Source organism: Chiloscyllium punctatum, chromosome 49, assembly GCF_047496795.1.
Source record: "Chiloscyllium punctatum isolate Juve2018m chromosome 49, sChiPun1.3, whole genome shotgun sequence".
Taxonomy (NCBI): domain Eukaryota; kingdom Metazoa; phylum Chordata; class Chondrichthyes; order Orectolobiformes; family Hemiscylliidae; genus Chiloscyllium; species Chiloscyllium punctatum.
In genome coordinates, this window is record NC_092787.1 from 61,903,051 (window position 1) to 62,039,458 (window position 136,408).

Genomic DNA, 136,408 nt, shown 5'->3' on the forward strand with positions numbered 1-136,408 from the left:
AAACGGTCAGTCAGGTTTTAGGAATCTGTATAAGAATACAACAAGGGACATTTGTGGAAAAAGAACCAGAAATAGATTAGATTACTTACAGTGTGAAAACAGGCCCTTCAGCCCAACAAGTCCACACCAACCCGCCGAAGCACAACCCACCCAGACTCATTCCCCTTCACCTAACACGATGGGCAATTTAGCATGGCCAATTCACCTAACCTGCACATTTTTGGATTATGGGAAGAAACTGAAGCAAACTCACGCAGACACAGGGAGAATGTGCAAACTCCAGACAGAGAATCGCCTGAGGTGGGAATTAAACCCAGGTCTCTAGCATTGTGAGGCAGCAGTGCTAACCACTGTGCCACTGAGCCACCCACTAATAACAAGCTGAATTTTACTGGCAGGAGTGGACGGGGAGGGGGCTTGGTAAACTGGTACGGTACTGCTCCCTGATGCTCAGCAATTTTACAAGCTGCAGGTCCTGCAACAGGTCTAACAGATCAGTGACCAACAGGAGATGAGGCTTTTAATTAACCAGGGTTCTGAAATGTTGTGAGTTTTAATGACTTTGCGAAGGGTGCTAAAGTTTCACATAAGTTCAATTTTCAAAGCAGATGGGATTAATGCCACAGTTCACTGGTGGAAGCAAGTGGCAGGCATGATTTGCAGCTTTCTGTTGACACAGATAGCTGTGTGAAGAAAGTGAGGACTGTAGATGCTGGAGATCAGAGTCAAAAAGTAAGGCGCTGCAAAAGAACAGTGGGTCAGGCAGCATCTGAGGAGCAGGAGAGTCGATGTTTTGGGCATAAGCCCTTCATTAGGAATGCTGATGTGTCAAATCACTGTCTGTGAAATACAATATGGCCAGGCTATCACATTAGGTCAGACTGTACTGAATGAGCCTGAGTGTTGAAAGTAGAAAAGTGCTATTCAGAACCACAGCAGCCGCTAAAGGCAGGATAGGCCTCTTTCGAAGCTTAACACAGTGGAGGCTTCACCTGGCGATGAGGATCTTTATTTTAAAGCTAGACTCCTCCAGATAGGAGCAGACAGACATAGAGACAGTGATGCACCTACCTACAACATCAACAGGTCAAGAAGGCAGCTCACCACCATCTTCACAAGGTACATAGGGATGGGTAATAAATGCTGACCCAGCCAGCAATGCCCAACTCCCATTAATGAGGTTTAAAAGCCATTGCAGAAGATTGTTAGATTTTGAACTCAAGTTACATCAAGTGTAGACTGGGTTTCCACAGTCTTCAACATGGGGTTAAAAAAGGACAATGTGCTCAGTACCGAGTGCAGTCTCCCAACTGGTCAGTCCCCAAGCTAACACAAGTGAATAAGAATCGTTTCTGTAAATGTGCTCAATTACAGCCAATTTTCAAATAAACACTAGCGTAAATGTCTTAAATATTCTTATATATTTAAAATGTTTAACTTACTAGTAAATTATTGAGTTTATGGGACAAGGATTGTGGGTAATCCAAGATGGAGGACGGGAAAAATTTCTGTCTGTAAGAGCTGCTCCTTTTTTTGAGGTATTTTAGGTGTTGGAGATGATTTCCTCTAATTCCAGGAGCAGCAATTACTGTTTTACATGCTGTTGCATTATCTTGGAACTTTGGAAAAAAAAAGTCAAAACAACAGCAGTTTAAAAGGGAGAAGGACAGACAAAGGAAGCACATGGTGAGAACAGTGCAGGAGAGAGAGAGAGAAAACAAACGAACCTATCTACCTACCTACCTACCTGCACAGTTACCGTTTTTGCTGTTTGAATTCGTGTATCGCTGGACGTCAGAGTGCATCTGGGAATATTAACAAACAGTGAAATTCACAACTAATCTTGGAGGAACTATTGGGCGAAGTTCACAGCACAGAATCAGATAAGTTAATTGTTGTTTTAAGTCTGTCCAATAGAAAGGCTGCAGTAGTGAGTAGAGTGGATTCTTTCTTGATTATATATTTTTGGAGATAAGTCTCTTGATTAAACTTAAAATATAAGCCATAGTTATTAATTTAACCTTGGGCAGTGTTTGTAGAGGAGTAAGGCAGTATTATTTTCTGGGTCTGTAGATTGTGAAGGAGCAAAAATGGCCTTTGCAATGAAATGTACTTCTTGTCAGATGTGGGAGTTTAAAGAGAGTTTAAGGGTTACTGCGGATTATATCTGCCATAAATGCTGTTGGATGCAATTCTTATCAGATCGAGTGGATCGGTTAGAGAGACAAATAGAAGCGATGAGGAATTTGCAACAGCTACAGTATGTGATGGATGGCAGTTATAGAAAGGGGGGAAAGTCTCAGATACAGTCACATAGATGGGTTAACTCCAGGAAGGGTAAGAGAGGTTGGCAGCTAGAGCAGGAGTCTTTTGTGGATATACCCATTTCAAACAGGTATGCTGTTTTGGAAAATGTAGGGTGTGATGGATTCTCAGGGGAACATAGCACAAACAGCCAAGTTTCTGGTATTGAGACTGGCTCTAATGCAACGAGGGGTACATCAGCTTCCAAGAGATCAATTGTGTTAGGGAATTCTGTAGTCCGAGGTACAGACAGAAAAAGCAGAATGGTGTGTTGTTTCCCTGGTGCCAGGATCAAGATGTCTCTGAGAGGGTGCAGAATGTTCTCACGGGGGAGAGGGGCCAGGAGGAGGTCATTGTCCACATTGGAACCAACGACATTGGAAGGGAAAAGGTTGAGACTCTGAAGGGATATTACAGAGAGTTAGGTAGAAATTTTAAAAGGAGGTCCTCAACGGTAGTAATATCTGGATTACTCCCAGTGCTACGAGCTAGTGAGGGCAGGAATAGGAGGATAGGGCAGATGAATGCATGGCTGAGGAGCTGGTGTATGGGAGAAGGATTCACATTTTTGGATCATTGGAATCTCTTTTGGGGTAGAAGTGACCTGCACAAGAAGGACGGATTGCACCTAAATTGGAAGGGGACTAATATACTGGCAGGGAAATTTGCTGGAACTGCTCATGAGGATTTAAACTAGTAAGGGGGGGGGGGTTGGGACCCAGGGTGATAGTGAGGAAAGAGATCAATCTGAGACGGGTACAGCTGAGAACAGAAGTGAGTCAAACAGTCAAGGTAGGACTAATAAATTAAACTGCATTTACTTCAATGCAAGGGGCCTAACAGGGAAGGCAGATGAACTCAGGGCATGGTTAGGAACATGGGACTGGGATATCATAGCAATTACGGAAACATGGCTCAGGAATGGGCAGGACTGGCAGATGAATGTTCCAGGATACAAATGCTACAGGAAGGATAGAAAGGGAGGCAAAGAGAGGAGGGGGAGTGGCATTTTTGATAAGAGATAGCATTACAGCTGTGCTGAGGGAGGATATTCCTGGAAATACATCCAGGGAAGTTATTTGGGTGGAACTGAGAAATAAGAAAGGGATGATCACCTTATTGGGATTGTATTATAGACCCCCCCAATAGTCAGAGGGAAATTGAGAAACAAACTTGTAAGGAGATCTCAGCTATCTGTAAGAATAATAGGGTAGTTATAGTAGGGAATTTTAACTTTCCAAACATCAACTGGGACTGCCACAGTATTAAAGGTTTAGACGGAGAGGAAATTGTTAAGTGTGTACAAGACAATTTTCTGATTCAGTATGTGGATGTACCTACTAGAGAAGGTGCAAAACTTGACCTACTCTTGGGAAATAAGGCAGGGCAGGTGACTGAGGTATCAGTGGGGGAGCACTTTGGGGTCAGTGACCATAATTCTACTCGTTTTAAAATAGTGATGGAAAAGGATAGACCAGATCTAAAAGTTGAAGTTCTAAATTGGACAAAGGCCAATTTTGACGGTATTAGGCAAGAATTTTTGAAAACTGATTGGAGGCAGATGTTCGCAGGTAAAGGGACAGCTGGAAAATGGGAAGCCTTCAGAAATGAGATAACAAGAGTCCAGAGAAAGTATATTCCTGTCAGGGTGAAAGGAAAGGCAGGTAGGTATAGGGAATGCTGGATGACTAAAGAAATTGAGGGTTTGGTTAAGAAAAAGAAGGAAGCATATGTCAGGTATAGACAGGATAGATTGAGTGAATCCTTAGAAGAGTATAAAGAAAGTAGGAGTATACTTAAGAGGGAAATCAGGAGGGCAAAACGGGGACATGAGATAGCTTTGGCAAATAGAATTAAGGAGAATCCAAAAAGGGTTTTACAAATATATTAAGGACAAAAGGGTAACTAGGGAGAGAATAGGGCCCCTCAAAGATCAGCAAGGCGGCCTTTGTGTGGAGCCACAGAAAATGGGGGAGATACTAAATGAGTATTTTGCATCAGTATTTACTGTGGAAAAGGATATGGAAGATATAAACTGTAGGGAAATAGATGGTGACATCTTGCAAAATGTCCAGGTTACAGAGGAGGAAGTGCTGGGTGTCTTGAAACGGGTAAAGGTGGATTATTCCACTGGACCTGATCAGGTGTACCCGAGAACTCTGTGGGAAGCTAGAGAAGTGATTGCTGGGTCTCTTGCTGAGATATTTGCATCATCGATAGTCACAGGTGAGGTGCCGGAAGACTGGAAGGTTGGCAAACATGGTGCCACTGTTTAAGAAAGGTGGTAAGGACAAGCTAGGGAACTATAGACCAGTGAGCCTGACCTCGGTGGTGGGCAAGTTGTTGGAGGGAAACCTGAGGGACAGGATGTTCATGTATTTGGAAAGGCAAAGACTGATTCAGGACAGTCAACATGGCTTTGTGTGTGGGAAATCATGTCTCACAAACTTGATTGAGTTTTTTGATGAAGTAACAAAGAAGGTTGATAAGGGCAGAGCGGTTAATGTGATCTATATGGACTTCAGTAAGGCGTTCGACAAGGTTCCCATGGGAGACTGATTAGCAAGGTTAGATCTCATGGAATACAGTGAAAACTAGCCATTTGGATATACAGCTGGCTCAAAGGTAGAATACAGAGGGAGGTGGTAGAGGGTTGTTTTTCAGACTGGAGGCCTGTGACCAGTGGAGTGCCACAAGGATCAGTGCTGGGTCCTCTACTTTTTGTCATTTACATAAATGATTTGGATGCGAGCATAAGAGGTACAGTTAGTAAGTTTGCAAATGACATCAAAATTGGAGGTGTAATGGACAGCGAAGAGGGTTACCTCTGATTACAACAGGATCTTGACCAGATGGGCCAATGGGCTGAGAAGTGGCAGATGGAGTTTAATTCAGATAAATGCGAGGTGCTGCATTTTGGGAAAGCAAATCTTAGCAGGACTTATACACTTAATGGTAAGGTCCTAGGGTGTATTGCTGAACAAAGAGACCTTGGAGTGCAGGTTCATAGCTCCTTGAAAGTGGAGTCGCAGGTAGATAGGATAGTGAAAAAGGCGTTTGGGCATGCTTTCCTTTATTGGTCAGAGTATTGAGTACAGGAGTTGGGAGGTCATGTTGCGGCTGTACAGGACATTGGTTAGGCCGCTGTTGGAATATTGTGTGCAATTCTGGTCTCCTTCCTATCGGAAAGATGTTGTGAAACTTGAAAGGGTTCAGAAACAATTTACAAGGATGTTGCCAGGGTTGGAGGATCTGAGCTATAGGGAGAGGCTGAACAGGCTGGGGCTGTATTCCCTGGAGCGTTGGAGGCTGAGGGGTGACTTAATAGAAGTTTATAAAATTATGAGGGGCATGGATATGGTAACATAGGATAAATAGGCAAAGTCTTTTCCCTGGGGTCAGGGAGTCCAGAACTAGAGGTCATAGGTTTAGGGTGAGAGGAGAAAGATATAAAAGAGACCTAAGGGGCAACTTTTTCACGTAGAGAGTGGTACGTGTATGGAATGAGCTGCCAGAGGAAGTGGTGGAGGCTGGTACAATTGCAACATTTAAGAAGCATTTGGATAGGTATATGAATAGGAAGGGTTTGGAGGGATATGGGCTGGGTGCTGGCAGGTGGGACTAGATTGGGTTGGGATATCTGGTCGGCATGGACAGGTTGGAACGAAGGGTCTGTTTCCATGCTGTACATCTCTATGACTCTATACCAACAAAACTAATAAGTGGCTCAATGTAGTTTTTTTTTCTAAGCAAAAACAGAAGTTGCTTTAAAAGCTCAATAGGTCTAGCAGCATCTGTGAAGAGAAATCAAAGTTAATGTTTCAGTTCCGATGATCCTTCCTCAGAAATCACCAATCTTTAACTCTGATTTTGGGCGGCACGGTGGCACAGTGGTGCACTGCTGCCTCACAGCGCCAGAGACCTGGGTTCAATTCCCGCCTCAGGCGACTGACTGTGTGGAGTTTGCACATTCTTCCCGTGTCTGTGTGGGTTTCCTCCGGGTGCTCCGGTTTCCTCCCACAGTCCAAAAATGTGCAGGTCAGGTGAATTGGCCATCCTAAATTGTCCATAGTGTAGGTAAGGGGTAGACGTAGGGGTATGGGTGGGTTGCGCTTCGGCGGGGCAGTGTGGACTTGTTGTGCTGAAGGGCCTGTTTCCACACTGTAAGTAATCTAATCTAATCTAAAATTCTGCCAGATCTGCTGAGCTTTTCCAGCAACTTCCGCTTTTGTTTCTGACTTTCAGCATCCGCAGTTCTTTCGATTTTTATTTAGTTTTTTTTAAACATTATTTTCCATGATGTAAAATCAACTCACTTTGCTGGTTCAGAAAATCTTCTTTACGATTCCTTTCTTTTTGTGATTTGGAAATGCCAGTGTTGGACTGGGGTGCACAAAGTTAAAAATCACACAACAACAGGTTATAGTCCAACAGGTTTAATTGGAAGCACTAGCTTTCGGAGCGACGCTCCTTCAACCAGCTGATGAAGGAGCAGCGCTCCGAAAGCTAACGCTTCCAATTAATCCTGTTGGACTGTAACCTGGTGTTGTGTGATTTTTATCTTTTTGTGAAAATCCCATTTCCAGCTCAATTAACCAACAGCATTAAATGTCTTCTCTTAAATACATCAATTGATATATTTTAACACAAAGAAAAAAGAGAAACATTTATGTTCCTTTATAATCCCAATTGCATGGGTTCATTTTTTGTGTTAGCGATTTTAAAATTATTTCAAGGGCAGAAATTTGCACTGTTATCTCTCCAGAAAAGCACCATAATTTCAGATCCAATCGTATCTAGTTTCCCAAAGTTTTTCAATTTTCTTTTGCATCACATATTGAGCATCAGTCTGAGAAGTGGGCATCATTGTGAGGCTAAGTGTATAAAATTTCTCTCTGTCCAAGTTTCACTTAAAAGGATGCACTTTCACTCCTTCATTCCTCGGCGTATTTCATGATATTAAAAGTTTTGTCAAGGATAGGATAGTTCAGCTGAGCTGTTTTAAAATACGTGATGCTGTGAGTTTTGTTGTCATTTCTTGCAGCCTTTTTCTGAGAATTTCATGAGGTAACAAGAATACTATAGATAACATGAACATGGTATTGTGCAAATGATGTATCTAAATGCGCACTTCCGCTTTACAGTGCTAAGTACAGTAAATTGACAATACCAAATTATTTAGAAATGTTGATTAATTTAAAAAGCCAAGACTTCATAGAATCCCTACAGTGCAGAAAACCTTTCACCACATCGAGTCTGCACTGATCCTCCAAAGAGCATCCTAAACAACCCCAATCCCTACATTTCCCTTGGCTAATCCATTTAACCTGCACACCTCTGGACACTACAGGGCAATTTAGAATGGCCAATCCACCCAACCTGCACATCTTTGAACTGTGAGTGCCCAGCCATGGAGAGGACATGCAAACTCCATAGAGACAGTCACCCAAGTGTGGATTTGAACCCAGGTCTACTGGCGCTGTGTGGCAGCAGTGCTAATCACCATGTCACCCATCCAGAACGAATGACTCCATTACATTCTGCATGATTCGGCATTTCAAAGCCTTGAAGCTGTCACAGATCAGAAAATTTTCAATCCATAATGCTTTTGATCTTGAAATGCAGAATTTATTGTATGGAGCTATTTTTCACTCAGCGTCACCAACAATTTGTTTGTGAGGGTTGCCCAGCATTTTTGTTGCGTGAAATCTTACAGAGGTCTGTCCAATGTGGGCTATACAAAGTATTGTGTTTAGGTAAAACAAACAAGGACAGGACTAATAAAGTTAATGGTAGGGCCCTGGATAGTGATGTTGAACAAAGACACCTAAGGGATCAGGTACATAGATCCTTGAAAATTGAGTCATAGGCGGACAGATGGTTAAGAAGGCATTTAGCGTGCTTGCCTTCATTGGTCAGACCGTTGATTATAGGAGTAGGGATGTCATGTTGAGGTTGTACAGGAAGTTGTACATTGAGGCCACTTTTGGAGTACTGTGTACAGTTCTGGTTGACCTACCAGGATGTTGCTGGGACTGGAGGTTTGAGGTATAAGAGAGGCTGGATATGCTGAGATTTCTTTTTCACTGGACTGTAGGAAGTTGAGGGGTGACCTCTTAGAAGTTTATAAAATCATATGGCGTAGAAATTTGGAGAATAGCAAAAGTCTTTTCCCTAGGATGTGGGAGTTCAAAACTAGAAAGCATATTTTTAAGTTGAGAGGAGAAACATTTAAAACATTTAAACATTTGAGGGGCAGTGTTTTCCCACAGAGGGTGGTGTGTATATGGATTGAAATGCCAAAGGAAGTGGTAGATGCAAGTACAGTTACAGCACTGGGATAGGTACATGAATAGGGGAGGTTTAGATGGAAATGGGCCAAATACAGGCAGGTGGAACTAGTTTAGTTTGGGAAACTTGGTTGGCACGGACAATTTGGACTGAAGGGTCTGTTTCTGTACTGTATGAATCTATGACTCATTGCCTCTTCTGATGACATTTCTCTCCACACATGAAGTTTCCCTGAAACTCTTCAGCTTTCCTGTGTGTATATAGGATCTTGCTTTCAATTCCACCTTCAGTCTTTTTTTTGGTCTTAAAAAAACACTTTTTATTTGAAAGTTAACAATGTCCATGGTACAATGAGGTTCTGCCCCATTGTCGTGACAACATATTTGGGAAATTTATCTAAAACAGCTTTTATTTAACAAACAATAAATTTTTAAAAAATGTTTACAATTCCATAAAAGATTGTAAAACAATTATGTGATAAGATTACACGTTTTATGTTGTTCAAAGAGTAAACAAACTAAAAACATTACTAATTAAACATTATTGTCTTGGACTGCATATTCTTCAAAGTACTGAACAGAAATTTTAGCACATTCTAATAAACCCACTGTCAGGAATACACTGCACATTCCTTTAATTGGACATTCAGTTCTCCCAGAATAAATCCAAAATGTTTCTTAGCCATGAAGAATTTACTTCAGATCTTTTCCTTTCTCAGTCTGGAAACTTCTAATTTTATAACTGTCTTTCACTATGTGAATTTCCCTGGAGACCTCTCCCTTGGACTGAAAGCTAGACAAATTTTCCAGTTCTAATGATAGGTCATTGGTTTGAGATTTTAGCTCTGTTTGTCTGCACAGAAGTTGCCTGGTCCATTGAGGATTTCAGGCAATTTTTGACATTATTTCAGTTTTCCAACATCCACAGTATTTTGTATTCATGATGTATTTTTTTTATCTTGTTCTAATATAAATCCTCCTGCCTTCTATATAATTGTTCAGAGCAGTCAAGAGGGAACTGCAAACAGTCACTGTTTACTGGTGGAGACCACTGTTTTTGAAGGTTAATTAATGACATGATGTGACTGATACCTGGGGAAATTGAGTGTTTGTGCATCTTTCCTGGAAATTTTAACACACTGATCGCGGGCAATGGGAATTGACAATTTAGCCAAGCTTTATCAATCTGGCAAGAATGCATCCATCTACCCTCCTCTCTTAGGAGACTAATGTATTCATTGTTATCAGTTTTCAGTTTACCATTTTAAATTGTTTTCTTTAAAATTTCTTAAGCCAATCTGAAGCTGAACTCCAGGAGATGACGTTTAATGTGCAATAGATGGTAAGCATGGTGGCTCAGTAGTTAGCACAGCACCAGGGACCTGGGTTTGATTCCAACCTCAGGTAACTGCCTGTGTAGAGTTTGCACATTCTCCCTGCGTCTGCATGGGTTTCTTCTGGGTGCTCCAGTTTTCTGCCACAGTCCAAATTTGAGCAAGTTAGGTGGATTGATGTAGTGGTAGGTTTAAAGAAATGGTGTCTTCAAAGGGTTAATTGTTAACAGTTAATTGGACATAACAATAGCAATTAAAATAAAGTGGAAAAGTGCCAGAACTGAAAATGTGTTGCTGGAAAAGCACAACAGGTCAGGCAGCATCCAAGGAACAGAAGAATCAACGTTTCGGGCATCAGCAATGCAAAAACAAGAGCTTATGCACGAAATGTCAACTCGTCCGCTCCTTAGATGCTGCCTAACCTGCTGTGCTTTTCCAGCACCTTTTCAACTCTGACTCTCCAGCATCTACTGTCCTCACTTTCTGCAATGCAAAAACAGCCCATTTTGACATGAAAAGTAATCATGTACGAACTTATCAGTGGGAACTGCCTTGAACAGATGTTACACAGGGTCACCTCGATATGCTGGTTCAGCACAACAGGATTCCGGGAAAGTACTGAAATTATACAGAATGGTGATACAGCATGTAATCTTATATTCAGAGTAGTATTAATATTATTAATGACTTGGAAGAGGGAGTCGAAGGGTGGGTCAGTAAATTTGCAGATGATACAAAGATAGGTGGAGTTGTGGACAGTGAGGAGGGCTGTTGTCGGCTGCAGAAGGACTTAGATATGATGCAGAGCTGGGCTGAGGAGTGGCAGATGGAGTTCAACCCTGCCAAGTGTGAGGTTGTCCATTTTGGAAGAACAAATAAGAATGCGAAGTACAGGGTTAATGGTAGGGTTCTTGGTCAGGTGGAGGAACAGAGGGATCTTGGGGTCTATGTACATAGATCTTTGAAGGTTGCCACTCAGGTGGATAGAGTTTGTAAGAAGGCCTATGGAGTATTATCGTTCATTAGCAGAGGGATTGAATTCAAGAGTCGTGAAGTGATGTTGCAGCTGTACAGGACTTTGGTTAGGCCACATTTGGAGTACTGTGTGCAGTTCTGGTCACCTCACTTTAGGAAAGATGTGGAAGCTTTGGAGAGGGTGCAGAGAAGATTTACCAGGATGTTGCCTGGAATGGAGAGTAGGTCGTACGAGGATAGGTTGAGAGTTCTCGGCCTTTTCTCGTTGGAACGGCGAAGGATGAGGGGTGACTTGATAGAGGTTTATAAGATGATCAGAGGAATAGATAGAGTAGACAGTCAGAAACTTTTTCCCCGGGTACAACAGAGTGTTACAAGGGGACATAAATTTAAGGTGAAGGGTGGAAGGTATAGGGGAGATGTCAGGGGTGGGTTCTTTACCCAGAGAGTGGTGGGGGCATGGAATGCGCTGCCCGTGGGAGTGGTAGAGTCAGAATCATTGGCGACCTTTAAGCGGCATTTGGATAGGTACATGGATGGGTGCTTAATCTAGGATAGAAGTTCGGCACAACATCGTGGGCCGAAGGGCCTGTTCTGTGCTGTATTGTTCTATGTTCTATGTTCTATGTTCTAATATCAAGAACTTTGCCCTATTCAGGGGACTTCACGTGGACAGGGATTGCAAATAGTGCCAGGAACCCCAGGTTCTCTAGACCAGCCAATGTAAAGCGGGGTCCCCAATGGGCAGGAGGCACTTTTTTAACATGTCCAAAATAGTTTCATCACTCATTAGTTTGCTTGTGTTTCTAATATATCTAAAGTAGATTACTGCTTAATGTATATTTATGCTTATATATACATATTTACTGCTGAATGTACAGAAATATATTTATCTCAATATATTATTTTACGAGTTAATATATTCAGCACCAATTAATATATATATTACCAGCAAAAAAGTTGTTAATCAGTATCACTTAACTGGTAGGGTATTTTGTTGCACCCAACTGAACTCACTATTGCACTATAGCAACTGGCCATGCTAAATTGTCCTGTAGTGTCCAAAGATGTGGAGGCTAGGTGGGTAATGGTAAATGTGGGGTTATGGGGATAAAGGTAGGGTCTGGCTGGGATGTTGTTCAGAGGGTCAGTGCAGATTCGATAGGCCAAATAGCCTCTTTAGGAAATATAGGGATTCAATGATTCTAACAGACAATTCCAGGTACAGATAGTGAAATATTTATTACAGAACTGCAAGGAAATCTGACTATATCTCTGGAAAAGTCATGGTGTTTAAATTCATTGCTTTGTGTTCAGACACATACACTTACAAATGCCCTAAAGTTGAATTTGAACTTGACTTTCAGAGACCTGTTCCTGTGGGTGGATTGGTGATAATACTGAAAGCATCATGCCCAACTCAAAGAGTTCACAAACAACACTACCCACGAATGATATTTAATGAACGACTGATATTAGGTACAAACATAGAGAATGCTGGAGAAACTCAGCAGGCCTGGCAGCATGTTGTGAGAGAGAAACAGAGTTTACGTTTTGAGTGGGAAATTACTCTTCTTCTGCCGTTCTCAAAATTCTGAAGAACAGTCATACCAAACTCGAAATGTTAACTCTGTTTTTCTCCAGCATCCTCTGTGCGTGTTTCAGATTTCCAGCCTCCGCTGTGTTTTGCTTTTAACTGATAAGTGTTGCACAAAAACAAAACTACTTGCGTGCTTTGTACTTGCAGCATATCACACAATAATAGTCACTTCCAGACTTAGATCAGAAAAGTTTTCAATTATCTTTCTCTGTTCATTGTTTGGAGATTAATTTTGAGATTTGTAGGGAGCTATTTTGGTGTAAGAGTGAAAACAGGTGGTAAATGGGTGATGCATAAATAAAACTAATCTGTTTGAAAGGCTGGATTTAGCATGCAGTTTTACACCTAATTGCTGATGAACATAATTTGCTAAAAGTACTGTAACAGAAACCTGAGGGTGCTTATGCTGAAGTGGTAGTGTTTTACCTCTGAGCCAGGAGGGCCAGGTTCAAGTTCCACCCACTCCAGAGCCACATCTGAGCAGGCTTATGAGAAAAATGTCGAAAAGGGAAACCTGTAGGTTTAGTACATGTGCTAACAGCATTGTGGATATACTCACACCACAGGGACTACAGCAGTTCAAGAAAGCTGCTCATCACCATATTTTCAAGGGCAGCTAAGGGGAGATGCTAGTGTTGTACTAATGACACTGAACTCGCAACCCAGAGGCCTAGCCTAAGGCTCTGGGAACTTGTGTTCAAATTTCAGCAGGGCAGCTGGTGGAATTTAAATTTAATGATTTAATCTGGATTTTAAGACTAGTCTGTGTAATTTTGTCCCCATCAACTAACATTAAATGTTGCAAGAAAAACCCATCTCATTGATTAATGTCCTTTGGGGAAAGAACCTGCCATCCTTCCCCAGTATGGTCTCTATGTGACTCCAGACCCACAGCAATGCAGTTGACTTTGGAACCATCAGCATACCATTTCGTTCAAGGGCACTTAGGGACAGGCAAATAATGCTGGAGTTCACAGCAATATACACATCCCAAGAACAAATCTTTTAAAAGTGCTGATTAGGAGCAATTTTCTTGGTAATGAATAAGTCACTCTGTCTGCCCTCATGTCCTGTTCTCACTTCTTCTCCAGTCTGAGGGAGACTCCAAGTAGGATATTCATGGATTAAACATTCCACTTCTCCTGGTGACTCCCGTAAAGTAGAGCAGCACATTTTTCACTAATATATATAGTGTTAGTGAATTTTTGATAAAGCATCCCAAAAAGCTGTCTCGGATGTTTCAAATGTTTAAACTCCCAGAAGCAGGTAAATGGGAAATGATGATAAACCTTTAAGAATTGTTCACAATCCTCAAAAAAGAATACCCTTTTCCTGTTCAACTGGTTGCTATTAGGAATATGCATGAAGCCAAATACTCATCTCAAAATGCTGTGTGGCCTCTGTTCCTGACAAGACCTCCCCACATTTAACAAGGTGCCAAACAAGAATGGTGAACACAAGTGAAACAAACATTGCCGATCAACACCCAACTGCTTTTCAGAGGTAGGGACACAACCCCTGCACCACAAGAGGGACTTGACTCAGTCTTTTTTTTAAACCTATTTTTCTGACTAACCTGGTCAGAGATTTATTACACACCTCTGGTGCAGATGGAACTTGAGCCCAGGTCTCCCCATGCAGGGGTAGGGTCACTACCACTATGCCACAAGAGGGTCCCAGTCAATTCTTTTGTTTTACTTAACCTATTTTTCTAATCAACCTGTTCAGAGATGGTATTGTACACCTCAACTTAGGTCTTTTTTTTCCCTCAAATTGCCATGGTGTTTTTTGTAAGAAAGAAAAACGTAGACACTGTTGCAAATAGACTTTATACTTTTTTTCTCTCCACTGAAAAAACACCCATGTGGCCAATTGAATATTTACAAGCAAAGCCTGTTAAGGGCATTGCTAACAATCAACACCCACCTTGACTACTGATACTAATGAGGCTCATTAGTGTCCCTCAACATCGCTACAGCATGGCTTTCCAGGTCAAATATTCTTAATTGCAGATCAGTTAAAAGCTATTGCCATCAGTAATTAACTTAATGAAGTACCCAATGCAATCACAGATCGCTTTAAGAATGTGCTGAAAATTAAGCAAACATTGGTCCAAAATAAGATGTCCTCCAAAAATCTGTGATCAACTATAGCAATGTTGAATTTGTGGTTTTGACTGTGGAAGAAAAGTTTGAAATACTTATGAAGTCCAGACCCTGTCAAGCCAGAAAAAAGTGATCAATGTGTTGGGGATGCAATCAGATCTAGCTAAATTTGAAAAATAACAGATCTAATTTTGGAACAGCAAAAGATTTACATAATTTTGGGCTATGTATTTCAATCCATTGGTGGCTTGAGGTGAGAGTATATTACTTGCCATTAATCCTCCTTTTTAGATATTTTCTAATCATTCTGTTCAGAGATATTATTACACCTCTCTAGAGCAGGTGGATTATTAAACCCAGTCCTTCTGGTCCTGGGGGTAGGAATACTTTGCTAATACTAAAGCTCTGTCTAATTATCAGGGTAGAGGATAGACAGTAAATCTAAACAAAATGGGGTGCTTTTCTGACATACATGAGGTAATTGAGTGCATGAAAGCAATAGGCACAAGCTACATTGACTAGTTAGGAATAATTACTTATGATTATTAGGAAATAATCAGAATCCCATCAGGATCTTGTGCAAGAATGCCTGATTCTCTGCATAAAGACTGGATAAAATCATCTGATTTGATGGTGCTTCAGTAACTTAAATATTAACATTTTTAAAACCTTATGCCTGGATAACAATTTGCAGGCAAACCAGCATCTCAATCCATGCTCACCAAACCCTGCATTCTTGAATTGCTGCAGACCTTCAGATGAAGGTACACCTGAAGTGCTGTTGGGTAAGGAGCTCCAGGATTTTGACTGAGTGACAGTGAAGGAACAGTGATAGAGCTCCAAGTCAAGAATGTGTGTGTTGCTTGGAGGAAAATTTGGCATTCACGATGTCCCCATGCATTTCCTGCCCTTGCGATTCTAGGTGAGCCTTGTCCAACAATGTGACCTGCCGAGGGGTCTTGTGTTTCCCACAAGGTCATTCGTCAAAATGTGTAACTGGAAGAATGTATAATGGTGCTGCTCCTCCAATCAGCCAGCCATCTCCCATAGCTGTCATTAGGCTCAAAAATAAGTAAATGTAGGAGAAAAACCCTGTTGTTCGCTGTTCCTCCAAATGATGACACATCAGTGGTTTCACAGCCTTGGGCCTGGAGCTGTGGTGATGCATCTACAGAGTAGGGACTGGAAAGCCTGCAGAAGTCAGTTGTTTGGGGAGGAGGGTAAAGAGAAGCAAAGGGCTGTCGAGAAGGGTTGGGAATGAGAATCGAATGGGCCATTGTGATAGCTGGGGAGGGTGGGGGCGAGGTCAGGATCAGAGGGAGGGGTAGGCCAAGTTTCAGGGTGAATGACTCAGACTAAGCCAGATGGCATAACTGCATTTGCCCACTTCCACCTCCTCACCCTTGTCACAAAACCTTTTCACAAAAAAGACTTGGAGGGGAATCCACTTTTGGCTCACACCTACAGCTGATTTCTGCTGAGCTCAGCTCACAGCCTACACCACCAAAGGCAAAGAAAGGTTAATGTTAATTAAGTTCAACTCCTCATCTCAACCCTGGTCCCCACCCTTTTCAACCAATGTCTCTCTGTCTCCCGATCTCCTTCTTAACCAAAAAGGCACAAAGAAAGTTATTAGTTAGCTCTGCTGCTTGGTATGTTTTAATGGTTAATTTCATTAACTACTTATTTAAATAATAACATTGATGTCATAGCATTCAAGGCTATGGGCTTAGTGCAGGTATGGGTAATGGTTTAATATTTGGCAGGACAGAATCGATGACCTGAAGGCCCTCTTCTGTATGGTATAAAAGGAGAACAAAAACTTAAATATTATGAATGTATTGCTTTGAAATTGTTCCTCTTTTTAAAATTTATATTTCCTATTGTGGATATCTTTCTGAACTTTGCACAATGGTCCCTTTGTCAGTTTTTCATAGCCCATCAGTTTTAGACTTTGACTGCCATGCAGACTGTTGTTTGGAGTAAGCCTCTTGATTAGTAAGTAATATTTGGAATTTAAGTAATGAAGTAAGGTTTATTAATTTATTTATTTTTTAATCCAGCAATCACTAGTTTTTTGAGGTGATATGCTTCTTCATGTGAGATGTGGGAAATTGGGGACAGTTTGTACATACCTGACAACTACATCTGCAAGAAGTATGTCCACCAACAGTTCCTGCCAGACCTCATGGATGGCTGGAGCAGCAGTTGGACCTACATAGGAGCATCCAGTTAGTGCAAAGTATCATTTCAGGGTCACGGCTATACCCAAGATTGATGCAGATAAATGGGTGACTGCCTGGAGTCAATGCAGAGACTACTGCAGCTATCCCACTTTCAAACAAGTTACCATTTTGGATTCTGTTGGGGTGGCGGTGTCAATGGTCAATCAGCCAAAATGGTGGCCACACAGCTGGCTCTGTTGGACAGCAGGGAGGGTCAAAGAGCAGATGAACGGTGGTAGTTGGCAACTCTATAGTCATGGCTCAGAAAAGCATTTCTGTTCCTGCAAGTAAGACTTCAGGATGGTATAGGTAGTAGTTGCTTCCCTGATGCCAGGGTCAAATATGTATTATGCACTTTGGTAGGGGGAATGGAGGCATAGACTATTTTGTATATAGGAAAAGTTTTAAAAATCTGAAGCACAAAGAGACTTGTGAGTCCTAATTCAGGATTTTTTTAAGGTTAACACATAGGTTCAGTTGGCAGTTAGGTAGGCAAATGTAATGTTAACATTCATTTCAAGAGAGCTAGAATACAAGAACAGAGAATTACTGCTGAAGCTGTATAAAGCTCTGGTCAGTTTTGGCCCTCTATCTAAGGAAAGATGCCCTGTCCTTGGAGGGAGTCCAGAGGAGATTTACAAGCAAGATCCCAGGGATGACGAGCATATCAAAAGTGGTTGATAGGGCTGTACTGGATCGAGTTTAGAAGGATGAGAGGGAATGTGATTGAATGTACAGAATACTAAGAGATCTGGGTAGAGTGGACATGGAGAAGACAGTAGGAGAGATCAGGATCCAAGGGTACAGACACCAAGTGAAGGATCAAATCTTTAGACCTTAGATGGGGAGGAATTTCTTCAGTCAGAGGGCGGTGAATCAGTGGATCTCATTGCTGCAGAAGGCTGTGGAGGCCAAGTCCTTGAGTGTATTTAAGACAGAGATAATTAAGTTCTTGATTGGGGAGGGGATTAAGGGTTATGGGGAGAAGGCAGGAGAATGGGGTTGAGAAAAATATCAGCTATGTGTGTGAGGCAGAGCAGGCCTGATGGACTAAATGGCCTCAATCTGCTCCTATACCTTATGGTCTCAGAGTAGGCGTAGGACATTCTGATAGGGGAGAGTGAACAACTCTCTGAACACAGAGAGTGTTTTAGAACTAACGACAGAGCCATGAAAGGTGATGAGGTCCGACACAAGGAATTTAGGGAGTTAGGCAGAAAGTTATAATGTAAGATCTCAAGGATTGTAATCTCGGGAGAACTCCCCATGCCACTGAGGCCAAAAATAGGAAGATAGTCCAGTTGAAAAATGGTGGCTAAAAAAGCTGCTATATGAGGGAGGGATTCAAATATCTGGATCATTGGGATCTTTTCCAGGGTAGATGGGACCTGTACAAAAGGATGGCACAGTGGCTAAGTGGTTAACACAGCACCAGGGACCCAGGTTTGATTCCAGCCTTCGGCAACAGTCTGTGTGGGGTTTGTGCATTCTCCCCGTGTCAGTTTAGGTTTCCTCCCACAGTCCAAAGTTGTTCAGGTTAGGTGAATTGGCTGTGCTAAAATTGCCCATAGTGTTCAGGGAGGTGTAGGTTAGATGCATTAGTCAGGGATAAATATAGGATAATAGGGTCTGGGTGGGTTACTCTTCGGAAGGTTGATGTTGACTTGTTGGGCCGAAGGGCCTGTTTCCATCTTGTAGGGATTCTATGAAAAAGCATGGGTTGTACCTAAACTGGAAGGACATTAATATCCTCGAGGGGATGTTTGCTAGTTCCACTCAGAAGGATTTAAACTACTATGACAGTGGAGGGCAGGAAGTGGAGCAGCATGTGAGGAGAAGGTAGAGGTTAATAAGATGAACAAATAGAGCTTGTTCAATGCACAAGGCAGGACAATAAAAAGTGTGTTGAGTAAGCCAGGAGGGAGAAATAATAAAAAGATGCTGAAGGACAAGATAAAGCCAAAATTTGACTTCTTTATCTAAATGCACGGAGTGTAAAGAGCAAATTAAATGAGCTTCAGGCACAGATTCAAATTGGAAACTGTGATAGAATAGCTGTGATGGAGACATGGCTACAGATAGTCAGAACTGGGAACTAAACATACCAGATTATAAGATTTATAGGAGTGATAGAGAAAATGGCAGAGGGGTGGAGTAGCATTATTGATTGGAAACAGAATCACTTCTCGCTTGTAAGGGAAGGTGTAATGAGGGGAAAGCACCCAGTAGAGACCTTATGGGTGAAACTGAGGAAACGTAACTGAGGAAAACCACAACATTATCTCACATAGACGACCAGGAAGCAGCTCAGAAGTGCTAGACTGAAATTAGGCAAATATATAGCAAAGAAAGAGTAATATGAATGACAGATTGGGAAGGACAGACAAGCACCTGTTAGAAATGTATCTGTGATGATTTCCTATGACCACATGTCTTGGACACAATGAGGGGACAAATAAAATTGAGTCTCATAATGAGTAATGAGCCTGATTTAATTAGTGACCTAGCTGCTCATGAGCATTTGTCAAATAGTGATCATAACATAATTGAGTTTCATGTCATGTTTGGAAGAGATAAGCAAATATCGGATATTAGAATTTCGGACTTAATTAAGGCAAATTTTAGTCGGGTGAGGCAGGGACTGATCAGAGTTAACAGGGAAGCTCTGCTGATAGGTAAATCAGAGTCAAGAAGTGTGCCACTGGGAAAGCACAGCTGGTCAGGCAGCATCCGAGGAGCAGGAGAGTCGATGTTTCGGGCATAAGCTCTTCATCAGCTTATGTTCAAAACATTGACACTCCTGTTCCTGCAGGGCTATGGGGATAATGTAAATGGGTCAGTCTGGATGGGATGCTCTTCAGAGCGTCAGAATAATTTGATGGGCAGAATGGCCTGCTTTCACACTGTACAGATTCTATTATTCTATGAGCTGAGGGCAAATTGCTGACATGGATAGGAAATTAGTTGATTGGCAGGAAACAGAGAGTTGGAAAAATGGATGAGTACTCAAATTGGCAGGACGTGACCAGTGGTATCTCCCAGGGATCTGTGTGGAGTCCTCAAATATTCACAACACTCATTAACAACTTGAATAGTGGCAAAAAAAGACAAATGTCCAAATTTGCTGATGGCACAAAATTGGGCAGTAATGTAGAAAACAGCATAAAATTACAACAGGATATTGATACATTAGCATATGGGCAAAGCTGTGGTAGATGGATTCTAATATAATCAAACATGGGGTTATCTATTTCAGACCAAGAAAGGGCAGATTAGTGTAATTTTAATTTTAAGACACCCTGAACAAAGTGGCTGCCCAACGAGATTTGGTGGTTCAGGTGCTTAACTCTAAATGTCACAAACAGATGCAGAAAATAGTCATAAAGGCTAATGGAATGCTGACCCTCATATCTTAAAGGGCTGGAGTATAATGATGCAGTAATAGAAAATCCTAGTTAAACCGTAAATCTACTGTAAGCAGATCCTTAGGAAGGATGTTTCGGCCCTAGAGAGATTTCATAGCAGGTTTACATAGATAGTAGCTGGATTTTGTAGATTCTTGAACTAGGGAGCATAATCTACGAATTAGGGCTCGACTATTCAGGAGAGATGTCAGAAAACACTTCCACACACAAAGAATAGCGAAGGTTTGGAACTCTCTTCCTCAAGTGACGATTGATGCTAATTCAATTTTTAAATTTAAATCTGAGATAGACAAATTTATATTAAGCAAGAGTATCAAGGGATATGGTTCCAGGACACGCAAATGGAGTTAGTCCACAGATCAGCCATGATCTTATTGAATGGAAGAGCAGACTTAAGGGGCTGAATGGCCTACTTCAATTCTGATGATTTGAGAGAAGAATTGAAATGTGGCAAGCCTGTCCTAGGGTGGGACAAATTATTGGTTTGAAAGATGCTGTCAAAAATTGCTGCAGTCCATCTGTTTATGGTACACACTGGTGCCACTATGCATCAGTGATGGAGGGAAGGGTTAGAGTCATAGAGTCATAGAGATGAACAGCATTGAAACAGACCCTTTGGTCCAACCCGTCCATGCTGACCAGATATCCCAACCCAATCTAGTTCCACCTGCCAGCAGCCGGACCATATCCCTCCAAACCCTTCCTATTCATATACCCATCCAAATGCCTCTTAAATGTTGCAATTGTACCAGCCTCCACCACTTCCTCTGGCAGCTCATTCCATACAAGTACCACCCTCTGCGTGAAAACGTTGCCCCTTAGGTCTCTTTTATATCTTTCTCCTCTCTGGACTCCCTGACCCCAGGGAAAATACTTTGCCTATTTATCCTATCCATGCCCCTCATAATTTTGTAAACCTCTATAAGGTCACCCCTCAGCCTCCAACGCTCCAGGGAAAACAGCCCCAGTCTGTTCAGCCTCTCCCTATAGCTCAAATCCTCCAACCCTGGCAACATCCTTGTAAATCTTTTCTGAATCCTTTCAAGTTTCACAACATCTTTCCGATAGGAAGGAGACCAGAATTGCACACAATATTCCAACAGTGTCCTGTTGGAACCAACCAATGTCCTGTACAGCTGCAACATGACTTCCCAACTCCTGTATCAATACTCTGACCAATAAAGGAAAGCATACCAAACTCCTCCTTCACTATTCTATCTACCTGCAATTCCACTTTCAAGGAGCACTCCAAGGTCTCTTTGTTCAGCAACACTCCCTAGGACCTTACCATTAAGTATATAGGTCCTGCTAAGATTTGCTTTCCCAAAATGCAGCACCTTGCATTTATCTGAATTAAACTCCATCTGCCACTTCTCAATCCATTGGCCCATCCGGTCAAGATCCCGTTGTAATCGGAGGTAACCTTCTTCGCTGTCCACTACACCTCCAATTTTGATGTCATCTGCAAACTTACTAACTGTACCTCTTATGCTCACATCCAAATCATTTATGTAAATGACAAAAAGTAGTGGACCCACCACCGACCCTTGTGGCACTCCACTGGTCACAGGCCTTTGAGCCAGTTCTGTATCTAAATGGCTAGTTTTCCCTGAATTCCATGAGATCTAACCTTGCTAATTAGCCTCCCATGGGGAACCTTTGCAAACACTTTGCTAAAGTCCATATAGATCACATCCACTGCTCTGCACTCATCAATCCTCTTTGTTACTTCTTCAAAAAACTCAAACAAGTTTGTCAGACATGATTTCCCATGCATAAAGCCATGTTGACTACCCCAATCAGTCCTTCCCTTTTCAAATACATGCACATCCTGTCCCTCAGGATTCTCTCCAACAACTTGCCTGCCACCGACGTCCGGCTCACTGGTCTATAGTTCCCTGGCTTGTCCTTACCACCTTTCTTAAACAGTGGCACCACGTTAGCCAACCTCCAGTCTTCTGGCACCTCACCTGTGACTATCGATGATACAAATATCTCAGCAAGAGGCCCAGCAATCACTTCTCTAGCTTCCCACAGAGTTCTTGGGTACACCTGATCAGGTCCTGGGGATTTATCCACCTTTACCCGTTTCAAGATATCCAGCTGTTCCTCCTCTGTAAAATGGACATTGTGCAAGATGTCACCATCTATTTGCCTCCAGTCTATTTCTTCCATGTGCTTTTCCACAGTAAATACTGACGCAAAATACTCATTTAGTATCTTCCCCATTTTCTGCGGCTCCATACAGGCAGACCTGAAACAAAAACAGAAATTGCTGTAGAAACACAGCAGGTCTGGCAGCATCACTGCATCTGTTCTGATGAAGAGTCATTGGACTCGAAACATTAATTCTGCTTTCCTCCCACAGACACTGCCAGACCTGATGAGTTTCACCAGTAATTTCTGATTTTGTTTTGGTACAACTCCTTTATTGGGCTACAAACCAACTTCGGCATGCAGCAATGATACACTCCTAAAGGAGGTCACCTTGCTTCAATGTCATAATAAAGCGAATGGCTGCAATACAATGTTGAACCTGTTTTAGCAAGTAATTAGTGGTCATAATGGACCTTTTGGTCACTCATGAAATTAAAGTAAAACAGATTTGAATGTGAACTTTCACTCACACACACAAATTTTAAATATTCCATCTTGAAACTGAGATCTGAAACTGGCTCGAAGGTAGAAGAAAGAGGTTGGTGGTGGAGGGTTGCTTTTCAGACTGGTGGTCTGCGACCGGTGGTGTGCCACGAGGATTGGTGCTGAGTCCACTGCTTTTTGTCATTTATATAAATAATTTGGATGTGAATATAGGAGGTATAGTTAGTCAGTTTGCAGATGACATTAAAATTACAGGTGTAGTGGACAGCGAAGAAGGTTACCTCAGAGTACTACAGTGTCTTGATCAATGGGCTGAGGAATGGCAGAAGGAGTTTAATTTAGATAAATGTGATGATTTCATTTTGGGCAAGCAAATCTTAGCAGGACTTATGCACTGAATGGTGAGGTCTTAGAGAGTGTTGCTGAACAAAGAGACCTTGGAGTACAGGTTCATAATTCCTTGAAAGTGGAGTCGCAGGTAGATAGGAAAGTGAAGAAGGCATTTGGTATGCTTTCCATCATTAGTCAGAGCATTGAGTATAGGAGTTGGGAGGTCAGGTTGTGGCTGTACAGACATTGGTTAGGCCACTTTTGGAATACCGTATGCCATTATAGAGTCATAGAGATGTCCAGCATGGAAACAGACCCTCAGGATTTTAAGAAACTTAAAAGGGTTCAGAAAAGATTTACAAGGATGTTGCAAGGGTTGCGGGGGGGGGGGTGTGGTGAGCTATTGGGGGAGGCTGAATAGGCAGGGGCTCTTTTCCCTGGAACATCAGAGGCTGAGGGTTGACCTCATAAAGATTGACAAAAACACGAGGGGGATGATTAGGGTAAACAGACAAGGTCTTTTCCCTGGGATGCGGATGTCCAGAACTAGAAGGCATAAATTTAAGGTGAGAGGGGAAAGTTTAAGGTGAGAGGGGAAGGTGGGTAAGCTGCTTTGTCCTGGCTGGTATCTAGTTTCTTGAGTGTTTTGGAGCTGCACCCATCAAGGCAAGTGAAGTGTATTCTATCAGACTCTGGACTTGTGCCTTGTAGATGGTGAACAAGTAATGGGGAGGTGAACAAGCTCGAAGATGATTCAATCATCACAGAATTCCTAGCATCTGATCTGCTCTTGAAGTCCCAATCCAGATTAGTACTTGGTCAATGATGCCGCCACCACCCCCCATCGCCCACCCCCAATCAACCACCCCATCTCCCTCTTGCCCCCACCTCAGGATGGTTCTAGGACTAGGCCATTCAGGAATGCATAGGAATTAGTCAAATCTAGAGGTAACAAAATCATGAATCAGGATTTGGCAGACGATGAGATTGAATAAGTAAGAGTCAGGTGATAGCTGTGGAAATAATGAAGAGTGATGGCACAAGGTGAGGTCAGAAATTCACTTTGAAGTCACATTTGAAACTAACAGTCTATGTTTATCTTGGTCAGTTATCGGTGAGAGGGATGAAATCAGTGAATGGGGAATTAACCTGGCACCAGGACTGGAAATAATGACTTCTGTCTTTGCATTATTATTGGAGGATATTATTCGTGACACATTCGTTGACCTCCTAGAGTGAACTGCAACTCTTAGCATTAATAATAGAGATCCTGTCTCCCTGAGCGAATAACATTCTCGAAGAGCAGACTACGTTAGTGGGTGATGGCAGTCCAGTTAATGCTGTAGTATTTTGTTTCCAGACAGCCTTCAATAAAGGGCTGCAAGGAAGATTATTTAGATAAGAATTCATTGTGTGGTGTCAATAGTGAAAGGTTATGTTCAATATTAGATTGTGGGAAGGAGATGGCAGTGACAATGAAATTATTTACAAATTTGGGTGCAAAGGAGGTAGAAAGGCAAATCCAATAGTAATGTTCACCTCAACGTAGTTATGTTTAGAAAATGGGTTAATGAGAGGGAGAAAGGTCTCAATATGGATAAATGCAGTGTGATGCTTGCTAATTCTAAGCATGTGTTTAGTATGTAAGAATAATAGGTGAAAGACGTAGGGTTCACAGAAGATGTTCCATTGAAGATCGACAAGCACTGTGAGCTAGAAAGGTAGGTTCAGTTATTATGGCAGTGAAATTTAAAACAAAGAACTCTGGTTGAGATATTAACTCAAATTGATTTACTCACAAGAATTAAAATTGGATGCACTATGTTTAGGTTACACCAAACCGTGCTACAACTGCACATAGAATATTGCAGTCTGAATTCCATAAATGACAGTTCCCTGAAGGGTGCCCAATCTGATACCAAATCTTAGGGATCTTCAACTTCAGAATGGGAGATGGATTTGAGAAACTAGATGTTCTTCATAAAAGAACATGGAGTGGAGGAAGTGAGATTTCAAAAGGAAAAATACATTGCACTAATTAGACAGTAGAAAGTTAGAAGGTGGTTAAGACTGGAGAATGGTAGGATGTGAACACAATGAACCTTTGTAACTACAGAATTAAAGTTAGATGCTCAATCAGCAAAGCACTGAATCTCAATTTGTTTTTCCATTGCTTCTCTCATGAGGTTGTGAGACTAGAGAACATGGTTGAAGAGCCTGTATGGTCTGGGAGATGATGGGTTGGACTAGAGAACATGTCACACAGAGTTGCATTGTGTCTCGATTGGGCAGGCTGGTTGGACCAGATGATGTTTACCCATCCTCCTTGGCCATGTGCTTGTATGTGATTAGGCAGGTCCCAACCTGGCCTTGTTCATGGAGATCTGAAGATAAGTGTTTTATAACCATAGAGATGTTTATTCCATGTGGACAATGAGGTGAGCGCAACCGATTTTACCAAGGGTCAAATTCCATTTTTAACAAGTTGTATTCAGAGATTTTAACTAATACTTTGAATATTGAATTCCATGACTGAAAATATCAGAAATCAGTAATCTTGTTGTCTAAGTTTCCAAATTAGTTAGATTTTCAACAACACAATTCTAATTCTTCTGCATTTGCAATGGAAGTCTGATTTTTATTTTAGCCTCCACAATTATCTTTCGGCAGAAATAGAAACAATGCGTTAATGAAGAAATTGTCAGTGACCAACTTAAAATAACTCCTCAACTTGAGATCTGTGGTGTGTATTTGCAATATTAATCCATTCTGTCATTTCTTTGTTTTTTCTGGATTCTTATGGAATTGCATATGAAAGGAATCATTTACTTGTGGAGCTTATCCAGAAGATACACACAGTCCAGAGCACTCCCATAATTGACCAACCTTTCATTCCCAAATACAATAAATGCCCACTGGTACTGGTGGTACTGCATTGCCCAGAGAACAAGAATTCTTGTTACTGTAAATTTTCTCAGTGACTTGTAAGCTCTCCTTTATGTGAATCTTGCCTTAAAAGGTGAAAGAGTAAGTGAAGTGTCACGAGCCATATGATTTCACTTATAAACTTAAATCAGTTTATTAAAAGAAAGTCAGCACTAGCAGGAAGTCAATGCAGCAGATTTTGCTTGATTAAACAATTAAATTACATATCTTAAGCTACAATGGTAATTAATAATGCCACAGTTTATTATTTTATGGAATCATAAAATCCCTACAGTGTGGAAACCGGCCATTAGGCCCAACAAGTCCACACCGACTCTCCGAGCAGTAACCCACTCACACCCATCCCCTTACCCTACAATTTTACATTTACCCCCGACTAATGCACCTAATCTACACATCCCTGAATACTACGGGCAATTTAGCATGGCCAATTCACCTAACCTGCACAACTTTGGATTGTGGGAGGAAACCAGAGCACCCGGAGGAAACCCACACAGACACGGGGAGAATATGGAAGCTCCACACAGACAGTTGCCCGAGGCAGGAATCAAACTCGGGTCCCTGGCGCTGTGAGGCAGCAGTGCTAACCACTGAGCCAATGTGCCACCCTAAAGAGCAGAGGATGATCTGCAAAATAATTTCAGCATGAAATTCTGTGGAGGCATAGAATCCCTACAGTGTGGGAGCAGGCTATTTGGCTAGCTGGGTCCATACCAATTTTCTGAAGAGCATCCCACCCAGACCCATCCCCTTTTCCCTGTAATCCTGCATTTCCTGTGGCTAATCCACCTGACTTGCACACCTTTGGACTGTGGCAGGAAATCAGAGCCCCCAGAGGAACTGCACGCAGACACAAGGAGAATGTGCAAACTCCGCATAGACAGTTACCCAGGGCTGGAATCGAATTACCTAGGACTTCCTGGTGTTGTGAGGCAATACGTGCCATGTCGTTCCTATGTTTTCACCTGTGGGTTTCACAGATGTTGATAGCTAAACACTGTAGCTGATTAGAGTGACAAATATATCAATTTCCCAAGTGTCAAAGCCCTCTAATGTTGCTGGAACTTGTGGATAACATGGTGCTGGCCTCTTCCTACGTGAATAGGAAGGGTTTAAAGGGATATGGGCCAAATGCTGGCAAATGGGACAAGAATAGTTTAGGAAATCTGGTCGGCAAGGACGAGTTGGACCGAAGGGTCTGTTTCCGTGCTCTACATCTCTATGACTCGAGTAGAGCAGCGGCCAGAGATATATCCTACAAAGCAGCTCAGGATGCATCTGCTGCACTGAAGATCCAAGTCACTGACACGGACCATCCAGTGGAGGGGTTGCCACGCTGTCGCCACAGTATATTTTAAAATATTTACAAGTTTTTACAGAATGCCTGCACTTTGACTTGTCTTTGTAGACCCTCCCTCTTACAGTGACTATGTCCAGGTCTCCTGCTGGGTCTCAGTACCTTGGCTGTTTCCATAAGGCCCAAATTTAAGGGCCTCAATTCTTTGATAGTGCTCCCAAGGCCAACCTGATAATGAGCCACGACTTTGAAAATCTCCTCCAGAGTCCCACTATAGCCATAACCATGTTCCTGCTCTGGAATTTAGGCTGGCGTTGGGATTGGCAACTGGAAATGATATTTTAACCAGCTTTCCAGATCAATAATCTTTCATTGGAGCTGCAAGCAAATTGAGTCTTCATGAAGGGCCACTGATCTGAAACATTCACCTTGTTTTTCTCTCGGCAGATGCTACCAGACTTTGTTAAATATTTCCAACACTTCCTGTTTTCATTTCATAATTCCAACATCTGTAGAATTTTGCTTTTGCATTAGTGCATGTTTGAAAGACTGGGTTTTCTGATCCAACTTTGGCCCTAATTACTGATTACCATCACTGGAGTACTCAAGCAGAAATCTGTAGATTCGATATTTGAGTGCTGGTGAAAACCAATTTCTGTGGAGTGGTAGATGTGGATTTTGCACATCCAGTTCCACAGAGGGTGTGAACATGCTCTGGCTGTAACAGGTTTCAGGCCTGGCTCAGGGACTGAGGGAAAGCGTGTACAGTACAGGGTCACAAACACTGCACTGCAGACCCTGCTGGAGGAGCACCAGAAGAAGACAGATATCATGTAGATAAGAGGCAGAAAAATCACAGCTTTGACGTCCCATCACTCCCTCCTGCCATAGCTGGTGCTGTTCTCCCAATCCTCATGCAAGTCATAGGGGACCCCTGGGAAGATAACCTGGAATCTCTGAGAAAGTGGAGTAGCACGACACTTTATCAGGTGAAACAGAAATCGCTGGGAAAATCTAGCAGGTCTGGCAGAGTCCGTGTAGAGAAAACATTTCAAGTCCAGAGACCCTCCTTCATTCTTCAGCAGTTAACTCTGCTTTCTCTCCATAGACACTGCCAGACCTGCTGGGTTATTTCAGCAGTTTCTGTTTTAGTTTCTGATTTCCAGCATCCCCAGCTCTTTGATTTCTTTTACCTTTATTAGGTGAAACTCTTTGAGAATGTCACAATAAATGCCAATAGAATGGCTCTTGTGAGGTTTTGGAGGGACTCTTTTGTGGATGATTACAGTCAAGAAGGTTACTTCAGAGTTAAACAGGATCTTGATCAGATGGGCTAATGAAATGTCAGGTGCTGCATTTGGAAAAGCAAATCAGCGCAGGACTTAGACACTTAGTGGTAAGGTCCTAGGGAGTGTTGCTGAACAAAGAGACCTTGGAGTGCAGGTTCATATTCCTTGAAAGTAGAATCGCAGGTAGAGAGGATAATGAAAAAGGCGTTTGTTATGCTTTCTTTTATTGGTCAGATTATTGAGTACAGGAGTTGGGAGGTCATGTTGTGGCTGTACAGGCCACTGTTAGAATATTGCATGCAATTCTGGTCTCCTCCTATCAGAAGGATGCTATGAAACTTGAAAGGGTTCAGAAAAGATTTACAAGGATGTTGCCAGGATTGGAGGATTTGAGTTATAGGGAGAGGCTGAACAGGCTCGGGTTGTTTTCCCTGGAGCATCGAAGTTGAGGGGTGACTTAATAGAAGTTTATAAAATTATGAGGGGCATGGATATGGTAACAGACAAAGTCTTTTCCCTGAGGTGGTGGAATCAAGAATAGAGAGCATGGATTTAGGGTGAGAGCAGAAAGATATAAAAGCGATCTAAATGGGCAACTTTTTCACATAAAGGGTGGTGCATGTATGGAAGTGCCAGAGGAAGTGGTGGAGGCTGGTACAATTACAGCATTTAAATGGCATTTGGATGGGTATATGAATAGGAAGGGTTTGGAGAGGTATGGGCCAAATGCTGGCAAATGAGTCTAGATTAGTTGAGAATATCTGGTCAGCATGGATGAGTTGGATCGAAGGGTCTGTTTCCATGCTGTACATCTCTATGATTCTGACAGGTTGGTGAAAACTGGTGAAAGGAAACTAATGTTTCATCTTAATCGCCTGAATATTTCTGTTGGAATAACAAATTAATTGGTGATGTTTTTAATCTTGAGCCATTTGTTTCTTGGTGAGTTTTTTTAATGCTCCAAGCTACTCAGTTTACCCCTGATCTGGGGGTTTAATTTTGCATTGACTTTGGAGGGACTCTTGGGTTTTTTTTGTGGAAGAGTCCACTTACTGCAAAGTCTTTGTTCATATTCTAACCACCAGCTAATTGTTTATCGGGGAGGCAGTTCCTTTTTTGTGTCATCGTATAGCTGCCTTACTTGTTTGTTCACGATTTTTGCCTCAGTACAAGTTCTTCATCTGAATGACGACACGGTGATAGTGATGTGCCAATAGTCAGATCATGCTGAAAACAGTTGGTGCTTTCCAACGACTCTTTACTACTTTAAAAAAATAGTAAATTCATAAGCACATTTCTGGAAACACCAGTGAGCCTCGCTGTCAAACTACTGAAGGCTTTGGTTTGTTTCTGTGGGCCTGTGATTCCAAAGATGATATCACATGTCAGATGACTTTCTCTTTGATCGGTTTTCCACGAAGGATTTTGACAGTAGGAAGTACAGAATAGGATTCAGGCAGCTGCTCAATGAAACAAGCCATAGTGTTATCAGTTTCACATGATGCGTCCCCAGGAGGTGCTCGCAGCTGCTGTTCTTCAATCTCTGCAGCCCAGTGACAATCTGATAAACGTGATAAGGCAAATGGCAGACAATGAATCCAGTCATTGCAGCGATGATGATCATCTGTGCTCGCACATGGATCACTCGATTGTGTTGACTTATGCTTTTTCTCCTCACCATGCACAGATGCAGTGCTATTGATGCATAAGAAAATGCAAACATGGCTAAAATAATCAAAAAAATTACAGCGACTGCAACAAACGCATTGGCAGATACTCTTTTGCCATATTGCAACTGGATGTTATAACACACAGAATCCTGATCATTGGTAAAGTCCAATTCCTTGATGAAATAGTTTATATTCAGTGAAAGAATGGGGATTGTTGCCAATATCCAGGTGATGGTGCAGGCATTCCGTGCAAAATTTGTATCATAGAACTTATTCAGCTGCATGTTGTTGGGCTTTACAATCATGGCATACCGGCTGATGCTGATAAATGCAAGGAAAATTGTGCTGCAGCTCACAGTATAGTAGAAACTGAAGTTAATGATAATCATTACAATGGTGCACGTAGGTGAATTCTCCTTCCAGGTGTCTCCCATAAAAAGCAATGTGGCTCTGAAGGGAAGTGTGACGCAACTAATCAGATCAGCCATGGCAAGGTTCATCAAGTAAATGAGGATGCCGTGTTTCCTGTTGTGTTGCAAAAGCATCCATAAGGCAATGAAGTTGGCAGGCAGCCCAACACAAATAATGACTGAGTACAAGATTGGAAGAGTCACCTTTTCCAACCGGTTGGCTGTAAGGATGCAGTCGGAAGTGTTGTTTGTTATATTCATGATCATGAGGGTGTTGGTTTCCATTGTCATTCAGCTGGAAGAAAATGAATAGCGTTATCCATCTGAGTATGTGATATTTCAAGCATTTTCTTTTCACTGCTATATTTACAGAGGAACCTTGATTATCTGAACGACATGGCAGGGGATTATTTCATTTGGATAACTGAATGCCGGATAACACAATTTAGCCAAGCATCGGGACCTTGCAATCTTGTTTGGATAATCTGAAATTCGGATAATCGAATGCTGGATAATCGAGGTTCCTCTGTATAATGTATGGTTATAGTCTAACAGGTTTAATTGAAATCATTGGTTTTTGGAGCATATCCCCTTTGTCAGGTGAAAGGGTTAAACTCCGAAAGCCTGTGATTTTAAATAAACCGGTTGCAGTATAACCTAGTGTGGTGTGACTTCTGACGAGGAATTTGCAAGACCATGAAGCATGAAGAATTGAGCAGAGGATCTACTTTTATGTCGATCATTGCTCTGTCCATCTCAAAATGTAATTCATTTTAAGTACAGAAGTGAACACTACTATAAAAGGAGATTGGCTAAACCATCCTTTGGATGATTTGTATAAGATACAATCAGGTGGAATTTACAAAGTGAAAATGCTGTAGCATTGAAAAACCACCTGCTGTTAAATCTGATAAAATCTATTGTTTCTTTTTCATGAAAAATCAGAGCATGGTCATTCAGGACTTACTAACTAAATTACATTCTCTGAAATTTTATGTTTCAAAATTCCACATCCCACAATTTTCCTTACAAATTGTTTGTTACAGAAAATCATGGACATTCTCCCATTTTGCATTAAATGGTTTGCTTTTGAACCTCATCCAATTGGTGATAGAAATGACATGGGTGTGAAATAAATAATATTTTAGTTTGTTTTAGGCCCTGGCTATCACCAAGCAAGACACAAATTACATAGATTAAATCAATGAAAGGTTGCCATGTCTGATAAAAAATATGATGAAACAGTGACACAAATCCTGCATAAAACCACCTTTGACACAACTTGCTTTCCTCATTCTGGATGTAGTCACTGATTTGCAGATTGAGGGAAAAGAGCAAGTGTGAAACAAATCATTGATCAGGAAGCTAGGCAAGTCATGCCACCATCTTTACAAGGATAGGAAAAGTTGTAAGGAGCTCAGTCTTATCAGGTGCTGTATAAGGTAATGGTTCTGAAAGGGTTAATGCTTCAATCTGACGGTGTCAGACAGTCTTGGATTGACAAATCAACTGATCAGTTCTGGATCTGGAGGGGCATATCTGTCATTTGTGTCCCCGATTGTCTGAGAAACTATATCTAACCTGCTAATGTTACCTAACTGTTTTCCTGTAATAAAATGCATCTTGTTAAGACAAGAGCTTCTTGTGAAGAGTCACTGGGTCCCACTGTAAATCAAATAGGCTCCGAGAGTCAACCTGGGAAAGAGGAGTGGTGGCTGTATTCTATTAACAAATACGCCGGGCATGTCACTGAAGGAAAGCACAAGATCACGATCTTTCGTCATTGTCTCAGGCTTAATGTGATATAACAAGAGTATATTATGTTGCAACAGTCTTGCTGTCATGTCTCTGGGTGGATTTTTTTTCAAAGCAGTCTAAGTGTTGAAATTTTTGCTGGCCAGAAAAAGCTAGCTGGACATGGGCCAGAGGAACCAGGTGCTTGCTGGTAACTTTAGTGTGGTGCAAGAATAATTTCTGATCTTCAAGACACATAAAGTACCTTGAGGTGCAGTGTTTCAATGAAAAGGAGTCTGGAGTCACAGTCCTCATAAGATCCTTCAAGCTTGCTACATCCACCAAGAGGTATTGTAATTCTGTTATTCAGTCGAGTCAGTTGCCACTTGCTGGCTGTCAGCCAGCAATCAGTTCTATCCAGTATGACAGGAAGATCAACATCACTGCTGGCAAGCAAGAGTATGGAGAAATACTTGATTTCTGCCCTCAGATGATATTGCATCAAGCTGGAAGACTCAAACACATGTGATTTTAAAGATTTAATTGATAAAGTGGAAATGTTCTGAATATTCAACTGCCCAGTTGCCATATTATAAAATAAAAGGATATTGAAACATTAAGGAAGGTTGTAAAATGATTTGCAAGGATTATACCAGAAATAAAGAATTATGAGATTAAACCCAATAAGAATAGATGATTGGAAAGGTATCTCTTAACAAATTACAGATCTTTTAAAATTATGAGTTTTGACAGAGTAAACTCAAAGGGAGTGCAGAGAAGATATGAAAACTAGGGACCACTTATATGAGAGCGTAACCAAATTAAATAGTAAAACTTCATTATGGAAAAACATGCTATTCTGATAGAGTTAGCTGAGGAAGAATGGGAGGATCAAAGCCAGCTGACTTGCTAAGCCAAATGGGCTGTTTCTGTGCTGTACTTCATGTGACACTTTGCGACTTAGTCTAATCTCCCATATGGCACTGATCATACAGTATCAAATGGCTTCCTTAACTTCTGTACAGGTGGGTGAGTTTTGAATAAGTGAAAATCTTGCCTAAAGTTTGTGCTGAAGTGTGATGTGTTATTTTAAGTGTTGCATTTGAAGTATGATTGAAAGTAAGTGTGATGTTGACAGAACGTTAATGCTATATCCAAGACTCTTAATAGATTCCAGTTGGAGCTTGCCCATATTTGGCAAGAAAGTTAATGGCTTGACAATGGAGTATTTACTTTTTTGAAAGCATTGGAAAATTAATTTTGCTCCTGAAAAAGCTAAGTACACATTCCAGCAACTGTTAATGATATAAAGAGAGCTAGGCCATGTTGTGATTTGTCTTTTAACTATCAAGTTTAATATTTTACCACCTAATGAGGAACATGTCAATAAAGACAGAAAATTTTAATATTGCTGAAAAAAGGGACATGATGTTCAAGCTTTTCACTTACTCACTGGGACAAACACAAAAATGCCAAAATTCAATCACACTCTACATTAAAGGAGAAAATGGTTTTAATTGGTTAAGCAAGGCAATTCTGATTAGTCAAGGTGTTGTCATAGAGAAAGCGAAAGGGAACTATGAGCACATAAAGTTCCTAAATAGTTTTTAAAGTGTGCAAAGCTGGGATATCCTTTTTCGCAGGACATGTGTCCCTGTGTAAAAATATAAGTTATGTCAAGCAAGTGTAAATGAGCCATATTATAAGCTCCATTGGTTACCACAAATTATAGTGGAGCTATTGACACACCCAGGATTATTTATGAAGTGCTGTCTAATTCTGGAATTACATGTAATTTTGTTGAGGGCTGATTGAGTACGGTCTGCACTCTGTCTATAATGGTGTTTGGTTCAATCCATCAATGATTGGACTATGATCTACAAACCTGACATTGTATCAATGCTGAAGTTCATACCTGATGTTGCTTAAGTCTCTGATGGGCAGAATGTCATTTTGAACAGGTGGCAATATCCTATTAGCAGAAGATACCACTTGCTTCGCTACTTCATAGTGGCAGTATGCAATAGTTTTCTTAACCTGTTTTCTTTGTCTTTTACATGATAATTTGAGGTAAATCAGGTCCCAAAGTAACAGCCTTTGATATGTTGATAAGTTAGTGCGATAAACAATGATCTGATCATAATAGCCACAGAATCATAGTATCTGCATCCAGCTTGCAATATTAACAAGTATCTAGAGCCATACTTGCAAGATTGCTGGTTAGGCCAATCTTATAATGCATAGAGCTACGCAGATCTTAACACATATACTGACTGCTGAAGATAGGCTTGTGGTAGATAAAGATGGAGGAGCCATTTGGATATTTGTGAACTACTATGTCAAGGAGAGAGTGTACTAAATTGTTCGATCTCAAAAATGAATTTGAACACAGAGTTTATTAAAATGTGTAAGGAAATAATTACTTCTGGCGGGAGTTCAAAGATCAGAAATAGGAGATTGGAGATCATTCCATCAAAATATGAGTTTCTTGTGGACACCGATGAAAATATTAGCAAGCACCAGATACAGAGGAGATCTGATGGCTGCACCATCTATTGTGATACAGGGTATTATTAAAACAGAAATTGATGGCATGAGTTGTTAAGTTCATAACTTAAATTAGTACAGAATCAGAAAATGAAACCGTGATGATATTGCTGGGATATTGAGTTGTGGCACAAATTTCTATGGCTTCCTTCAATGGCATATTCATAATACAGCTCACAATGCCAAGCATTGCTATCCATATGTTGGTCATGTATAAATCTCTCCATGGTGAATGTATTAATTCCTGAGTAACAAGGGATCCACCCTTTTGGTTGGGTGCAACAAGGTTAATTTTAAAATGAATATCTTCTCTTATGGTTCCCTTTCTCACAGATCCAAATAAACTTGTTTTAATAGGAGACAATTTAATCAGGCTTTCTTGAGTTAACAAAGAGTGAGCTTATCCATTACTAAAGGCAAGAAAAGTTAGTAGCATCACAAACATACAAACAGATTGGAAATATGGCGATTCCAAAAAGATAAAAGTTTTTTAAAATGCGAAGAGATGTGCAGATCAGTCTCTGAATTGTTTGCAAAGTATTAATAGTTGAATATTTTGGCTGTTATGGTGGAGATTACCAGCAGGATTGATGTTAGTAATCGAACAATCAGTTTCCCAATCCTTAGTTTTGCAGATTAGCTGCAATTCTGCAGTTCTATTATGGTTTGACCATTATTGAATTTCGAGTGAGGGAGAGTCCTTTTGTTGTGGCAGTGAGCAAGATGACCTCAAACAAACAGAGTGAGAGATATTTATCTACCTGCAATACAGGGGTAATTATGGGATAGTGCTTCAACTGTGTCACAGGCTGTTACATAGAAAAGTGTTCAGTTCCACTAACACACTCCAGTAAAGTTTAAACTGACTTTTTAACTGCTGCCCTTATCGAGTAATTTTTCCTTTGAAGACAATATGTCTCTGTTGTTTGGGACATAATTTTTAGAGGTTGTGGCTATCCCTCGAGGTTGAGGATTATGATTTTTGTTCCTTTGATCTATTTATGGGCTCTCAAGTGGCTTATGAGTCCAAACTTGGCTTTGAAAGTTCTTCCGCATTCACAACATACACTTCCACCTGACAGATTAGGCTTTGCTTGTTGCTGCCTCATTTTCCATTTCCTTCTCTTTTCTTCTAATTCTGCACTCCTTCAATGCACTGGGGTAGTTTGCTGTTAAGCACACCATGTCATGAGCCATTCATTATGTGTGTCATCACAAGAGATCCCAGTCTAGTCTGTTTTGACTCCCCACGTTCCCAATGTGAAGGGCTGCTGTTTGAAGTTCCCTTCATATCCATAGGTAGGTCCCTCTCTCCATCCAGCCACTTTGGCCAAATCAACCCTCTTTTAAAAGACATATTTTCGATTTCAGTTTTACTAATTAAGAATGTCCACCATACTGTAGGGCTTTTACAATTTAAGAATGTCCACAATACTGTCGGGTTTTGACATGTCATCATGACACTTACAACACCACTTGGAATTAAAGTTGCATTTGAAAATCAGACAAGTCATGAGGTATTTCACAATATGTATGCACTAGACCTACTGGATGTGCTTTCAAAGACTCAGCATTTTTCTAGAACATTGACTGGTGGCTGTAGACTCAAGAATAACTGAGTTTAAATCAGTAAATATGTCTTCCCGTTGGATGTGTTATGTAGGACGACCAAAGTTGGAGTGTTACTCTGGGAGTAAACTCCTTGCTATTGAAGAATACACGATTGAACAAACTCATTACATGTTTTGTGTCTTTTTTTCTTCGTATTTTCTATTTTTGTTTTAATCTTTCACTTTTTTCCACCCAGAAGTGTTATCACATACAACTGAGTGACTTTGTGGTGGTTTTAATCAAACTGTCAAAACATTTCAGTTGTTTACAATATGGGGATGCTTCATGCAGGCTTTGATTCAATGTAGGTAAAAACAATGACTGCAGATGCTGAAAATCAAATACTGGATTAGTGGTGCTGGAAGAGCACAGCAGTTCAGGCAGCATCCAGCGAGCAGCGAAATCAACGTTTCGGGCAAAAGCCCTTCATGAAGGGCTTTTGCCCGAAACGTTGATTTCGCTGCTCACTGGATGCTGCCTGAACTGCTGTGCTCTTCCAGCACCACTAATCCAGTATTTGATTCAATGTAGTTATCTAATGAAGCAGAGTAGCAGCACAAACAGGTCAACTTAAAAAGCTAAAGATATTGTTTATCCCAGACCAAGTGACATGTAGGGCACAATGTAGACTAGTTTGTGGGCGGCACGGTGGCATAGTGGGCAGCATTGTGGCACAGTTGTTAGCACTGCTGCCTCACAGCGCCAGAGACCGGGTTCAATTCCCGCCTCAGGCAACTGTGTGGAGTTTGCACATTCTCCCCGTGTCTGTGTGGGTTTCCTCCAGGTGCTCCGGTTTCCTCCCACAGTCCAAAAATGTGCAGGTTATGTGAATTGACTATGCTAAATTGCCCATAGTGTTAGGTGCAGGGTAAATGTAGGGGAATGGGTGTGGGTGGGTGCGCTTCGGCGGGTCGGTGTGGACTTGTTGGGCCAAAGGGCCTGTTTCCACGCTGTAAGTAATCTAATCTAATCTAATCTAATCTTATCTTTCAACTATCACACAGTTTCATCATTGCTCTGTTCTGGGACTATATCTCACCTCAGTACAATCAACCTGCTTGGAAATAAACTTTTAATATGCTATCTTGATTACTTGTAATCAACCAGACAGCACTTGCAAGATCCAGAATAAAATTCTTTTTAACCTGTGTGATTTTGGAGTTTGGCAGCACTTGCTGAACAGTCCTGAGCTACGTTATCTACCAACTTAAGATGACTAGATGAGCTTCTGATGTGACTGTTCTATGATTTCTAGAAGACACATACAGTCACACATTTACAAAATACCAGGAATATGCTTAAGCCTTGAAAGTTTTTGAAATCGCCAGGAACTTGGGGAACTTATAGTTCCATGTTGCTTTTTCCATGACAATACCTTGGCTAACCAGAGTTGACTTGCCAACAAATGAGTGCGCTTTTCCCCCATTGTATACGTCGTTGTGAGTAATGAAATTTTGCATTCTTGTATTTGTCTGGCTGAGTCCATGACAAAAAGCTTGGTAAACAGGTCACTTTCTTCAGCGATATTCGAGAGAGAAATCATTAGAAATATAGAGCCTGTTAATTAGGATAGAATCATGGAATGGTTACAGTATCGAATGAGATCATTAAGACTGTGGAACACATGCTGGTTCTCTATAAGATTGATGTAGCTAGTTCACTGCCACATCCTTTCACCATTGCTTGGCAAATGTTTTTCTTTCAGGTACAATTCCCTTTCAAATGCCATCAGCACCCAATAGCTCTGGAATGCACCAGCTGCTGGATGGTGTAGGAATGTTTGAATATATATGTATATTTTGTGCAATAGTTTTGTTTAAAACATTAACCTGTTTTTCTATCACTGATTCTAAAAGAGCTGTTCTTACAATCCTTCTGTACCGAATGATTCAGATGTTTGAGTTCATTAAGGCAACAAAAATATTCAGTCTGATTAATATTTTCACGAACACTGTGGTTTGCAATGGAAACATTTATAAACACAATAGAATTTCCCTCACCATCCACTTGTCTGGTTTGCATTTCCCACTGCAGTTTTAATAGCTGTGCAATATTCTCGAATAAAAGTTCTAAACACAGATTTAAAGGCAAGCAATTTGCATTCTTACTCTGAATTCCTAGTGAAGAACTTTGATTTACTGATATGTGCAATGCTGCACAGTTTTAAATGCTGAAAACAATTCAATGAGCCTGGAGAATATTCCAGTGTCTAGACGCAGGTCATTTTTTTGTTAAAATTACCAAATATTGGATGTTTCAATGCTGAATTTCAACACAATTTCTGTTTTTACAAAGAGGAACAAACATATTATGCCAAACTGATAGGATTTCAACGTCAATCGCAGAGTACTGTAAACAGGAAACCATTTCTGAGAACCACAATGAATAATCTTGAGCAGAACCTTGGTTATGGTTTTCAAGACAATTTTCTGCAATACTGCTAAACGTATATGTTTTGGAAATGAAGCCATGCAAATATGTAAAAGGACTTCAAACAAAGTTTGACTTATCATTGTAAAATAACACAAGTGCAAGGCCTAGCATGGCAGTCTTGTATGATGAAGGGCTTTTGCCCCGAAATGTCGATTTCGAAGCTACTTGGATGCTGCCTGAACTGCTGTGCTCTTCCAGCACCGTTAATCCAGAGTCTTGTATGATTGCCTTGACTATTTTGATTTTTTTCAGAAACTGGATTTTACTGAGGAGCTACTTGTGATCATTGAGGCTATTAGTTGGAAGACTTTCTAATGCTCTTCTTTTTAGGCAGGATTGAAGATGGTTTTCTTCCACTTCAGTGTGATGGGTTCTGAGATAACTGATAAGTGCAATCTGCAGTCTGTAGATATTTGGGCCATGTGGATATCTGATTTATTTAGGGGTTAGCGTGTTCTCCCCAACACCTCAGCATTGCCTCTACAAAGTCTTGATGGGTTCAGTGCCTTCCTGGGTGAACCTTGTCTATTTTGATTAGCGACAAACCATGAATTGTCATGAGTTGGCAGGGATGTTTGAGAACAACCCCAAGTACTTCTACTGTCCACCTAGAAGCCTCCTATTTTGACTGCATTCCTAGTAAAATGGTTTCTTAGGAGTCTGATTTTGGATATACAAATAGATATGCAAGCAATATATACAAATCAAAGATTTGGATAGTGAAGAATTTGTAAAATGTGTTCAAGAAAATTTTCTTTATCAATACATAAATGTTTCTACTAGAGAAGGAGCAAACCTTGAACTTCTCCTGGGTAAAAAAGACAGGGAAATTGGCTGACAGAATCATTTCTAACAACTTATCCACCTCCAATGTCAGACTCACAAGTCTATAGTCCTCAGGCTTCTCCTGAGAAGGTAACACTTTGGGTCTAGTGAGCATATTTTTATTTATTTTAAAATAATTATGGAAAAAGTTAAGACTTCCATAAAAATATTAAAGTCTTCAATTGGAGGAGGGCAAATTTTAATGGTATGAGACAAGAATTTTCAAAAATTGAGTGAAATAGGCTATTCGCAGGTAAAGGGACATCAGATAGGTGAGAGGCTTTTAAAAGTGTGGTAAAGAGAGTTCATTATGTTCCTGTCAGAGTGAAAGGTTAGGCTGATCGGATGAGAGAAGATATTGAGGTTCTAGTTAAGGATAAAAAAGAATCATAGACAATTAGGCTCAAATGAATCTCTTGAACATTATAAAGAGTGTAGGGGTAGGTCAGGAAGGCAAAGGGATGAAATAGCCTTGGCAAATAAGGTTAAGGATAACCTAAAGAATATCTAAAGAGACAGTAGAGCATCATAAAGATCAAAGATCATATCTTTGCGTTGAACCTCAAGAGATGGAAAACATACTAAATGAATGTTTTGCATCAGTTTTTATTGTGGAGAATGAAATGGAGGCTTGAGAACTTGGGGAAAAAATATTGATGTTTTGAAAACTGTTCACTTTACAGAAGAGTAAGTGCAGGAGATCTTTGAAAGTATAGAAGTGGATAAATCTCTCGGACCTGATCTAGCATATCCTAGGACTTTGGAGGAAGTTAGGGAAGGAATTGCAGGGCCCCTTGCAGCAACGTTGGTATCATCTATAACCACGAATGAGGTGCAGGATGACTGGAAAGTGGCTAATGTTGTGTCTTTATTTAAGAAAGGATGGAAGGAGAAGCCTGAGAACTATAGACTTGAGAGTCTGACATTGGAATTGGGTAAATTGTTGGAAATGATTCTGAAAGATAGGATTTATATGCATTTGGAGAGGCAAGGAATGATTAGGAATAGTCACCATGATTTTGTGTAAGGGAAATAGTTGATTGAGTTTTTTGAAGTAACCAAGAAGATTGTTGAGGCCCAGATTTGGAAGATATTATTTACTTAGACTTGGACATGGTAGACTAATTATTAAAGTTAGGTCACATTGGGATTCCGGGTGAGGTTGCCAATTGGATACAAAATTGGCTTTATGGTAGGAGACAGACAGTGGTGGTGGAGGATTATTTTTCAGGCTGGGAGGCATGTGACTAGGGGTGTTCTACAGAGATCGGTGCTGGGCCTACTTTTATTTGTCATTTATATAAATGATTTAGATGAAAATACAGGAGCCATGGTTAGTAAGTTCATGGAGGACACCAAAATTGGTAGTCCAGGTGGGCAGTGAAAAATGCTATTTAAAATGACAAAGATCTTAATCAATTAGGCCAGTTGGCTGAAGAGTGGCAGACGGAGTTTACTTTGGATAAATGTGAGGTATTGCATTTTGGTAAAACAAACAAGGGCAGGACATATACAAACAAAAGTAGAGCCCAGGGTGGTGTTGAAGAACAGAGAAACCTATGGGTTCAGATACTTAGTTCTTTTAAATTGATGTCACAGGTTGACAAGGTCAATAAGAAGGTGTTTAGTACGCTTGTCTTCATTGCTGAGATTTTTGAATATTGGAGTTGGACATTATGTTGAGGCTGTATAGAATGTTGGTGGGGCCTCTTCTGAAGTATTGTGTGAAGTTCTGGTTGCCCAGTTACAGGAAGAATGTTATTAAGCTGGAGAGGGCTCAGAAGAGATTTGTGAGGATGTTACCAGGAACGAAGGGTTTGAGTTATGGGAAAAAGCTGGGACTTTTTGCACTTGAGTTTAGAAGGTTGAGGGGTGACCTTATAGAGGTTTATAAAATCATGAGCAGCATGGATAAGGTGAATGGCAGGTGTCTTTTCCCTCGTGTGAGGAATTTCAAGACTAAGAGGCATATTTATAAAGTGAGAAGAGAAAGATTTTTAAAAAGACAGGTGGAGTAATTTGTTTTCACAGAGAGTGGTTCATGTGTGAAATGAACTTCCAGAGGAAGTGGTGGATGTGGGTATAGTTATAACATTTAAAAGACATTTGAATAAGTACATTGCCCTTGGAGGGAAGTGGACCAAGCACAGCAGCTGGGACTAGTTTAGTTTGGGATTATGGTTAATGTGGACTGGTTGGACCAAAAGGTCTGTTTCCATGCTGTATGCCTCTATGATTCAGTGATTCAATCTCCAGTTCTGTGAATCTTATATAGTATTACAGACTGGCAGTAACTCCCTCAGCCTAAATCTTGCGCTTACACATGGAATTGAGCTCCTTCACTTTGGTCCTGACAAATAACCTCAACTCCCACCTTGTGAATGATAGTATTTTCATTCTTCCACAGCACTCATCATGTGACTGAATGAGGTGACCAATTTAGCGCAGTCATCTTCATGCACAGTAAGCTGGGATGCTTCAAGTTACTTTAAAGATCTGGCGAGGCTGGAAAACCTCCATCCCAACTATTCAAGGTGATCCTAGATGTGAAAGTATAGTTCCAACCCTGTGCCCTTTTCAGAAATCCATAATATGTAATTGACCTCTGATAAATTCTGTTCAGAAGAAAATTATAGCAAAAACACTGATTTTTAAAAAAATATCCTTGTTTTTCACATTGCTGCTCCTTTAAATCCAAGGTTTACGTTTGATCTTCCCAGGTATTTCAAAGATTCAAAGGAAAAGATGTGCCATCAGCTGTATGAAATTCATCTTTTAGTTCCTGTTGCTCAGCCTTTTGGGTGGTCATTGAGTCAATCAATAATAATTTATCCCTATTTTCATAAGTCAGACTACTAAAAAGGTATCTGTCGAAGAGTGTGGTGCTCTCCAGTGGGACCCGAAGAATGACCCAAGCTTGTCAATGAGGTATAAAGGAGGACAGAACAGGGACAGAGAGCTGGGTAATAGATTCCTTCATGGCACAATTACAGGGGAAGAAGTGGAGTTCTTAGACCCAGGCCAGGAAAAGATGAAGGTGAAGTCTCACTTAGCTGAAGGGTCCCACTGGAGTATATTAGAATCTGAATATCTAGCTGATGAAGTTGTATTCCAGGAAAAGTGGAACAGGATCGGGGAAAAGGTCAAAGGAACATATCCCATGTGGTATATATCACTGGCGGAGGCCACCAGTGAGTCAAACAGAGGGCTCAAGCTTGCAGTTCTTCGGCAAAGTGCAAGTTGCTTTGAGTTTGTTGACTGCATTGATTTTTACCATGAGGCTGAATAGGTTTCCTCACCCTGTCTTCCCAAGCTCACTGCATTAACTGGTATTTCAGCCCTAACAGCAACGATCTTGTCCAATTTGCACTCCTGGGGCAACTCGCCCCTCGCTGGATTTCCCGGAATTGACTTACCTTTTTGGTGCCGGACATGGCAGTACAAGGCAGGGATGCTGGGAACAGCAGGTCAGCTCAGAGTGAGTGAGTTCTATGAGAAAAAAGTGAAGTGCCCAGAGATGCAGCCTGGTGTAGTCCCTGAGCGGGGTGTGTATCCCTGAGTGCACAGTATCCTTACTGCAGCATTACAATGATGGACCAAGGCACAACACTGAAGCACAGAAACCTCCTGTAAATGGATGTTCACAGAGAGTGGCACAAGGCAGATACCAATGTCTGTGGATATGGGGTGTGTGTATGTGTGTGACTGATGCCCATAGAGCTGAACCAAAATATTGGTGCCCTGTGTCCAACATAGAGGTTGTTTGGTGCAAGAGGTGAGTTGAATCCATCAAAACCCTCACTGGTTGATATATTGGGTTTTCCTGACAGCTCAAGTGCATGGTGAGTCTGGTATGATCACAAGCCCAGGTGAGTAGTGCTGTTAACAATACATTTAATAAGCAACAGTGACTATCCTCAGAACTCACTGCTGCCTGAGAAGATTCTTGCCACGTTGCTTGCAAATAGTGAGTGGGATGCAGTGAAATGAGAACAATATTGAGATGAAGCTCCCTGACATCTTGTTCAAATCTACCACAATTGAACCTGGTAAGATTTCACCCAGAGTTACCCACTGGGAGATCAAAGGAACAAAGCCAAGTTTCAAACTTCGATAAAAACCAAAAGAACTGCCGTTGGCTGTGAATCAGAAACACAAACAGAAGTTGCGGGAAGAGCTTAGTAGGTCTGGCATCTCCTCCCCCACTCACCTATTGTACTTTCTCCTATGCTTACACCTATGCTACTTTCTCCCCATCCCCACCCTTCTCTCACTTATAAAAAATATCTACAAGCCTGACCACCCTGGCCGGCCCATTGTCTCAGCATGCTCCTGCCCCACTGAACTCATTTCTACCTACTGTCCTATCCCCCCTAGTCCAGGAACTCCCCACATACGCTCGAGACATCACCCATGCCCTCCGCCTCCTCCAAGACTTCCGTTTCCCCGGTCCCCAACGCCTCATCTTCACCATGGATATCCAATCCCTTTACACCACCATCTGCCATGACCAGGGCCTCAAAGCCCTCCATTTCTTCCTCTCCCGACGTCCTCAACAGTACCCTTCCACTGACACCAGCACCACTCCACACCTCTTCCCCTGCTACATTGATGACTGCATTGGCGCCACCTCATGCTCCCACGAGGAGGTTGAGCAATTCATCAACTTCACCAACACATTCCACCCTGACCTTAAATTTACCTGGACCATCTCTGACACCTCCCTCCCCTTCCTGGACCTATCCATCTCCATTAATGATGACCGACTTGACACCAACATTTATTACAAACCCACCAACTCTCACAGCTACCTGGATTACACCTTTTCCCACCCTACCTCCTGCAAAAATGCCATCCTGTATTCCCAATTCCTCCGCCTCGGCCGTATCTGCTCCCAGGAGGACCAGTTCCACCACATAACACACCAGATGGTCTCCTTCTTTAGAGACCGCAATTTCCCTTCCCACGTGGTTAAAGATGCCCTCCAATGCATCTCGTCCACATCCCGCACCTCCATCCTCAGAACCCACCCCTCCAACCGTAACAAGGACAGAACGCCCCTGGTGCTCACCTTCCACCCTACCAACCTTCGCATAAACCAAATCATCCGCCGACATTTCTGCCGCCTCCAAACGGACCCCACCACCAGGGAAATATTTCCCTCCCCACCCCTTTCCGCCTTCTACAAAGACTGTTCCCTCCGTGACTACCTGGTTAGGTCCACGCCCCCAATCCACCCTCCCATCCTAGTACCTTCCCCTGCCACCACAAGAATTGCAAAATCTGCACCCACACCTCCTCCCTCACCTCCATCCAAGGCCCTAAAGGAGCCTTCCACATCCATCAAAGTTTTACCTGCACATCCACCAATATCATTTATTGTATCCGTTGCTCCTGATGCGATCTCCTCTACATTGGGGAGACTGGGCGCCTCCTAGCAGAGCGCTTTAGGGAACATCTCTGGGACACCCGCATCAATCAACCACACCGCCCCGTGGTCCAACATTTTAACTCCCCCTCCCACTCTGCCGAGGACATGGAGGTCCTGGGCCTCCTTCACCGCCGCTTCCTCACCACCAGACGCCTGGAGGAAGAACGCCTCATCTTCCGCCTCGGAACACTTCAACCCCACGGCATCAATGTGGACTTCAACAGTTTCCTCATTTCCCCTTCCCCCACTTCACCCCAGTTCCAAACTTCCAGCTCAGCACTGTCCGCATGACTTGTCCTACCTGCCTATCTTCTTTTCCACCTATCCACTGCACTCTCCCCGCCCTGACCTATCACCTTCATCCCCTCCCCCACTCACCTATTGTACTCTACGCTACTTTCTCCCCGCCACCACCCTCCTCTCACTTATCTCTCCACCCTTCTGGTTGTCTGCCTGTATTCCTGATGAAGGGTTTTTGCCCGAAACGTCAATTTTACTGCTCCTCGGATGCTGCCTGAACTGCTGTGCTTTTCCAGCACCATTCTAATCTAGGTCTGGCAGCATCAGTTAATGTTTCGGGTCCCCAGTTCTGAGGAAGGGTCACTGGACCTGAAACGTTAACTCTGATTTCTCTCCACAGATGCTGCCAGACCTGCTGAGCTTTTCCAACAACTTCTGTTTTTGTTTGAGTTTCAAACCTTAACCAGTTCAGACTGGTTGATCTAAGGTTGAATGAGACTGAGGTGCAGGATTCAAATCCAGGAACGCTATGGGAAACAAATCTCTGACCCTCAGAAATCAAGGGCTGGATTTTCTAAGGATTGGTTCCGTCCCTTCTCTTTTAAGGAAAGACGGAGCTCTGCATTTCTGACAGAAGATTGGGATAAGGGCTCCTTCAGAGCCACACTTTCATCTTAACAGTTCTTTAATAGCCCAGAACTGTCAGGGCTGGAGGGGGCCTAACCCTCTTTTCTCAGCAATCAGCTGCCGTCTTCTAAAATGTGAAAGTCCTGAGTCACAGACAGCAACTTCAACAACTCCTGACAAATGGTAAATATATAAGGTGTGAGCGTAGGGCATCGGTGGGTAGGAAGGTAGTGTGCCAAGTAGGTAGGGTGAGTATGGTGTTAGGTAAGGTGAGTGCCAGCCAAGTATTTGTTCTGGGGAAGTAGGGGGCCGGGTATGTAGGGCGCAAGATGAAGAAATGTGGCAGGTCAGGTCAGTGCCAGCTAAGCAGGGTGTCAGGCTGCCAGGAAGGTAGGGGTGTCAGCTGATAGGGTTCCAGGTAAACAGGGTGTCAGCTGGGTAGATTTCCAGCTAGGTCGGGATTCAGGTACCATGGGATAGGATGCTAGGAGGGTAGTGTGCCAGTGTGCAAAGTGATGCTGTATTTAGGAAGGTCAATGTGGGTGGGAGAATTCAAGTCCGATGGGGATAAGGGAGGGTGAGTACTGAGTGGGCAAGGGTGTTAGTGTCTGGTGGCTGTAGGAGGTGGGGGGGCATTTGCACATCAGATCTGGAGTGAGGGCACGGGTAGAGGAAGGACAGGTGGTCTAGAGCAGTGAAGTGGGGACAACAGAATGGGGGTAACAGTTCCAAACCAGGCGAGGGGAAAGCGGGAGCAGTTCCTGAGGAGGTGGTGGGGGGAGATGGTGAGCAGAAAGGGAGAACAGATCCTTAGGGGGTGAGCAGAAAGGGGGAGCAGTTCCCGAGGGGGTGATGTGAGCAGAAAGAGAGAACAGATCCTGAGGGGGTGGGGGGGGTGGGGTGAGCAGAAAGGGGGAGCAGTTCTCGGGGGTGAGGGCGGTGTGAGCAGAAAGGAGGAGCTGTTCCTGAGGGGGTGTGGCGGGGGGAGGTGAGAAAAAAAGGGGAGCATTTCCTGAGGGGGTTGGGGAGGCTGGTATGAACAGAAAGGGGGAGCAGTTCCTGAGGGGATGGGTAGAAAGGGGGAGCAGTTCCTGAGGGGGTGGGGGATGAACAGAAAGGGGCAGCAGTTCCTGAGGGGGTTGGGGAGGATTATGTGAGCAGAAAGGGGGGCAGTTCCTGAGGGGATGGGTAGAAAGGGGGAGCAGTTCCTGAGGGGGTGGGGGATGAACAGAAAGGGGGGCAGTTCCTGAGGGGGTTGGGGGTGGAGGCACAAGCAGAAAGCGAGGGGTGTAAGCAGAAAGGGGGAGCAGTTCCTGAGGGGGTGGGGCGTGGAGGTGGTGCAGAAAGGGGGAGCAATTCCAGAGCTTCTGCTGGGAAATCAGCTCCTGGGACATAAAGGAGGAAGTCTGTCCAGCGTGGGGGAAGGAGTTATTTGCAAAGAGATCTTGACATTGGTTCCATCACCTTCACTAGTATTACATTTTAATTGAAGTGTTAAAGCTGTGTGTTCACAGGAAATCAAACATTTGTTGTGGCGAACTAATGGGGTTTAGAGAGGAGAGCTGATGAACATTTCGCAGCTAATCGTGACAACCACAATAAAACAAGATTCTGCAGTCTTCCTGGATTCTATTTCCAATATGTTTTACCTCCAACATATCCTCTTTGGCTCCAGTGATGGTGTTCATTCTCATAATACTGAATAGATGCTCTTGCTCCTCGCTCATCCATGCTCAGCAAACTTTCTCATCATCATTTTGAGCACATGATTAAAATAAGAGGAATTTTATGGAGAAAGAAATGCAACTGAAGAGGAAGATGGCACTGGGCAGGGCGATTCTCGGCACACGGACACACAAAATGGCCGCTGAGCCATCAGTTGGCCAACTTGACAAATAAGATGGCCGCCGGATCACAATATGGAGAGAAACAGCAGAGCAGATACAGCCCTGCCTGGGGCCACCAGAATGCCAGTATAATGCACTCACAACCCAGTTGATTAGTTTAAGGCAGGTGGGGGAGAGAATACACATGAGTAGCGAGTGTCTGGGTCCAGCCAACACCTCTTATAGAAATGCTAACAGCTTGATACAGACTCAATACGAAATGCTAATAGCCAGGCTGCAGTAACTGTCCTTCTCAGGAAGAGCAATTAGCGCCCATTACTACAGCAATGGATTTCCATGCAGACATTGAAACTGACCATGTCTACACTGAAACTGACAATAACCACGTGGAAACGAACAAAGACTGTGCTGGAACTGACAAAGACTGTATCGAAACTATCAACGATTCTGCAATCATTGCCAGAAACAAACCATGTTACAAAGACAATAATCTCATCACTGATCTATTGTATCACAAGAGGTTTCTTGACATATGCTTCGGGTCGAGAGAAGACTCGCAGCTGACCACTGTGCTGTCGGTGTCTTTCTCTCCCCGGAGCTCCGGGATTTCCTTGTGCAATAAACTCTGTCATTGAACCCCGATTCTGACTCCGAGGCTGGTGACTTTCCCACAACAATTGGCGTTGAGAGCAGGGATCTTATTACTGGTGTTCTGGTCAAAGGCCATGATTGGGGGCCGGAGTAAGAACCAATTTGTCCCTGCGAAAGTGAAGAGTCAGACCAGGCAAAGACACAGTTTAAATGATATACTGATTGTAATTCTGGATTAGTGGTGCTGGAAGAGCACAGCAGTTCAGGCAGCATCCAAGTAGCTTCGAAATCGACGTGAAGGGCTTTTGTTCGAAACGTCGATTTCGAAGCTACTTGGATGCTGCCTGAACTGCTGTGCTCTTCCAGCACCACTAATCCAGAATCTGGTTTCCAGCATCTGCAGTCATTGTTTTTACCTTACTGATTGTAATGTCTGATTTGCTACAGTACTGAGTTAAATTTTTTTAAGTGCATGTCTGTGGAGAATAAGTGTTTAACTGTATTAACTGTTGTAAGAACTTGCTGCTTGTGCTGAAACAGCCAGAGGACAGGGTCGTGCCTGTCTCAAAAGCCCTGCCCTAAACCAGTTGTTAAGAGGGATAGCCTCCCCATGCGAAGGTTGGGATTTAAAGTGGGAATTGAGGCGCCAAGGGCACGAGGAGCTGTGAAGGACAAGTGGCAAAGTCAGGTAACATTGGACTCTGTCGGGGCGAATAACGCAGAGTCCAGTTAGAGTTTCAGTTAAAAGTTGGGTGCTGTTTGTATTTGTAATTTCCAATGTGGTAAGGAAGCGGAGCTGATCACTCTGACCAAGAGCCAAACCTCAGTGGAGCGCACATTACCAAGCGGGGAGGGGAGCATGGTCACTGTGAGTAACCGTGATACCCTGTCAGTCCATAGTAGAACAACAGAGTTTGAATCATGGCAGTGGCTGAGAAGGTATAGAGTCCCATCGGTAGAGAGCACACTGGGCTAGAGGTAGGTTTCTGATCCTATCAGGAGGCGTTGGGTCAATAGAGGTAGCCAGGAGGGTAAACTGTTCCACCAGTAGAGAGCACACCCTATTAAACCAGCATTCCCAGCCACATGGTAGGTACTGACCAGTGGTGGTGGCCGGGAGGGTAGAGAGGTCCCACCGGTAGAGAGCACACCTTGTTAGAAGTCTGCTATGGCCATACAGACAGTGCTGGGACAGTATTATTGGCCAGGGGGTAGAGAAGTCCCCACTGGATTAGGAACACTTTACTGTTGGTAGTATCTGGGGATACACAATCTGCTAAATGGCAGATCAAAGTTCTGAGGGGGATATTGCAGATTGCCTTATTGAGAAGTACAGGCAGAGAGACAAGGGCTGACAGAGCAAATGAAGAAGAGTGGTTGGGACCCATCCCAGACATTAGCACAACAGAGAGTGTGAATACATAAGCAGAAACGGAATAAAACTAAAAAGATAAGGGTAATGTTAGAAAGGACCAGGAGCAAGTTAGAGAACTGGAGGGCAGAATAAAAATTTAGAATTCACCTTAGAAAAAATGCAAGAGGAGAGTGAAATTGACTGTCTCCCTCCTCCAAAACTGCCCAGCAGGAGCCAACTGCTCTCTATGTTGGACAAACCATGCAGGAGTATAACTTAGCGCCCGTTACCAGAGGAGGCACGGAGTTGCAACCTAAAGTGAATTATAAACCCTTCACCCAGGGGAGGGGCAGCAGACTATGGCCCTCCCTGGGCAAATTACAGCCCCGGAACGCAAACACCAGGTTCTGGCAAGAGCTGGATAGTGTATGGGTAGGGCACCAACAACACCTAAGGGACATACACCAGCTGGTCCGGGCAGCTTGCCCAGTGGACAAGTGGAGGCAGGTAACTGGTGGACCCAATGCCACAGCAGCCCGAGACTTTAGGGGAGGATGGTGGATATGTGCCGTTTCTCTCACAGCAGAGATAGATGCCCAGCAGGCCCCCTTCATCAACTTTAAAGAGGAAATCCAGAGGGTGATAGGAAATGCTCCCACGAGCTGGAGCAGGATCATGAACACTAAGCAACTTAAAGGGGAAGGAGCCTCTGAATATGGAGAATGATTATTTAGGATCTATCAAGAATGCTCAGGGCAAGCAAACCCAGATTGGGGGGACCGGGCATTCATCCAAGCTTTTCAAGATGGGCTCCCTAGCGCCCACCAAGCCATCTTGAAAATGGGAGGAATAATGTCCCAGGATTATGATGACCTAGTCGAGTGAGATAGTGGGGTGCAGGATGCAGAAGCTCCCGCAGTAAAGGCAAGACCTGACAAAGCAGCCGACTGGAATGGAGGCGAGATTAGGATAAAACCATCCTGCCACAACTGTGGCTGACAAGGACACTTTGCTGGAGAGTGTAGGCTCCTTCAAGCAGGGAATGGACATGGGAACAATGTAAGATACTGCAGCCACTGCAAAAGAACAGGACACACAGAAGCAGTGTCCTGGGAAAAGCATGGGGCACCCCTAAACACCACTCAGAACACCACGGAACCACAGGAGCCCCGAGGTCAGCAGAGCTGACAACCATCAGCCGCCATTCGTGAGGGTAAAGGAGAGGGGAGAATTTACGTACCCGCTGTGATAGGAGGGAGGAAATGTGAGATGCTAGCGAACACAGGAGCCGCTGTATCCATCGCAAACCTACCCTGGCCCCACACAAACAAAATGATTCACTTAACTGGGGGAGGAGGGGATAAAACACCAGCTTACCGAAGGAAAACTATCCTTGTAGAAATAAATAACATATATATCCCCATGAGATTCTATGTATGCCAAAATAATGAGGGCACCATAACAGGCAGCGATCTCATGAAAGAATATAATGTTCTAATCAATTGTGCAAAAGGGAAATTGATTTGGCCCAGACAGGACGGTCGGAAGACTGAGATTAGGAAATTTGCAAATCACCTTGAAACTATTAAAGTGGCTACCGTCACCAGTAGGGACTGGAACCTCGGAAAGTGGGGGGGGATTTGGAGCCATTAGAACCTCCATCCCCGGAGCCTGGGCAGAAACAAAGTTAAATACAGATCCAGTTAACATAGACCCAATAAGGATTCCCAGACCAGAGCATAAGCCCCACCGGCAATACCCAATAAAACCCGAAGCAGAACAAGCAGTTGTGGAGATAGTGCAAGGACTAGTGAAGCAGGGAATCTTGAAAGAAACCACAAGTACACATAATTCCCCAATGTGGCCAGTAATAAAACCTGATGGCTCACCATTGATTATACAGGACTAAATAAGGTCACCCCCAAATTGCACCCCATTGTAGCAGACCCCTCTACCATTTTAAACGGCTTGGCTCCCGAGCACAAGATGTTTACTGTTTTAGACATAGCTTCTGGTCTATTCCATTACACCCTGGGTCCCAGAACAAATTCGCTTTACAGTAAGGGGCAGACAGTTATGGGCGGGACGGTGGCACAGTGGTTAGCACTGCTGCCTCGCAGCGCCGGAGACCCGGGTTCAATTCCCGCCTCAGGCGACTGACTGTGTGGAGTTTACACGTTCTCCCCGTGTCTGCGTGGGTTTCCTCCGGGTGCTCCGGTTTCCTCCCACACTCCAAAGATGTGCAGGTCAGGTGAATTGGCCATGCTAAATTGTCCGTAGTGTTAGGTAAGGGGTAGATGTAGATGTAGGGGTATGGGTGGGTTACGCTTCGGCGGGGCGGTGTGGACTTGTTGGGCCGAAGGGCCTGTTTCCACACTGTAAGTAATCTAATCTAATCTAATCTAATCTAGTACACGTGGACTCGCTTGCCATAAAGAGAGTAGAGACACCAGAGAGTAGCACTGCCCTCCAATATGTAGATGATATCGTAATTGCCTCAGAGTCTAGGTCAGGACACCAGGAAGCTTTAGGGCTAGTATTGCAGGAATTGGCAACTGCAGGGTTAAAGGTCAGCCCCACAAAGGAACAGATTGGAAAACACAAGTCTTATACCTGGGACACCTTATATCCCAGGGACTCAAAGAAATGCCCAATGACCGTAAGAAGGTAATCCAACAGATGCCATGACCTGCCACCGTCAGGGGAGTCAGAAAGGTCATGGGGTTATTCAACTACAGTCAGAGCTTTATACCCGAATTCGCAAAATTGGCTGAACCGATCCAGAGAATAATTAAAGGAGGCAAGCTCGCCTTGGAAGCTGTAACCTGGGGGCCAGAACAGGAGGAGACATACAGTCAGCTTAAAACTCGACTCATATCGGCCCCCCCCCCGCCTAGGGCTGCCAGAACCCAGCAAAGAGTTTCACATCCACTGTAATAATGAGGGAGGACTTTACTCTGCAGTGGTCACCCAGGACCACGGTGGCAGGGGAAGGCCCATAGGGTACTACTCAACTACAGAAGGGCCAGTGGTCACTGAGTTGCCCAGGGGCATAACAACTTTAGCCTGTGCTGCTTGGGTTGTTCGGGTTAGTGAGCCCAATGTCATCCTCCACACTAAACACACCCTAGTAGAAATGCCAGACACAGGGAAACTGAGGGCTGTTTCCAATATGAGAAGGGCAAAGTTGGAGGTAGTTCTTTTACCCCCAAGTCAATCTGTGGTAATAGTCAGGGAAAAGGGAGAAAACCCAGCTGAGGGAATTCTAGACACAGGAGAACCGCACAGCTGTGGGGATGAGGATAGGGGGCGAGTAAAAGATACCCCCCTAGACACAGCCGAGGAGACCCTGTTCATGGACTGGTCATGAAAATATGTAGCAGGGTCACCCTGAACAGGATTGGCTGTGGTAAATGATAAGTTAGAAACAGTTATGTCCGGAGGATTGATGGAAGTCAGTCAGCACAGGTAGCAGAACTGGTAGCACTCACCAAAGCACTGGAACTAGCAAAAGGAAAAACCATGAATATGCCTTCAGTGTAGTCCATGACTACATGGTGGTATGGGGTAAGAATTCAGGCACTATTGCATGCCAGTGAACAGCCAAAAGAGGCTGCAGTAATAAAAATAACGGCCCATCAAAAAGAACCAGCGAAAGAGAGCCCAACTTTGCTAGAATTCAAAGGAAACCAAGTAGCAGACTGAGCAGCTCAGAAAGCCCTAGAACAAGAAGCCATTAACAAGACTGTAATAGCCACTACTGAATTAACGAAAGACACTATCCAAATTCAGCACCTACAGGAGGACACCCTGCAGGAAGAGAAAGAACAATGGAAACTGCAGGGGGGCATTCAAGAGGGAGGCGAGCAGACAAGATGGTAGCATCAGCATGTATACAGAACACATTGCTGAACTACACGATGGGCTCTCCCACACAGCTAGTGAGGCATGATCGCAAGCCTATGGAGGGAGTGGTGGTGGAAGGGAATGAGAAGAGACGTGGCCAAGTACTGCCACAGATGCATGGTTTGTGCACAATGTAACCCATAAAAATTAGGATGGGACACCAGCCCAAACCTAGGGAACCCTGGGAACACCTTCAGGTGGATTTTACAGGGCCACCACCACCGTCCCATGGGAAAATGTACTGCCTGGTTATCATAGACTGATTCACCCGGTGGGTAGAAGCATTCCCAACCAAAAGCTGCACTGCAACCACTGTGGCCAGAATATTAGCAGAGGAGGTAATCCCGAGGTGGGGGCTCTCCAGATCAACTCCGACCAAGGGACACATTTTACAGGAAAATTATTGCTTGGCATTAGACAAAAATTCCACATCCCCTATCATCCCCAGCGCTCAGGGATGGTAGAGAGAATGAATAGAACGCTGAAAAATGCTTTACCTAAGGTTATGCAGGCCTCAGGCAGATCATGGGCTAAAGTGCTGTCAGCCATACTAATGAGATTAAGAGCCACCACAAATCAGTAAACTTGGCTAACACCATATGAATTAATGATCAGGCAAGCAATGCAATTGCCAGAGACAATAATCACAGGTGGTATCGATGTGGGTCCACTAAAAGACAAAATTCAGTAATATGTCATTGTGCCCAATTGACAGGGATGTGGAAATCTGTAATTGACAAACAGGACAAAAAGGACAATCTTCCCTGAGGCCCCCGCAGCAGGAAGCCGCGTCCTGGTGCCGAACACTGCCCGATAAACTAGGCTTTGTCTGAAATGAAATGGGCCATACGATGTGATAATAAGCAGGGACAACTGTGTCTGCCTGGACTTTAAAGGAAAAGGCACATGGAAGCACTGGACCCAACTAAAACCATTTAGACTCCTGTGACCAAACTAATGTCATTGACCAGTCCCTAGGTGCAGGCAGCAAAGGCGGACAAGGCAGTCATCCAGGAGAGAGTACCGAAAACACAACAGAACAAGGCACGACTGCACCTCCTAATGGGAACAAAGACTTTAACTGTTAACTATTTTAACTGCAGCATGTATATACCTATCTGTATTTCATTGTATTTAAGTGTCACAGCTGCTGGGAACATGCCAGGTTTTGAGAATAACCTCTTCTATGAAACCCACCGAAGCTTGCATGGAAACTGAACTCTCTGCTACCCACTATTTGTGGCTACTCCAGTGTGGACCCCTCATGACGTATATACAGTGGACACCTCGGGAGCACTGTGGAAAGGGCAGATAGGGAAATACAAGCAGGGACTCCAGGATAAGTGTGTGCAGCTGGACAGGACTACTGGCCCATGGGGCCAAGTCCCCCTGCCTAGGGAGGGGAAGACCCATTTAAAACCCTGTAATTACTCACTCTGTTTCACAGGGCAGCGATGGAGATGTGTTTATGCCCTGGTTCCCAAAAACGGCTCATGCGTCTAGACTCAGTGCACTTATCAGCACTGTACAGTCACCAGGGGACAGTTCACCTGCACCTGCAGCGAGCAGGCATGCTTGAATGTGACTGCAGGCAGGCAGTCCATATGTGGTCAGTGCAATGGCACCCATGTCAGCTCTGCCACGTGGACATACCCGTTCAATACTTACCAGCAGGGGTTCAGGGACGACATGAAACTTGAATTATGGGATGAGACTATATCCAGTGAACAGATATGCCTGTAATATTCACATTTTGATACGAAAATATGGAAAAAGCACGTTTAAACTTTTGGGCCATAACATTCCCTGTACTGTTTAGAAATGGAGGTAAAACTGGACCAAAATAATAGTTTGCTGTACCACGTTACAGAATTAATGGCAACCAGTTACATAGCAGATAAAATTATGTTAATTCAAAATGTCATTGCAGGGAACAATTCAACAGAATCTTGCATTTGAGTTTTTGTAGAAGTCATGATTTGAACATTTAACACTTTTGATCAATTAATATTAACTAGAAAATTGACTGTCTCTGTTGGAGCGTAAAACAGGTCAGGTTCTAGGATAAGATTAATTTGGCATAATTATCACCTGCTCCTTACAATTTGAATGGGTTAATTTGCATAGTCCAATGTTGAAAATTTTAGAATGCTTTTATAACAGAGGCCAGTATTTAGTTGTGATTATCAAGGAAATCTTCATAATCTAACCTGAAATCTGACAGGGTGAGAGGTTATTTTCAGTCACAGAAACACATGTTTAATTAAGCATATGAAACTTCAATTAGAAACATCCACTGGTAGTACCAGCTCTTTCCAAGGAACAATCAACAGAATTACACTTTCCACTACACTGTTTGTCAGATTTTAGTCATGGTCCAATGCAAATGATTTCAGTTACAGGGTTGAATATCACAGGTTTCTGAGAGTCATGGGCAATGGTGAGACTCGTGGCAGAATCAGGTGATAAGTACAGCAAGGTCTATCTTGATATGAGATTATCTGGCTCCACATTTTCTGCTTTTCACAAATGGTATAGCAAGATTCTTTCGGCAGCAGTGAGATACAGACAGAGAGAGATTTATGTTTGTTCAATGCCTCATTAATGCTACAACTCACTTCTCTAATACTCAGAGTCCTAGCTTACCAAATTTACCAAGGCAGCGAGACATTGGGTAAACGTGACCAAGGGCAGGATGAGACCCTGGTATGTTCAGCTCGCTGTTTGCTCCAAACAATCTCCAAGTTGGAAACTGAGTCCAAACATCACAGGGTACACTCCATGGGTGCTGGGTACATAAACATATACTCTACGTGCATGGTATTCAACATATGTTAGCCTCTTAGCATGGCATATCTCCAATCCACTTACTGGGTGCATCTGGACCTCAATGCAGCACCAGCCATTCTCATTGTAATGTTGCAATAAGGGGATTGTAAGCTCAGGGACACACACCTAGCTCATGGACTGGATCAGGCTCCACCTCTAGGCTGTTTGCTCACTGTCATAGTCATTCAATCCGAGCCTCCCTGGATGCTCACAGCATCCTGCTTTGCCCTGCCATGTCTTTTTGCACTTTACCTCCTCAGCCAGAGATTTTAGGCTCAGATTACTACTGTCTTGCCAATCTGTTCAGAGAAAACCCAAAGCCAACACGTTTGTCACAGTTGTCAGCAGGCCTCAGTCAAGTCAAGAGAGACAGCTGAGGATCCCCAAAGCCAACACGTTTGTCACAGTTGTCAGCAGGCCTCAGTCAAGTCAAGAGAGACAGCTGAGGATCCCCAAAGCCAACATGTTTGTCACAGTTGTCAGCAGGCCTCAGTCAAGTCAAGAGAGACAGCTGAGGATCCCAGCACATCTTCTAATGCTAGGCCAGGTCCTGCTCAGGGTTGTCAGAGTCTGGATCTACTCATTAAGGGTGAGAAGCAGAATGATGGGCAGCACAGCACTGTTCAAGACTCTCTCTGTCCCACTGTTTTCCTCATAAATGGAGAGAGGTGGGTACTAAGGATGTTAGAAGTGGGGACTACTATTACTATTGCTATTACTCTCGGTGCAGGTGAGGAGGTGATCTGAGCAAGTGAGTAGAGGGCGTATAAGGTCAATGATGTCGGGAGTTGGGGTGGGTGAGATCAAGTGTGGAACACGTTGCAGGCAGTAGTGAGAGACGTAGAGATGAGCCTTATTGGGAGGTGGGTGTAGTAGCAGAAGTAGAGTGAGGGTGAGGTATCGGAGAGAAAATGGCAACGTTGACGCTGGTGGAGTGAAGAAGGTCGCTCACCAACAGCTTTGGACATTGCTCCAGACAGCTGAGACTGTTTGAACCCAGGTACTGTCTGGTGTTGTGGCCTCTCCTGGGGAAAGAGAAAGTCTTGCCTATACAACACACCATACAGCAGTACATCCTAGAGCCTGCTCACAAAGTGGGGCAGCAATTTATCCTGTCTGCCATGTCGGGGTAAATTTCAGAAACAGCCCAAGGCAGTTTCAAACCGACAATGATTACCCAGAAGCACAAGCAGATTTTAAAGATAGCGCACATAGAAACATTTCTGATGAATCCTGAGATGTCTGTTGAGTGGCGAGTTGTTTTGGGAAAAGTACATGGTAAGGTGGGGCAGAAATCTGACATGAGAGATGCCATTGGGGCCTGGAATGTAACTAATGTGGGGAATTTGGTAAGACATGGCAAGCGAAACCATTAGGCCTTGTGGTGACCAATTCTTCAAAAATATTGGCACAACTCAGACTTTGCTAAAATTGGCAGAAGATTCAGCCCAACGTGTAAACATTAATTATAACATTCGATTGAAACTAGGTACTCAGCAAGGTAAGGAATACCCATGAAGTGGCATCCTTCTTCAAGTTTTAGTATTGTATATCAGTATCAAACACTCCAAGATCAATGATAGCCTGAAGTGGATGCTCCGTGGATCTTGAGCAGAAGGCCATGACAATTTCGATATTTGGAAATGGGATCACAGTATGAAAAGGTTTGAGAGCCACTGCACTAGACCCATTGCGTTCAAGCTCTGTGCAAGAAGCCTTTACATTGCATGGATAACTCATTGGGTAATTAATGGGATTTTTAATCCAAGGATCATTTGTTCTTGAGTACCATATTTGGTAAATCAATTTTCTTAAACAGTTTATTTAAATAGTCTTTTTAATTGCACGGTTGGAGAGGAACCTTTCTGCTTATACAGATTTACACCAATTCTTAAGGCAGTCAACGCTATGGACATGACCTTCACGACTTGGAATTTTGTAATGATATCCACACCAACTATACTGGCTGTCTGCCTGGACAGTCAAGGTAAATCTGTACAGCAGCCAACCAATGCTAATGCAAAGGTATTTCTCCCCTGAAATGTTCACCATTTTTCTTATCTACTCATAACATTGCTTTTCGTAGCTCAAAAAATCCTCATTTTGTTTTTTATTAATCAAGAATATCTTCTTGGGTGGCACAGTGGCACAGTGGTTAGCACTGCTGCTTCACAGCACCAGAGACCCGGGTTCAATTCCTGCCACAGACAACTGTCTGTGTGGAGTTTGCACATTCTCCCTGTGTCTGCATGGGTTTCCTCCGGGTGCTCCGGTTTCCTCCCACAGACCAAAGATGTACAGGTTAGGTGAATTGGCCATGCTAAATTGCCCATAGTGTTAGGTGTAGGGGAATGGGTCTGGGTGAATTGCTCTTCCGAGGGTCGGTGTGGACTTGTTGGGCCGAAGGGCCTGTTTCCACACTGTAAGTAACCTAATCTTGGCCTGTGGTAGAGCCTAAAGGCACAAACTCAATGTCGTTTAATGCCTACTCAGTTGATTGAGCCATGGGTCTATCCTGCTGAGCCTTGGATGTCAGTGTTTTATCTGAGGAAGAGGAAGTGGTAAATGCATATGTCAGATATCAGCATCAGAAGGACATAGCATGATGGGGACTTTTCTTTGTTATTTTCCATTCTCCTAAAAGTTCTAGCACTGGCTTTGTGGTCATGTAGACACACTGGTACTGTCTAATTCTAACAATCCAATTGTGGCCAATATTGAGATCTACTCTCTCAGCAATGTTTCATAGTTGTACATCTATGTAGTTTTGTAGAATGCCTTTACCGACCTGACAATCCCTCTTTGAACACAATGGCTTGCAATTCACAATTGCACTTTTGCATGATCCTGCTCCAAGCTACCTTCACCCTCACTCTTTCAACATATACATTATCATTCTGGAGTACAGGTAAGGTAGATGCAATTGGTATGCAGTTACTACAGTATTATTGTTTTCAGCTGAAACACAGAATCTACCCAGTCACTCGTAAACAGAAAAAGCTTCATCTGCAAAAAAATCTATAATTTGTCCCATCATAGCATTTTGAACAATCCTAAGAAACAATTGAGTAAAAACTGTTAGAAATTCAAGAAAAATGTTCTGTCGATAAAGCTGATTGTGTCACAAATTGTACGTAAGACTGTGGCTATTTAGAGAAATGTCTTCTCCCCAGGGTTTCCATTTAAGTTCCTTTGTGCATCTTTACATTTAAATCTACTTGTAAACAACAATCTGCCAGACAGTTTAATTCTTCTGCTTGTTTTTAATGATGATTTTACTTTAAAAAAACTATTTCCTATGTTTAAAAGTGATCTCCAAGTCAAGTTTGATTAATTCAGCTAAAGAAAAGTGGGTCTGTGACAATAAAGGTATTTTTGATTACTGTGCCATCCACCAGTAGCCTAAGTTTAAATGATCAAAAAATAACTTTCAAATAATACATGCAGTTTTCTAATTGTATTGGGATAGTGTAATCAGTATTTTTGTAAATGTTGACAAAATAGTTTACAAAAGCTTTCAAAGAATCAGAGTAATTACTTAAAATGCTACTGCTCCCTGTCATGTGTAGATGGGACCAATGATGTAACTGGCTTCAGGAACAAACACAGAGAATGATCTGCCAGTCTGGCAGCAACTGAGGAGAGAGAAACTAAGTTAATGTCTCGACTCTAGTTTGACTTTCAGGTTTTAGGAAGCCTCTGCACATGTGTTGCTGATGCCATCAAGTTTCCTTGCGAGTACTATCAACGTCAACATGAGCACAGACGGTCATACTGTTATTTCATGTCAATCAGAAGCAAACCCCTGTTCTACCTCAGCTGCTTCCTCTTGTGTTCCTCCCCTGCTCCTTGCACCAATTCAGGGCAGGCAGCAGTGCTGAACCCACACCTCCCTTTTCCCTTTAGTTTGGACTTAGACTCTTAGCCTCTCATTTTACATTGTTTAGAGTCTTTTGGTAATCAACAAGGCCCATACACGGCACAATATTTTACTAATTATTTTTTCCAGCAATTTTTCCCATAAGTTTTAATAGTCGTTTGATGTAACTATTGAACTCCTCCTACATTTAAAAGATTCAAACCTTAACTTATCAAGTCCTTGCTCCTCAAAGTCATATGATCTTTCTTTTGTAGTTTTTTTCTCTGAGTTTCCTCATGCTGAGGCAATGGGAACACAATCTGATGAAGCTCCGATGGTTCATTTCCTTGTTACAATCTGTAGTTTGCAGAATTATAATGTAACTTCCATCTAGTAAAGTCTTATTTTCAAAAAAAAACTTAAATTAGTAATTAAGCAGTTATTAGATCATTGAAGCACAAAATATGCTTTACAGCTGTACTTAATAATCCCAGTCTAAATTGCTGATGTTAAGTTGTTCAAATTTAAAATCAATATCTTTTGAAGAATTTTAGTACATGGAGTCAGAGTCATGCAAAACAGAAACACAACTTGTCCAAGCCCAAAATAAACTAGATCAATTTGCATGTGTTTGGCCCATATCAATCTAAACTGTTCCTATTCATGAACTTATTCAAATGTATTTTAAATGTTGTAACTGGACCTGCAACCACCACTTCCTCTAGCAGTTCATTCCAATTTCTATGTAAAAACATTTTGTCCTCACCTTAAAAATATGCCCCTAGACTTGAACTCCCCCCCACCCTAGGGAAAAGACCCCTACTATTTATGCCCATCTTGATTTTATAAATCTCTATAAGGACATCCCTCAGCCTCTTATGCTCCAGTGAAACAGTCCCAGCCAACTTTTCTAAATTAAAGCACCCATTACTGGAAACATCCCAGCAAATCTCTTCTAAGCCCTCTCCAGTTTAATAACATCCTTCCTGTAACCGGGCAACTAGAACTGTACACAATACTTCAGAAGATGCCCCACCAACATCCTGGACAATTTTTAGATTACTTACAGATTAGATTACTTACAGTGTGGAAACAGGCCCTTCGGCCCAACAAGTCCACACCGCCCCGCCGAAGCGTAACCCACCCACACCCCTACATCTACATTTACCCCTTACCTAACACTATGGGCAATTTAGCATGGCCAATTCACCTGGCCTGCACATCTTTGGAGTGTGGGAGAAAACCGGAGCACCCGGAGGAAACCCACGCAGACACGGGGAGAACGTGCAAACTCCACACAGTCAGTCGCCTGAGGCGGGAATTGAACCCGGGTCTCAGGCGCTGTGAGGCAGCAGTGCTAACCACTATGCCACAATCTTGATATAATGTCCAACTCCGATACTCAAAGGTCTGAGCAATGAAGGAAAGTATGCTAAACACCTTCTTAACCATCCTGTGTACCTGTGACACAAATTTAAAAGAACTATGTTCCTGAATCGGTAGGTCTCTCTGTTTTACAACACTATCCTGGGCTCTATCATTAATTGCGTAAACCTTGTCCTTATTTGTTTTACCAAAGTACAATACCTTGCATTTATCCAAATTAAACTCCATCTGCCACTCCTCAGCCCATTCACACAAATGATCAAGATCCCTTTGTAATCTTAGATGGTGATAAATCCTGTTGTGAAATACATTCATTCTTACTTTGGGTATTTTCTGGCCAAAAGCACATTTTATTGATCGTGAGTGTTCCAGCACCATTTAGGTTGTCCAAATTTCAATATTTTTCACATAATGAGAGACTATAAATTTCCTGAAATTGGATTGTTGAACTTTGCAAAGTGGTCAAATTTGCAAAGCAGATAGTAGTCTGCCATAGCTACCCGTGGTTCTGCGGTTCATACATTCTCATACAGGAAACACATTTACAGTGTAGCTTGAATGAAAGAACACAAGTTAATAAGATATAAATTGACTCTAGAATTTTCTTAACATGTTAAACTGAGTTATGAATTCATCCATTTATACTGTTCCCTTTATCATGTTGTGGGGAAAACACCAGTCTTGGAGTCAGAATCGGGGTTCAATAACAGAATTTATTGCACAAGGAAATACCGGAGCTTCAGAGAGAGAAAGACACCGACAGTGGTCAGCTGCGAGTCTTCTCTCGACCCGGAGCACATGTCAAGAAACCTTTATACCTCTTGTGATACGTCAGTGATGAGATTATTGTCTTTGTAACATGGTTTGTTTATAGCAATCATTGCAGAATCATTGATAGTTTTGATACAATCTTTGTCAGTTGCAGAGTTGAAAAACGTGGTGCTGGAAAAACACAGCAGACCAGGCAGCATCCGAGGAGCAGGAGAATCGACGTTTCGGGCATAAGCCCTTCTTCAGTTTGTAGTTATTGTCAGTTTCAGGGTAGATATTGTCAGTTTCAACGTCTGTTTGGAAATCTATTGCTGTGGTAATGTAGTAATTGCTCTTCTTGAGAAGGACGATTGCTGCAGCCCTGGCTATTAGCATACTGAGTCTGTATCAAGCTGTTAGCATTTCTATAAGAGGTGTTGGCTGGACCCAGAACACTTCGATGGGCAGTGTTCGTTACTCGTGTATTCTCTCCCACACTGGGTTGTGAGTGCATTGTGCTGGCATTCTGGTGGCCCCAGGCGGTGTCTGTATCTGCTGTGCTGTTTCTCTCCATATTGTGATCTCAGTGGCCATCTTGTGTGTCTGTGTGCTGAGTGTCACCCTGCCCCATTCCATCTCCCTCTTTGCTCACCCCTTTGTGGTCAAGGAGACAACTTCGGAGATCTCCGACAGACCACCCAATTTAAATGTAGAGGTAGGTCTTCTCCAGGCGCTCCCCCTCCCGAGGGGTATCATGGAGTGCCAATTTTATTGGGGGTTCTTCTGCGGTGACACTCACTACTGTTACAGTTCTTGTTAATAGCGCCATACAGCAGAGCTTTAAACACCCAAGCCCCACACAGAATACCAGCATGAGTGCAATGAGGAAAACTATCCCATGTGCCAAATATGGGTTCCACAGGATTTACCTAGCAAACAATTTAGCCAGCTGTTTATAATTGTGGCTCCCTGTCAAAAACTATCTAGTTGGTCTCAGATATTCTTGATGGCTTTTGTAATCTTATGAGGCATCAATAACATGGGTAATACACTTGTCACCAATAATTGTACAAACTCCCCCCTTGCTGTGCTAACTGACAATCCACCATGTTACATGTCTGCTGTGTGTAGAGTCTGAGTTCAGCTAGCTCCGTGTTAACTGCTTTCAGAGCTTTCGAGGTACTGTTGCCTAGGATAGTCAGGCCACATACAAGATAATTTCAGTGATAACCCCAAAGTGGTGGGGGCCTGCCAGTCAGCACAGACCTTCTGATAGCTGGAGCGGGTCACTATCCTTCTCCAAATATGAGCCCCGCTGGGGCATGATTCAGTAAGGGGTGCAATTGTCCCTACTGTGAATAGGTTTGAGAGGTCTCTACCGTGTAAGTCCCCTTAAATAGGAAAATAAATCCTATCGTCACTTGGTAACAGACACTGTCCTGTCCTTCTGTTTGGTACCTTTGACAACTCCAGTCATAACACAGTATTTTGAAGATTGTTGGAAATTCAGCAATTTTGTTGCTGTTACTTTTATACCACTTTGCAAACATTTGTTTCTGCCTTCCACTGCAGCTTGAGTACGCTATTAAATGGAGTCAGTTCATGTCTGTGGTGTTGCTTATCTACATAAAATCAAAGTGGTAATGAGTAATGTCTGTCTTAGGAGACAGACGAGGCCACAAAATCAGAGAAAAAAATCTAAACGTCCCTGCATCAGCAACACTGTATCTTATCAATAGATACAAAAGAAAGCATTTTTGATGGTGATTTGATTAATGAACGTTTGAGGTGTGAAAAGGAAATTGGGGGATTTGAACTTTTCACACTTTTGTTACAAATGTAGATTTGAGACCAGGCAAACTCCGTGCTGAAGCTCACTCACAATGCTAATTCAAACTCTCTCTCACTCTTTCAAGTAAGACCAAAATGTCATAAGAAATAAGATGAGACATTTCGGCTCTTGACGCTGCTCTGCCTTAAATAAAATATAGTTGAGCTAACTGTGGCCTTAATTTCACTTTCCTTCCACACTCTATAACTCTTGACACCTTACTGATTGAAAATTTGGATGTATTCAATGATGAGGCATTCATAGCTCCTCAGGGAAGACAATTGCAAAACTTAACAACATTCAGACAGTAAAATTCCTCCTCATTTATATCTTAAGTGGAAGACCCATATTTTTAACCTGCATCCCCTAATTTTAGATTCCCACAAAATGAAAGATAACATTCACTCTGTCAAATCCCATCTGTTTCAGTAAAATCACCTGTCATTCTTCTAAACACTGATGAGTATCGTCCTTACCTGCTCAACCTTTCCTCACAAGACAAAGGATCAGTTGGGAGCATCTCTTCAAATTGCTTCCAATGTAGTTATGGCCCTGCTTATATAAGGAGACCAACATTCACACCATGCTTAAGGTGCAGTCTCAAGGTGCTGTACAGCTGCAGCAGGTCTTCTTTTATACCCCATTACTCATGCAATCACTGCCAACATTCCCTTACCTTCCTAATTACTTGCTGTACCTCCATACTAACCTTTTGTGGTTCATGTAGCAGACGTCTAGATCTCTGTGTACACTGTATTCAGAATTCTCTCTCTATTTAGACATTATTCTGTTTGATAATCTGCCAGCCAAAGTGGACAATGTCACATTTTCTTACTTCACCTATCTTCCAATTTTTTTGTCCACCCACTTAATTTATCCATATCACTTTGCCAACCTGTGTGTTCTTGCAAATTGCCACCCAAACTAATTTTGAGTCATTCCCCCAGTATATTTAGCAAGCATACACTTAGCCCCTTCATATAAGCCGATTCCTCTGGGACTCTTTTCATTACAGTTTGCTTACCCGAGAAAGAAACATTTGTCCCTATTCACTACTTCCTGGTAGTTAACCAATCTTCTATTCATTCGAATATGTTACCCAAAACTCCATGAAGTCTCATCTTGTGCTCAATGTTTTGTGTAGTATCTTATCAAATACTTTTTAGAAATCCAAATGCTACCACATCTACTATTTCCCCATTATCCATTGTGGTTGGTGCACTCTCAAAAAGAAATTCTAATAAGTTAGTTAAAAACATTTTGCATTCACAAGAAAAAATACCTGCTCACTGATACTCAGATTGGATTCTGCTGGTGTCTCTCAGCTCCCAACACCAGCACATCCTATGTTTAAAAAGAGCTAAATTCCAGAGGGAGGTGAGAGTGACTGTCCTTGACATCAGGGCAGCATTTGACCAAATGGTATTTAAGGAGCCCTGAAAAATATCTGAAATTCATGGGAATCGTGTGAGAAACTCCCTAGTGTTTGGAGTCATCCCTAGCAAAAGATAGTTGGTTGTAACTGTTGAAGGTCAACCATTTAAGTCCTGGGCTATCACTGCTGGTTAGCTCCAGTCCCAACCATTTTCAGCTATTTCATCAAGAATTGTGAGGTCATGATTAAGAATCTTCATTGTGCATCATCAATATTCGGCACCATTCATGATTCCTCAGATACTGAAGCAATCTGTGTGTAAATACAGCAAGACCTGAACAGTATTTAGATCTTAGCCTGGCATTAATAAGGACATCAATCAATTTAGCAAGTCAAGTGAAGCATATCAATTCCATCAATATGTCCTTCAACATGAGATTCCTTCTGAGATGTGGTGCAAGATCACCACTTCAGTTGCCCAAGGACAATTCTGGTGACTGGCCATTCCACCAATTTTCCTTCAGTGAGACCAGAATACTACTACAGCGTAAAACATTATTGACACATAGACCACATATTTAGCATCTAGATTAGAGTGGTGCTGGAAAAGCACAGCAGGTCAGGCAGTATCCAAGGAACAGGAAAATCGACGCTTTGGGCAAAAGCCCTTCATCATTCCTGATGAAGGGCTTTTGCCCGAAATGTCGATTTTCCTGCTCCTCGGATGCTGCCTGGCCTGCTGTGCTTTTCCAGCACCACTCTAATCGAGACTCTGATCTCCAACATCTGCAGTCCTCACTTTTGCCACATATTCAGCATGTTCACTGTATCTCAACAAATTATGTTCCACAATGCTGTAGAGTAATCTAGTACACCTTTCTCCACACTTGCATAAGAAACCGAGTGGTTAATATTTTATCTCCTCACTTCACTACCCTCAGTTGGACCATCTCACAGAATGCACTATTTGTAACATGAAATCTGTGACTGTGAAGCAACTTGCCAAGATTCTCTGCATCTCAGCGCTACTAAACAAGGTAATGGTTTACCTCCACTGACACCTCTTATGCTTCGGAGACACATTCTCACCATCCAATCATATGTGCATGATGTATTATTTAAAAGAAGGGAGGAAATGGTGCAGGACCATGACCAACGAACAAGCAGACAGTCACACTAACTTGAAACAAGATAGATCATGAGAGTTTGTGATTTTCAAATGAACACCTGAGTTCATACAAAGATACTATATCATTATGTCTGGACTTATGACATTAGAATAACCAATAGTCATGTATTGCAAAGGAACAGATGACACATCTAAACTGTATATCATCAGCCAAACTGGAAGATGATTCAGCTACTGAAGTTATTGGGCCAGACAACAACCATATATTTCAATGACTCATGCGTATTTAGCTGTATGACAAACAGAATACTGCAGACAGAAGCTACATCCCAAACTCAAAGTAACCATATAAGAACTAGATCTGGTCATGTCAAAATTCACCAAGGTGTTAGCTGAATATATGGAGTCAGTGTACCATGTACATCCTTGTACATATTCTTGAGAAAAGGTTCCATTCCTCAAAATGAAAAGAGGAATAATGCATTATGCCACCGATTCCAGACTAGACGAGCCTGTGTTCTTACATAACATTACAATATGTGATAGTCAGGTATGAAGATACCCAACTCATCTTTAGACAGTCCTCTGTGTAATTAAGTCAGTGTAGTAAGTCAGTTAGATGTGTGTATTGCACAGTAACATCAGTAAGCACAGAATTTAGGTTGTGTGTATAAGTCTGTGATCACCCACCCTTTTCAAAGCACTAAGATACAGAACATGAAGTCCTGGGTATTGCTCAGCCTTTAATTTAATTAATTTAACCATTATGTTTTCTGTAATTATGGTGACAGTTTTGAGTTCCTCCCTTCCTCTTCCCTCTTGATTCTCAACAGATTTTGGGATGCTTCTTGTGTCTTCTACAGTGAAGAATGATGCCAAATATCAATTCGAGGTTTCCACCATTTCCTTGCTTCCAATCATTAGCTCCCAGTTTCACCCGATGAGGTTCCAACATTCTCCTAGCTACTCTTTTCTTTTGATACGCTTAAACAAATGATACCCTTTTATTTCTACCTAGCTTTCTTTCATTCTCTAATTTCTCCTTTCATTTCTTCAGTATTCATTTTCTAGTTTCTAAAATTTGACTAATCTTCTCACTGACATCTAATCTTCAAAGTATTGGATGCAATTACTTTTGATTTAATACTATCCTTAGTCAGCCACAGATAGGGAAACTTTCTTATAGAGTATTTCTTTCTGAATGAAATATATCCTTGTTGAAAATTATGAGATACCTCCGTAAATGTCTGTTGCTGCTTCCTTTCTGTCCAAGTTTTAAGTTATTTTCGAGTCCACTTTGGCTGACTCTGTTTCTTGTCTAATTGTAATATCAGTAATAAGCTAATGAGGTGATTAACAACTCTCACGTCAATAAACTGCAGCTTGTACCAAATAAATACATCACAAATCATGAGGAGTGGTAATTACAGTTTGCGGGTGACTTGGCAAAGCCTGGACCTTCCACTAGGAGGCAATTTATTTCAGTACAATCATTTGAAATTAATAAAACCATTTTGAAAGATTGACTCATTTTAAGTGCAAATTACACGCAGTGCAATTGCTGTGAGCTTTTGCACCAGTTTAAACAACACCACATTAGAAGACAACTCACTCCACAAAAAGGGCTACATTCCCAGATCAAATTAACCACTTTGGGGAGAAATCAGTTAACATTTCATGTCCAGTGACTTTTCCTCAGAACCGTTCTGAGGAAGAGTCACTGGAACTGAAATGTTAACTCTGATTTCTCTCCACAGATGGTGCCAGACCTGCTCAACTTTTCCAGCTATTTCTGTTTTTGTTTTTCAATTCCAGCATTCGCAGTTACTAGTATTCAAAGTAACCACGATTGTGTGGTTCTGCTAATTTTACTGTGAAAGGAGATCTAAAAGTTAAACTTTTTTGAGCTCAAGGTGAATTACGGGTGTGCTTTAAAAGCTTTTTAATTTACTCAGAAACTGATACTGAACACAAATGTATTTAGTATATGTTTCCATGCAAATCTTAAAAGCATTTTTCAATTATTTAAAATTGAGTTATGCATAGGTGATTAGCTGACACACTAATTAAAAATGTTTACTTTGTAATAAATTCATTTTTGACTAGTAATAAGCTGCACCAGTTTATTAATGTTTAAATAAACCAAGGAATATTTGAATGCATTTTTAAATTACAGTTTAAAATACTGCTGATTATGCTGGCTCATGGAAGATATTTGGCAATGTACAAATAAATTTGAGTGGATGCCTGAACAAAAGGAAGCACTTTAAACTAATGCAATTTTGAGTGTCAATTTACACCCAGATACCTGATTGCACTCAACCTGGAATCTCTTGGCCAAGATGTTGATTAAGGATCCTGAAGGAACTCAGTATGAAGTAACGGAGTGGTTACTTCAACCCCATTCTCCCACTTTCTCCCCATAACCCTTGATCCCCTTGATACTCAAGAATCTATCTATCTCAGTCTTAAATATACTCAATGATCTGGCCTCCACAGCATTCTGTGGCAATTAATTCCATAGATTCACTACTCTCTTACTGAAGACGTTTCTCCTTATCTCTGTTCTAAGAGATCTTCTCTTTACTCTCAGGCTATGCCCTCAGGTCTTAGTCTCCCCTACCAATAGAAACACCTTCTCAACACCTACTCTGTCCAGGCCATTCAGTATTCTGTATGTTTCAATAAGGTCCCCCCTCATCCTTCTAAACTCCATCAAGTATAGACCCAGAATTCTCAAATGTTCCTCATATGTTAAGCTTTTCATTCCTGGGACCATTGTCATGAACCTCCTCTGAACATGCTCCAGGGCTAGTACATTCTTCCTGAGATATGGGGCCCAAAACTGTACACAATATTCCAAATCTGGTCTGACCAGAGCATTGTAGAGCCTCAGAAGTACATCCTTGCATTTATATTCAAGTCTTCTCAAAATAAATGCCATCATTGCATTTGCCTTCCTAACTACTGATTCAGCCTGCAAGTTTACCTAGAAAGAATCCTGGATTAGAACTCCCAAGTCTATTTGCACTTCAGACTTCTGAACTTTCTCTCCATTTAGACAATAATCCATACCTCTGCTCTTCCTACCAAGGTGCATGACCTCACTCTATCTGCCACTTCTTTGCCCCTCTCCTAACCTGTCCAAATCCTTCTGCAGCCTCCCCAACTCCTCAATGTTATCTGTCCCTCCACCTAGCTTTGTATCGTCTGCAAAGTTAGCCAGAATCTGTATCAGTTTCAGTATATTAAAGAACAATTTCAAATATTTTGACATTTTAAAAATATGTAAGTTGAGGAAAGGGTACATGAATTATTCAGGTCATCTAATTTAGGAACATCCCTTGATGCTAATACAATAATAAAATAAAAGCAAGTGGACCTATGGACATACAATGTCTGGTCCATTCAATTAACTTCCATTACAAGTAAGATATCTCTTCTTCTCCAAAGCCACTGACAACTTTATGAGATTTTTGTCCTTTTAACATGACCTATATTAGACAATAGACAATAGATGCAGGAGTAGGCCATTCAGCCCTTCGAGCCTGCACCACCATTCAATATGATCATGGCTGATCATTCCCAATCAGTATCCTGTTCCAGCCTTATCTCCATAACCTTGACTCCACTATCTTTAAGAGCTCTATCCAATTCTTTCTTAAAAGAATCCAGAGACTGGGCCTCCACTGCCCTCTGGGGCAGAGCATTCCACACAGCCACCACTCTCTGGGTGAAGTAGTTTCTCCTCATCTCTGTCCTAAATGGTCTACCCTGTATTTTTAAGTTGTGTCCTCTGGTTCGGCACTCCCCCATCAGCGGAAATATGTTCCCTCCTGCCAGAGTGTCCAATCCTTTCATAATCCTATACGTTTCAATCAGATCCCCTCTCAGTCTTCTAAACTCAAGGGTATACAAGCCCAGTCGCTTCAGTCTTTCCGTGTAAGGCAATCCTGCCATTCCAGGAATTGACCTCGTGAACCTACGCTGCACTCCCTCAATAGCCAGAATGTCTTTCCTCAAATTTGGAGACCAGAACTGCACACAGTACTCCAGGTGTGGTCTCACCAGGGCCCTGTACAGCTACAGAAGCACCTCTTTGCTTCTATACTCAATTCCTCTTGTTATGAAGGCCAGCATGCTATTAGCCTTCTTCACGACCTGCTGTACCTGCATGCTTGCCTTCATTGACTGGTGGACAAGAACACCCAGATCTCTCTGAACAGCCCCTTTACCTAATTTGATACCATTGAGGTAGTAATCTGCCTTCCTGTTCTTGCCACCAAAGTGGATAACCAGACATTTATCCACATTAAACTGCAACTGCATCTGCATATTACATAGAGAATTCTACAACGCCGAGTTGTTAATTAGAATATCATTGAATGACACAGCACTTTTAATATTCAACTAATTCATAGACCTAAATAGCAAGGACATGATGTGGTGGGGGAAACATGTCAGCAACTGAGTATCTTGTCAAAAATATGGTGATCTATGGTAGCAATGTCTGATGTTTGAGAATACTTTAGTATTTACATATAGAAAGACCTCTTTCTTACTAAACTATATTTTTCATATTAGTGCCCAAAGATGGAATTTAAAAAGGGGGAAATGAGCCATTAAAACTGAACATTTGAGGAAGAACATTAGCTGGGGTATTTTTCTTCAGCATGTGCTCACGTTCATGCCCGTGCTCCTTCACCTTCCCTAGTGGTAGATCCCTTTTCTTTGTTATTTGAACTGACATTGTAACATCCCGTGCAAAGAACACATTATGATTAAATACAAATATCAACCAGAGGAGGTCTTCCTCCCCATCTGTGTAGAATTTGTTCTCAAACCCACAAGTTTTTAAACCGACAAGGTTTTACTTCAGATTTCCTGTCTTTCCCGTAACGGTCGATTCAGTGAGACCACCATCAAGTCCAGAGTGAGGTGAAAAAAAACAAATGAAGTTTTTGGGGACTTTTCTTCATTAGCATTTGCTTTCAGTAGAATATTTCCGGACACAAACGAACAGAAATTCTCCACGTGGGCAAATACATTGAAACACATTGATTTCCTTTTGAAAGTAAATATTGCAATGTCTATAAAAGTTTCATTGTTGTTACCCTATAACTTCTATTTACATTCTGAAAATTGAACTGTTCAAAAATGTTTTCAAAAACATATAGCTGTTTGGATATGAGCTTGAAGGTAAGAAAAGATATTGTACTCACCACCCTATGTAATTTCTGACACAAAAATATTCAGAAGTTCGGTAAATACTGATCAACCTTCTATATTAAAGTTTCAGAGATCTAAGATTGTCTTCCAATGGTTTGCATGGCTGAACATGAAGAAACCTCAGATGCTTACATTCAGATAAATAACTAATCAAATGGGGAAGCCAGGCTCACTTTGAGGTGGGTAAGTTGTGCAACAGGTTTCAGTAAATCAAATGTGAAACAGGCAGAGTGTGCCAGTGACAATGAAGCAATGCTAACACAGAAAGCCCACTTCTTGCATAAAAGTAGATTTTACCACAAGTTACAATCCAAAACAAAATCTTCATTCCTACAAACACACGTAATGTGCCTAGCTTTCTTGTTGTAAAAAGCGTTTAAATAAGACTTTAATACTCAAAATAGAAGTTAAAAAAACCTATCGTTTTACATTTATTGATCTCAAAGTTTGAACACAACTTCAAAATTATTAGGCAGGGAATGTATTTTTAAGAAATGAAGAATATTTCACTCACCGTGCTCTGTACTGTATTCAGAAGTCCAAAAAGAATACATCACCTAACTCATGCTGCTACAGCGCAAGTTCTGAAATCCCCAATAAGTATTTTTCTTTGCTACTAGCTTTCAACAGCTTCCTGTTGCAGCAGCTTCTCCAATGTATGAAATGACCCTTTCCCCTTGCTGTTTTTACCAAGATTTGTACTGCACACTTCCATGCTGTTAATTCTAAGGACTCTCACTTCCCCACCCCCCCAAAAAAATTGGCTTAGAACATAGAACATAGAACATAGAAGAATACAGCGCAGTACAGGGCCTTCGGCCCTCGATGTTGCGCCAATCAAAGCCCACCTAACCTACAATAACCCACTATCCTCCATATACCTATCCAATGCCCGCTTAAATACCCATAAAGAGGGAGAGTCCACTACTGCTACTGGCAGGGCATTCCATGAACTTACGACTCGCTGAGTGAAGAACCTACCCCTAACATCAGTCCTATATCTACCCCCCCTTAATTTAAAGCTATGCCCCCTTGTAATCACTGACTCCATACGTGGAAAAAGGTTCTCACTGTCAACCCTATCTAACCCCCTAATCATCTTGTACACCTCTATCAAATCACCCCTAAACCTTCTTTTCTCCAATGAAAACAACCCCAAGTGCCTCAGCCTTTCCTCATAGGATCTTCCTACCATACCAGGCAACATCCTGGTAAACTTCCTCTGCACCCGTTCCAGTGCCTCCACATCCTTCCTATAGTATGGCGACCAAAACTGCACACAATATTCCAGATGCGGCTGCACCAGAGTCTTATACAACTGCAGCATGACCTCAGGACTCCGGAACTCAATTCCTCTACCAATAAAAGCCAGTACGCCATATGCCTTCTTCACCGCACTATTTACCTGGGTGGCAACTTTCAGAGATCTGTGTACATGGACACCAAGATCCCTCTGCTCTTCCACACTACCAAGTAGTCTACCATTAGCCCAGTAATCCATCTTTTTATTACTCTTACCAAAGTGAATCACCTCACACTTAGCTACATTGAACTCCATTTGCCACCTTTCTGCCCAGCTCTGCAGCTTCTCTATATCCCGCTGTAACCTGCCATATCCTTCCTCACTGTCTACAACTCCTCCGACTTTCGTATCATCCGCAAACTTGCTCACCCAACCTTCTAACCCTTCCTCCAGGTCATTTATAAAAATGACAAACAGCAATGGTCCCAAAACAGATCTTTGCGGAACACCGCTAGTGACGGCACTCCAAGATGAACCTTTGCCATCAACTACTACCCTCTGTCTTCTTCCAGCCAGCCAATTCCTAATCCAAACCTCCAACTCACCCTCAATGCCATATCTCTGTATTTTCTGCAGTAGCCTACCATGGGGGACCTTATCAAACGCCTTACTAAAATCCATATATACCACATCTACCGCTTTCCCCTCATCTACCTCCTTAGTCACCTTCTCAAAGAATTCAATAAGGTTTGTGAGGCACAACCTGCCCTTCACAAAACCATGCTGACTATCCTTGATCACATCATTCTTATCCAGATGTGCATAAATCCTATCTCTTACAAAGCTTGTGGTGCTTCAGGTGATGATGGTATCAGCATTGGACACTGAACATTTTCTCGTACTGTTGCAAAGATATTTGCAAGATATTCACTTGTGGGTGAAATTTAATATTGACCAGATGAAGGTCGAAGATAGTATCTCATCATGAGATGTGAAATTTGTAAGATATTTCATTACATGCTTCTGTGTCACATGGAAATCCAGGGCACCTCATGTTTCAGATGCGATGTATATCGAGATACTTGAAATTGAGCTTGTTGTTCCTTACCTTGAGGAGAGCTGGAGTCACAGCAAAGCATAAGGGAGAACTTAAGAGAGAATGAGTTCCAGGAGTTGATCATACCATAGCTATTTATAGTTTCTGTGTGTCCAATGGACAGTGTCAGAGTGCTCTCAGAGTATGGCATTGCCCAAAGCTTACTACCATTAAAGGTGATGCAATCATGGGGAATGCAATCTTCCACCCATTCATGATACTCTGGAACAAATAATTGCACAGAGGGAACAGCCTAGTATAGAATTTGCATAGTTAAGTGGCTTCAATAGGCAGGGATATGGACGTGCATTTCTGCAATTACCAATGCAAGTCCTGCAAGGTGTATTGTCTTCCTAGTGCTACCATATATATTCTTTGAAATGGAAATCATGTTTAACTGATCTATTGGAGTTCTTTGAAGAAGTAAAATGTGTTGTAGATAAAGGGGAACTGGTGGATCTACAGCACATAGATTTCCAAGAGACATTTAATAAGTTTCTGCAATGAAAGTTACTGCGGAAATAGCAGTTTGAGGTACTGTGGGGGTACCATCTTGGCATAGATAGAAGATTAGCTGGCTGACAGGAAATAGAGGATAGGAATAAATAGGTCATAATCTGATTAGCAAGATAAAATAATAAGTGTACCAAGGGACCAGTACTTGGGCCTGAACATTTTCACATTTGTGTAAATGACTTTGATGATGGGATGGAACATAAGATTACTATGTTTGCCAATGATACAAAGATGGGCAGGAATATAAGTTGTGAAGACGATATAAGAAGGCTACAAAAGGACAGAGTAAGTGAATGGCCGAAGATATGCCGAAAGGAGCATAATGTGGGAAATGTGAAATTGTCCATTTTGGCAGAAAGAATAAAAAAGAAATATGTTATCAAATTGGTGAGAAAGATCAGCAATTTAAAATGAAGAGGGAGTAGGGTATCCTCATGAATGAATCACAGAACGTTAGTATGCCAGTGCAGCAAGTAATTAGAAAACTACTAGGATGACATCGTTTATTGAAAGGGAATTCGGATGCCAAGTAAGAAATTATGCCTCAGCTACAGGGGGTTGGTGAGATCCATCTGAGATCCTGTGCATAATACCAGTCTCTTTACTTACGGAAAACTGGAAATGTTTTGGAAGCACTTCACAGAAGGCTTACTAGATTGATCCCTGGGCAAGTTTTCTTATGAGTAAAGAATTGCAGAGTATACTTATGTTCACTGCATTTTAGAAACGTAGGAGGTGACTTGCTTGAAATGATAAGATTCTGAGGAACCTCGATAATGTGTGGGGTAGGGTGCTTCCTCTTGTGGGATTACCTGCCCCAGGATAAAGTGACTCTTGTGATATAATATTCATTTCTAGGGTCCTTAAATGGTCTGCTATAATGAATCATGAGACTGAGTCTCAGTTACATTGAAGAAAGAAAGGTCGTCTATCTAAGAATGAATAATGAGCCCCTAGCTGAGGTTCCAGAAATTCACTAAGCTGTTGAAACAACTGAGTTCAAGGAAAAATATTGCTTGATTAATATCTGTGTCCCTGACCTCTTATGTTAACTACACAATGTTTATTTAAACAACTTTAAGATTTCAATTATGTTTAGTTTCTGATATTTATACTTTAATGGTCTGAATTACATGTTTCTATGTCACATGGGAGATCCAGGGCACCTCGTGTTTCAGATGCAACGTGTATCGAGACACTTGAAATTGAACTTGTTGTTTCTTACCTTGAGAAGAGTTGGGGTCACAGCAAAACATAAGGGAGAATTTATGTGAGAACGAGTCCAGCAGCTGATCATACCATAGCATTTATAGTAACTATGTATCCAAAGGGCAGTGTCAGAGTACTCTCAGAGTATGGCATTGCCCAAAACTGACTACCAGTACTTGATTGACACTTTTATTAGTTTGGAGTAAAGTAAGTTTTACTTTAATAAAGTGAAAAATAATGAAGAAACAGGTATTTCTAAAAATGCTTTCTTCAAATATCTTATTGTCACTATAGGGTTCATGACTTCACTACAATGTATAGCAGATTACCATAAATTGTCACCGAGGTATGGAGGACCATGAGGATGGATAGAGTGTACAGCTTGGCATGGGGGACATGAAAGGGTATGGCATGGTGGAAGCCTGGCAGGGGGGGGGGGGGGGGGGTCATGAGGAAGACCTTTGACCTTACATTTGAAAACATTCCATCACACAGACTATAGTTCCCACAACATTTCTAAGATGATGTGAAATACAAGACATTTAAAAGCTGACCCATCTCCATAATTATCGCAGAGGACTGGGATGTCATGGAGCCACCCAGGTGGGGAGTGCAGAGAGCAGGATCACCATTTAAAAAACTGACACCCTTAAAAGGCCATCCTGGAAACTGAAAACCCTGGAAAGACAGTTGGGAATCTTAAGATTGGGACCGGTCCATCATTTTTAAAGTGCTCCTAAGTTGCCTTAAGTTAATGGGCTGAATCTCATGTCTTTTTTTGGCTAAGTCTAAGTTGCATCGAGTTGCTTTGTTTTCTTTCCTCATCTTAACAAGCCACTCATCATACTTAACACCTGTGGTGACTCTTACATTCCATTTCTGTCCCATTCTAAAAAACACCAATCCTGGGACGATTCCCCAGTCATGGATATCTGCCAAAACACCAGCAGCGTAGCCCTAGTACCATCTTTAAAAGCTGGTTGGGAACCTGTCCAAGCTGTATCATTCTGTAGCTGCCCTGTACGGTGCTAGAGTCTTGTCCCGGATAAGACAGTAAGGGGGCTACTGGGGGGTGCCCCACTCTACAGGCAGGGTGCAAGAGGTCCTGTTAGATGGGTAGTGCTAATACGGAACGTCCTCTTCCCCCTGGCCCAGCAGCGGTCTGAGGTTGCCACTCAGGTTAGAGCAGTCTCAGCCAACTCTAGGAATGCCCAGCAATGCTGAAGAAGGTCAGTGACCTTCAGCACTCCATTGCCATATGTGCTATTAACTTCACTCCGATACCTCATACTCATTCTACCTCTGCTACAGCACCCATCTCCCACTGAGGCTCTTGTTCTCTAATACCTGCAACATCTTCCCCACTGACTACCACTCATTCCATCTAGCCCTGCATGCCCTCTGCACTATCTACCCACTGCTTGAGACACTGCCTCACTTACACCAACAGAAATTGCTACCTTACCCAATCCAGCTCCTGAAGTACCTGCCTGTTTCTTGTTCCAGTAGAAAAACAGTCGACAGGCAGCAGAAAGAGTCAAACAGTTGAGGGCTGACAGTCATTCGGCTTTTTGCTCTTTATAAGAAGAGCATCCTGACCTTGTACCGCCCTGATCAGACCCAGCACTGGTATTGGAGGCTGCCCTTGGCTTAATGTGCTGGGAACCCGTACGTGAAGGCTATCCCTCTTGAGTGGGGCCAGCTAACAAGCTTCCTGGCTTTCTATCTATGCCAAACAGCATGATGATATAGCAGTAATATGAGCCTGCTATCTCTGGTAAAAACACAAGGCAATGCAAGGCAAGGAGACAAAGAGCAGCCTGGTCAGCTCAGAGAGAGCGAGTGCTACAGCAGTAAGTGAAAAGCCCACAGGTACAACCTGGTCCAGTTAATGAACGGGGTTTGTGTCCCTGAGCTCATATTGTCTTCGATGTGGCAGTTGCTGGTACAGACTGAGGTACATTGAAGTACAGGGGCATCATCGAGTCAAATAGCACTGAAACAGACCCTTCGGTTCAACTCGTCCATGCCAACCATAATCCCAAACTGAACTAGTCCCACCTGCTTGCAGTTGGTCCATACCCCTTTAAAACTTTTCTTAATCATGTAATTATCTATATGTCTTTTAAACATTGTAACTGTACCCACATCCACCACTTCCTCGGAAGTTCATTCCGTATATACACCACCCTCTATGTGAAACAGTTGCCCCTCAGGTCCCTTGTAAACCTTTCTCCTCTCACATTAAAAATATCCCCCCTGGTTTTGAACTTGTCCAGCCAAGGGAAAAGACCTTTGATATTTATATCATCTACGCCTCTCATGATTTTATAAACTGCAACAAGGTCATCCCTCAACCTCCAGCACTCCAGTGAAAAAGAGTTCCAGCCTATTCAGCCTCTCCTTCTAACTCAAACCCTCCAGCTCCAGCAACATTACGGCAAACCTTTTCTGAACCTCTCCAATTTAATAATATCCTTCCTATAACAGGGCAACCAGAACTGTACACAGTACTCTTTTACAACCTCAACGTACCATCCCAATTCCTCTTCTCAATGGTCTGAGCAATGAAGGCAAGCACGCTAAACACCTTCTTAACCACCCTGCCTACCTGTGATGCAACTTTCAAAGAACATGTACCTGAATCTCAGTTTCTCTGTTTTACAACACTATCCAAAGCTTTTAATTGCATCAGTCCTGCCCTTCCTGATGAGGGGCTTATGCCTGAAACATCGATTCTTCTGCTCCTCAGATGCTGGCTGACCTGCTGTGCTATTCCAGCGCCACACTTTCGACTCTGATCTCCATTATCTGCAGCCCTCACTTTCTCCTTGTTTGTTTTACAAAAATGCATTACCTCACATTTATCCAAATTAAACTCCATTTGCCACTCCTTATCCCATTGAATCAATTGATCAAGGTCCCTTTGTAATCTTGGAAAATTTTCTTCACTGGTGACGGTACCACCAATTTTGGTATCATCCACAAAACCTGTTCACCAAGCTTGCTAAATTCTCATCCAAGTCATTTACATAAATGACAAACAAAAGTGTACCCAGCACTGATCCCTGTGGAGCACCGCTGGTCACAGCCTTTAGTCTAAAAAACAACCAGGAGAAAGTGAAGACTGCAGATGCTGGAGATCAGAGCTGAAAAATGTGTTGCTGGAAAAGCGCAGCAGGTCAGGCAGCATCCAAGAAGCAGGAGAATCGACATTTTGGGCATAAGGCCTTCTTCAGGAATGAGAAAGGTGTGCCAAACAGGCTAAGATAAAAGGTAGGTAGGAGGGACTTGGGGGAGGGGCGTTGGGAATGCGATAGGTGGAAGGAGGTTAAGGTGAGGGTGATAGGCCGCAGAGGGGGTGGGGGCGGAGAGGTCGGGAAGAAGATTGCAGGTCAAGAAGGCGGTGCTGAATCTGAGGGTTGGGACTGAGATAAGGCGGGGGGAGGGGAAATGAGGAAGCTGGAGAAATCTGCATCATCCGTTGTGGTTGGAGGGTTCCTAGGTAGAAGATGAGGTGCTCCTCCTCCAGGCGTCATGTTGCCATGGTCTGGCGATGGAGGAGGCCAAGGACCTGCCTGTCCTTGGCAGAGTGGGAGGGGGAGTTAAAGTGTTTGGCCACGGGGCGGTTGGGTTGGTTGGTGCGGGTGTCCCAGAGGTGTTCTCTGAAACTTTCCACAAGTAGGCGGCATGTCTCCCCAATGTAGAGGAGGCAACATCGGGTGCAGCGGATACAGTAAATGATGTGTGTGGAGGTGCAGGTGAATTTGTAACAGATATGGAAGGATCCCTTGGGGCCTTGGAGGGAAGTGAGGGGGGAGATGCGGGCGCAAGTTTTGCATTTCTTGCAGTTGTTGGGGAAGGTGCCGGGAGTGGAGGCTGGGTTGGTGGGGGGTGTGGACCTGACGAGGGAGTCGCGGAGGGAGTGGTCTTTCTGGAACGCTGATAGGGGAGGGGAGGGAAATATATCCCTGGTGGTGGGGTCTGTTTGGAGGTGGCGGAACAGTCCATCTTCCATAGCTACACTGGCACCACTCCCCACCTTTTCCTCCGCTACATCGATGACTGTATTGGCGCTACCTCGTGCTCCCACGAGGAGGTTGAACAGTTCATCCACTTTACTAACACCTTCCACCCTGACCTCAAATTTTCCTGGACCATCTCAGACTCCTCCCTCCCCTTCCTAGACCTCTCCATTACTATCTCGGGCGACCGACTCAACACTGACATTTACTATAAACCGACCGACTCCCACAGCTACCTAGATTACACCTCCTCCCACCCTGCCCCCTGTAAAAACACCATCCCATATTCCCAATTCCTTCGCCTCTGCCGCATCTGCTCCCAGGAGGACCAATTCCAATACCGAACAACCCAGATGGCCTCCTTTTTCAAAGACCGTAATTTCCCCTCAGACGTGGCTGACGATGCTCTCCACCACATCTCCTCCACTTCCCGCTCCTCTGCCCTTGAACCCCGCCCCTCCAATCACCACCATGACAGAACCCCACTGGTCCTCACCTACCACCCCACCAACCTCCAGATACATCGTATCATCCTTCGTAATTTCCGCCACCGCCAAACAGACCCCTCTCCTATCAATGTTCCAGAAAGACCACTCCTTCCGCGACTCCCTCGTCAGGTCCACACCCCCCACCAACCCAACCTCCACTCCCGGCACCTTCCCGGCGAGAAATGCAAAACTTGCGCCCACACCTTGGCCTCCTCCATCGCCAGACCATGGCAACACGACGCCTGGAGGAAGTGTGCCCCATCTTCCGCCTAGGAACCCTCCAACCACAAGGGATGAATGCAGATTTCTCCAGCTTCCTCATTCCCCCCCCCCCCCCCCACCTTATCTCAGTCCCAATCCTTGGACTCAGCACCGCCTTCTTGACCTGCAATCTTCTTCCCGACCTCTCCGCCCCACCCTCTCTCTGGCCTATCACCCTCACCTTTACCTCCTTCCACCTATCGCATTCCCAACGCCCCTCCCCCAAGTCCCTCCTCCCTACCTTTTATCTTAGCCTGTTTGGCACACATTCCTCATTCTGAAGAAGGGCTTATGCCCAAAATGTCGATTCTCCTGCTCCTTGGATGTTGTCTGACCTGCTGCGCTTTTCCAACAACACGTTTTTCAGCTCTGAAAAATAACTCTCCACCATCACCCTCTCTCACCTACCATCAAGATAATTTGGCATCCTATAAGTGTATTAACAATGTGCATGCACTTTCATAAAGTCTCTCTCATGGCAAATACTGCCAGCCTTGGTTGTGGTGGACATATGGCCCATGCCCATGGAGTATGCCTTGAGACATCGGTGCCTTGCGTCTAACATGGAGGTCATTGAGAACAAGCAGTGAGCTGAATCTGCCAGGTGGTCTCTCTGGTTTCCTTGTCAGGTTTTCATGACTCTCATGTGCTTGGTGAATTTGGTCACATGGGGCACTACATATTAATGAGGTGAGTGATGTCATTCGCAAGGCATTTTAACTTGTATTATCCTCGTCAGATGGCACCTCGTCGCTGTCCAATGAGAATCTCACCATGTGAAAAGCTTAAAAGATGGAACAGGATGATCTCAATGTCAAGACTGGTCTCACTGCACATATTGCTCAATTCTGCCACACATCTCACCATAACCCGTATTGCATAGACCTCTGTAAGATTTTGCCCAACAAAAATGCAGGATAACCCTCACAAACAAATTGTTGGTGATGCTGAGTTAAGAACAGTCCCACACAATAATTCTGCATTCCAAAATTAAAAGCATTGTGGGCTGAAAACTTTCAGTTGGGCAGCATGGTGGTTAGCACCACTGCCACAGCACCAGGAACCCGGGTTCAATTACATATTCGGGTGACTGTTTGTGTGGAGTTTGCATTGTCCCCGTGTCTGCGTGGGTTTTCTCCAGGTGCTCTGGTTCCTTCCCACAATCCAAAGTTGTGCAGGTTAGGTGAATTGGCCATGGGAAATACCAGGAAAGGGAGCTGGGTAGGATGCTTTTCGGAGGATCAGTGCAGACTTGATGCGGTGAATGGCTTCTTTCCGCACTGTAGGGATTCTAAGGAGTCTTGGCTTTTTAAATTAATCAACATTTCTAAAGCATTCAGTATTGCCAAATTACTGTACTTGGCACTTTAAAGGGGAACTGTGCATTTACATACATCATTCACACAATATCGTGTTCCTGTTCTCCACAGCATTCTAGTTATCTGGTGCAATTCTCAGAGAAAGACTGTAAGAAATGAAACCTAAACATATTTAAAACAGCTCAGCTGAAATATCCTATATTTGACAAAACGCTTAGCATCGTAAATTACATGTGGGGATGAAGGAGTGAAACAGTGTCCCTTTAAGTGAAACTTCAAAAGAAAGAAATTTTATGCAGTTAGCCTCACACTGATGCACACAGCTCACACTGATACTCAGTAAGTGATGCAAAAAAAAATGAAGGAGAGTGGGGCACGATTGGGAAAGTAAGCACAAATTGCACCTGAATTTTTTTTTTTGGATAGGTTACGGTGTAAATTTCTGCTCTTCAAATAATTTTAAAAATGGCTGAGACAAAAAAATGAAGCAGTGCAAACAGCATTACAATGTAACATAATTATTTACATTTTTCTTTGCGTTAAAATATATCAATTGAAGTATTTAAGAGAAGACATTTGGTGTTGTTAGCTAATTGAGCTGGAAATGAAATGCGTACAAAAAGATAAGAACAGTAAAGATTTTCTGAACCATCAGCTAAGTAGGTCAATTTTGCATCATGGAAAATAACTTTTTAAAAAAACTTACATTGAACCACTCACTAGTTTTGTTGGTAAAAACTCAGTAATTTACAAGTAAGTTAAACATTTTAAATATATAAGAATATTTAAGATGTGTATGCTAGTGTTGATTTGGAAATTGGCCTTAATTCAGCACATTTACAGAAACGATTCTTATTCATTGTGTTAGCTTGGAGACTGACCAGTTGGGAGAATGCACTCGGTACTGAGCACATTGTTTTTAAACCTCATTAATGGGAGTTGGGCATTGCTGGCTGGGTCAGCATTTATTACCCATCCCTATGTACCTTGTGAAGATGGTGGTGAGCTGCCTTCTTGACCTGTTGATGTTGTAGGTAGGTGCATCACTGTCTCTATGTCTGTCTGCTCCTATCTGGAGGAGTCTAGCTTTAAAACAAAGATCCTCATCGCCAGGTGAAGCCTCCACTGTGTTAAGCTTCAAAAGAGGCCTATCCTGCCTTTAGCGGCTGCTGTGGTTCTGAGTAGCACTTTTCTACTTTCAACACTCAGGCTCATCCAGTACAGTCTGACCTAATGTGATAGCCTGGCCATATTGTATTTCACACACAGTGATTTGACACATCAGCATTCCTGATGAAGGGCTTATGCCCAAAACATCGACTCTCCTGCTCCTCAGATGCTGCCTGACCCACTGTTCTTTTGCAGCGCCTCACTTTTTGACTCTGATCTCCAGCATCTACAGTCCTCACTTTCTTCACACAGCTATCTGTGTCAACAGAAAGCTGCAAATCATGCCTGCCACTTGCTTCCACCAGTGAACTGTGGCATTAATCCCATCTGCTTTGAAAATAAAGGTTACTGAACTTATGTAAAACTTTTTGCACCCTTCGCAAAGTCATTAAAACGTACAACATTTCAGAACCCTGGTTAATTAAAAGCCTCATCTCCTGTTGGTCACTGATCTGTTAGACCTGTTGCAGGAGCTGCAGCTTGAAAAATTGATGAGCATCAGGGAGCAGTACCGTACCAGTTTACCAAGCCCCCTCCCCGTCCACTCCTGCCAGTAAAATTCAGCTCATTATTTTTGGTTCTTTTTCCACAAGTGTCCCTTGTTGTATTCTTATACAGATTCCTAAAACCTGACTGACCGTTTCAGTTACTGACCTGATCCCTCTGCTGATGGTCACTTCTGGATTTTTGAAAGTGATGATCATCCAGTAGAAATTAAATCATGGAAAACATCAGCTCTCGGGCTTCAGAGATGTCACATGTGTTAGTTGTCATCATTGTTATCACACTTTGAATAGAGAAAGGAAAGACAAGTCATTCTAGTAAATGACTCATTTCCAATGCTGTGAGAATTAGCTTTCAGACGACGCATTATTATTTCAAACTGTGATCTGTATTACTGCTGTATGTAAGCCAAAGGCATATTTTCTTTGTTATCTATACCAGTTGTTTATGTCAAAATGTTATCTATTATCTGCATCAGTCAGGCACAATGTTTAGCCTCAGATGAGTCCGTCGGTCTCTGAAACGTACATGCTCAATCATTCCCTCGCGTGCTCTTCTAATGTCCTTAACCCCAGGAACATCACCCCCACTCACTCCACTTCACTCCTTCAAGTCTAACAGACAAAGATCTGAATATAAGCTTCTGCACTAGTTTCATTGTCTATCTCCAGAGCTGACTGAACCACATTGTATAGAACTGTGCTTCTACTTAAACCCATTGCTCCAAGATTATCATGGAGAATAAAGCTAACTCTTGGCTTTTATTCTCCACAATCAACACTTCATTTGATTCTTTCTTTTCTGCTCTTTCCAACATCCTACACTAAATTCAAGAGCGATCGTTCAGCTTCTTGTGCTGCTTCTCACCAAACCACTGACCACCCAAACTTCACTTCCCAGCACCATAAGACCATAAGATAAAGGGATAGAATGAGGCCATTTGGCCCAACCAGTCTGCTCTGCCATTTGATCATGGCTGATCCACATCTCAACCCCATTCTCCTGCCTTCTCCCTGTAACCTTTAATCCCTTTACTGATCAAGAACCTATCTCTGTCTTAAATACTCTCAATGAGTCAACCTCCCCAGCTTTCTGAGACAATGAGTTACACAGATTAACCACCCTCTCCCTAAAGAAGTTCCTCCTCATCTCAGTTCTAAAGGGTCATCTCTTCACTCTGAGGCTGTGCCCTCAGGTCCTAGCTTCACCTACGAGTTATGGAAATATCTTCTTCACGTCCACTCTATCCAGATGTCTAAGTATTCTGTTAGTTTCAAATAGATCTCCCCTCATTCTTCTCAACTCCATCAATTCCAGACAACAACAGTACAGTCCTCAATCTTATATGAGCAGCCTTATAGGACCAGCCCTTTATCTCCTGGATTATTCCTTTCGTCCTCCTCTGGATACCCTCCAAGGCCAATACATCTTCCTTAGAAACAGGGCTAAAATTGCTCATAATACTCCAAATGCGGTCTGACCAGAGCCATAAACAGCTTCAGCAGTATATTTCTGCCCTTGTATTCTAGACCTTTCAAAACTAATGCTAATGAACTGGAGTTGTCAATGTTTCTCCGACCTGAGATCCTGTCTCCTTCCTTTCAAAACCACCATTATCATTCTCCTCAAAAAGTCAACCCGACTGTTGAATTATTTGTCATTGTTAACTACTGCTCCATTTCCCACCAACCCACTTTCACAGCCCATGTCTTTAAAAGTGTTGTTAGCACCCAAACCCCGTCTTTCCTGCAACAGCGTTATTTCATCAGGGGCTACCACAGCCCTGAAACAGCCAACAAATAACAACAACTTTTCTGTCTTCACCTCTTCACTTGTCAGTGAAGATTGGGGACAATATTTCATCCTCACTAACACTCAACACTGGAGCCCCCGAGGGGTGCGTACTCAGCCCCCTACTGCACTCATTGTATACCCATGACTGTGTCGCCAAATACCAGACTAATGCCATTTACAAGTTCACTGACGACACCACCATTGTCATTCGAATCTCAGATGGCGACGAGACAAACTACAGATGGGAGGTGGAAGACCTGGAAAAATGGTGAACTGAGAACAGCCTAGCTCTCAAAGCCAGCAAAACCAAAGAAATCATTATTGACTTTCGGCTGGATGTTACTCATGCCCCCCTACACATTAACAGCACAGAGGTGGAATGAGTAGAGTGTGGCAGTGACCATTCAGAACAAGCTTTCTTTGTTCTTCATGTGGATGCACTGGTTACAAAGGCCCCACAACGTCTCCTCTTCCTCAGGTAGCTGAGGAAATTTGGCATGACAGCGAATACCCTTGACAACTTTTTATAGGTGCACCATCGAGAGCATTCTGTCTGGATGTATCAGTACCTGCTATGACAACTGTACCATTCAAGATCGGAGACGGTTACAGAGAGTGGTGAACTTGACCCAGACAGTCACAAAGGCCAACCCCCCCATCTATAGAATCCATCTACCAACCCCACTGTCAAGGAAAGACCGCTAGCATTCTTAAAGATCCATCCCACCCTGGCAATGTTTTTCTATAACCTCTACCATCGGGGAGAAGGTACAGAAGCCTGAACACCTGCACCAGCCAGTTTCACAACAGTTTCTACCATACTGTTGTTAGAATACTGAATGGAGTCACAAACTCTTAACATTCGCCTGTACCTGTGTTTTGTTTTTGCCACTGTTTACCTATTATTTCCTATCTATGCTACTTAACTATGTGATCTGCCTGTATTACTCACAAGACAATTCAATTCAATAATGTTTTAATATATAAATCATCTCTATGTGCCTAACAGGGACATTTTTTTAAACAATATTTAACACTGAGACACATAAGGAGGTGTTAAAAGGATTTACCAAAACATCTATCAAAGAGGTAGGTTCTAAGGAGCATCCTCAAGTTGGAAAGAGAAGTTGAAATGCAGAAAGGATTAAGGAGGGAATTTCACAGTTTAGGGAATTAGTACTGAAAGACATGTCTAGCGATAGAGGAGCACTTAAAAGGGGTGATGTGCTCGAGACCAGAATGGACAAGTGCAGGGATTATAGACAGAATTTGCAAGGCTGGAGGAGACTTCGGGGATAGGACAGGCATGGCAAGACGAGTATCAGAGTTTCCGATGAGCTGCAGGGTGTGAGGCTGGCCAGCAGAGCATTGAAATCAGAAAGTGAATGGCAACAAATGCATGGATCAGGCTTTCAGATGTGGGTGAATCAAACTAGGATGGTCCGGCAATGTTACAGAGGCCTTAGAACCATATATGTGATGAGAAACTCACCTTGTCATTAAATAACATACTCAGATTGAGAACTGTCTTGGTTCACCAAGTAGTTAGGGAAAATGAAATAGTCAAAGACTCAGTGATGGAATTTGTTGCAGGTACCAAAGGTCATGCCTTTGCTCTTCCCAATGTTTCATTTGAGAAATTTGTGCTCATTGCTGTTTAGCAGTGTGACAAATCTGTCAGTGGAAAGATCCGGGAGGCAGGGGAGTAGATGGTGGTGAGTTAGCCATGCATGTGATCCTCATACTGTATTGTTGGATGATGTTGTAAAGTGCAACAGTGAAGATGGGGAATAGGAAGGGAAATCAAGGGTAAATCCTTGGGCATGCCGTGAGGTAACAATGTCAGATTGAGAAGCAGACCCATTGCAGACAATTCTCTGGCTATGATTGGACAGAGGACAGGACAGACATTAGTGCGGCCAGGCCAGCGAAAGGCTGCAGACAGGTTGAGGAGGATGTGGAAAATTAGTTTACCACAGGCCACAGATTCATACAATAATTGGAGGAATTCAAACTGGGAGTTCCAGGAAGATGGATCTAGGAGACTACAACACATTCAAAGTTGAAAAGGAAAGAGAAGTTAGAGAATCCTGAATCAAAGATCTCTGCATCATAAAGACCACTTCCATAAAATTCTGTAACATGAGGATGAATGTTTTCATATACCAGGAAATCCCATCACTGGGACAGAAAGCAGACGGTGCAGTTTGATGGGCATCATATTGCAGGCTGTGGCCAATTTAGAGGCTACTGTCAAGGGGGCCACCCAATTAAGAGCAGAATCTGTCCCAAGACCTGTCGGCCCAATGAGGGGCTGTCAGCAGTACTCCACTAACTGGTCATTACAGAAGCTGCAACTCCAGACAGAGGGCACCAAAGAGGGTCCTACCAAAGGGAGAGAACTATGATTGGAGAAGGTGAATTTAGACTGGTTGGCCATGGCATTTGGGGATTGGGTTGGTGGGTGGAAAAAAAGGAGTACCGTTGCCATTAAGGGTCCCTCTATGAGCCTTGGAGGGCCCATAAAAAGGGCCTCTCCTCTTCCTTTAGTGGGAAGCCTTTGAGGTTTACCTGGGGTCTCTCTTTGTGGCGGTGGACCCTTCCACCACAGAGCAAGAAGTGATCCTTTTTTGAACACTGAAGTAGTACATTTGTCGTCTCACAGCCTTGCCAGGGTTGGGGAAATTGAGCGCAGTGTCTCATTTGCTGCTGAATTTCTCATCCATGTAATTTTACACTTGCAGGTAGAACCATTTCTGTACTTGCGAAGCTCTGTTAGATATCAGCACATCCAAACCCCAGGTGCCTACATTCTACCTCTTATCAGGTCCTTTTCACTGTTCAGTCCTGCTCTCAGTAGTCTATATTGGTTTCTGAACACCTTCTGTTTCAAATTTTCAATCTGGTCTTTAAGTCCTTCAAGGCCTCACTTTTCTCCATCTATTTAAACAACAGACTTCAATTCCAAATGATTAAGGGCATGCACAATAAGATTTCAAGTTTTAAGCCTTATCAATGTGACAAAAATCAACCTTAACTACACGGTCAGCAACAAATCAGTTTGGTCACTTTGTCTGATAATTTTTCTTCGGCTCAGATCCGCAATACTGCAATAGGATTATTCCCAAATGGGAGACTGGAGCAAGCTTTCTCACAGCTTTCAACTTAATTGCTATTTCCTCACAAGATATCACATAACCGTTTATATGGTGTGAGCTTAGTGCCTGGAATGGCCCTCATGTGTAGATCTTGGTTACAAGCTGATCATTCCATCACTACTGCATGTTTGGAGCTGACTTTACTAGGATATAGTCTAATATCGAACAAGGGCTCTTGAGGCATAATGATAGTGTCCCACTTCTGACAGGGAGGGTCAGGTTCAAGTTTCACATGTTCCAAAATTATGCAATAACATCTCCGAAACGGTTGAATAGGAAGTATCAGACAGTAATTTATCTTCATGCAAAAGTATCTCAGATGACTTCTATGTGCCAACATAAGTAATGTTTATGATATAACTTGCAGTCCCACTGAGTTATTACCTGGAACTGTAATCAGCAACGCCCAAAGACCATATGTAAAAATCCCGAGTACAATTGGAAGTGACAATATTTCAGTTGAATAAAGGGAACTGTGGAACTACGAGGGAGGAGCTGGCCAAAGTTCAATGGTGCAATACCTTAGCAGGGATGACAGTGGAGGAACAATGGCAGATATTTCTGGGTATAATGCAGGAGATGCAGGATCAGTTCATTCCAAAAAGGAAGAAAGATCCTATGAGGAGGCAGGGGTGGCCGTGGCTGACGAGGGATGTTAAGAAACATATAAAGTCAAAAGAGAAAAAGTATAACATAGCAAAGATGAGTGGGAAAACGGAGGACTGGGAAGTTTCTAAAGAACAACAGAGGATTACTAAGAAGGAAATACGGAGAGAAAAAATGAGGTATGAAGGTAAACTGGCCAAAAATATAAAGAAGGATAGTAAAAGCTTTTTTAGATATGTGAAAGGGAAAAAAATGGTTAAGACTAAAATTGGGCTCTTGAAGACAGAAACAGGGGAATATACTACGGGGAACAAAGAAATGGCAGAAGAGTTGAATTGGTACTTTAGATCTGTGTTGACTGGGGAAGACACAAGCAATCTCCCTGAGGTAACAGTGGCTGAAGGACCTGAACTGAAGGGAATTTATATTTGCTAGGAATTGGTGTTGGAGAGACTGTTAGGTCTGAAGGCTGATGGTCTACATCCCAGGGTACTGAAGGAGGTGGCTCTAGAAATCATGGATGAGTTGGTGATTATTTTCCAGAGTTCAATAGATTCAGGAACAGTTCCTGCGGATTGGAGGGTGGCTAATGTTGTACCACTTTTTAAGAAAGGTGGGAGAAAGCAGAAAATTATAGACCAGTTAGTCTGACCTCAGTGGTGGGAAAGATGCTGGAGTCAATTATAAAAGATGGAATTACGACACATCTGGATAGCAGTAACAGGATAGGTCAGAGTCAGCGTGGATTTATGAAGGGATTCATGCTTGACTAATCTTCTGGAATTTTTTGAGGATGTAACTCTGAAGATGGACAAGGGAGATCCAGTGGATGTAGTGTACCTGGACTTTCAGAAAGCCTTTGTTAGGAGGTTAGTGAGCAAAATTAGGGCGCATGGTATTGGGGGCAAAGTACTGACAGCTTGAAAATTGGTTGGCTGACATGAAACAAAGAGTAGTGATAAACGGCTCCCTTTCGGAATGGCAGGCGGTAACCAGTGGGGTACCGCAGGGATCAGTGCTGGGACTGCAGCTTTTTACAATATATATTAATGATATAGAAGATGGTATTAATAGTAACATCAGCAAATTTGCTGATGATACAAAGCTGGGTGGCAGGGTGAAATGTGAGGAGGATGTTAGGAGATTACAGGGTGACCTGGACAGGTTAGGTGAGTGGACAGATGCATGGCAGATGCAGTTTAATGTGGATAAATGTATGGCTATACACTTTGGTGGCAAGAACAGGAAGGCAGATTACTACCTAAATGGAGTCAAGTTAGGTAAAGGGACAGTACAAAGAGATCTGGGTGTTCTTGTACCCCCCTCAATGAGGCAAGCATGCAGGTACAGTAGGTAGTGAAGAAAGCTAATAGCATGCTGGCCTTCATAACAAGAGGTATTGAGTATAGAAGCAAAGAGGTTTTTCTGCAGCTGTACAGGGCTCTGGTGAGACCGTACCTGGAATACTGTGTGCAGTTCTGATCTCCAAATTTGAGGAAAGACATTCTGGCTATTGAGGGAGTGCAGCGTAGGTTCATGAGGTCAATTCCTGGAATGGTGGGACTATCTTATGTTGAAAGATTGGAGCGACTGGGCTTGTATACCCTTGAGTTTAGAAGACTGAGAGGGGATCTAATTGAGACGTATAAGATTATTAAAGGATTCGACACTCAGGAGGCAGGAAACATGTTTCCGCTGATGGGTGAGTCCCGAACCAGAGGACACAGCCTAAAAATAAGGGGTAGGCCATTTAGGACAGAGATGAGGAGAAACTTCTTCACCCAGAGAGTGGTGGGTGTGTGGAATGCTCTGCCCCAGAAGGCAGTGGAGGCCCAGTCTCTGGATTTGTTTAAGAACGAGTTGGATAGAACTCTCAAGGTTAGTGGAATCAAGGTTATGGAGATAAGGCAGGAACAGGATACTGATTGAGGATGATCAGCCATGATCATAATGAATGGTGGTGCAGGCTCGAAGGGCAGAATAGCCTACTCCTGCACCTCTTGTCTATTGTCTATTGTCTACAACTTGCATAATTGTGAAACAAAACCAAAATACAGAAAAATGCTTGAAGTCTGGAGCAAAAAAATAGACATGTAGAAATAAGCAGGTCGAGCAACATTTGTGGAGGGGAGAAACTATATTAATGTTTCAGATTGGCTGCCTTTGTTAGAACTGGAAGAGGCTCTTAATTATTCACTTCAAATCATACTAGTCTGCTGACCCTAAGTCAAGTAAGGCCTTTTCAGGACCCTACAGATTGGAAAGAGGCCATTCAACCTATCCTCCAAAGAGCATCCCACCCAGATCTAGTTCCCCTCATCCTATCACCGTAACCCCACATTTCCCGAAGCTAACCCACCTAACCTGCACATGTTTGGACTGTAGGTGGCAACTGCAGCAGCTGGAGGAAACCCACACAGACACAGAAAGAACATGCAAATGTCACACAGTTACCCAAGGCTGGAATTGAACCCACATCCCTGACACTTTGCCTCCCCTTAAGTGCTCATTAATTGACTGCTTAAGTGCCTCAATTAGGGTATGGCAGTCTTGGGCCTTTCTGCTCAGAACCTAATTCCTGTGATTGTGGGAAGGCAGCAGAGTCCTCGCTAATATCAACCAGTTTGATTAATGTCCCTTTCTATCCCCTTTCCTGCCACTTTTCAGGAGGGGATAATTCTGCCCGAGGAATAAGTAATAGTTTCATTTACTTTTCATGTTTTTCTATCAGTCCCTTCTTTACAGAACTCCCCCTCCTCCCACAGAAGAAATAGGGAAGTGTTTAGGATATTTCTGATTCACAGTAGAGTGGAGTTGCTTAGTCAGTTAATGAAATCTGATTCATAAAGACCACTTTCCCCTATTTTAATAGCATTTAGTTTCATTATTTGCTTGTGTGAATTAATTCGCTGACCACGATCGAAAAATTAGAATGAAGAAGAAAGAACAGCACAGCCCAGGAGCAGGTGCTTGGCTCACCAATACTGCACCAACACATGATGCCTTTCTAAACTAAAAATGTTTTGTCTCTATGTTTTACATAGCCTCAATTCCCCAGCTATTCATATATTTTTCAAGATGTGTTTTAAATGTTGCTACTGTATTGGTCTCCAATACCTCCTCTGGTAGGGCATACTAGGCACTTACCACCCTTTGTGTAACAAACTTGCCTCTGACATTTCTTTTAAATGTTGACCCTCTTACATTAAACCTATGCCCCCTGGGTGGCACGGTGGCGCAGTGATTAGCACTACTGCCTCGCAGCATCAGAGACCTGGATTTAATTCCTGCCTTGGGCAACTGTCTGTGTGGAGTTTGCATGGAGATTTCCTTCAGGTGTTCTGGTTTCATCCCACAATCCAAAGATGTGCACGCCATGCTAAACTGCCCATAGTGTTAGGTGCATTAGTCAGAGGGGGATGTAGGGTAGGGGAATGGATCTGCATGGGTTACTCGTCAGAGGGTCAGTGTGGACTTGCTTGGCCAAAGGGCCTGTTTTCATGCTGTAGGGAATCTAATCCTGGGAAAAAGACTCTGACTAACCATTGTCTCCATGTCTCTTATAATTTTATAAACTTCTATCAGGCTGCCCATCATCCTTGATGTTCAAGAGAAAACAAACCAAGTTTGTCCAATCTCTCCTCATGGCTAATATCCTCCAAATCACGCAGCATCCTGGTGAATTGTTTTTGTACCCTCTCCAAAACCTCCGCATCCTTCTTGTAGCATGGCGACCAGAACTGTATGCAATATTTCAAATGTGGCTTACTGAATTTCTCTACAGCTGTAACATGACTTGCCAATCTTTATACCTTATAGCCCAGATGATGAAAGCATGCCATATGCCTTCCTGACCACTTTGTCCATTTGTGTTTTCAGGGGACTATGGACCTGTACCCCTCCAGTCCTCTGTATGTTGATGCTACTAAGAGTTCCTGAAGAAGGGCTCATGCCCGAAATGTCGATTCTCCTGCTCCTTGGATGCTGCCTGACCTGCTGTGCTTTTCCAGCAACATATTTTCAGCTCTGATCCCCAGCATCTGCAGTCCTCACTTTCTCCGCTACATAGAGTTTGGCCATTTACTGTATATTTCCCTCCTGCATTAGATCTCCAAAATTCATCACTTTTTATTGGTCTGGATTAAACTCCATCTATCACTTCTCCCTCCAAGATTCTAGCCTATCTATATCTGTTGTAATAACTGGCAATCCGTCTCCAATCCGTCTCCAATCCGTCTCCAATCCGTCTCCAATCCGTCTCCAATCTTCCTCCAATCCGTCTCCAATCCGTCTCCAATCTGTCTCCAATCCTCCTCCAATCCGTCTCCAATCCGTCTCCAATCCGTCTCCAATCCGTCTCCAATCCTCCTCCAATCCGTCTCCAATCCGTCTCCAATCCGTCTCCAATCCTCCTCCAATCCGTCTCCAATCCGTCTCCAATCCGTCTCCAATCCGTCTCCAATCCGTCTCCAATCCTCCTCCAATCCTAATTAGGCAACCTCCATTCTCCTCCAAATCATTTCTATATATGTTCCAAATAATAGGGGTCACAGCAGCGATGCCTGCAGAACACTGCTGGTCACAGACCTCCAGTCAGAAAAAAATACCTTCCACCACTATTCTGTGTCTTCAATGACTAAGCCAGTTCTGCATCAATCTTAACACTGATGTGTTAATGGATCCCATGTGCTTTTATCTTTTGTATCAGCCTGCCATGAGGGACCTGGTTAGAGGCCTTTGCTAATGTCCATATAGACAATACCTACCACCCTGCCCTCAATGATCATGTTTGTCACTTCCTCAAAAAACTCAATCAAGGAGGAATTTAAAAAGGAGGTCCTCAGGAATATCTGGATTACTCCTGGTGTCACGAGGTAGTGAGGGTAGGAATAGGAGGATAGTGCAGATGGATGCATGGCTGAGGAGCTGATGCAGGGGAGAAGGAGTCACGTTTTTTGATCATTGGAGTCTCTTCTGAGGTAGAAGTGACCTGTATGAGAAGGAAGGATTGCACCTGAATTGGGAGGGGACTAATAAACTGCAGGGAAATTTGCTAGAGCTGCTCAGAAGGATTTAAAAAAGTAATTTGGGGAGACCCAGGGAGATAGTCAGAAAAGAGATCAATGTGAGACTGGTACAATTAGGAAAGGAGCAAGTCAAAGAGTCAGGGCAGGCAGGAACAAAGCAAAGAGGTAGGATTGATAATTAAGCTATAATTGTTTCAATGCAAGTGGCCGAACAAGGAAGGCAGATGAATTCAGGGCATGGTTAGGTACATGGGACTGGGATATCACAGCAATTACAGAAATGTGGCTCAGGGATGGATAGGACTAGCAGCTTAACTGTTCCAGGATGCAAATGCTGAAAGAAGGATAGAAAGGAGGGCAAGAGAGGAGAGGGAATGGTGCTTTTGATAAGGGATAACATTATGGCTGTACTTAGGGAGAATGTTTCTGGGAACATTACCACGGAAGTTATTTGGGTGGAACTCAGAAATAAGAAAGGGATGATCACCTTATTTGGATTGTACTATAGATCCCCCCCAATAGTCAGCAGGAAATTAAAAACAAATTTGTAAGGAGATCCTAATTAGCTATAAGAATAATGGGGTATTAATGGTAGGGGATTTTAACTTTCCAAATATAGACTTAGGACTGCCGTAATGTTAAGGATTCAGATAGAGAGGAATTTATTATGTGTGTACAAGACAATTTTCTGATTCAGTTTGTGGATGTAACTACTAGAGAAGGTGCAAAATTGACCTACTCTTGGGAAATAAGGCAGGGCAGGTGACTGAGGTGTCAGTGGGGGAGCACTTTGGGGCCAACGACCATATTTCTACTTGTTTTAAAATAGTGATGGAAAAGGATATACATGATCTAGAAGTTGAAGTTCTAAATTGGAGGAAGCCAATTTTGACAGTATTAGTCAATAATTTTCAAAAGTTCATTGGGGGCAGATTTTCACAGGTAAAGGGACAGATGGAAGTTGGGAAGCCTTCAAAAATGAGATAACAAGAGTCCAGAGACAGTATGTTCCTGTTATGGTGAAAGGCAAGGCTGATAGGTGTAGGAAATGCTGGATGATGAGAGAAATTGAGGATTTGATTAAGGAAAAGATGGAAGCATATGTCAGGTATAGACAGGATAGATTGAGTGAATCCTTAAAAGTGTATAAAGGCAGTAGGAGTACTCTTAAGAAGGAAATCAGGAGGGCAAAAAAGAGACATGAGATAGCTTTGGCAAATATGGTTAAGGAGAATCCAAAGGATTTTTACAAATACATTAAGGACAGAGATTAGATCAAATATCAGCAAGGCAGCATTTGTGTAGAGCCGCAGGAGTTGGGAGAGATAGAAAAATGAGTATTTTTCATCAGTGTTTACTGTGGAGAAAGACATGGAAGATATAGAATGTAGGGAGATAGACAGTGACATCTTGAAAAATGTCCAGAATACAGAGGAGGAGATGCTGGATATCTTAAAACACATAAAGGTGAATAAATAGCTAGGACCTGATCAGGTGTACCCTAGAACTCTGTGGGAAGCTAGGGAAGTGATTGCTGGGGCCCTTGCTGAGATATTTGTATCATCGATAGTCACAGGTGAGGTGCTGGAGAACTGGAGGTTGGCAAATGTGGTACCACTATCTAAGAAGGGTGGTAAGGATAAGTCAGGGAACTATAGGCCAGTGAGTCTGATGTCAGTGGTGGGCAGGTTGTTGAAGGGAATCCTGAGGGACAGGATGTACAAGTATTTGGAAGGGCAAGGACTGATTAGGGATAGTCAACATGGCTTTGTGCATGGGAACTCATGCCTCACAAACTTGATTGAGTTTTTTGAAGAAGTAATGAAGAGGATTGATGAGGGCAGAGCAGTGGACATGATCTACATGGACTTCACTAAGGCGTTTGACAAGGTTCCTCATGGCAGACTGGTTAGCAAGGTTTGATCAAGTGGAATACAGGGAGAACTAGCCATTTGGATACAGACTGGCTCAAAGGTAGAAAACATAGGGTGATGGTGGAGGATTCCTTTTAGACTGGAGACCTGTGACCAGTGGTGTACCACAAGGATTGGTACTGGATCCACTGCTTTTTGTCATTTATATCAATGATTTGGATGTGAATATAGGAGGTATAGTTAGTAAGTTTGCAGATGACACCAAAATTGGAGGTGTAGTGGACAACGAAGAAGGTTACCTCAGAGCACAACGGGATCTTGATCAGATAGGCCAATGGGCTGAGGAGTGGCAGACGGACTTTAATTTAGATAATTATGATGTATTGCATTTTGGAAAGGTAAGTCACGGCAGGGCTTATACACTTAATGGTAAGGTTCTGGGGAATATTGCTGAACAAACAGGCCTTGGAATGGAGGTTCATAGTTCCTTGAAAGTGGAGTTACAGGTAGATAGGATAGTGAAGAAGACAATTGGTATGCTTTCCTTTACTGGTCAGAGCATTGAGTATAGGAGTTGGGTGGGCTGGGGGTGGGTGGGTGTCATGTTGCGGCTGTAAAGAACTTTGGTTAGGCCACTGCTGGAATATTGCGTGCAATTCTGGTCTCTCTCCTATAGGAAGAATGTTGCAAAACTTGAAAGAGTTCAGAAAAGATTTACAAGGATGTTGCCAGAATTGGAATGTTTGAGTTATAGGGAGAGGCTGAATAGGCTGGGCTGTTTTCCCTGGAACATCAGAGGCTGAGGGGTGACTTTCTAGAAGTTTAGAAAATCACGAGGGATCTGGAAAGGGTGAATAAGCAAGTTCTTTTCCCTGGAGTAGGGAGTACAGAATTAGAGGGCATGGTTGAGAGGGGAAAGATTTAAAAGGAACCTAAGGGGCAACGTTTTCATGTAAAGGGTGCTGCATGTGCAGAATGAGCTGCCAGAGGAAGTGGCGGAGGCTGGTACAATTACAGTATTTAAAATGCATCTGGATGGATATATGAATAGGCAGGGTTTAGAGGGATATGAGCCAAGTGCTGGCAAATATGACAATTTAGGATATCTGGTCGGCATGAACAAGTTGAACCAATGGGTTTGTTTCCGTGCTGTACATCTCCATCCATCCACGTCTCTAAGTTTGTTTGACATGACCTTCCCCACGCAAAGCCATGCTGCCGATCGCTAATGAGTCCATAATTTTTCCAAACGTGTGTAAATCCTGTCCCTAAGAGTCTTCTTTCATAATTTCCCTGCCATGACATAAGGCTCCTCAGCCTATATTTTCCCAGATTATCCTTGTTGCCCTTCTTAAACAAAGGAATAATGTTGCTTATTCTCCAGTCCTTTGGGACCGTTCCTGTGATTAAAGAAGATACAAAGATTTCACACAAAAGTCCAGCATTTTCTCCCCTCCCTCAGCATTCTGGGATAGATCCCATCAGATGCTAGGGACCTGTCTACCTTAACACTTTTCAAAACACCCAATGTTTCCTCCTTTTATATCTTGGCATGCCCTACAATATCAATATACCCCTCCCTCGACACATCATCCACCATGAACTTCTCTGTTGTGAATACCAAGGCAATGTGTCTATTAAGGACCTCACTCATTTCCTCCAGCTCCACATATAAATTCCTTCCTTTGTCCTTGAGTGGGCCTACCCTTTTTCTCCTTATATATGTATAAGACTCCTTGAGATCTTCCTTAATCCTGTTCGCCAGACATTTCATGGCCCCATTTTTAGCTGTCCTATTTTCTTGTCTGAGTTCTTACCCATCTTTGTATTGTTCGAGTGCTCTGTCTGTCTTCAGTTTTCGAAATCGTACATAAGCCTCATTTTTCTTTTTGATTAAGCTTTCAATTATTTTGCAATATCTTTGCAATTAAACAATGGAAAATTGAAATCTGGTTGTACATGTTGAAAGGGAAAATGGATGCTAGAGATCAGAGTTGAAAAGTGTAGTGCTGGAAAAGCACAGCAGGTCAGACAGCATCCGAGGAGCAGGAGAATCGACGTTTTAAGCATAAGCCCTTCATCGTGTTGAAAGGACAGCAGTGCTATAAGTGAAACCCAGCTTGGGTTTTCACTCCAGTCTGTTTAACTCATGACACTTTGATTTGCATGAGTTCATGAAGATGATGTCAAGTTGTTTTTCCTAAGGAGACTGAAATGATCAAACATGGTTCCAAAATGGCGTAATGCAAATTTATTTCAATTTGCAGCAAGGGTCTGAGCCCTATTTTAGCAATGCATTTGCATCAGCTATAATACTATAAATTGCAGCTAAACAAAGTGTTTCAGTGGGTGATATGGTGGGCAAGAACACTATTCAATCAGCTCTGAAACCAAATTTTCATGCGGTGCAAATTGACAGCCTGGAAGGCCCCATTCCCTGCTTCCACAAATAACCTTATAGTTCAAGTGAATATCTGTTCATCTATGGATCTACAGCACAAAGATGCCATGACGTCAATGAGCCAACAAACATTGCAGTCGCTTGAAATAGAAAAATTGCAGTGCAGCAATGATTGTTTTCTCTGAGGTTTGGATTCAGGCACATTTGTGGGCAAAGAAGAGGAAGCATTACTTTACATCTGACCGGAACAATGCCGGATTTCAAAATCTCTGAAATATGACTGCTGAAGGTACAATATCTATTTTCAAGAGGGGTGGGGAGATTTGGTTGGAAATATAGTTGATGTTCCAAATTTGAATTTGCAGCACAATTTGGAATAGTCAAACTCAATGGTGCATATACTATTTGAAAACGTTGGGAGAGCCACACAGGAGAGCTTTCTCGATTCCCATTTTCAGCCAGACCACAAGAGGCCTGATGAGGCCACCCAGGAGATTACAGCCAGTGCCCATTCACCTCAGAGTGTTTGCAGACAGCCACTACATTACAACAGCTGTAACAGGCTACCTGAAACGTGTGCTAAAAGACAACACTGGGAGCAAGCAACCAAGTGTCACTGAGGAATCAGAAACAATGAAGAGAGGACACAGTCAATGGCCTTACTCCATGTCTGCAATGCAACAGGAAGTGACCCCATTAGTAGAGATGTTGCCCAGCTTGTAATACTGGGCCTCTGTATGTCATAAGAGAGGCCATTTCAACACAATCTGCTGGACCAGCAGAAAATTCCCAGCAGCAGAACAAAGAGTCAAGCATAAACCACAAGTTGAAGTTACAGGAGACCAAATTGTGTTGTCCTTGGGAGAAATTATACACCTTCAAAGGTAGTATGCTAGATCTACAGACACCCTTTAAGGAAAGAGTACATGGGAATGAAGATATCCCTGATGTTAATGAGTTGGTTCAGGAGGAAGTCCTGCAGCTCAAAATTCTCATTGAAGACCATGTTGATGAAGAGGTGCATTTCTTTCATAACTTCATAAATGACAGCAATCCCATTCACTGGCAACAACAATCCGACACAAGAACTCCTTTACCCAAAGAAGCACAAAAACTCAAACTACTTCCCATTGCCATGATGTTTGTTACACCGTCCATTTCTGTTTTCAGCAAAAGGAGGGGTGGGAGCTTGGACGGGGGGCCTGCTGGGAAAGGTGAGTCACTAATTAAAGTCTTTACGTCTGACATCGGCGAGCAGAGGTTTCTGGGAAAGGAGAGACTCTTTTTTTTTCCCCTTATCTATATAACTGAGTGTTTTCTAAACCTGAGGCCCTATCCTTGTAGGGCCTCTCACCCATCCACCTCTTCTAACCTTAAACACCAGGGACACATCAGGAAAGCTTCTCTGCTTTTTTACTTTTTGATGAAGGGACTAGCAGGGATGGCAGTGCAGAGAGAGGAATGTTCCTCCTGCATGATGTTTGAGGTGAGGGACGCCATTAGTGTCCCATTCAAGTATATCTGCAGAAAGTGCACCCAACTCTCTCTCCTCCAAGACAGCATTAGGGAAGTGGAGCGGCAGCTGGAAGAACTTCGGATCATTTGGGAGGCAGAGTCTGTGCTAAAGTTTTACTTGCACACATCCATCAAAGTTTTACTTGCACACATCCATCAAAGTTTTACTTGCACACATCCATCAAAGTTTTACTTGCACCTCACCTCTATCCAAGGCCCTAAAGGAGCCTTCCACATCCATCAAAGTTTTACTTGAAGCATAAACCAAATCATCCGCCGACATTTCCGCCACCTCCAAAAAGACCCCACTACCAGGGATATATTTCCCTCCCCACCCCTTTCTGCCTTTCGCAAAGATCGTTCCATCCGCGACTACCTGGTCAGGTCCACGCCCCCAAACAACCCACCCTCCAATCCTGGCACTTTCCCCTGCCACCGCAGGAACTGTAAAATCTGCACCCACACATCCTCCCTCACCTCTATCGAAGGCCCTAAAGGAGCCTTCCACATCCATCAAAGTTTTTCTTGCACATCACTAATATCATTTATTGTATCCGTTGCTCCCGATGTGGTCTCCTCTACATTGGGGAGACTGGGCGCCTCCTAGCAGAGCGCTTTAGGGAACATCTCTGGGACACCTGCACCAATCAACCACACTGCCCCGTGGCCCAACATTTCAACTCCCCCTCCCACTCTGCCGAGGACATGGAGGTCCTGGGCCTCCTTCACCACCACTCCCTCACCACCAGACGCCTGGAGGAAGAATGCCTCATCTTCCGCCTCGGAACACTTCAACCCCAGGGCATCAATGTGGACTTCAACAGTTTCCTCATTTCCCCTTCCCCCACCTCACCCTAGTTCTAAACTTCCAGCTCAGTAACTGTCCCCATAACTTGTCCAGACTTGTCCTACCAGCCTATCTCCTTTTCCACCTATCCACTCCACCCTCTCCTCCTTGACCTATCACCTTCATCCCCTCCCCCACTCACCCATTGTACTCTATGCTACTTTCTCCCCACCCCCACCGTCCTCTAGCTTATCTCTCCACGCTTCAAGCTCACTGCCTTTATTCCTGATGAAGGGCTTTTGCTCGAAACGTCGATTTCGAAGCTACTTGGATGCTGCCTGAACTGCAATGCACTTCCAGCACCACTAATCCAGAACCTAGAAAGGATTGAGGTTAGTAAAGAGGAGGTATTATCAATTCTAGAAAGTAATAAAGTAGATAAGTCCCCTGGGCCTCATGGGATTTATCCAAGGATTTTCTGGGAAGCTAGGGAGGAGATCAAGGCCTTTGGCCTTGATCTTTGAGTTGTCATTGTCTGCAGGTTTAGTACCAGAGGTCTGGAGGATTGCAAATGCTGTGCCTTTGTTCAAGAACAGCAATAGAGATGACCCAGGTAATTACAAACCAGTAAGCCTTACATCTGTTGTAGGAAAAGTTTTGGAAAGGATTTTAAGAAATAGGATTTATAATCATCTAGTAAGCAACAATTTGTTCGGAGATAGTCAACATGGTTTCGTCAAGGGCAGGTCGTGTCTCATAAACCTCATTGAGTTTTTGAGAAGGTGACCAAGCATGTGGATGAGGTTTAGGACAGTTGATGTGGTATACGTGGACTTCTAAAGCCTTTGATAAGGTTCCACATGGTAGGCCTTTGGATAAAATGCAGACGCACGGGATTTAACAGTTTGATTTGGAAACTAGCTTTCTGTAAGAAGGCAGTGAGTGGTGATTGATGGAAAATATTCAGTCTGGAGTCCGGTTACTCGTGGCATGCCACAAGGATCTGTTTTGGGACAACTGCTGTTTGTCATTTTTATAAATGACTTAGACGCAGGCATAGGCAGATGGGTTAGTAAGTTTACAGATGACACTAAGGTCGGTGGAGTAGTGGACAGTGTGAAGAATGTTGCAGGTTGCAGGGGAGGTTGGATAAACTACAGAATTGGGCTGCAAGGTGGCAAATGGAGTTCAATGCAGATAAATGTGAGGTGATTCACATTGGGAAGAATAACAGGAAGGCAGAATACCGGGTCAATGGAAAGATTCTTGGTAGTATGAATGTGCAGAGGGATCTTGGTGTCCACGTACATAGATCCCTGAAAATTGCCACCCAGGTTGATAGTGCTGTTAAGAAGGCATATGGTGTGTTAGGTTTTATTGATAGATGGATTAAGTTCCGGGACCGTGATGTCATGCTGCAACTAAACAAAGTGCTGGTGCGGCCTCACTTGGAATATTGTGTACAGTTCCGGTCACCTCATTACAGGAAGGATGTGGAAGCATTGGAAAAGGTGCAGAGGAGATTTACTAGGTTATTTCCTGGTCTGGAGGGAAGGTCTTATGAGGAAAGGCTGATGGACTTGGGCCTGTTCTCATTGGAGAGAAGGAGGCTAAGAGGGGATTTTGTAGAAAAATACAAGATGACCAGAGGATTAGATAGGGTGGTCAGTGACAGCCTTTTTCCAAGGATAGGCTTGTATGAGGGGGCATAGTTGCAAATTGAGGGGTGATAGATTTAAGACAGATGTCAGAGGCAGGTTCTTTACTCAGAGAGTTGTAGGGGCATGGAATGCCCTGACCACCAATGTAGTTGAATCAGCCACATTAGGAGCATTTAAACAGTCCTTGGATAAGCATATGGATGATGATGGGATAGTTTAGGGGGATGGGCTTAGATTAGTTCACAGGTCGGTGCAATATTGAGGACCAAAGGGCCTGTTTTGCATTGTATTGTTCTATGTTCTACGTTATGGAAATAAAAGGATTTTAAAATCAAAGAATAAGGAACACTAGTTTGAGCAAATGGCATTTCTAAACAGAAGACAGGGTTTTTTGCATATAGCAAGAAGCCTCTAAGACTGAGAAACAACAGTTTCTTGTGGAAATCATACACTTGCACCAGCTATTTGATAAGATATGAAAGAAAGTAAAGACGTCCTGGTTTTGTACTATAAAGTGAGTGAGTACCTGCAAGAGGTTCAGTTAAACAGTAAAGAAACAACATGTGAACATGCAGTACTGCTTCAAGGACATAAAAAATAAATGTAGAAACATACAACTGAGAAAAAAAACCAAAAAATTTCCACAAGCCCCAAACAAGAAAGTTATTGCTTTTGAGAAATTGAAAGGAGATAAAGATGCTCAGATGGTTAAATAGGACACCCTTTTGCTGAGATATTCAGAGCTAAAAGATGACTGTAAGGAAGTTGTGCCACTACAATCAACAAATGATGGTCTTAGGTCTATAAAACAAACTCCTGAGAATGAGAAGAAAGATCTGAAGAAAGGTCACGGCACTCCCGAAATTTAAACTCTCATTTCTCTCCACAGGTGCTGCCAGACCTGCTGAGATTTTCCAGAAATTTCTGTTTTTGTTATTAATCTAGGCTTCAGGATCAAAAGTGCTTTAAACACAGTTTTAATGTATTCTATTAATATACTTATTACTTACCTTCTGTGTAATGACCTATTCCCCACACTGCCCATTACCTGTGCATTTTATTTCTCTGCATAATTCGTCATTATGAAGTACTTTGGGACATACTGCAGGATTTAAAATAACTATACTAAATATATACTCCTTCTAACATTTTATCTTTATCTGTTACTAAGTTTTCTCTTTCTAATAGTACAAAACTATTTTTTTTTTCTGATCGATATGATCACTGTCAATATTACTTCCATTTCTGAATTTTGTTATGTCAACTCCCTTGAGATTATCACTTGCTCAGTATCCACTGATATTCAGGTCATCATCTTTATGCTCTCTCTTTAGGAATTTTGTTCCTTTCCCAAATTATCAGGACTAACATTTCTTTGAGGTAATCCCTGTTCCAGTCCCTACTTGACTCTTTCTCCGTTATATCACTGACGTTATCGGTGCTCCTGTCTAGAATTAGAAAAATTCATTATTTTTGCTTCCAAATTCTATTTCCGCTGACCTCCAACTGATCCATCTCTTTCTCTTCCTTTCCCTTCCTCAACTTCACTGTTTCTGTTTCTAGGATATGGGTTGTCTACCAATATCATCTACAAATCTGCTGACTCCCACAAGTTACCTCTTCTACACTTTCTCACATCCTATTTCCTGCAAGGACCTCATTCCATTATCCCAGTTTCTCCAAATCTGTTGCATCTGTTCTGACATTCCACAGGAAAGCCTCCAACTTGTTTTCTTTTTTCCACAACTGAGGAATCCCTCATGCCCCCACATTCCTCCAAATCATCACGGTTGACAGAACCCATACCTGTGTCCAACACATTTCCAGCGCATCTGGCCTTGCACCTTCTCCTCCCTGAGGACAGCAACAATAGTGTTCCCTATGTCCTCACTTTCTATCCCACTAGACTCTGCATTCAAAGTACATCCCATTCTATTTCTGCTCCCTCCAGTAGGATGTTACTACCAAACTCTGCTTTCCATCCCATCCTCTGTTCACATTCCATACCGGATGTTCACTCCGCGGCACTCCAGTTCATTCCTCAATCATTCCCAGCACTTCATTACCCTTCCGTTGCATCTTCCAGTGAAATTGCAAAAAAGTGTAACTCTTAATTCTCACCTCCTCCTTTCTCATTGTCCAAGGCCCAAACACATCTTTCAGGTGAAGTAGTGGCTTACTTGTACTTCTTTCAATCTAGTCTATTGTTGTCACTGCTCACAATGCAGTTTCCTTTACATTGCTGAAGAAAAGTCATTATGGACATAACACTAACCCTGTTCCTTCTCCACAGATGCTGCCAGATCTGCTGATTGTCTCCAATACTTTCTATTTCATTTCTTGAGGCAAAATGTGAATGTTTCAACTGTTCTGTCCATGTCTCTTCAAGATGAAGCCTTTACAGCAAACAGCTGCTCAGTGTTTTATCCCACATGCTCCTTGTACCATATTCAACTCCAGCTCATGGTCTATTGCTGCCTTTTCATCACCTTGTTTTGCTGGCACTCCACATTCTACATAACCACCATCAGCCAAGGACATGTGAGCCGTATGTGCCAAATTCCAACACAAGTGCAGTTTTCTACTACTTGGGGTAAAATAGGTTTATAAAATTTGATATCCTCTTCCATTCATTTTGTTTCCATCATGTCTTTCTTCAATTCCAGCCTCCTGTCACTTATGAATTCATTATTTCAGACACAAGAACAATTTTCTGACTTGGACTCTGGAGTCTGAGAGCTTTGTCTCCCAGCAGTTTTAATGAGACATTCAACTGTGTTGTTTCTGGATTTAAAGTTTATACACTATCACAAGTTTTGTAATTCAAAAATAGTTGAATGATTATGAAGTGGTTTGGAGTTATAAAAAGTGCTATGCAAATTTTAAAAAATTGTTTGTCTCGTTTCATGTAGATAGGTTGAAGATGATTTGTAGCACAGCTCAAAGTTTCAATTTGCAAGCAGGAGTTTCATTTCAGGAGCATAGCGAGAGAAGCACATCCACATATTCACACCAAAACATAATAAGAGAAATGTGACACATATCTCTCCCCCTTGACATGCCTGATGTTAAATAAAATCTCAAAATGTAAAATTGCTCTACATCCCAATATTGCCATTTCTCACCTTCACCTGCACAGAAACAATATCAGGAAATAAATAGAATTGAATCCATGTGGGAAATAACCTGTTCCACAGCCACGATATTTAACATGCTCTGACCCTTTTTTTCACCACACCATAAAATAGACAACATTAAATAGAGGTACATTGACCAGCAGAGGCACTTTTAAGCTTTCATGTATGCAACTTACCTTCAATATATCTAAGGGGTTAGACATCCATAGCTCACAGAAATAAGACAACACATTCAAGTATTAACTTAACATCATTTTTAGGATTTATATCTAGTATGTAAAGGAGACATAATTCGTCCTTTGTTCATCTGCCCATCTCACTGTGAGTTTCAAGCACCGCACTCTCATCTCTGAACTCCAGCATCTGCAGTCCTCACTTTCTCCTATCATTCCAATCAGTTCCAATTCTGCTGTTAACCTTCTTGAATGTGTATTCACTTGAAATGTTACAGTTTAAGTGCAGTGGGTGAAGTAAAATGTGGGCACCGATTGCTGTTGCATTATATGTCACACAAGCCAGTATGGAAGCAGAAATGACTCTTTATGAATAAGATAGCACAAAATGTTTGATTTCAGCATGTATTGTAAAGATAAATTGAGACGCAATGTTGAAGTGATGGCTGGTGACTTGAAAAACACACATGAAGCTCTTAGCCGATACCTTTGTGTGTTATGCAAGTTTCTGCAGCAGAAACCCCATGAATACAAATACATATGTGGCTGTGAGGTAGAATTCAAGGTACAGTGCTGAAACGGATTCAAAATTGGAATTTAAATGTTGTTAACTGTGGGACTGAAATACCATGAACCAGTAAAACACCAGGTGTGAAAGCTGGAGTGTTCTTTTGTGTTTGAACCACTAACTTTACATATTGCATTGCATTTGAGCAAAATGTGTGACTCCATCTTTTCAAATTTACCTCACACCTATTTTGTGTTTTACACTTACTATGGTTTAAATGCAACTAGTGGAAAGAAATGGTTCAACAGTCACAGGCAGCACAAAAACAACTTCTCATATTTTTTTCATTTGTAAACAGGATGTGAACTTTACTGGCTAGACCAGCATTTATTGCCCATCCCTAATTTCACTGGAATAGGTGGCAGTTGTGTAGTGATTGTAATGAGGTCAACCAAGTGGGTCTCACAGAATATGAGTTCCCTGATTGGGGTTGTTAACTGGATCCAATCAGGGAGGCCCTGGCTGACAGAGCCTTGGTTGATAGAACAAAAGTGTCAGATATCCTCTTCACCCTGACAGCTAGCTCTAAGGAAGTTCGATTAATGTCAAGGACTTTGCAGGTATAAATAAACGGTGACTTGATGATGGGATCCCAGCCTCTGTGGAATTATTTCAGGTTCACTGTCTTCTTGAACCACTGCAGTCCTGTCAGGGATGGGGTTCAAATATTTTGACACAGCAATGATAAAGAAACAGCGATACAGTTCCAAGTCAGGATGGTAAGTGGCTTGGAGAGAAACTTGAAGATGGTGGGGTTCCCATGAATCTGATATCCCTTGGCTCTCTGATGGGGGAGAGATTGCAGGATTGGAAGATGCTGCCAAAGGAGCCTGATAAGTTGCCAAAGCCCATCTTCTAACTGTTATACACTGCTTCGCTGCACATTGACAGTGAGAGAGTGAACACTGAAAGTGGAAGATGGGTTACCAATCAAGCAAGTGGCTTGATTTATTGGTTGGATGTTGAAGGTGGTTGATGGGTTTGTCAATTAAACGGTGGCTTTGTCCTAGATTGTGTCAAGCTTTTTGAGTGTTGTGGAGCTGCATGCATCTGAGAAAATGGAGGGCATCCTGACCTGTGCCTTGTAGATGGTGGTTGGGCATTGTGAAGAAAAGAGGTGACTATATAAGATACAGGAGCAGATCTAGGTCATTTGGCCCATTGAGTCTGCTCTGCAATTCAACCATGGCAGATATGTTTCTCAACCCCATTCTCTTGCTTTCTCCCCATAACCCTTGATCCCTTTACTAATCAAGAACCTATTTATCTCTGACTTAAATGCACTCAATGACTTTGCCTCCCCAGCCTTCGAAAGCAGTACGTTTCACATATTCACCGCTCCTTGGCTAAAGAAATTCCGCCACATCTCAGTTCTAAAGGGTCGTGCCTTCACTTTGATTTTGTGCCCTTGGGTCCTAGTCTGTCCATCTAGTGGAAACACCTTCTCCATGTCCATTCTATCCAGACCTCTCAGTATTCTGTAAGTTTCAATCAGATTCCCCCTCATCCTTCTAAACTCCATTGAGTACAGACCTGGAGTCCTCAACTGCTCTTCATATGACAAGCCCTTCATTCCATGGATTATTCTTGTCAACCTCCTCTGATTCCCCTCCACATCCAGCACATCCTTCCTTAGATACAGAGCCCAAAACTACTTACTATATTTCAAATGTGGTCTGACCAGAGCCTTATACAGCCTCAGCAGTACATCCCTGCTCTTGTGTTCTAGCCCTCATCAAATGAATGATAATTTTCCATATTCCAGCTGAACCTGTGTGTTTACCTAAGAGAATCCCGAACTAGCACTCCTAAGTTCCTTTGTGCATCAGATTTCGGAAGTCTTTCCCTATTTAGAAAATAGTCAATGCCTCTGTTCTTCCCAGATTGTATTCCATCTTGTCAATTGTTTGCCCACACTTCTAGCCTGTCCAAATCCTTCTACAGCCTCCTGCTTCCTAGACACTACCTGTTCATCTAATAAGAGCACACAAGAGCAGGGATGTACTGCTGAGGCTGTATTGTTGTGTCATCTACAATCTTAGCAAGAATGCTTTCAGTTCCGTCATTCCAGAACATTAATATACAATGTGAACAGTTGTTCTCCCAACACTGACTGCTGTGGAACTCTACTAGTCACTGTTGGCCATCCTGAAAAAAAGCCCTTGATGCAATCTCTCTGCCTTCTGCCAGTCAGCCAATCCTCTATCCATGCCAATACCTTGTCCCTAACAACATGGGTTCTTATTTAGCAGCCTCCTATGTGGCAACTTGTCAAGGACTTCAGGAAATCCAAAAACATCACTTCCAATGGCTCTTCTTTGTTTAATGTGGTCAAAGAATTCTAAAAGACCCTGAACATATGCGTCCAGAAAACCATTTTGTACACAATCCAGAAATTTCTCCTCTACACTATTGTTACTGCTTTGATTTGCCCAATCTACATGCAGATTAAAGTTGACCATAATTACAGGTGTACCTTTATTACTTGCAGCTTTCATGTTTAATGCCTTCGCCAACTTTGCCGCTACAGTTTGGGGGTCTAGATAAACTCCACTAGCGTTTTCTGCCCCATGGTGCTTCTAAGTTTTATTTATACAGGTTCCACTTCACTGTAGCAAATATTTTTCCACCCTGTTGCATTAATATTCTCTTTAACCAGCAATGCTATCACATGCCCTTTTTCTCTTCATCTATCCTTCCTAAAAACTGAACACCCTTAATATTAATTTCCCATCTCTGGTCACCCTACAACCACATCTCTGTAATCCCAATCATATTGTATCAGTTTATACCTGTTTGTGTCACTAATTCATACACTTAATCATGAGTACTCTACACATTAAGATGCAATGTCTTAAGTCTTGTGTTTTTCATTTTTTTAATCCAGTCCACATTATTTAGCATTGTGGCTTAATGCCTCTGCCTCTCGATTTCCTTATTTCCAATTCCATCTTTTGTTTTTGCCCTTGTTTTCCTCTCTGCTGTCACCTTGCTTAGGTTCCTGCCCCTTACCATTTTAATTAAAACCAACTCTCAATTTTCAGTTCTCTCAATACAGTTTTCAGTTCTCAATATCATAGAATTAGATATGAACTTGCTGTTTTTACTGCATGAACTTTGCAATCGCCTATACATAATCATTGTGATCCATGTGGTTGGAGCACCATCATACCAGAAGACATCCAGCGGATTAAAAAAAGTCCAATAACATCATTGTCCATCACAAACTTGCTCTCATCTCTCAATTTGGCAAATATCTCTGAGTTGAGCATGTAATGATATTGCTTTATGAGTAATGCACCTCTACATTAACATCATGTGTAGCCAAAGTTTGTTTACTTGGTCTATTTTCTCAAAACAATTTGAGTCTGAAATAGTTTTTGTAAGTCACTTCAATTATTTTCTGGGAGGCAGCGCTATTTTCTGTCCAACTTTTCGAGAATCTCCAAATTATCCAATTTCTTCCTGAAATGGTGACTTATGTACTTTCAATTTCGGATTCATTTGCTAATCATTCTGATATTTTTATTTGACTCCCTATTTCTTTTACCGGTGTGAATACAGTTCTCTCCTGACTATCCTCCATGTCCTAGTCTTATGTTAATATATTCACATTAACATAATTGCTGATTTTTCCTCTTGTTTGGAGGACATAACTCATGTCCTTAAGTTTGTTATTGATTTGATAAGATCAAGTGAACTGTGTTTGTTTTGGTTCTCCAAAGACAGAAAGGGGTATTAAGTCCTTGCTTTCAGCAGCAAAATTCAGCACTTTATCTGCACTGTTTGTTAAAAAAGCCTTCAAATGTTTTTTTAATCAAATTACATGCACTGGTTAGATTTTTTTCCAGAAATTTGAGACAAAGATTGGAAATATAGTCTCTGAGATAAATTATAACATTTTTCCTTGATTAATTTAAAGCATTCTCTCCCCTCATGCCTGTATATCAGTTCAAAATGATCAAATCCTGTGGATTCACAAGTGCAAAACTAATTCTGAACAATATAATTCACTGCTTGTTAAAAGATTCCCTGTTTAAACTCCGGGAATATTGTGCTTTGTAGTAACCAAGAAAGGTTGAAAGAGTGAGACTTCAGAGAGGTAGAGATACAAGGTAATCTAATTAACTTCCCACAGGAGAAAATCATCAGGTTGTACATTTGCTCGCTGAGCTGGTAGGTTTGTTCTCAGACGTTTCATCACCATGCCAGGTAACATTATCAGTGAGCCTCCGAAGAAGCACTGGTGCTCTGTTCTACTTGCTATTTATGTGTCTTGGTCTGTTGTGGTGGGTGATATCATTTCCGGTTCTTTTTCTCCGAGGTTGGTAAATGGGGTCCAAATAGATGTGTTTATTGATGGAGTTCTGGTTTGAATGCTCGGCCTCTTGGAATCCCCATACATGTCTTTGTTTAGCCTGTCCCGGGATGGATGTATTGTCCCAGTCAAACTGGTGTCCCTCTTCATCTGTATGTATGGATGCAAGTGATAGTTGGTCATGTGTTTTTTTTACAACCTGTCTTTTTTTATAACCTGATCCACAACCTGAGCTACAAATCTTCTCCAAAATCGCAAACACCTATGGGCGCAATAGCTCAAATTAGCCCAAAAATGAGAGACCAATGCCATCTGACTGAGCACCACCCACTACCAACTGTACTTCCTACATGAATGCCTCAGGAAACAGGTATTATCACGATGTATCAGATACAAACCAAGTCTGAATACTCCACAAGCCAGAAGAACAGCAGAACAGAATGGCCGCAGAATGCAATGGGAAATGATGCCCACAACCGACTCCACAAAAACGAATGAGAAATTTCACGCCAAAAAACTTTGTACACAAACGCGACTGACCATAAATGGGCAAGTATGCTAGAGCCATCAACACTAAACAACAGTGGACCAAGACAAAGAAAAGACTAGCCCTACAAGAAAAACTGGCCAAGCTCACATGCAGCAATATCACAGACAATTCAGAGACTTGGATAAAGAACCTGTCGCACCAACCTCTCACAGACATGAGAAAAGCCATCCTTGTACAAGGGATGAACTTCAACCATAGGGACGCAGACAAAAAGGACTTGCTAGCAGCACTGGAATTCACACTGATAGACAACGGATTTACGGAAGAAATCCAGCAGGCCATCAGACAGACAGTAGCACCAACACTAAGCAGAAAGAAAGAAGGGCACACCCACAACACACTAGAAGGGAAAGCCCTGGAAGGACTCAGAAAAGACAGAAATATTGTAATCCTACCAGCAGACAAAGGGCACATGACCGTCTACCTGAAAAGAACATAATACATTGAAGAAGCAAACACACTGCTCGCAGATATCGATACCTATCAACAGGTGGCAATAGACTTGACTCCACAGCTAGAAAACCGTATTATAGCATCCCTAAGGAAACTTTACAAGACTGGTGAAATTAACAAGACAGACCTCCAAAGGATGAAACCTGAAGGATCCAGCATAGCCCGTGTCTACGGATTACCAAAGGTACATAAAGAAGGGGCCCCCCTCAGACCCATAGTCTCACTTCCCGTACACCGACATATAGACTAGCAAAAGGCAAGCAACACAAACTGAAACACCTAGTAGGAGAGTCGAGCCACTCCACCCAGGAATTCCTTAACACTATCAAAGACACCAAGGTAGAGGACGATGAGGTCATGGTTTTGTTTAACGTGACGGCCCTATTCACACCAATAAACATCACCCTAGCCAAAGAAACACTGGCCTCACTGTTAGACAAACCAAGGACACAAACACATGACAGCACCAATTCCATCAGCAAGGACAGCATCCTCAAACTAGTAGATCTATGCCTCACAACCCTCTTCACCTTCAATGGCAAGGTCTGCAAACAAATCAATGGGACGCCTATGGGATCACAAGTATCAGGACTCTTAGCAGAAGTAGTTATATAGAGGTTAGAACAAACAGCCCTTCCCACAATCCAGCCCAAGCTTTAGGTCCACTATGTGGATGATACCTTTGTCATCATGAAACACAACAAATTGGAAGAAACCGACAAACACATAAACAACATCCTAACTGGTATAAAGTTCACCAAAGAGGAAGAGAACAACAACAGACTCCCCTTCCTAGATGTCACGGTAGAATGAAAAGCTAATGGAGAGCTATAGACCAGTGTCTATAGGAAAGCCACACACACACACACACAGACCAGATACTCAACTATCAGCAATCATCCCAACACCCACAAACGGAGCTGCATTAGGACATTATTTAAAGAGCCACATCAAACTGCAGCACCCAGAAACTACAAGAAGCTGAGGAAAATGACTTATACAATGTATTCAGGAACAACAGGTACCCGATAAGTATTGTCTGCCGATTCCTACACAACAGACCTAAACAAGAAGACACAACGCACCTAGAGACTCTAGCTACCCTGCCATACATTTAAAGACATCTCAGGGATGATGACCAGACTACTCTGGCCCCTAGGCACCATGGTAGCCCACAAACCTACCAACACACTGAAACAGCAGAATGACTGTCAGATACAAAATCCCCTGCAAGGACTGCAACAAACATTACATCGGACAGACTGGCAGGAAACTAGCCACCAAGATATATGAGCACCAACTAGCTACCAAAAGACATGAACACCCATCACTAGTATCCTTACACACAGACAAAGAGGGACACGATCTCGACTGGGACAATACATCCATCCTGGGAAAGGCTAAACAAAGACAGGCATGGGAATTCCTAAAGGCCTGGCTTTCAAACTGGAACTCCATTAACAAATGTATCAATTTGGACCCCATTTAGTAACCTCTCAGAAAAAGAACTGGAAATGGTATCAACCACCACAACAGAACAAGACAAAATAATAGCAAGTGGGACAGAACAGGAAGCTCACTGATGATGTCACCAAGCATGGTGACGAAACGTCTGAGAACAAATCTACCAGCTCAGCGAGCAAACTTACAACCTGATCCCCAACCTGAGCTATAAATCTTCTCAACATCACAAGCAGAAAATTGTCTCCAATGGGCTAGAATTCCATACTTGGCCATGCGTTGATTGAAAGATGTGGTTATGTCTTCTTTTTCCAGGAATGTACAAATCAAGAATTGGAAGTTCACTGTAGCCATGTTTCCACTGCATTTTTCTACCACTGTACAGACCTTCAAGACCCAAGCATGGCAATTGCCCCTGGAATCAGAAGTCAATGCATAGGTCACCAACTGGCACGCACAGAATTGGCTACACAGCTTAGAGGGAATTCAGACTGCAATCACCCTGAGTGTGTGTTAGCGGACTAGCATGTTGTGAAGGTCACAACTTGAGAACAGCCATTAAACACGCCTCCACTGCAGGTGAAATGTTTTCTTATAACTTTGAATGCAGAAAGCCAGCTACCATCCAAAGGAAACAGTAGAAGAATTTCAACTGACCTGCAGAGAAAAGTACCTCAAAATCAACTGCTTGCCTTTCAGAATCTGGGGTCTCAGTATCACCCAATGTAATGGTTACAACTACCCCCCCCCCTCCCCCACCACTCCCCCCCCACCCCCACCTTTTACCTGGTCTTCATGGAACTCAGAGATTTATCTATATATCTTTTTTAACTTTTATCTTTATCAACTTGACTCTCATTGTTCATCATTGTGTGTATTGTATTATTAGTACTTTTTGCATTTAGTAACGAACCAACTTACATTTTTGTTAACTTGGGAAAGCCTGCTTAAAGTGGCTCCTTTAAAAACATAACTTCATTTGATGGACAAAAAGCCATCCACAAGAGAAAGAATCCTTTTCAAATTAATCTTGGTGTCACAAACCGAGGAGGAGGTGAATAAACAATGAGGAGGGACAAACTGTCTCCCTCCATGTGATTTGCAATTTCAGGTACCCCTTCTGGAGACCTAACAAATTGGGCTACCTCACCTGGGGATTGGTCATAACAACCTGAACTCTTTTCTGACAATTATTTAGTTGTTCATAGGACTACAGAATACCTTCCATTCAATTTCCCGCAATTGGTATTAGTATGTCCAGTCTTATTCCAACAGAAGCGTTTTATTTTTCTGGTATCACCCTTTTGAATCTTTTAAATCTCCTTCATGATTTTGTTATCCACTGTTTGTTTACCTTTCTTAAATTACCTTTCCTATGCCTAGAATTTCCATCCCAGCAACTTCCTCATTGATTGCCAAATGGTCATTTCCCCACATGTATCATGGCCACCCATTGGAACTGCTGCTTCTTGGATCTTTGATATTTGATGTACATTTAAATAAGTCTTAAGAGTTACTGGAATACTATTTCAGAATTCTTCTATAGCCATGGTTTGTCTTACATTCTCAAAATTTTCTGTAACAGCAGTAATTGCATTGATCCTACTGCATTTATTTGTCTCTTGTAAATTCTGCAAGAGTCTGATTATGTTTCTTTATTACAATACGAAATTTTATTTGACAAGCTACAGGGATAAGCTCATTCATATCGTTCCCTCTCAACTGCACAGCTGTGTAGCCATTGGGTAATTGCATTTGCTGATCACTGGCAGAAAGTGAGGACTGTAGTTGCTAGAGATCAGAGTCGAAAAGTGTGGCACTGGAAAAGCATAGCAGGTCAAGCAGCATCCGAGGAGCAGGGGAATCAATGTTTCGGGCATAAGCTCTTCATTAGGAATGCTGATCACTGCAGCGCATGCAAATCGAAGTCTGCGCAGCAGAACAATAGAGACAATATTGCCCATGAGCATTAAGCCTCACTCTTTTAATAACATCCTTATCTGTTGATTATTCTTCTGACAAACTAAGTGTGCACACAATCATAGGTGTACCTAAGAGGACACTCTGTAGCACGAAGCACCAAAAGTCTTTTGGCCATTTCAGCTTCACACTATTGTTCAAATGAGGTGAAATGTCTGTCACTGGCTCCACTCTGAATTCAGATGCAAAGTTTCCAGTTAACTCTAACTTTTTATTGGAGACAAAATTATCCTCTGAGTAATTACCTCTTCTTTGTTCCTTTACCCTAAATTTTCTCTAGCTGAGTCATACTATCTGATTTGGCTCTCTCTTTGGCATTCAAACTTTTTAGCTCCATTTCATTTCCTTTTATTTCTCCTGTCTTGACATTTCAGCTTCTTTAATTCCATTGTTCTTTTTCCTTCCTTTTCTCCTTCCATTGCTCTTTTCATTTGTCTTGTCTTCTAATTCAAGTTTTTTTCAGTCTCAGTAGTGACACAGAAATTTCAGGTTTCTTTCTATTTTAATTCTCAGTATTGGTAATCATTTCAAGCATTCTTGTGAGATCCCACTTTCTTTTCAAGTTTCAATTAGAACCATAGAGTCCCTACAGTGTGGAAGCAGGCCATTTGGCCTATGGGGTCCACCTAACTCTCTGAAGAGCATCCCACCCCAACTCACCTGCTACCCGATCCCTGTAACCCTGCATTTTCCCTGGCTAATCCACCTAATCTACACATTCCTGTACACTATGGGCAATTCAGCACAGTCAATTCACCCAACCTGGACATAGAATCGCAAAGTCATAGGGATGTACAGCACGGAAACAGATCCTTTGATCAAATTCATCCAGCTATCCTAACCTAATGTAGTCCCATTTGCCAGCATTTGGCCCATATCCCTCTAAACCCTTCCTATTCATATACCCATCCAGATGCCTTTTAAATGCTGTAATTGTACCAGCCTCCATCACTTCCTCTGCACATCTTTTGATTGTTGGAGGAAACCAGAACATCTGGAGGAAACCCATACAGACACAGGGACAATGTACAAATTCCACACAGACAGTCGTCTGAAGGTGGAATCGAACCTGGGTCCCTGCCGCTGTAAGGCAGCAGTGCTAACCACTGAGTCACCAGGCCGCCCACTAACTCGCTCAGAGTAGCTTCAGTCAAGGGAATTTTTTTAAATCAAAAACTGTTCAAAATTGCTGTCACATACCTCTGGAACAGGTGGCACCTGAATCTGGGTATTCTGGTCCAGAGGGAGGGATATAACCACAGTGCCACAAGAACCCGGGAAAACTGCTTCTACCTCTGTCTCCCTGTGCCATCAGCCACCTCGTTTCTGGCAAAGGTTTTTCTTTTCTACTGTTTTCTAAAGCTTAAAACTCTCCTCCACTAGGTTTGAGAACTTCAGTGAAATGCATGTAAACATGATTCCAGACACCCACCATTACTCACAGAACACAAAAAATTAAACTAAGTTCTTTCCTTCTTAATGCACATGGTATAAAAATACAAAGCAGGCTTAAAGATTTATGTGGTTCCAAGCCACTTTTGAACTCACACTTCCAAATAATAATACAGAATGAACATTCATCACAATTTGTTAAGTCCCGATCTGGAAGGGTTAATATGTTCTTGTCTTTTCAGTCCTGATGTTGCTCATGACAGTGTTTGAATTTTTCAGAAGATTTGATTTCTCAATTCACTATGCACTTGACCATGAATAAAGCTGGATGAAGAAATAAACCAGCCAGATCTCTTGAGTTAACAATAATAAGGAATTACCAGTATCATAGAGTCATAGAGATGTACAGCACGGAAACAGACCCTTCAGTCCAACTGTCCATGCCGACCAGATATCCTAATTTAATCTAGTCCCACTTGCCAGCACCTGGCCCATATCCTTCCAAACCCTTCCCATTCATGTACCCATCCAGATGCCTTTTAAATGTTGTAATTGTATCAGCCTCCACCACTTCCTCTAGTGTGAAAAAGTTTCACACCTTCTCTGGGAAAAGGTTGCCCCGTAGAACCCTTTTAACTCTTTCCTCTCTCACCTAGTTTTAGATTCCCCTATCCTGGGGAAAAGAACTTGGCTATTCACCTTATCCATGCGTCTCATGATTTTATAAACATCTATAAGGTCACCCTTCAACCTCCAACGCTCCAGAGAAAATAGCCACAGTCTATTCACCCTATAGCTCAAACCCTCCAACCCTTGTAATATGCTTGTAAATCTTTTCTGAACCCTTTCAAGTTTCATAACATCTTTCCTAAAGCAGGGAGTTCAGAATTGAATACAATATTCCAAAAGTGGCCCAACCAATGTCCTGTACAGCCCCACATGTCCTCACAACTCCTATACTCTGCACTGACCAATAAAGGCAAGCGTAACAAATGCCTTCTTCACTATCCTGTCTACCTGCAACTCCACTTTCAAGGACCTATGGACGTGCACTCCAAGGTCTCTTCATTCAGCAGGACCTTATCATTAAATGTATAAGTCCTGTGCTGACTTAGTTTATCAAAATGCAGAACCTCACATTTATCTAAACTCCACCTGCCATTCCTCAGCCCATTTGATCAAGGTCCCACGTACTGTGAGATAACCTTCTTCGCTGTCCACTACACATGCAATTTTGGTGTCATCTGGAAACTTACCGAATTCATGGTGAGTCCACTCAAGGAAAGTTATTAAAACTTATTAAAAAGGTAAAACCAGTCCTGAATCCATGACATACACATACATTAAGATATTAAAAAAATCAAGAACACATTATAGGGTGGAGGAGACGAAGTAAGAGAAAAATTCAAACTAATAGTTTTATGATAATGGCAAATATAAATTATCAATATTCGACTTCCATACCTGATTTTAATACTTGAGATCTTCATGGGCTAAAGTGACTTTTAATCAGGATAAATACTGTACTAACTTAAAATACTTGCCATGATTACATGAATATAGTTTGAGACAAGCTTCGTGAGACATATAAAGCCATCCACATTACCATTATTCAAAGAAGGGAAACCAGCTAACTACATCAGCCAAGAAATTTGCATTTTGTTTAATTCCACTTTTGCATGATAAGGTCAAATGTTGGGAGGTGCAAAGTTAGAAAGACAATGGCGCAGACTGAGAAATATCCAAATGAACCTATACCAACAGCATGGAAACCTCTCCCTCTCTTAATCTCAAATTCAGGTGATCTAGCAACTTCTTATTGATGGAAAGTTCTACAAACCTTCCTGCAGCTGCAGAATAAGTCAACAATGACTGATCAAGCCTTTGGCTTAAAATTGAAAAACAGTGTAGACCAATCTTCCTGTCCAAATCAGACATGTTATCTTTTTAAATGTTGTGTTTCTATGTGTTTGATGTTTTGTTTTTATTATTTTTTGTGGTGAAAGCTTTTCACAGAAGGAAGTTTCAGTCATGTGCTAGCTGTCTATTGGAACACAATGTTAATAAAGTAATTTTGTCTCCCATTATCAAAGCTATCAAGATGCCACTAAAACAGCTATTAGAGTCTTCAGCAACATTTTTGCTACAATGGGTTGCAGTAGCTTTTTAATTCACCATTTCAAACAATGGCAGGGGAACTGCCTCAAACATGTCTCCTGTTAAGCCACATCAGAAGTTTTTGGAAATTTGGCAACTGTCATAGGTTAGGTGAAGTCTGCAGCCATTTTTAAATAAACTATCCCGTTTCATTTAATGGTGTTTTCTTTCAACAAACCAGGTATTAAATCAGCCACTGGAATTCAAGATTAATAGTCCCGACTGATATAAGAAGATATCAGGCATTTCACAGAAGTTAAAACAGAAACAAGTGAATGCTGATCCAATGAAGAGATACTAAGAGGAAATAAATGTAAGCTTTTTTTTATTCTCCCATATGACATAGACTTTGCTGGGTGGCCCAGCATTTATTGCCCAGCCCTAACTGACATCGGGAAGGTGGTGGTGAGCCATCATCTTGAACCAAAGCAGTCCATGATTTGTTGGGGACTCCCACAGAGCTATAAGGGGAAGAATTCTCAGATCTTTACCCAGTGACAGTGCAGAAACAATAATATAATTTCACGTTAGGATGGTGGAGAAGAACGTGCAACTAGTGAGGTTCCCAAATGTACTCATATCCTACAGGTGATAGTCGATGTGAGGTTTGAGAGGTGGAATTTAAAGAGCCTCGTTGAGTAATGGCAGTGCATCTGTAGATAGGATCATTTTGTTGTCAGCATGTGTTGGTGCTGGAGGGAGTGGTTGTTGAGGATGTTACATGGAATGTCAATTCAGGGAGCTGCTTTGTCCTGGATGATGATGAGCTTCTTAAATGTATTGAAGCTAAATTTATCCAGGGAAGTGAAAAGTATTCCACTATACTCCTAACTTGTGCCTTATAATGGTGTTCAGGTTTTGGGGAGTCAGGAGGTGAACTATTTGGTACAAAATGTCCGGCTTCTAACAAGTTCTTGGACAAAGAGATAAGGTTCACAGAGAGATTGAGGGAAGAATGAAAGGTGAAGAGGCAGAGATGATTCAAATGTCATTCGAGAGCATGAGGCTTTGTTTTGGTGGAGGGGAAGAGGGGGAATGTAGGTAGCAGAGGGGGGAATTTCACAAGAATACAGTGCCATGGGAATGGGAAATATTTTAGGGGAGTTTTGTAAGAAAGCAATAGGTTACAGAGAAAAGGGGTGGCAATTTGATCTTTATGGTGATTAGATCTTTAAATTGGGAGGCCAGAAGCCAATAAGATAAGTAAGGCTATTGATGAGACTTATTAAATGGTTTTAAATTTTTATTGTTTTAATGAGACTTCTACTTAATTAGGAGTATATGTTAGGAGATATAAGTTTAACTTTAATGTATATTATCTTAATATGAAACAACGGTTTCTTCTGTAGGAAATGTGTAGGTTTTGCATATCCACCTTGTGGCTAAACTGAATTTGTTTAAGCAAATAATCAACTCTAGTTTCATGTAACATCTGACTCTGTTGCTGTAACCTTTGACTCTAACCATATTCCTTTTGCATTGGCAACTTTAAACTTACATGTAGTGGTACAGCCAATAAACAGAGAGATCAGAATCCTGCTTAGCTTTGTAAATATGTTTTTGAAACTTTAGTTATGAGTCTTGTTGCAGTAACGTTTGCAATGGGTGTTGTGCAAAAAACAACAACTTTCATTAATACGCAGCCACGGAAACCTGGAACCCTGAGCAAACCATACATTCTGTTATCTCAACGTGCATTCAATTTTGAAAGCGGATGAAAAAACATGTTCTACCATAAACGTATGTTGTCACTTGTGGCTCGGTTAGTAATCTTCATGATTCTGAGTCAGCAGGTTGTGGGTTGAAGAGCTACTCCCAAGACCTAAGCACAAAGACTCCAGGCTGAAGTGCTGGTGTGGCACAGAGGGAGGGATGTATCATTGGCAGTGCCACTTTCTGAGGCCCTGCCTGCTGTCTCAGGCAGATGTAGATTATATCCCATGGCACTGTTTTGAAGAAGAGGAGAATTATTTGTGCCCTCAATCAATGGCACCAAAGCAGAATATGTGGTTACTCTCATATTGCTGCCTATTGGGTTGACTGGGCGTAAATTGGCTCCCATGTTTCCCTCAGAGACTGCACTTCAACAGTACTTCATCAGCTTTAGAATAATCTGGGATGTCCTCGAGTCATGAACGTAAGTGTATTAAGCGAATTAAGAGCAAGAGCAAGTCATTCAGCCATTTTGAGCTTTACTGAGATCAGGACTGATCTTTTACTTTAACATATCTTCCTGCACAGCCCCCAACGCATGTCTTTTATAAATGTAAGGGCAGAATCTGAGAGGGGTCTGAGAGATATGGGCGGTGGTGTCATGTGTGATAGAATCAGGCAACACATGGGACAGCCTGACCACAAGGTCGAGATTGTCTTGCTCCATCTGTTTTGCTTTTCACATGTAGTTCGGCGACAGTTTTACTCGGCAGCGGCAAACATGGGCAGTGGCAGTGACCGTTGACAGTCATTGTTGCTCGTTAAATGCCTGGTGAATGCACAACTCACCTCATTAATATTCAGATGCTTGTCTTCCTACACTTGCCAAACAAGTAAGATATTGGGAAAGAACTCAGTAAGGAAACCAGAGTGTGTGTCTGGTGGAAGCTGCTCCAGACATCTTCCATATTATACACTGGGCAACAACATCCACAGGCACCAACTGAATGCCTTCCTCCTCCATAGACGATGGTATCCAGAATCAGCTAATTCTGGCGTTTTGATCCTACATAGTGATGCTTTTATTGTGGAGTACACCAGCAAATAGCATGGAAAGGCTGCACCAGGGACACTTACACTCAGAGACAAACACTCAGGCCACGTTCTGGACAAACTGCATCTTAGGGGTTCTCACTTGCTCCCTTAATGCTTGCTCACTGAGCATCAACCTGCATACTCACAGCATCCTACCTTGCCACACCTTCACAAGGAACACAGTCACAAAACCAGGCAGCTTACATTCCTATTAAATTGTACACAACCTAGAGGGTGTAGATCTTGCTGTACAGCAATGGCCTGTGTCAATCTCACACCTGCTCCATGTTGCGGGGCATACAGAACAAACACACTGCATGTGCAGCCATGTATTCAAACCTTAGGGGAGTAGTTCTGGGGGCACCTGTCAATCAAGGGATCCTGGCTCAGTAAGTCAAACAGCAGCTTCACACACCAGTCAGGGGCATTGGCCATAGTCAGGCATCCAGTCAGGAAGATCTTGGTCAGGAAGCCCATGAGTCTGCAAGGAGTGGGCCACAGTCAATCCATTCCACTGTAGCATCAAGTCTGAGGTTAGGGTTAATGCAGTTGGGTAGATGTCCATGCAGCAATCAGGGGTTTGAGCACATCATGGGTAAGGTTGTCCGGTCACATTAATCGAGGCGGTAGTCAATAGCCAGTCCATTCTGCTCATCAGCAGAAGCCAAAGGGGAAGGGAGATGGCAAGTGTGGCTTTAGCATTGACCCTCAGCAATTAGATAATCAGGACAATGGGTGGCAGACTCTAGGCAGGGCCACAGTACAATCGTGAAGGAGGAGCAGAAGGATTTGCAAAGGGAGTACACTATACTGTAAAGCATTGACAGAGATGAGGTCATTCATACTCAGAGGCCCTTGGCTTCAGTTGGGAAATGTGTTGGGCAGTATCTAACCACACCAAGCATGCTCCCCTTAGAGGAGAAAATTAAGACCGCAGATGCCGGATATCAGAGTTGAGAGTGTGGTGCTGGGAAAGCCAGCAGGTCAGGCAGCATCTGAGGAGCAGGAGAGATGATGTTTCAGACATAAGGCCTTAATCCTCATCCTAGTTTCTAACTTCCAGCTCAGCACTGTCTCCTTGACTTGTCCGGACTTGATGAACCTGCCTATCTCCTTTTCCACCTATCCACTCCACCCTCTCCTCCTTGACCTATCACCTTCATCTCCTCCCCCACTCACCCATTGTACTGTATGCTACTCTCTCCCCACCCCCACCCTCCTCTAGCTTATCTCTCCACGCTTCAGGCTCACTGCCTTTATTCCTGATGAAGGGCTTTTGCCCGAATCGTCGATTTCGCTGCTCGTTGGATGCTGCCTGAACTGCTGTGCTCTTCCAGCACCACTAATCCAGTATTTGCTTTCCAGCATCTGCAGTCATTGTTTTTACCTTAAAAATGATCAAATTCAGTCCCATATCTGTGTAAGCTTGGTAATGCGCATAACATAGCTTGTGAAACTAGAAATTGAATGAAACAGGAAATTTAACTTCTAACCACAAGTTACAGGGAGTAGTGGAAATAAAAGCAGCAAATCAGGTCAAGATAGGTCAAGGGCTTGTTCCTGTGTTTTAGGCTATTTTTCAATCTGAGTAGACAACCTCCCTTGACATGGCATACAGGGAATCTAGATCAAGTGCAGATTGCATTTGAAGAGGCGTTAGAGGAAGAAGGATATTTGACCATGTGGGGAGACATAGGATTGGGAGCAGGATGAAGGGGAGAAGGACTAAAAAAATGAAGAGAAGCAGAAAGGGAGAGAGTGAGAGAGAGAAAGAGCCAAAGGCAAAGGAGAGAGTAAAGAAAATGTGGGACAGAACAGAGAGTGAAGAAGTCAAGACAGGAAGAAATAGAGGAGAAATTAAGCTTTCAAAGGCCTTGTGTGGGACTTAGTAAAGGATGTGTTGTATTAGTGTGGGGAAGGGCTGTGGGATTCAGGAGGGCCTCATACAAAAGGTTAATGGAGATTTCTCAGCTGGGAAGCAAAAAGAAATCAAGTAGCTTACAGATGACTGCTGTGCTGGAACAGCTTTTCCATTTTTATTCATTCCCAATATGTGGGGTTTTGCCGACAAGACCAGCGTTTGTCCATCCTGAGTTGTGTTTGCAAAGATGCTGCTCGGCTGTCTTCTTGACCTGCTGCAGTCTACCCAGTGAATGTACAGTCACCTGTAAGTGATGGACAATCTTTGTGGCATCAAGAGCTGAGAATGTTGTCACAGGCTACCAAAGGTCTGGCCCGCTGTCATAGCAATGACGTTCTTACGCATTTGGTCTAGTTAAGTGTCTGGTCAATGGCCACCCAAAGACATTGTTTTGGAGTGGTGTTTGGCAAGGATAGGGATTGGGGAAGGGTTAATGCCTCACTCATAGTGATTCTGTCAAATGTGCAGAGGAGTTGGTTATTTCTTTTCTCTTGTTGGAGATGGTCGTTCCTGGCTCTCATAGTCTTTGCTATTTATCAGCCCAACCCTGGATACATGAATTATCTGAACAACTGAGACTGGAGCTAGACTGAGATTAAAGTTAGTAAGCTTTCATGTGAAGAATTATAGGCATTAACACTGGTTCAGTGGTTTAGTACAATAATTCCAGATGGTTCGACTTAATTCATTTATTCAGAAAGAGATTCAAGAGACTCTTTTGATTGTTGATCTGCAGTTTTTGTATAGTTGAGTATCGAAAGTCTTAACATTTCAAAGCTTTTATTCCTTATCTTTAGATTATTCTACTTCAACATTTATGAATGACACCGATTTAGAATCAAAATTTTACAGTACAGAAAGAGGCCATTTAGGGATACAGTCAATTCAGAGGAAAACTGTGTTACAATATAATAAAATATTAACAAACTTGTATGGTAGATATGAAAATAACAACTGAATTTTAACACAGTTCAACACAAAGTGGTATATTTTAGAGGAACAATAAAGCATTCTGCCTGGAAAGTAACCATCGAAATGGGACGAGACCAGAAGATAACGGAGCAGAATTAGGCTATTCAGCCCATTGAGTCTGCTCTGTCATTCAAACATGGATGATATGTTTCTCCATCCCATTCTCCTGCCTTCTCTCTCTAACCTTGATCCCCTTACTAATCAAGAACCTATTTATCTTTGTCTTAAATACATTGAATGACTTGGCTTCCATAGCCTTCTGTAGCATGTTCCACTGATTCACCACCCTCTGACTGAAGAAATTCTTTCTCATTTCAGTTCTAAAGGGTCCGTCCTTTCTCTGAGGCTGCGCTTTTGCTTCCTAGTCTCTCCCACAAGTGGAAACATCTTCTCCATATCCATTCTATCTAGGCCTCACAGTATTCTTTAAGTTTCAGTTAGGTCCCCTCATCCTTCTAAGCTCCAATAAGTACAGAGTCCTCAACTGCTCCTCATATGATAAGTGCATCATCTCCAGGATCGTTCTTGTAAACATTCTCTGAACTCCCTCCAATGCCACCATACCTTTCTCATATACAAGGCCCAAAATTGATCACTATATTCCAAATGTGATCTGACCAGAGCCTTATACATCCCTGCTTTTGTATTCTCGCCCTCTTAAAATGAATCCTAACATTGCATTTGTCTTTCTAACTGCCAAATGAATCTGCATGCTAAGCTTGAGAGAGTCTTAACCAAGACTCCCAAGTCCCTTTGTGGTTCAGATTTCTGAAGCCTTTCCCCAATTAATAAATGGTTACACTGCCATTCTCCTACCAAAATGCATAATCTGCCACTTGTTTGCTCACTCTCCTGTCCAAGTCCTTCTGCAGCCTCCCCACCTCCTCAGCACTACCTGTCCCTCCACCTATTGAGGTAAAAGCAATCTAAAGCTATAATTAAAATTAGCAATGCAAGTTAAGATTGTAAAAATACACACAAAAGCATTGGGGTTCATTTCATGGAACCTTCATGTGGCTGCAATTAGAATATTGTGCATACTACACAGTGTCCATATTGGAAAAGGATATAGAAGCACTGAAAAAAATATCTACAAGAATGATTCCAAACCTGAGAGGTGATAACTACCAAAAAAGATCGAGATACACATGAAAAAAAAGAGAATCCTGAGGAACAATCAGGTGGGTGTGACAGGGTGCATGCTGAGAATGAGATTTCACTTGTGCAGAGTTTCAAAACTAAGGATAGCACATTCACAAATAAATCTGGTAAGTAGTTCAGGAGACATTTGTTTACCCACAGCACAGTTAGAATGGAATTTGCTACCGCATGGAGTAGTTGAGATAAATATCAGGTCTGTACTGAAAGAGATGCTAGCTACATACTCGAAGAAAAGAATATAAAGATTTTCTGATAATGTGAGATACGGTAGGATGTGGTACATACACCAGTTCAGCTGAACTGCTTATTTCTATACTCTTGATTCCATGTAAAGTTTTCATGACATTTCAAAACAACTCAAAACTTAGCAGTCTTGCATGTTTTTCATGAAATGATATACTTTACACAAACCTGCATTGAATGCGCACTACCATTTTCCTGTCTCAATTTGTGTTCGTTTTTACCTGTCTCTTTCCATTCTGCTTTCCTCCACATCTGGGCATCCTCTGCAAACTGATCACATTTGCACTGAGTTCCTGAATTCCAGAAATGTTTGTAAATCTACTTATTTATTGATATACTTTTCATTTAGAAGCAAATAAAAATCATTTACTAGCCACAAAAAAATTCCTGATTGACAATATTTGACAATAATCCACAAGACATCAAAAGCAATAGTTGCAGAAAAGAGTGTAGTGAAATGATCAATATTAAAGCAACTTACAGGTGTATTGATACAAGCTGTGGTGGAATTTGAGCACTGACTGAGAATGTATAAACTTGTTGATTTGTCTCCCTGAAGACATTTTATATATATTGTCAGACCTTTGTATCTCGCACAGGCATCACATGAATGTGTAAGGAATTGTGCATGACGTATACGACAGGTTTACATACCTATGTGAATAAAAATGGACACTAATTTGTCTGTTAAAGTTCCACATCTTAAGCCTCAAGTTCAGTATTAACTCACTTGCTGAGGCTGTTGTACAATTCAATCAGTGACACGCTGATGATGATGCTGTGACCTAGATTAGTAAAAACGATATTGTGACAATGCCGTCTCTTCATTAACTTTAGCAAAATTCCAGATAGTAATAAGTATGAGAGTTCAAAACATAGATCATGGTCATAGAACGTCGATTTCAATCAAGATTTAAACTTTTTATAATTTCCTTTGTCAATCACCAAAAATAATACTATTTCAGGTTTACATGTTGATGATTCATTTATGACTTGTTTCCTTCAAAATTCCTAATTTCTCTTCTGAAGACACTATTTTCCAGCACAGACATTTTTATTTGTGGGTATACTTCAGTCTGAAACGACTCCACAACATATTTCCAGACGAACAGTCTCAACCACGGCTTGTTGCCAGAGCTTTATAAATGTTACAGCCCCTTCCAGTGGCTTAAAATGGGAACTGCAGCATTGCCCAATTGCTCCAAAACATTGCATCAGTGGAGTTTTAAAGCAATTCAACGTTTCAGCTGCTGTTGGTAGAAAAACAGTTGTAGATCAATATAAATTAATAGAATTAAAATTAAGACACACAGGGTTGATGGCAGAAAATATGCTTTCACAGAAAGGATTGTGGAAAACTGGAACGCTCTCACCCCAAAAACCTGTCCATGCCCACCCATTTGAAAATTTTAAAACTAACATTGATAGATTTTTGGCAGATGAGAATATTAAGGGCTATGGGACCAAGGATTAGAGGTGTAGAAAGGGGTGACACATTTCAGATGGAGAAATTTCTTCTCTCAGAATGTAATGGACCTATCGAATTCTTTCACACTGAGGACAATCAAGGCTTGGTAGTTATGTATAGTCAGGCTGAGAGAGACAGACTTTTAATCAGCGAGAAAATCAAGGGTTATGACGAAAAGTGGTGTTGCAGATTATCAGATTAGCCATTATCTCATGGAATGGCAGAGCAGACTCAATGGGCCGAATGGCCTACTTCTGCCTCTATTTCTTTTTCTAGGAGGTGGGGTGGTGTGGTGTATTGGTTGCCGCCTAAAATGTTCGACCCCACACTTGAAAACAAATGAGTAAATTCACGCTTACAATCAAAAACATCCATGGGTCTTAGTTTGGATTTGGTACCAAATGTGTGTGGATTAAATATTGGTTGTTGTGGTGAACGTTTATCCTTTTAAAATGTTCTTCCTTGTATCTGTATTTCCTTTCAATTACAAAAGATACATTTTATATATATAAGTTCTCATCGCTCTTGTAATTAAACCAAATCTGGTTTTACCCTTGGGTCGTAGTCTGCCAAAGACAATTAGTTACATGATAAGACTGATCGGCACATTAAAAAGAAGCAATTTTGCCTTTGGTTTAAGATGTACAATTAAATTGAATCATCCAACTATACTTCATTAAGAGACCTTTCCCAAAAGGAATATACAAACTGAAAGTTAAACACATTCAATAGATTGAAAAAGGCCAAGATTATGCAAGAGTGCCCTAGAGGTTAAAAAAAGGAGGGAAAAATAAAGTCTTCCAGTGCTTGTCATTTTCAAAAGATACTTGCAAGACTGTCCAACAAGATGTAGAAAGGTGTCTTTTATACTCAGATGAACTGCTATCTTTAAGGTCAGAAATCACACAACACCAGGTTAATAGTCCAACAGGTTTATTTTAAATCACAAGCTTTCAGAGCGCTGCTCCTTCATCGGGTGAAGTCACATCAAAAGTGCTCCAAAAGCTTGTGATTTCAAATAAGCTTGTTGGACAATAACATGGTTTAGATCAGAGTGGTGCTGGAAAAGCACAGCAGGTCAGGCAGCATCTGAGAAGCAGGAAAATCGGCGTTTTGGGCAAAAGCCCTTCATCAGGAATAGAGGCAGGAAGCCCCCAGAGTGGAGAGATAAATGAGAGTGGGTGGGGGGTGGTGGAGGAGAAAGAAGCATAGAGTACAATAGGTGAATGGGGGTGGGGATGGAGGTGATAGGTCAGAGAGGAGGATAGGGGAAGGTAGCAAAAAGTATAATAGGTGAATGGGGGTGGGGATGAAGGTGATAGGTCAAAGGGGAGGGTGGAGTGGATAGGTGGGAAGGGAGATTGGCAGGTAGGACAGGTCATGAGGATGGTGCTGAGCTGGAAGGTTGGAACTGAGGTAAAGTGGGGGGAGGGGAAATGAGGAAACTTGTAAACTTGGGGGTTGCAGTGAGAGAGAAACTCACTGAGATTCTTGTGGAGAGAGGAGGAGAACTTCTTCAAGGTAGGCATCCTTGCAAGAGGATTCGCAGTAAGGTTAAAATCAACTAGGCAAAAGTGAGGACTGCAGATGCTGGAAACCAGAGTTTAGATCAGAGTGGTGCTGGAAAATAACCTGGTGTTGTGTGACTTCTGACCTTGTCCGCCTCAGTCCAACACCAGCACCTCCACATCTTACTATCTTTAAGGTTATGGAATTGGGAATCAACTATTTTAAGGCATGAACCAAAAAGAAATAGCTTGGTATGTGCATGAGAACTGCACTCAAGCAAATTTTCTCAGAATGTTCAAAGCATAACATCAAATGAACATGAGCAAAATAACAATTACGAGAGATCAAAAATCAATCCAGATGTAGTCAGCAATCTTTAGAAAAATCTGCCCTGAACGGGATCTATTGTATGAACCTCAAGTGGTCTGCTAAAATTAGATTTTAAAGTGTATGCTAATTGTCTTGGTTGAGCAGGAAACAATTTGCTTCCAACAGTGGCAATAAAACTGAGCTTTTAATACACAAAAGGCCATCTTTCAGAATCCTGTATTCCAAAGGTCACTAAATTCTGTGTTACTTTTGTAAAGTGCATGAATCCAAGAAGAGTGTTTATCATATTCAACTTTATATCTTCTGGAGTATTGTTCTAACAGCAGCTTAATTAGCACAGATGATGAGGAATGAGGAAGATAGATTGAAAAATGTTGATGAAATAAGGTTTTAATACTGATAACAGGGAGAACTCACTTCACGTTTTGTATATCTTTAGCCTGTTATTCTATAAACAATTTAATGCAATCACGTTTAATTATTTCTAAATGGAGAATTTATAGCCTGAAGTATATTGATTTTGATCTTTGTGGAGGTTGCACGTTCTCCCCGTGTCTGCGTGGGTTTCCTCCGGGTGCTCCGGTTTCCTCCCACAGTCCAAAGATGTGCAGGTCAAGTGGATTGGCCATGCTAAATTGCCCACAGCGTTAGGTGCATTAGTCAGAGGGAAATGGGTCTGAGTGGGTTACTCTTCAGAGGGTCGGTGTGGACTTGTTGGGCCGAAGGGCCTGTTTCCACACTGTAGAGAATCTAATCATTTGATAAGGTTCCCCATGGTAGGCTTATGCGGAAAGTCAGGAGGCATGGGATAGAGGGAAATTTGGCCAATTGGATAGAAAACTGGCTAACAGGTCGAAGTCAGAGAGTGGTGGTAGATGGTAAATATTCAGCATGGAGTCCAGTTACAAGTGGAGTTCCGCAGGGATCAGTTCTGGGTCCTCTGCTGTTTGTAATTTTTATTAATGACTTAGATGAGGGAGTCGAAGGGTGGGTCAGTAAATTTGCAGATGATACAAAGATAGGTGGAGTTGTGGACAGCGAGGAGGGCTGTTGTCGGCTGCGGAGGGACTTAGATATGAAGCAGAGCTGGGCTGAGGAGTGGCAGATGGAGTTCAACCCTGCCAAGTGTGAGGTTGTCTATTTTGGAAGAACAAATAAGAATGCGGAATACAGGGTTAATGGTAGGGTTCTTGGTCAGGTGGAGGAACAGAGGGATCTTGGGGTCTATGTACATAGATCTTTGAAGGTTGCCACTCAGGTGGATAGAGTTTGTAAGAAGGCCTATGGAGTATTATCGTTCATTAGCAGAGGGATTGAATTCAAGAGTCGTGAAGTGATGTTGCAGCTGTACAGGACTTTGGTTAGGCCACATTTGGAGTACTGTGTGCAGTTCTGGTCGCCTCACTTTAGGAAAGATGTGGAAGCTTTGGAGAGGGTGCAGAGAAGATTTACCAGGATGTTGCCTGGAATGGAGAGTAGGTCGTACGAGGATAGGTTGAGAGTTCTCGGCCTTTTCTCGTTGGAACGGCGAAGGATGAGGGGTGACTTGATAGAGGTTTATAAGATGATCAGAGGAATAGATAGAGTAGACAGTCAGAAACTTTTTCCCCGGGTACAACAGAGTGTTACAAGGGGACATAAATTTAAGGTGAAGGGTGGAAGGTATAGGGGAGATGTCAGGGGTGGGTTCTTTACCCAGAGAGTGGTGGGGGCATGGAATGCGCTGCCCGTGGGAGTGGTAGAGTCAGAATCATTGGCGACCTTTAAGCGGCATTTGGATAGGTACATGGATGGGTGCTTAATCTAGGATAGAAGTTCGGCACAACATCGTGGGCCGAAGGGCCTGTTCTGTGCTGTATTGTTCTATGTTCGATGTTCTAATCATAATGTCTGTTCTTATGGAAGCACCCAAAAATTATAATTTATAAATCAAATGTTTTTTAACATTGAAACTGGTGACAACATGCTAGGTAAATCTTAAACCTTTATTAAAAATCTTGATTTGTACTTGCACCAAAACTTTACAGAGGCAGGAAATTATGAGTGCCTCCTCCCATTTATCAATTGCTGGACCCATAGCAGGGATTTGTTGTGATTTACACAGAATTAATTGGTTGTACAAAGCAAGGAGGATGCATGTAGTCCTTATGCATTCACCACAATTCTCCACATCCAGAAACATATTCATTACTAGGATTTCACATTTTGCTTATGGTTATTGATGTTCTCTTTTAATTGATTCCATTCTCTTCATTTTACGAAACACTCCCTATGATTCATAGATGCTATAAAAATTCAAATAGTTGGGGGTGGGAGGAGGGGGAAATTCAAGATGGCAGCGACCTAGTAGATCTGATTTTGCTGAGCTCTGCCCAGACAAAGTGGGGTACCTACCCTCCCCTCACCTTTTAACCTATTAAAAATAGCTTTTTCTCAGCTGCGATAGCCATTTTGCAACAAATTTGAGCAGTTTGGTACATTCTAAAATAACTAAAGATAAAGGATCACGGAGTTCGTAACAGGCAGGGACCCCTCCCTCCCCCCCCACCCCTCCCCTGCAGCAATAGATGCGTCTGCAGCTGCCCCAGGGGACTTACCTACAGAGGTGAGCCTGACCTCGGAATTTGTTAAGCTCCGAGAGAAAATTGACCCTTTGATTGAGGAGACCGGGTCTAGGTGGGAGTCGATTTTGGTTATGCTTCTGCAGCATGACCGAGAGATCGAGAACCCCTGGCAGCATGTTGGAGGGGCGGAGCAATGGGTCACGGCCTCCAAGCCCGCTGCTGAACCTTCCGTGGGTCAGGTCCAGGCTCTGGAACGCCGAGTCCAGGCCTTGGAAGAGCAGATGGACGACCTCGAAAATCGAGATCGTCAGAAGAATATTCGGTTGCTGGGCCTTCCCAAACGGGAGGAAGAAGGCCAGCTTGTTGACTTTTTGGAGCAATGGCTCCCAACTGCTGAAGCTGGAGTCTGAGTGAGGCCGGGTGCGGGTTGAGCAGGCCCACCGGGTTGCTATGCACAGAGCCGGGTTGGACCAGCGCTCCCGCCCGGTCCTAGTGCGACTCCAGCACTACAGAGATAAGCAAATGCTGCTGGAGGCCTCCAGAGATTTGGGGAAGGATCCTCAAGCCATGGTATACAAGGGATCCAAAATAATGCTGTTCCAGGACTTCTCTCCGGTTGTGGTATACAAGAGGAATGCATTTGACGAGGTAAAGAAGCATCTGAGGGATTTAAGTATTCAGTATTCCATGCGATACCGGGCAATGCTGCCCTTCAGTCACGGAGGGTCTGGGTATAACTTTGGATCACCGGAAAAAGCAAAACATTTTTGAATGTTCTCAAATAGACTGAAGGTCTTGAACTATATGGACAATTATTTTATTTTACCCCTTTTCTCCTCCTCCTTCCCCCTTTCTCTTTTTCATCTTTCCTTGTTTTTTATTTACTCTTATTTATAACTTGCTTGGTTTATCTGGTTGTTGGGGATGTTTTTGTGTTTTCCGTTATTATTCATCGGGATTGTAATTTTATATATTTTATTTCATGTTGCTGCTTTGTCAAGAATGCCTAGGGTAATAATATGGAGGGGACGGGTTGTTTGCTCACTTTTAATTTCTGTGTTATAAGACATCGGTATTTGTTTATCTTACTTTGCAATATCTGGGCTGAGGGCATAGCTCTAGCTGGAAGGAGTCATGGTGGGATTATTGGATGGTAGGAGTGCCCCCTGGAGACAAGGGGGAAAGTCTCCTTTTAGTTATATGTTATTATTTCTTAGGAGTAGTTTTTAGTAGTTTTGATTTAGTTGTTTCAAAGACTGTATTTTTGAATTTGCATGAATTGTTTACAGTCTTTACTCAATGCTTTTTGAGTGGGGTTCTTCCTCCTGGGGGGTCTCGGATTTTCTTGAATGATCGTGGCTAGCCATTCGTTTAAATGATGCACATGGAATGTTAAAGGGAGCCACTTGCCAATTAAAAGGAAAAAGATAACAGCAAGTCTTAAAAAAGAGAGGGTTGATGTAGCCCTTTTACAGGAGGCACACCTAACTGATAAGGAACACTTGAAGCTGCAGCAGGGAGGATTTGGCAAGGTGTTCTTTTCATCTTTCAATTCGAAAAGTAGGGGAGTGGTCACTCTTATCTGGAAGAATCTTCCATTCCAAATGTTAAGCCAGATAAAATTTGAGTCTGGATAGTTTATAATACTTAAAGCTCAAACATATAATGAGGAGTATGGAATTTTTAATGTATATTGCCCCCTGGCACATCCTTTTAAATTTGTAACAGATCCACTCTCAAGGTTGATGGCACTCAGGGTGCATCCCATAATTATAGGGGGAGTTTTAAATTGTATTATTGACCCCAAGATGGACAAAATACCTAGGACCTCTGCGGGTATATCTCTGTGATCTAGGCAGTTGGCTGATCTGAATAGGCAGTTGGGAATGGTAGATGTGTGAAAGTATCTTCACTCTGAGGGTAGAGGTTTTATTTTTTATTCTAACCTGCACAAGTGCCATACCAGAATCGACATGTGTTTTGTCCCCTCGACTTTTCTGAATTCGATATTGTCCTGTAAAATAGGGAATATAGCTATTTCTGACAACGCAACAGTCTATATGGAGGTCAAGGCTGATGGTGTAAAGATGGGCTCCCGACACTGGCGGATGGACCCTTTCCTATTGAAGGATAGTAAGTTCATAGAATACTTCCCGCAGGAATTTAAAGCTTTCTGGGACATTAACTTAGGTACGGCCAGTAACCCATCGGTGATGTAGGAGAATGCTAAGACATATGCGTGCGGCTTGATTATCTCATATTCTGCAACCCGGAAATGACAGAAGAGAGAACAACAGCGTCTGCTTGAAACTCATCTGAAGGCAGCTGAGTCAGCGTATGTTGATAGGCAGTTTATTACTAAATTACAGCAGATTACAGCCCTCAGGGCTATTTTGAACACTGCACTTACTCAAACAGCAAAGAGGGAAATACTATTTGCGAAGCAGAGATTATTTCAGCATGGTAATAAGGCAGGCAGGTATCAGGCATACTTTGCCAGCAAGAAAAAGGCTCCCCAGTCCATTACATCTATTAGAGAAGGTGCTGGTACTTTGACTTGTAACTCTAAAAAGATCAATGCTGCTTTTACAAAGTTCTATTTTGAGCTGTATCAGTTGGAGGGCTGTGAGGATAGAAAGAGGAAGATGGAGTCTTTTTTTTAAGAATCTGTACTTCCCGGGCATAACCTCGGAGCAGGTGTCTTTTTTGAATGCCCCCTTGACAACTCAGGAAGTGCAGGAGGTGGTGAGGCAGCTCCATAGCTGGTTGAATTCTATAAAGAGTTTATAGACGAATTGGCCGGACCACTTATAGACATGTATACTTACTCATATAGTCAAGGTGGTCTCCTGTCCTCTCTGAGAGAAGCAAATATCTCTTTCATTCTTAGGAAAGGAAAAGCCCCAGATGACTGTACTTTGTACAGCCCTATATCCTTATTGAATGTGGACTTTAAAATCATCTCAAAAATGCTGGCATTTATTGGAGAGGGTTTTACCATTTATTATAAAAGAGGATCAGACAGGGTATATTAAGGGTCACAGAACTACTAATGCTATCAGAAGAGTGTTAAATATGGTACAAGTCTGCCAGCAAAGAGCGATACCGGGATTAGTCGTCTCCCTAGATGTCTCCTCTTTTCTCCTCTTTTCTCCTTGTTTCTCCTCTTTTCTCCTGTTTTCTCCTCTTTTCTCCTCTTGTCTCCTCTTTTCTCCTGTTTTCTCCTCTTCTCTCCTCTTTTCTCCTCCCTCTTTTCTCCTCTTTTCTCCTCTTTTCTCCAGTGTTCTCCTCGTTTCTCCTCTTTACTCCTCTTTTCTCCTCTTTTCTCCTCATTTCTCCTGTTTTCTCCTCTTTTCTCCTGTTTTCTCCTCTTTTCTCCTCTTGACTCCACTTTTCTCCTGTTTTCACCTCTTTTCTTCTCTTTTCTCCTGTTTTCTCCTTTTTTTTCCTTTTTTCTCCTCTTTTCTCATCTTTTCTCCTGTTTTCTACTCTTTTCTCCACTTTTCTCCTGTTTTCTCCTCTTTTCTCCTCTTTTCTCCTGTTTTCTCGTCTTTTCTCCTGTTTTCTCCTCTTTTCTCCCGTTTTCTCCTCTTTTCTCCTCTTTCCGCCACTTTTCTCCTGTTTTCACCTCTTTTCTTCTCTTTTCTCCTCTTTTCTCCTGTTTTTACCTTTTTTCTCCTCTTTTCTCATCTTTTCTCCTGTTTTCTCCTCTTTTCTCCACTTTTCTCCTGTTTTCTCCTGTTTTCTCCTCTTTTCTCCTCTTTTCTCCTCTTTTCTCCTGTTTTCTCCTTTTTTCTCCTCTTTTTTTCCGGTTTTCTCCTGTTTTCTCCTCTTTTCCCCTCTTTTCTCCTGTTTTTAACACTTTTCTCCTCTTTTCTCCTCTTTTCTCCTGTTTTCTCCTCTTTTCTCCTGGTTTCTCCTCTTTTCTTCTCTTTTCTCCTCTTTTCTCCTGTTTTCTCCTGTTTTTTCCCCTTTTCTCCTGTTTTCTACTCTTTTCTCCTGTTTTCTCCTGTTTTCTCCTCTTTCCTCCTGTTTTCTCCTTTTTTCTCCTCTTTTTTTCCGGTTTTCTCCTGTTTTCTCCTCTTTTCCCCTCTTTTCTCCTGTTTTTAACACTTTTCTCCTCTTTTCTCCTGTTTTCTCCTCTTTTCTCCTCTTTTCTCCACTTTTCTCCTGGTTTCTCCTCTTTTCTTCTCTTTTCTCCTCTTTTCTCCTGTTTTCTCCTGTTTTCTCCTGTTTTTTCCTCTTTTCTCCTCTTTTCTCCTTTTTTCTCCTTTTTTTCCGGTTTTCTCCTGTTTTCTCCTCTTTTCCCCTCTT

At 42.3% G+C, this 136,408-nt stretch overlaps 1 protein-coding gene across 5 annotated transcripts; it reads right to left on the bottom strand.

Moving 5' to 3' along the window:
• Window positions 1–26,135: 26,135 nt before the first annotated feature.
• Window positions 26,136–118,543, bottom strand: LOC140469289 (probable G-protein coupled receptor 82). 5 transcript variants are annotated; one of them, XM_072565645.1, is made up of 2 exons: window positions 118,486–118,543; window positions 26,136–31,096 (listed from the first exon to the last, which is right to left on the bottom strand). In XM_072565645.1, exon 2 carries the CDS (start codon window positions 31,090–31,092, stop codon window positions 30,100–30,102), a length of 993 nt encoding a protein of 330 aa, XP_072421746.1. In that variant the 5' UTR covers window positions 31,093–31,096; window positions 118,486–118,543; the 3' UTR covers window positions 26,136–30,099. The 5 variants fall into 5 exon arrangements, with proteins under 5 accessions (XP_072421746.1, XP_072421745.1, XP_072421743.1 ...); XM_072565644.1 differs by lacking the exon at window positions 118,486–118,543 and adding an exon at window positions 84,317–84,385; XM_072565642.1 differs by lacking the exon at window positions 118,486–118,543 and adding an exon at window positions 72,850–72,906.
• Between the last annotated feature and the right edge of the window lie 17,865 nt (window positions 118,544–136,408).

Excerpts from the sequence above, each read along its gene's own strand:
- LOC140469289 (XM_072565645.1), bottom strand. The coding sequence starts at position 31,092 with ATGACAATGGAAACCAACACCCTCATGATCATGAATATAACAAACAAC.